Source organism: Rhinatrema bivittatum, chromosome 5 (assembly GCF_901001135.1).
Source record: "Rhinatrema bivittatum chromosome 5, aRhiBiv1.1, whole genome shotgun sequence".
NCBI classification, from domain to species: domain Eukaryota; kingdom Metazoa; phylum Chordata; class Amphibia; order Gymnophiona; family Rhinatrematidae; genus Rhinatrema; species Rhinatrema bivittatum.
In genome coordinates, this window is record NC_042619.1 from 215,954,715 (window position 1) to 216,098,893 (window position 144,179).

At 46.2% G+C, this 144,179-nt stretch overlaps 1 protein-coding gene and 1 long non-coding RNA gene across 2 annotated transcripts; one reads left to right on the forward strand and one right to left on the reverse strand.

Moving 5' to 3' along the window:
• Positions 1 to 300: 300 nt before the first annotated feature.
• ATP6AP2 (ATPase H+ transporting accessory protein 2) lies at positions 301 to 76,642 on the reverse strand. The gene is made up of 9 exons (XM_029603154.1): positions 76,490 to 76,642; positions 63,355 to 63,485; positions 50,304 to 50,432; positions 32,430 to 32,525; positions 31,532 to 31,669; positions 30,699 to 30,752; positions 30,061 to 30,210; positions 18,200 to 18,319; positions 301 to 2,133 (listed from the first exon to the last, which is right to left on the reverse strand). Exons 1-9 carry the CDS (start codon positions 76,533 to 76,535, stop codon positions 1,939 to 1,941), a joined length of 1,059 nt encoding a protein of 352 aa, XP_029459014.1. The 5' UTR covers positions 76,536 to 76,642; the 3' UTR covers positions 301 to 1,938.
• A 161-nt stretch (positions 76,643 to 76,803) lies between these two features.
• On the forward strand, positions 76,804 to 86,222 carry LOC115091550. Its single transcript, XR_003856765.1, has 2 exons — positions 76,804 to 76,888; positions 85,640 to 86,222. It is a non-coding gene; the product is annotated as an uncharacterized LOC115091550 (long non-coding RNA).
• Positions 86,223 to 144,179: the final 57,957 nt, after the last annotated feature.

The window sequence follows — 144,179 nt, forward strand, 5'->3', positions numbered from 1 at the left end:
TTAGTTTGTGAGCATAAAACTTCTTGCTGCATCAGCAGTGAAGTTTATGATCACAAAAAGAGAGTTGAATTGCAGGCAATGCTGAGCATTAGCCAGAACACACCTTTCTGCATCAGCCTGAATATTAGTCAAAATAACACAATATAACTGTCATTGGATAAATTTTCCATATTGCATTTTAAATTGCTACTTAAAGATACAGAATTTCTCATTTTTGCACAGAATTCCTCCAGGATTAGTATATGCACTAAAGTGGTTAATTGTAAACAAATGTATTTTGATACTGCACACACACAAAAATATTTAGAATTCCAATCTCTTTATTGTTTTGTTTTTAAATTGGATTAATTATACGATCACTGGTCCACTTTCACCAACAAAAAAAAAAACCAAGGGAGATTTCCTTCAGATCTGTACAATGAATCATTACTATAGCTAACAAGCCAGTCGGAAGGGAGAGAATGGACACCACCAGGAGGGAGATCACTCCACGTGCTCTGCTGATTCCACAGCTCAGTGCTTACCTTGGACGCCAACTCCAAGAGCACCTTGTGCTATGTCCAGACACCTCGGAAAATGGGAAAGCAGCCAAGCTCTCATGTCTTAACCGAGCTCACTTGCTCTTCAAATTTGCAAACAAACAAAAATCTTTGCCAGCAGTGAACACAGTGAAGCTGATTTTTCTAAATAACTTTTTGTGAATGAAATGTTCAACGTTCATCTGCCCATTGAGTAACCATTAAACAGTAGATATTTACACATTTTGAAAGACATTTTTACACATCTGATTTAAAAAAAAATGTACAACACAACAGCCCAACATTTTTTAACCACTCTATAATAGAAGATATTTGTAAAGAAATGTAAATAATCACAGCACAAAGCCGATTCCTCGTAGCTATGTACCTTTCCCATTCTTTTCAGTGCATTATTACCATGTATTGTATGTTGTGCAGACAGAGGAGGAGGTCTACCATACTAGTGCACCAACTGGTAAATCCTTAGTGAATATGCATGAGATATTTACATGCAGTGTTTAATAACCAGATTAATTATGCAAATGTTTTTTCATGCATATTCATTAAGGATGTCCTGGAAACCAGATTAGCTGGGGCAGGACCCTCCCTTGAGAATGGCTCTGAGTACCACTGGTCTAGGATAGCTCCAAAATTAAACTTAGGAAAAAATGGAAGATTCATATCCTATAGCTGAAGTTACACATCAGGGCCAGAGAAGTTCAAACTGCTGTAACAAAGTCTATTTCAGGATAGGCAGTTCCAGTCCTGGGCTGCTAGGGACAGGTTTTCAGGATAGCCCCAGTGAATATGCATGAGATATTTTTTATACAATGGAGGCAGTTATGCAAATTTACTTGGGATATCCTGAACAGACCTATTTGTGGCACTCCAGGAGTGTAGTTGTCTATCCTGGCCTATTCTTATTATATAATTAATAGTAATTACTTCACTGTAAAAACCAGGAATGGTAGATAGGGCCCAGTTGATATATGGTACCAAAGCTGTGGAATTATGACTGTTGAATGAGTCAAACCCCAGGGAGGGAGGAAGAAGTAGAGGGTGGGAGGCAGGGTTAAAAAGCATGAAGCTTGGGACCTCCAACCGTCACCAAAGTGTCGCTTGAGGGACAATGTGCCAGCTGGAAGGCATGGGCGTGGCATCACCATGGTTGAGGGAGGTGGTGGAAGGGGCATCAGAAAAAATTCATGCATCTTCATTCTCAAACCACAATGGGCCAGGCACAGACCTTATTTCTGTAAGTGCATCACCCAAAGCAAGGGACATTATACACAGGAAAAGCCCCAACTACCTCATTTAACCATTTGGACTTCAGCAGAACCTGAAACTTCTGTACATGGGTGACATAGGGGTAAAGCACAAATCTCAACTAGGCCCCAGGTGGCTAAGTTTGGGATTCTGTTTAATCCATTCTGATCTTCTGGTTGGTCATCCTATAGATGATGCTGTCATAGCCAGGATCCATGTTCCAGAGGGTGTAGGAGATGACAATCACTGCGATGGCCAGGCCAATCATGAGCCAGAGAATGATATTGAAGACCACAGCATAGTTGAAGTTGTACTGGTATGCCAGGTTATACAGGTTGCCTGAGGTACTCTACCCATTGGGCATGGAAAGAAAGACAAGAAAAAACATTCAATGTGTAAATCCCATGCTCAAGATGTGTACACATCACTCTCTCAGAATGGATCCCTTTAATGCATCAAGAGCACAGAGCAGGATATCAATACAAGTGTGTTTAGGCCTCAAATATTTATCCATTCATGGTACCTGACTGTGTGATAGATAATTTTAAGAGACTGATGTGGAATATGTGTTGCTCAATCAACGGTCCAGTTTCAAATATTTTAGAGCGGAGAGATCAGCAATTGAGGAAATGAAAAATGGATTATAAGAAACACGGAGATAAAGAGGGTGTGGGGAAGGAGAGGCAGTTCAGCAAAATTACAGAGAAAGGATGGAACAAACAATTATATTAGGGGTGCTAAAAAGACCCCAATAATGAAAACTAGCAGGGAGATAATGCAGGCCTGGACAATGCAGAGAGGTGCTTCCTCTGTGGAACACATTCGCTACTTCCAGCCTTTCATTGTGGTTAATGTTCAGAACGATTTTAAACACACCCAGATATCCAAGAGCTGATAAAGGAAAATTGGTTCTTACCTGCTAATTTTCGTTCCTGTAGTACCACGGATCAGTCCAGACTAAGTTTTGACTGACTCTGCCCTATACCCTCAGGTGCCACCTACAGTCTGTCAGTATTACACTGTATCCAAGCAGAACATTTATAAAACCATCATAATTGATAACAACCTTAATTCGCACCCACTACCTGGTCACTAACCCCAAGAAGGAGCAGAATCCAGGAAAACTGAAAACTTTGAACAATGAGAACTTTTTTAAATAGTCTGCAGAATATAAAGAAGAACTGAATGAGTGGACTCTCCGTTATCTCATACTGAAAAGGGCGGGGCTCTGGACTGATCCGTGGTATTACAGGAATGAAAATTAGCAGGTAAGAACCAATTTTCCTTTCCCTGTACATACCCGGATCAGTCCAGACTCCTGGGATGTACAGAGCTTTCCTACACTGGGTGGGACCCTGAGAGTCCCGCTCGGATCACACCTTTACCTATAGCACCAGAGCCTGGGGCCTGGACATCCAACTGATGATACCTAGCAAAGGTGTGCAAAGATTTCCAAGTAGCCACCCTACAAATTTCTTGCGGCGAAACTTGCTGACACTCTGCCCACGAAGTTGCCTGCGAACGGGTAGAATGTGCGCGAAGTCCGACTGGAAGCGGCTGGCCATGAATCAGGTACGCCGATCCAACAGCCTCTTTCAACCAGTGAGCAATCGTCGCCCTAGAAGCCTTATGCCCTTTTTTGGGGCCACTCCACAGCACAAAGAGATGGTCCGACATACAGAAGCTATTCTATTCCTCCAGATAACTCAATAGCACTTTATGCACATCAGGTTTCCTCAGATTTCTAGACTGGGGATCAGAGCGGTCCAAATCCGGAAAGGATGGGAGTTCTACCAACTGATTCAAATGAAAGGAGGACAACCTTTGGGAGAAAGGAAGGCACAGTCCACAAGGAGACTCCTGTATCCATAATCCTCAAAAAGGGCTCTCTACAGGAGGTTCCGACACCCGGCGAGCTGAGGAAATAGCCACAAGAAAAACCATCTTTAATAGATCTTTGAGCGTCACCCTCTTTAGAGGCTCAAATGGCGCCACACACACAGAGCTTTGAGAACCAAATTTAGGCTCCACGATGGACAAGGATTTCGTACCAGATACGCAGATAAGGCTGCACCTCGTATTTTACCACGGAAACAGAGGGCCGCCACCTGCACCTTTAGAGAACTGCACGCTAAGCCTTTAGCCAAGCCAGCCTGTAGGAAGGACAAGATATCAGACACCAATGCACGAGCAGGAACCACCTCGCGCTCCATACACCAAAACTCAAACTCTCCACACCCTGACATAAGCCAGGGAGGTAGAGGTTTCCTTGACCGCAAAAAGGTAGCTACCACTGCGTCTGAATATACCTTATCCTTTAGCCAGCACCTCTCAAAAGCCAGGATGCTAGACAAAAGCGATCTGCCTCTTCCAAACAAACGGGCCCCTGACACAGAAGGTTTGGGAGGTCCCGAAACCTCAGGGGTCCGTCCACTGTTAGGTTGACTAGCTCCACGAACCATGGATGTCTCGGCCATTCCGGGGCTACCAGGATCACCTCTGAATGAGCCTCTATGCACCATAGAACCTTGCCTATCAGAGGCCAGGGCGGAAACACATACAGCAGGACGTTCGTTTGCCAAAAGAACCAGGGCATCCACTCCTTCCGCCCCCAGTTCCTGACGTCGACTGAAGAAGCATGGGGCTTTGGTGTTTCGAAACGTTGCCATCAAGTCCACACTCTGTGTGGACCACCTGTCACATATGAGATGGAATGCCTCCTCGGAGAGTTCCCACTCCCTTGGATCGAGATGGTTGCGACTGAGGAAATCCGCTTGAACATTGTCGACCCCCGCGACGTGAAGCCGCAATGCCCCCGAGATGTTGTTCCGCACAGGCTATCAACAGCTGAGCCTCAGGAATTTCTGATGGTCAGCTCGGATCCCGATGTGCAAATACGCTTCGGTTAAATCCAGGGATGCTAGAAACTCTCCCCCTTGTGCACCAATACCATGACCGCCCTCAGGGTCTCCATGCGAAACTTCGGAACCCGAAGACAGCGATTGACCTTTTTCAATTCCAGAATGGGTCGGAACGTGCCTTCTTTCTTGGGTACCACAAAGTAGATTGAATAACTGCCCCTCCGCTGTTCCGCCGGAGTAACTGGTACAATGGCTCAGAGATCGAGTAGGCGTTGTAGTGTCTCACACCACCTGATGCTTTTGTGCATAGGAACATGGGGACACAAGAAAGCAGAGTTGCTTACCTGTAACAGGTGTTCTCCCAGGACAGCAGGATGTAGTCCTCGCATGTGGGTGACGTCACTGGACAGCGCCCTATCACAGAAAACTTTTCTGTCAAAGTTCCTAGAACTTTTAACTGGCACACTGAGCATGCTATAATCCCTGTAGCCATAGGGGTCTCCCTTCAGTCTCGTTTGTGGCAATAGGTGCGAGTGAAAAAAATAAAATTAAACGTTTAGGACTCAACTCCGCGGGGTGGTGGTGGGTTTCGTGAGGACTACATCCTGCTGTCCTGGGAGAACACCTGTTACAGGTAAGCAACTCTGCTTTCTCCCAGGACAAGCAGGATGGTAGTCCTCACATGTGGGTGATTAGCAAGCTACAGACTGACTCATATTTGTGAGGACCAACAGTGTACAACTTGTGCAACATGAACAAGTGGTGTACTGTTGGGAAAAATGAGGCAGCCTGAAAATCACAGCAGATTGGATGTGGAAGGAGTTGGGATTATACTGGAAATAAGTTCTTCAAGACGGATTGGCCAAAGGCAGAGTCTTGACGTCCTTCCTTGTCCAGGCAGTAATGTGCTGCAAATGTGTGAAGAGAGCTCCATGTTGCAGCTTTACAGATCTTGGCAATCGGTACTGAACGATAGTGTGCTGAGGTTGCCATGGCTCTCACTGAGTGCACCTTCACTCGTCCCTGGAGAGGAAGGCCTGCTTTGTCATAGCAGAATTCAATACAGTCTGCTAGCCAATTGGAGAGAGCTTGTTTGCCCACTGCAAATCCCGGTTTGTTTTTATCGAATGAAACAAAGAGTTGGGTGGATTTCCTATGGACTGCAGTGCAGTCTAGGTAAAATGCAAGGGCACGTTTACAGTCCAAGGTGTGTAAAACCCTCTCACCTTGGTGAGAGTGAGGCCTTGGGAAAAATGTGGGCAAGACTATAGACTAATTTAAGTGAAAGTCAGTAACCACCTTGGGAAGGAATTTAGGGTGAGTACGGAGGATCACTTGGTCATGCAGGAACCTTGTATAGGGTGAGTAAGTGACAAGTACTTGTAACTTACTAACCCTTTGAGTAGATGTAATGGCTACTAGGAAGAGAACTTTCCATGTAAGAAATTTAACATTGCAGGAGTGCAAAGGCTGAAAAGGGGAGTGCATGATCTTGTAAGACCTACATTTAGGTCCCATTCCGTGACTGGTGGCCATAGAGGGGACTTAAGTTGTAATAGGCCCCTCAAACCTACTCACAAGGGGTTGCGCTGTTACCGGGGCATCCCCAACTACCTTGTGGTACGCTGAGATGGCACTCAGGTGTACCCTCACCGAAGTAGTTTGGAGACCAGAGTCCGAAAGGTGCCAGAGATAGTCTAATAGAGATGGAGTGGGGAAGGAAAAGGGGTCGATACCTTTTTGCGTGCACCATATAGTAAATCTATTCCACTTACAATGATAGGATCTTCGTGTGGAAGGCTTTCGTGAGGCTACAAGCACTTGAGAGACATCAGTTGAAAGGTTGAGCGGTTGCAGGATCAAGCTTTCAATAGCCAGGCTGTGAGGGATAGGGTCTGAAGGTTCGGATGGCGTAACATGCCTTGGTGGTTATGAGAGTGGGCACTGTGCCCAGGAGAATGAGTTCTCTGATCAAGAGGTCGAGAAGCTTGGGAAACCATACTTGTCGAGGCCAATACGAGGCTATGAGTATCATTGACCCTTTGTCCTGTTGTAGCTTCACAAGAGTTTTGGCTATCAGCGGTATTGGGGGATACGCGTATAGGAGGCCTGTGTTCCAGAGGCGAGCGAAGGCATCCATGGCTAACTTATGATGCTTGTGCAGGGAGGAGAATCTGTCCACTTTGTGATTCGGTTCGGATGCAAAGAGGTCTATTGTTGGTTGACCCCAGCGTTGGAAGATTCTGGTCGTTACCACAGGATCCAGTGACCACTCGTGGGGATGGAACTGTCGACTGAGGCAATCTGCTACTATGTTCTGTATGCCTGCCAGATAAGTGGCCCGGAGATGCATGGAGTGTGCAAGGGCCCAGGCCCAGATCTGCGCAGCTTCTTGGCAGAGGAGATAAGAGTGTGTTCCACCCTGCTTGTTTAAGTACCACATTGCAACTATGTTGTCTGTTTGAATGAGAACAGTCTTGTTGGAAAGGCAGTCCTTGAACGCATATAGAGCATAAAACGTACAGCTCGAAGCTCTAGGAAGTTGATCTGAAATGTTGCTTCGAGCTGTATCCAAGTACCTTGAGTTTGAAGATTGTTCACATGAGCTCCCCAACCCAAGTTGGATGCGTCTGTGGTTAAAGTTACTTGCGGAACTGGTTGCTGGAAGGGTAGACTTGTTAGCAAGTTGGCTTTGTGTGTCCACCAGAGAAGCGATAAACTTAGCTGGTGGGTTACTTGAATCTGGGATGAAAGCGGTTGAGTGGCTTGGAGCCACTGAGATTTCAAAGTCCATTGAGTTATTCTCATGGCCAACCTGGCCATAGGAGTGACATGGACCGTGGAAGCCATGTGGCCCAGCAACGTTAGGAATTGACGGGCTGAGGCTATTATTTTTGTGCGCAGAGACGAAGCTAGCTTGGAGAGTGTGACTGTGTGGTAGTTGGGCAGGAAGGGCTTTGCAACTGTGATGTCCAAATCTGCTCTGATGAAAGTAAGGAGGTGAGATGGAGTTAGGTGGGATTTTTGGTAGTTGATGAGAAATCCCAAAGAGTGTAGCAGATTGATAGTGAGCATGAGAGAGTCGAGAGCCCCTTGCTTGGAATGGCTATTGATCAGCCAGTTGTCCAGGTAAGGAAACACGTGTATGCTGTTCTTTCATAGTTGGGCTGCAGCCACTGCTAGGCACTTTGTAAATACACGGGGTGCCGAGGCAAATCCGAAAGGCAGAACCCGGTACTGATAATGTTGATGTCCCACTATGAAACGCAGGTATTTGTGGTGATGTGGGAATATTGGAATGTGAGCGTAAGCGTCCTGAAGATCCAGAGAACAGAGCCAATCTCCTGTTCGCAGAAGGGGAAGCATGGTGCCCAAGACTCCATCCTGAAGTTTTCTCTGTAGAAATTTGTTGAGATTGCGGAGGTCTAGGATGGGGCAGAGACCGCCTGAATTCTTTGGAATGAGAAAATAGTGGGAGTAGAACCCTCTGCCCTGCTGTGCCCAAGGAATAGCTTCCACAGCCCTGGCGCTCAGAAGGGTTGACAGTTCTGATTCTAGAAGGGTTGTATGATCTTTTTGCATCCACAGTGGATTGGGTGGTGAATCCGGTGGTACCATGAGTAAGTTTAGATGGTATCCCTGTGTTATGATGGATATAATCCATTGGTCTGTGGTAATGCTGAGCCAGTTGGTTATGAAGTGGTGAATTCAACCTCCTACTGGCAAGTCTGGTTTTGGATTTGTGGAGTGGCTGCTGTTCTCTGGATAGATTTCAAAATCCAGAGGCTTGGCCTGTTTGCGGTGCTGGTTGAGGCCTGGATGGTTCGGGCTGTTGTGGATGTCCTCTCTGAGGTGGTTTGGTTGGTCTCACGCGGAATGTAGGTGGATAATACTTGCATGAGCGTTAAAACTGTCTTCTGGGGGTCCATTCTCGTGGTCCTTCTTGCAGTGGAGGGAGCCTCCGTAGTAACCGTGGACAGCTGACACAGGGTCTCGTGATGGTCTTTCAGTTGAGCCACTGTGTCCTGTATCTTGTCACCGAATAGATTTTCTCCGGTCCAAGGCAGATCAGCAAGCTTGTCTTGGACTTCAGTTCTCAAATCAGATGCCTTAAGCCAAGCCCACCTTCTGGTACGGATTCCCACTGCTGATAAGCGAGATGCAGTTTCAAAGGAATCGTAAGCATGCTTTCCAGCCTCAAGGCCTTTCTGTAGTATGGCGTTGAGGTTATTTGTTGTTGTTGTTGGGGAAAGAGTATCAGCTATTCCCTGTACTTGCTTCCAGAGATTCCGCTGATATTGTGTCATATATTAGTTGATATGCAGCTATGCGTGACACTAGCATAGATCCTTGAAAGATTTTTTGACCTAAAATATCCAGGAATTTTTTGTCTTTTCCAGGGGGAGATGAAGAGTGAGGGCGCAATCTCCTGGCCTTTTTCTGTGCAGATTCAACTACCACTGATTGGTGGGGTAGTTGTGGCTTTTGGAATCCTGGAGTATGCTGGACAAGATACGTTGCATCTGTTTTCCTATTTACTGGTGAGACAGTGCAAGGGTGCTCCCATAGATGATGCTGGAGATCCAAGAGTACCTCGTGGATGGGAATAGCCATAATTTCTTTGGGAGCATCAACAAATTGGAGGACTTCCAATGTTTTATGACATGTATCTTCTTCTGTGATGAGGTCAAAAGGGATTGACTGACATTTTCCTTTTTAAGATTAGCAAAGGAGAGGTCTTCTGGGGGAGACCGTCTCCTTTCTTCTGGAGGAGATGGTTCTGATAGTATGTCCTCCGTAGACGTGTCGGTGTCAACATCCTCCCATGGGTCATACAGGATCTCTGGTTGAGATCCCGAGGGAGGGAAAAATCCTGGTACTCCTGGACGTGTTGGCATCAAGGGATCCCTCAATGGAGGATGCGGCGGCACCGAAGACTTCAGCAGCATTGAAGGGAATCGTGGGCGTCTCAATCCCGAGAGCCCCGGCGGACCAGGAACCGGTTCCAGCATTGGTGGAAGCGGCGCTGGAAGAGGACTGGAGTCCGTGCCCTAGTCTTCAGAGGATCCCGGAATGGGTATCAGGGGGTTTCGGAGACTCAGGTCATTTCGGTACCAGTGGCCCAGGCTGGGTCGGAAGGGCAACGATGAATGTGTCCAGGTGGTCGAGAAGCCGATGCGGTGTCTGTGCCAGCACTGAGAGTAGACTCGCGTCGGTGCCGGTGACTGTTTCCCCTCGGTGCTCGGCCCGGTCTTTCTCCAGTACCGAGAAAGATGCCGATGTCCTAGATGTCGTCGGTGACGGATGGTCCCCGCTGCCTTGCTGCTCCTGGTGAGGTTTGTCGATGGACTTTGTCAATGTTCCTGCTGGTGATGACTGGGTGGATGTCAATGGATTTAACTTTATTTTGAAAATGGACTCCATCTTGTCCAGTCGGGCACACCTGTCCTTTGGGGTCATTTGAGCACAGCTTGGGCATCGACGAACATCGTGTGTTGAGCCGAGGCACAACACATGAACATCATGTGGGTCTGTAATTGACATCGTACGCGGACACTATAGGCATTTTCTAAAGCCCATAGCCATGTTGGAAAAAAGAGCCACGAAAACAGTCGGTGGCCTATGGGAACCAATGGTAAGGTAGCCAGAACCGACCGAAAACGATGGAAATTACTCACAGAGTGTCGAGGAAAATGATGTTGCAATGGGAGACCCCTATGAAGGAACTTTTTGTGAAGAAAACTTCAAGTTTTTCCATGAGGAAAAGTTGTGAGAAAATTCTCAGGTTCCTAACTGCAAGGCAAACTGCAGCGTGGAAAAAAAAAGAGGGATTATGGCATGCTGGGCATGCTCAGTGTGCCAGTCAAAAGTTCTAGAAACTTTGACAGAAAAGTTTACCATAATAGGGCTCCGTCCAGTGACATCACCCACATGTGAGGACTACCATCCTGCTTGTCCTGGGAGAAAACAGTTGTGAAGGTGCCGTGCAAAATCTAAAGCGTAACCTTGTCTTATCACATTGAGGACCCTCTGGTCCAACGTGAGTTTGGCCCACTCCTCGTAAACTGAGACAACCTGCTTCCTACAATAGGAACAGAGGAGTGGACCAGCCTCATTTCATTGAGAAGATTTTGTTCCCCCCCACAGACTGGAGAGCTCCAGTCTTACCGAAATGATGCCCCCGAAAGGACTGGGACCAGGATTGTTGCCTAACCGAGCTCTGTCTGGATGACGAGCCCAATGACGTGGAAAAGCGCAACCTCCGAGACCCTCAGAATAGAGATCGAGGAGGAAAGGAACCTCTGTCTTGGGTCTGTCCTCAGGCAGGCGATGAACCTTGTTCTCCCCCCAGTGATTGAATCATGTCTTCCAAATCTTTACCGAACAGCAGTTTGCCTTTGAAAGGCAAAGAGCCCAGCTGAGCTTTGGAGGAGACATCTGCAGACCAGTTTCTCATCCAGAGCAGTCTACGGGCTGAAACCGCCGAAATCATGGACCTGGCTGAGGTGCGGAGCAAATCATAAAGGGCATCTGCACTGTAAGCTACCGCAGCTTCCAAGTGCCCTGCTTGCACAGCCTCCTCCCCTGTGTTATTCTGTAGGAGCTGAACCCAGTGAAGTCCTGCCCGCAAGGCGAAACTACTGTACATGGCAGCCCGCACTCCCAGCGCAGAGACCTCAAAAATCTTCTTGAGTTGGATTTCGAGCTTACTATCCTGAAGATCCCTAAGGGCTGCTGCTCCTGTCACTGGAATGGTGGCTTTCTTAGTGACCGCAGACACCGCCGCATCCACTTTGGGGGTCACGAAGAAGGTCCAGGGCTTCTTCCGGTAAAGGATACAGCTTATTCATCGCTTTACTGACTTTTCAGCCCCAAATCCGGGGTGTCCCATTCACGAAACAAGTCCGTAACTGAAATATGGAATGGGAAGGACCGGGATGGACCACAAAGACCCAACATGACCAGGATAGGGTCCATACATCCTATCCTGGAGTCCTCCAGAGGGGCATCAATTACCAATTCCTCCAAAACCGTGGGGATAAGTGGGCCCAACTCATCCTCCGGAACAGACGAACCACCTTGGGTCATCCCCTTCAAGAATTGGGGGGCCATGCCCTGGTAGCATGGGTCTGGTCATCATCCTGGTCCGCCCTTGGTAGAGGCTTGTCCCCCAGATCCCTATACTCTAGATCGGAAGCCTCCGAGGAGGAAATTTCCAGTGGTCAGGATGCCGTGGATCGCAGTGGGCACTTATTTCTTGTTGCCCCCTCCTCCTCTGGGGCCCTATACAGCTTAGGACTCTTGTCCCAGGAATCAAACCATGCCTCTTGGCTGCTTTTCTTGCCTTGAATGCTTTATGCAGCAACATAATAAATTCAGAGGAGAAGGAGAATGAAGAGGAGTCTGAAGCCCCCTCAGGGCTCTCCTCTGCCGTGCCTATAGCCACCCTGCTTGTTCTGCCCCTCTCTGAGGCCGCCTGCTGAGGAGATAAAGGCGGAGGGGGATTTCCCCTCTCCACCGTGGTCTGTGCCGCCGTGCGAATTGAGTCCAAAATGGCATCCGTTCTCTCGCTAAGCGGGAACAGATCTGTGGAAGATAGTTGCGGCCGCCTGAGCCTGCCTTGATCACGGCGCGCCTTCAAAACGCCTTCCCCAGCAGCTTCGGATGTGCCTTTCCCCCTGGGAAGGCAGGCGGAACATAGACCATCACGGGAGACTTGCACGTCTCCGCAGGCTCGACAGGCCGTACCACACGGCATCGACGGGTAATGTCGGAAGAAACACCCCCGGAGAAAATGCGGCCACCGATTCCAGCCCCCACCCCTGCAGGAGAGAACAGAGGCTCACTTGCACAGCACCAAACAACGGCCTTAGTGCCACTCCAAATTTTTTTTTCTTTTTCTTGTCAAACCTGACAAACTCTGCACGGGTCCTGCAGCTCCTGGGGTGAGTGATCCGGGCTCCCCGGTATCACCCCAAGCTCTGGAAGTAGGAGCAGATAGAAGGGGTCCTCGACACCGAACTTCAGTTGCCTCAACTACCAGGGGGGATGGTCCCCTCAGGACCTGCCAATCCCCCGGGAGGCTCAAAGGCTCTTTATTGCTTCCCTTACTACTACTTCTCTCTTTTTTTTTTTTTAATTGTAAATCCCTAATTTTTTTCACAGAATGTAGGCTTTGCACCTCCATCTGCTGGAGACAGAGAAATACTGAGACTGTAGATGGCACCTGAGGGTATAGCACAGGGTCAGTCAAAACTTCTCTGTCTCCATCTGCTGGTGGGGAGGCAAAACCCAGGAGTCTTGACTGATCCAAGTACATACAGGGAATATTGGTTTGGGCCTTAGTTTGATTTGGTTTTTTTTTTTTACCTCATATGTAAATGTACAAACCCTATTTTGGGAATAAGACTCAGTAGGATAGAAAACCACTGGCTTGAAATACATCACTGTATTCTGAAGCCTTAAAGATAGTCTTGTGTAGCAGTTCGTGATGGAATGCCCTTCCGGAGAAGGTGGTGAAAACCAAAACATTAAAAGAATTCAAAAGGGCATAGGATAAACACTGTGGATCCCTAAAGGCTAGAGGATGGAAATGAAGAAAAGAATGCATGGAGTAACTTGATGGTGTGGTGGATACTACCCTTAGCCAATAAGCCTTGATACTGTTGATGCAACTCCATCATTGCTCTCTGCTTCAACAGCAGGCGGGAAAGGGGAATTTGATTTGTTTAGCAACAGAGAGCCCCGACTTTTACGGTCTGGGGAAACAAGTATGGGAGTTACTTGCTGATGCAGCGGTTACTACCCTTAACCAACAAGACTGATACTTTGATGCAACTCAAAACATTCCTCTCTGCTTTAATGGCAAGGCATAACGGGGAATTGGATTCAATAGCAATCGACAAGGGCTAGTGTGGGAAACTGATAAGCACGGGGGAAATGGATTCAAACAGCAACCAATGAGGGTCCTGACTTTTATAATCTGGGAAACAGGTATGCATGGGGTAACCTAGGATGGCACAGCTTATTGGGAAGAATGGATGGACCATTTGGTCCTTTTCTGCTGTCATTTCTATGTTTCTAAGAACCTGTCAGATTAAAATCACATGTATATCTTTCTTGTATAGTGAGACATGCTTTTACAAACTTCACACAAACACAAAATCCTTGAGAGAAAATTGCTACAAGACATCCCTTAGTTCACTGGGCTCATGAGTAAAAAGTCTGATCTATAAGAACTGGGGTATTTTACACTAACCCTGCCTCTGAAGTTGGGGAGGGGGGTGGGGGGTGAGAGGGGCTTATCAAGAAATTTAACTCAAAATTTGGCAAATGCTGTACATGGACCATGTGCAGTAAAAATGGTTCTGAATACAGCCACAGAAAATCTGTCCCCCTATGGCTCCCGCACACCGTGGATGGAAGCAGAGATTGCTCTTCAGCTTTTATCATGGATGTACTCATTTGTCTGTGCAGGGAATACTCCAAGTGCTCTTCGGGTCAGGAGCTTTGAATGTAGGCAGGTGCTCTGCTGGTGAGCGTAAGCAGAAGGATGGGGGAATAGATCCCAGTGCTGGGGAAAGCAGACAAGAGTAGTGCTGCATTAACAGGCTTTGCTTTATTTCACCAACAGGGCTGAATGAGCAGCTAGAACTAGTATGGTTTTTGTCCTTATCTAATGTTTCTTTCAGTTCCTCTGTTAATACTCAGCTCTTGTGTGTTCACATTAATGGTCTGTAATTAATGCACAGTAATGTGTAACTGAATGCTTAAATGTGTTCATTAAGGTAATGAGTCACTTTGATTAGTTTCAGTTTGTGAGAAATTGCCTGGGTAAGCGAACACACAATTTAGTCATTTTTAGAACAGCACAGAGCAGAGCTGACCCAAGGTTACACTTGAACCTGGAGCTGTGAGCTCACATTCTGGGCTCTAACTGTTAGTGAGCAGTGCAGAGAATCAGTGCTGGAGCCAAAAGTCAACATTATGGGCTCTAGCTCAGATCAACTAGGGCTGGGTAGGTCATCAGCCAGTGCTGGTAGTCAGATTTAGAGCCTAGGATACATAGTTCTGGAAGGAGACCTGGTGCATGGCTCCTGGCCTCAGAACCACTGAGGGGGATTTAATTAGAATGGAGGATCAAAGGGCAGGATTCCTAGCCCTGGTTCTGACCAAGCTGGAAGAAGAAAGGAAGAACTACCAGGCCAAAAAAATGCTGAACAAAAACTTAAGTGTAAAACATTTCTAATGTGTGCCTGTGTGTCCAGAGAATATTCATTGTAGCACAGAGTTCACTCTAACACTTTCAGGCACAATGAAGTGTTCCTCTAGCAGGGGCATCATTAGCCATGGGCACATGGAGCCTGTGCCAGAGTCTCAGCCACAGCTATATTTTTTTTTTAGAATCTCAGACTAATCCTGCCCGCATTGTCCATTATTGCTGCGCTGCTTTCGAGTCAAGGTCACTTGTGCTCCACTGGGTCCCTTTCTCCCTACTGACAAAGGTACCATGCAGTTGAAAGGGGCTTTTGCTATTGGCTGGGCCCACGGGTGGAATGAGGTTGCTGTGGGCCGTGCTGAGTCAAGGATCGAGGCTGCTGCTGAGGGTTGTGCTGCATGGACGGGACATTTGCATTAGTTGGACCATGTAAGGAATGAGGCTGCTGCTATCAGCCAGGCTTGCATGCCCAAAGACAGGAAGCTACTGCTGCTGGCTGCATCATGCACATTCTGAGAGGTGTGTGTGTGTGTGAGAGAGATTCTGCATGGGTCTGAGGAGGTGGCTGTTTCTGTCTGCACATTCTGGTGTGGTGTGTGTGTGTGTGTCTGTGTGTTGGAGAGTGCATGTGAGAGAAAGAAGAAAGTTTGTGCATCCTCCACTCTCTCCTCCAACTAATCCATGACAATCTCAGGATGACTGGAAATCAAATTCCCTGGTATGGAGAACAGGGTATTTTTTAAAAATCCTTATTGTGTATTATTTGATGCATCTGTGGTTTTGTAATATTTTATTGATGTTTTGGGAAACATTTTTAAAATTTTTAAATTATTTTTAAATTATTGGATATTCTTTTCATCAGCTGTTTTGAAATATTTATTCTGTTTAGGAGTATAGTTTTACTATTATGATGTTTTATATGGATGTTTATTGTTGCACTGCACACAAAGTCAGGCTTCTTGCAGTTTACAGTACAGTTTGTCTACATATTTCTATTTATACCTTATGATGTCTTTATTCTGTATTTGGTGAGGGTTTGACTACATTCTGCATGTGAGGTGAGGAATTTTGCTAGCCTGTAGTTTTTCTGTAGGTATCTATAGAAGCTTGGCTTGTTCCATTTTCCTAGTAGGAGGTGCATTGGTGTTTTAGGGCTTGGTGTAAAGCACAGTTGCTTACCTGTAACAGGTGTTCTCTTAGGACTGCAGGATGTTAGTCCTCACAGATGTGCGACATCATCAGATGGAGCCCGGCACGGAAAACTTTTGTCAAAGTTTCTAGATCTTTAACTGGCACATTGAGCATGCCCAGCATGCCACTATCTGCACGTTCATGCGGGGTCCCCCCCTTTCAGTCTCGTAACAGAATTCAAGAGTGAAAAAAACAAAACAAGATGCAGGAGAACAACTCCACAGGGTGGCGGGCAGGTTTCCTAGCAACTGCACTTTCTCCTAGGACCAGCAGGATGGTAGTCCTCACAGATGGGTGAATACCAAGCTACAGGCTTCTCCTGGCAACCATAACCAACAGGCGCCAAAGCGGGTGCCAACGGGCACAACAATAATTGCGATGCCGTTGGTTAGATAGGGAGAAAAGCCTGATCTCAACCAATGGGCCTTAGGTGGTGAGAGTTGGGTTTAAGCCTTTAAGAGATTCTGAAGGACGGACTAGCCGAAGCTACTGTCTTGCCAACCATCCTTGTCTAAGCAGTAGTGGGCCACGAACGTATGCAGAGAACTCCACATCGCAGCCCGGCAGATTTCAGCAACGGGAACAGCTGTAAGTGGGCCACCGACACTGCCATAGCCCTCACCTCGACCTCCCAGCTGAAGTCCGACTGCACGTAGCAGAAAGAGAGAGACTGCTAGACAACTGGACAGAGTCTGTTTTCCCACCACAACTCCCAATCTATCTTATCAAAAGATATGAAGAGCTGAGTTGATTGCCTGTGGCCTGCTGTGCGCCCTCTTGCAATCTAACATGTGCAGAGCCCGTTCCCCTTGGTATGAATGGGGTCTCGGGAAAAAAGGTGGGCAAAACAATGGACTGATTGATATGAAAGTCAGTTACAACCTTAGGTAGGAACTTGGGATGCGTACACAGGAGCACACGATCACGAAAGAATTGCGTGAAGGGCGAGTACATAACCAAGGCCTGAAGCTCACTAATTCTATGAATTGAAATGATCGCCACCAGAAGCAGGACCTTCCAGGTGAGGAATTTCAGGTCGCAGGAAGGCATAGGCTCAAAAGGAGGGTGCATAAGCTGTGCTAAGTCAATGTTGAGGTCCCAGGACAGAACAGGAGGCCAAGGGGGGGGGGGGGAACGCTTCAATTGAAGCAGGCCCCGCATGAAGTGAATCACTATGGGCTGAACAGAGATGGGAGTGCCAGCGACCCGATGGTAAGCACTGACCACACTCAGATGGACCCTGACCGAGGTGGTTTTAAGCCCGGCCTTGGAGAGGTGACACAAGTAGTCCAAGAACCTCGGAATGTGGCACGAAAAAGGATCCAAGCCATGCTCCTCACCAGACGGAAAACCTCCTCCACTTCAATAGGTAAGACTTCCTGGCAATTGCTACCTCCAACCACTGGGGGGGAAGGGGGAAGAGAGAGCGAGAGAGAGAAAAGCTCTAAGGCCCTTATAGTAGTTAGGTATTTATACCTCTATAGGAGGCCCACCTACTTACTTGAGGTGAGGTTTAGGTAGTAGTGTAGGGGTTAGTGGCCACTTTGACATGCACGAACAGAACAGTGCTCTCTTGTGAAGATTTGATGACCCTTGGAGTGAGGAAACTCACACAAAGATGAGATTTGTACAATGTTCTCTCAACCTAGCTTGATGGACTCTCAACCTTGGTAACGCCTTAATGCATGCGAAAAGCCCATAGCGCGGCTTGGAAAATAACCCCCTAAGGTAGCAAAGTTTTGTTTTGTTTTTAAAGCTGGCTCCTGAATCCCTGGATGCTGCCACAATGACAGACTAAATAAAAAGGCACAACTTCGCATTTAAGGGGCTTTACAGATCAGTGATGTCAGACAAATCATTTTGAAAAGGCGATTTAAAAATACAGATGAGGTTTCCATTTCTGCATCAGTAGGATGGAAAGTAAAAGTGGGTATAAAATCTTGAATGTGCTCTTTATATTATTTCATACTTATAGACTGCCTTCTTTGTACAGAGGACCAACACAAAGCAGTTCACAATAATTAAAATTGTGCGGCAGTACTGCTGCATCTGCGTGCACACCACCTCCACTGCTTTCTGAACGCCACTTACTTGATTTGAGAATAATTCCCCCCCACACCCACACCCACTTCCCTCATACTCACAGTCTGTGCCGATTCAAGAATGGAACGTGACTTCCGCACAAGGGGAGTCTCAAAGCTCTTCACAGTCACTGCTTGCACCACTGCATTTCCCCCATAGATACTGAACATCTCATCTGCAAACTGAGAGGTGATCAACATTAGTATCTCACCTAAAACCCAGTTCGGTCACTGAGCATGGGGGAGAGGGGAAGTACATAGGACCACTCAAGATACACTAGAGAGTTACTTCTACATGAAGATCACAGGTACTCCTCAAAGTACGACAGATTTTAGCAATCCAAATTAACAACATTTCATCTGGCAAGGATTCTAGTACACTCTACAACAAAGTGACTGTTCTGAGTGCAAAGAAGACCGTGCACTAAAAAGGGTGAACTGCAGCTGGGGCAGGACTTAAAAATGACAGCTCTTCAAAGTGATTACAGCAGGGCAGGATGATTCCAGTAATCTAGTGCCCTACTCACCACAAGACACAATCACCAAGGAGAGAACCAGGGCCTTCCCATGCATAAAAATTGCTTTTTTTTTTTTTTTTTATTTCCCCCAGTGTTTGAGTTCATTACCCGATTCATCTAATGCACAAAGCCAACGTGTCATCCGAGCTCGGGTCTGTAGAAGAGGCTCAGCCAATCCTGGTTTCAGCCTCGTCCCAACAACATGAGGTTGTATAGTAACCCCAATCCTACTTGATGGTGGGACTAACCGTCCCTGCTCATTCCTGCTTTGAGGCTTCCTATAACATGGCAAACATGCAGCAGACATGGAACAGCAGCAAGCCGCAAAATGTGTGGCACAACACACTATCTACAGAAATTAGCTTACTCGTACAACTGGGAAATGAAGCCGCTTACCTGGTAATTCAGTCACACAAATTGGTCATGTGGCCATGCTCAGCACCAAGTGGACATCCGTTCTAGAGCTTTCTAGAAAGACCAAAAGGCTCTTATGGTGCATGCAAGGAAATCTCCATGCTGCCACAGCTTTAAATAAGGAAGACCAACTCCAAAGAGCAGGTAGGTGGGAGGGTTTGTGTGATTGGTGAACTGCTGTCTTCAGAGAACATCTGTTACAGGTAAGCACCTTGGCTTTCTCTGAAGACAAGTGCTTCAAAGTCACATAAGTGGTATTTTCTAGCTAAGGCTTACCTTAAACTAAATGAGGAAAAACCATCACACGAGCACCAATGTGTGGGCTAACATTTTTTACTTGGCAAAAACTGAAAACAGAAAAATGAACATCTTTCATAATCTATAAGATGATTCAAAATACTATAATGGGCTCTGGTGGTGGGGGGCTGCAGCTGGGTTGTACCATTCAGAGATCATGGAGAACAAAGTCCAAACCTAATATCCCGCTAAGAGGCCATGTTTATGCAGTAATGGGGTGAGAATGTGTGGACTGAACATGTCACAGTCCTGCAAATGCCTGTAATGAAGGTAGATCTTAGGTGGCAGCCAGTGTCTCTGTGGCCCTAACATGCCGCTCTAAGATCAGGTTTACCTGGGTATAACATAAGGAAATGCAATCTGTTAACTATTTGGAAATGGCTTGACTTGTCATTGCAATACCAGACCTGTTTGGATCAAAAGAAACAAAAGCTGAGTGGGCTTTAGTCTGCTCCAGACAGATGTTGCTAGCTCTCTCGCAGGCATGGATTTAAGGGCCTTTTCATCTTGAAAGAGATATGGCCTGAGAAATATGATGGAAGGATGACCGACTGATTAAAGTGGAAATCAAACACCAACTTAGGCGAGAACTTGGGAGGGATGAAAAGCAAAGTTACCACCCCATGGTGATGAAATCTTCACATCCGCCTTGTACTTTCATAGGAACAGTTGGATTATTAAGTGGAAATAAATAAAATCTGATACAAGGTAGATTTGTTGTTACTAGGGCCTTGAACTCATGAACTCTCCGGCAGAAGTGGCACCAAAAATGCAATCTTCTAGCTCAGGTATGTGAAAACAGGAAAGTTCAGATATTAAGTGGAGGGCTTTCAACAGTAAGAACCACAATGTCACATGACACTGCAGGTAGCTTGAGGACAGGTTTCAGTTGAAACAAGCCCCACATAACCCTGATAACTAAAGAATGGACAGAGGTGGGGTTTCCTTCTGTATGCTGGAGATAAGCTCCAACTGTACTTAGATGAACCCTAGCAAAGTTGGTTGTAAAGCCCAAGATGAAGGTGGTATTTAAGCAGATGTGTTAAACAAGAGAAAGGATCGACATGGTCCTGTCTTCATACCAGACTGAAAACCTCCATTTAAAACTATAAGACCTTCTTATGAATTCTTTCCTATAAGCTGGAACCTTGAACAACTTTTCCAACAGATCATGGGATTCTATTATGAACCCCTCAACATTCAGGCAGTGAGAGCCAGACTGGATGTTGGGGGTGGAGCAATGATCCCTCATTCTGAGTTATTAGGGTCAGACAAGTTCCTAACTTTCATCAGCTTCCTCAGATATAAGTTCCACAGGAGTGGAAATCAGATTTCCCTTGGCCCAAAAGGGGCTATGAGCATCAGTCTTCTGGTCTCTCACGTTTTATCAGTGTTTTAGCTACCAAAGATATGGGACAATACACATGCAGGCGACCTATTCCAATGTCACTAGCCTGCATTATCATCTCATAGTTACATGGTAAATGACAGCAGATAAGGAACAATTGACCAGTGCAATTTGCACAATTTAAATTATTTTTTGCTTTCTGTCTCTTTAGGTAGATTAGGCATATAAATTCCATATATAAAATAACTCCAGCTCTCCTCTTTGCCACCCCCACTCCCCTCCCAGAACCAGCCCTCCACATCTTATACCTGACTTCTCAAACCCTTTCCTACCACACCTCTCCATGTGTCCTAAAAGCATGTCTAAAATATGTTATAGTGTTGACCTCCCAGCCTCCACTGGAAGGCCATTTCAAGCCTCCTCTTCTTACAAAAGCAATATTTTAATCCAATACCCAGACCCCTTTCCACATATTATCAAGGTTTGCAATAAAACAGTCACAAAATTAGTGAGGCTGTGGTCCAAAGCATCCAGGCTCATATATTCCATGTAGATTACCCCAGCCTTCTTGGAAGTCTGATGCAGTTGTAATACTGCTGCTAGGGTTGTGACCTTCATGGAGTGGTGGTTAACATAAGAACACAAGAAATTGCCATGCTGGGTCAGACCAAGGGTCCATCAAGCCCAGCATCCTGTTTCCAACAAAGGCCAAACCAGGCCATTATCCAAACACCAAGAAGATCCCATGATACTGATGCAATTAATAGCAGAGGCCATTCCCTAAGTAAACTTGATTAATAGCAGTTAATGGACTTCTCCATGAACTTATCCAAACCTTTTTTGAACCCAGCTACACTAACTGCACTAACCACGTCCTCTGGCAACAAATTCCAGAGCTTAATCATGCATTGAGTGAAAAAGAATTTTCTCCGATTAGTCTTAAATGTGCTACTTGCTAATTTCATGGAATGCCTCCTAGTCCTTCTATTATTCGAAAGTGTAAATAACCGATTCACATCTACTCATTCAAGACCTCTCATGATCTTAAAGACCTCTATCATATCCCTCCTCAGCCATCTCTTCTCCAAGCTGAACAGCCCTAATCTCTTCAGTCTTTCCTCACAGGGGAGCTGTTCCATCCCCTTTATCATTTTGGTCACCCTTCTCTGTACCTTCTCCATCGCAACTATATCTTTTTTGAGATACGGCGACCAGAACTGTACACAGAATTCAAGGTGCGGTCTCACCATGGAGTGATATAGAGACATTATGACATTTTCCATTTTATTAACTATTCCCTTTCTAATAATTCCTAACATTCTGTTTGCTTTTTTGACTGCTGCAGCACACTGAGCCGACGATTTTAAAGTATTATCCACTATGATGCCTAGATCTTTTTCCTGGGTGGTGGCTCCTAATATGGAACCTAACATTGTGTAACTACAGCAAGGGTTATTTTTCCCTATATGCAACACCTTGCACTTGTCCACATTAAATTTCATCTGCCATTTGGATGCCCAATCTTCCAGTCTTGCAAGGTCCTCTCCTGTAATGTATCACAATCCGCTTGTGATTTAACTACTCTGAATAATTTTGTATCGTCCGCAAATTTTATAACCTCACTCATCGTATTCCTTTCCAGATCATTTATATATATATTGAAAAGCACCGGTCCAAGTACAGATCCCTGAGACACTCCACTGTTTACCCTTTTCCACTGAGAAAATTGACCATTTAATCCTACTCTGTTTCCTGTCTTTTAACCAGTTTGTAATCCATGAAAGGACATCGCCTCCTATCCCATGACTTTTTAGTTTTCTAAGAAGCCTCTCATGAGGAACTTTGTCAAATGCCTTCTGAAAATCCAAATACACCAATGATTTCTTGAAAGCCTGATGCAGTCATATCACTGCTGTTTAGGGTTACCCTGTAGTTTACCCCATTGCTTCTCTGCCATTCTAGACAGATGAGCATACAAGATCCAATACTTAATTCAACATTCACCATCCTCACCCTCTTACCTCTAAACCTTAAAGTACTATAAACAATTAAGAAAACTAGGGGAGCTGCTGCCCAAATATATGGCCTCCTAGATCCCCAAAGACGTAGGGGCCGATGCAATAAAAAGCACGGAAAGTGGGCGCTGAAAAGTCAGTGCCCACTTTCCTAACGCGTGCATGGCACTGAAAAGTCAGAGCCCACTTTCCTAAAGTTCCCTCGCCACCGGGCAGACAGCCCGAGCAGAGGCTGTCCCAGGAGAGTCATGCGCGCCAAGCTGCGCTCGTGGCAGGACAACCGTCTCAGCATGCCCCTTCAACAAATAAGGCAGGGAATTTAAAGTAAAAAAAACAGCGCAAACAAAAAACAACCCGCGGCAGCAAGGGAAGGGAGAGTGTAAGTATTAAAAATGCCAACCGGCTCAGCAATGTAACAAAACTTTTGGGTTTTGTTTTTTTTTAACCTGCCTCCTCCGGGTCCTGGTCCCCCTGGGGTGAGTGATCCGGGCTCCCCAGTATCACCCCAGGTGCTGATGTATGATGGCGATATGGTCCTCAACCCCCAGCCGCAGCAGATACCAGGGGAGATGGTCCCCTCAGGACTTGGCAACCCCCTGGGAGGCTGAAGGATCTTCACCACAGTAACCTATTTATTCTCCAAAATCCTATAACTTTTTTTTTTAAACAATCCTATTCCAATCTGTCTATAACTTTCCTATCTGAGAAAATAAACCAAGTAACCCCTACAGACTGAGTTTTGCACCTCCACATGCATTTGCATGTGATGAGTGCTATTGCATTCACTCCACGTCCAACACGGGTTAAATAGGCGCTAATCCCCCTATTGCATTAGGGGTGGATTAGCGCCTATTTAACCCGTGGAGTGCGGGTTATATAGTGCGCTCGGCTGAGCACACTGTATTGCATCGGCCCTTTACTGGGCACTACCTTGCCACCACCAAGCCCTTACCCCCACAGCATCAACCCAATTGATTTCTTGGAATTGTATCCTCCTGGTATCAACCTGGCACCCTATAGCCTACAGTATCTGATTGTGCTTCCATTTAGTTTTGCAAGTAAAATGTGGGTCATTTGTAATACTGCCTTTTCCAACCTGCTCGAAGCACCTGCCTTCCGAAGGAGCCAAAAACTGGCGCCTGTACATCGAGGCGATAATGACGAGCAAAAGTATGCAGAGACTTCCAAGTAGCTGCTCTGCAGATTTCCTGCGGAGAGACCGAATGACTCTCTGCCCAAGAAGTATTGTGAATGCAAAGAATGGGCCTTTAAGCCCTCTGGAACCATCCGGCCCCGACAGATATACGCCAATGCAATCGCCTCCTTTAGCCATCGAGCAATCGTAGCCTTAGAAGCCTTGTTTCCCTTACTTGGGCTACTCCATAAGACAAAGATGATCAGAGACTTGAAACTCGTTTGTAACCTGTAAATATTGCAGTAGTACTCTTTTTACATCAAGGCGCTGTAGGTCACCACCAGGCGTGTTCGCAATGTCCTCAAAAGAAAAAGCAGGGAGTTCCACTGACTGACTGACGTGAAAGGAAGACACAACCTTCAGCAAGAATGAAGGAAACGTCTTAAGGGAGACACCTGAATCAGAAAAACAGAGGAAGGGCTCACTACAAGACAACGCTTGAAGCTCTGACACCCTCCTGGCGGAGCAAATAGAAACTGTCTTAAGAGTCAGATCCTTAAGCGTAGCCCGCCAGAGGGGTTCAAAGGACGCCTCGCAAAGAACTCAAAGCACCAAGTTAAGGCTCCATGAGGGACAGGTAGCCCGGACAAATGCTTGGCCCCTTTGAGGAATCTAACGACATCCGGATGAGCCGCCACCGCGTAACCGTCGATACTTCCTAAGAGGAACCCGAGAGCGGCAACCTGGACCTGCAAAGAGTTGAAAAACAAACCTTTGGAAAGGCCATTCTAGAGAAAGGAGAGAACCTGGGATACCGGAGCCTTGTGTGCTGGCACTCCAGACTCTGCACACACACACACACACACACATTCTCAAACACTCTCCACACCCGAACATAAGCGAGAGAGGTAGAAGGCTTACAGGCCTGCAACAGATTGGATACGACTTCTTCCTTAGACCCCTTCTTTCACAGTCGTCGCTGCTCAAAAGCCAGGTCGCTAGACAAAAGCGATCCGCCTGATCGAAAAATATTGGACCCTGACAGAGCAGGTTTGGGAGGTGACCGAGGCGAAGAGGACAGTCTGTCGCGAGGTTCACCAGATCCACGTACTACGACTTTAGAGGCCACTCTGGTGCTACGAGTACTTTTCCCACCAGAGGACAAGGGGGGGGGGGGGGCGGGGAACACGTAGAGGAGCACGTCGTGAGGCCAGGGAAGAACCAGGGTATCCACCCCTTCCGAGCAGTGCTCCCTTCTGTGGCTGAAGAATCTGGGAGCTTTTGAATTGTTCAGAGTAGCCATCAGGTCTAAGTGGGGGATCCCCCACCTGCAAACGATCAGATCCATCGCCCCGGACAATTCCCACTCTCCGGGGTCTAGATGTTGACGACTGAGGAAGTCGGCTTGAACATTCTCCTTCCCCGCAATATGGAAAGCTGCCAATCGATCCAGGTGAAGCTCTGCCCAGGTGAGCAGCTTGCTGGCTTCCAGAGCCACCGGACGACTTCTGGTGTTTCCCTGTCGCTTGATATAGGCTACTGTGGTGGCATTGTCAGAGAGCACTCACACCGCCTTGCGACAGATCAGGGGCAGAAAGACCTTGAGAGCCAGACAGACCGCTCGAGCCTCCAGGCCATTGATGTGCCAGTGGGATTGAACTGGAGACCATCATCCCTGAGTAGACTGAGTCTGACACAGTCGGAGAGGCTGGCGTCCGTCGTTACAATAATCCACTGAGGAGTTTCCAGGAGCATCCCCTTTAACAGGTGGACGAGAGAGAGCCACCACTGTAGGTTGGTGATGGTAGCCTCGGAGAGCAGCAGAGGCGCTCGAAATTCCTCTGAGACCGGTTTCCAGCAGGACAGCACCGCTTTTTGTAAAGGACGCATATGCGCAAAGGCCCACGGAACAAAATCTATAGTTGATGTCATAGAACCCAGAACCTGGAGATAGTTCCAGGCCGTGGGGACCGAGAGAGATACCACCTGTTGCACCTGATCCATGATCTTGAGCGCATGAGTCTCGGGTAACAACACTTTGCCCACGCGGGTGTTGAAGCGCGCTCCCAAGAACTCGAGGACCTGAGAGGGCTTGAGGTTGCTCTTGGAAAAATTGGTTATCCACCCAAGGGAGGTGAGGACTGACGAGACCCTTTTGACGGCCTTCACGCACAGCTCCTCTGACTTCACTCGAATGAGCCAGTCGTCCAGGTACAGGTGGACTAGGACTCCCTCCCGTGTGGGTAGCGGTGGCAAGACCAAACGGGAGCGCCCAAAACTGGTAGTGTTGTCCCAGAATGTTGAAATGAAGGAACTTTTGGTGCTCCTGACGAATCGGGATGCGTAGGTAGGCTTCTGTCAGAACGAGAGAGGCGAGGAATTCGCCTGTGCGCACCAGCGCTATGATCGCCTTCAGGGTCTCCATGCGAAAGTGGGGAACCTTGAGCGCCCTGTTGACTCTCTTGAGATCCAGGATGGGACGGAAGGATCCGTCCTTTTTGGGCATGACGAAGTAGATGGAATACTGGCCGGATCCCTGCTCCTGAGGGGGGACCGGGACTATGGCTCCGAGGGCTAGAAGCCTGTCCATAGTCTGGCAGACTGTCGGCCACTTCTGCGCGCCGCAGGGAGAGATTAAGTAAAGGTCCGGGAGGTCTCGAGCAAATTCATCGAGGTGATCGAAAGAGGTTACGCAAATTCTAAAGCGTAACCTCTTTCGATCACCTCGATGACCCACTGATCCACAGTAATTTTGACCCATTCCTCGAGAAATGGGGACAACCAACCACCTAAGTCTGGAATGGAGGAATGGGCTGGCTGCATCTCATTGCGAGGGCTTTGCGGTGGGGCCTTAGTGGGTGCCGTCTCTGAAGGATCGTCGTTCCCGAAAGGACTGGGACCATGCATGATCTCTAGTGGAGGTGTTTCGTTGAAAGGCACCTCTCGGCTTATTGAACCGGCGCTGCCCCCTGAAGCGAGAGCGTGATGGAAAAAACAACCTGGACTGTTTGGGGCGGTCCTCAGGCAGCTTATGAACCTTGTTATTACCTAAGGATTTGATAAGCTGTTCCAGGTCCTCGCCAAAGAGCAACTTACCCTTGAAGGGGAGAGTACCCAACTATGATTTAGAAGAGGAGTCTGCAGCCCAATTCTTCAGCCAGAGGAGATGCCTGGCTGAAACTGCTGAGACCATGGCTCTGGCTTGAACCCTGAGGAGATCGTAGAGAGCGTCAGCTCCATAAGCCACCGCAGCTTCCAGCCATTCTGCCTGTTCCACCTTTGCAGATCGGAGGTCCTGGGTGCTGAGTAATTGCTGAACCAACCTGAGACTGCTACAGACTGTCGCCCTAACTCCCAGTGCCAGAACTTCAAAGATCCTCTTGAGATGAAGCTCCAGCTTCTGATCCTGAAGATCCTTCATAGCCGTGGCTCCTACCACTGGGATGGTGGTGTGTTTGGTGACTGCGGACACAGAAGCATCAACTTTAGGTCCCTTAAGCATCTCCAGACATTGGTCTGGCAGAGGATAAAGCTTGTCCATCTCCCTTCCCACCCTGAGGCTTGACTTGGGAGATTCCTACTCCTGAAGCATGAGCTGCATAAGCATGGGGTGGAATGGAAAAGTACGCGGCGGAGCCCTCAGTCCCGCCAGGACTGGGTCCACTGTGCATGAAGTTGAGGCAGTCGGTGGCTCCTCCGGGGGAACTTCAATGCCAAGTTCATCCAACACAAAGGGAATGAGTGGGTCCAGCTCCTCCAGTTGAAACAGTCTCAAAACTCGGGGATTGTCCCCGTTGGCAGGCGAATTCAGGAGAGCCAGATCTGAGTCCGGATTGGGATCCGGCAGAGGCAATGGTTGAGGAGGGTCTGGAGGATCCAGTATGCCCGGCACGGTCCTGAACCTATTTGTGCCCGGTAACTCTGGGGCCCTCGGGCCCTGATCGGTGCCTACCCAAGGAATCTTAGCCGGGGGGGGGGGGGGGGGGGAGAGATGATTCTGTTCCTCCAAACTAGCCAGAAAAGATTTATGCATTAACAGTACAAATTCTGTAGAAAAACGATGTTGAACCCTCCCAGGCAAGGGGGGAGGGGGTTCAGAAACTGATCTGGGGAACCCACAGGGCCAAGATTGTGCGGCGAAGGGTTAAAAATCGGCTCTGTGAGACCCTCAGGGCTTGTATTAGAAGGGAGCTCCGGAGACAAAATGGCTACCATTCCTGTGGTTTTTCGTGAGGGAGCCGGCTTAGGAATGCGCTTCATGACCTGACCCCGGACCGCCAACTTAAACGCTGCCCCGGAGGATCCCTCCCCTCCGGGAAGGTATAAGGAGCAAAGCCTATCGCGGGAGAGCCAAGAGGCAGGCTCCCCGCAGGAAAGGCAGGCCGAGGAACGCGGCATCCGCTCCGGGGGGAGGAAAGAACGCTTGAGCAGAAGAAACGGCAGTGCCTGGCTGACACGAGCTGAAGCAAGGAAACAAGCCCTGCTACGCTCCTTCCCCTGTAAGTGCCGCTGAAAATGCTGCCGATTGCCTTTTGCCTGTCAGTTCTTTCTTTTTTTGTTGTTGTAAAACTTTAGGCAAGCAGAGGAAAAACCACCTCTCTGCTGTAGAACCCGAGGCAGGAGCCTCTTCTGGGTCAGAGTAGGCAAGTAGGATGAGTGACTGGACCACCAGTATCACCCCCAAGCAGCCAGGCTGGAGGTCACTGGGAAAGAGGGTCCCAGACTGAATATTCAAGGGGAACAATCCTCCCTGGGACCCAGTAAGAGCTAGGAGACAACTGTCTCCCTTTGCACAGATTCTGTTTTGGGTTTTTTTTCTTTTAAAACTGGAATAAACAATACTTGCTTGATCCTGTATCAACCCAGTGGGAAGAAGAGAAAAGAAATCACCAACTAGAAGAAAGGAAGCTAACGCTAGGGAACCACAGCTTCAACTGCCTGCATCTGCTGGAGACAGAGAAATACTGAAGGGACGCAGGGCGAGCACTGTCCTCATATAGGATACCCTTTCAGTTTTTCTCTGTCTCCATCTGCTGGACAGGAGGCTCAACCCACTGTCTGGACTGATCCAGGTACGTACAGGGAAATGGGCTTTCAAAATGACTCATCAGTACCTGGTACTGATTCAAAACTGCATGGATAAGAACCATGAAGTTAAGATACAGGAGATAGTGGAACAAGTAACATCAGTAAAGGAAGTTCAGGTGAGCCTAATTAAATCAGATGAATTAATGAGGAGGAATTATGAGAAAATTGAAAATAAGATGCGTTACCTCAATTTGAGGATATTGAACTTTCCATACATGAAGTTAATTTCTCCTAAGGAGCAATTAAAGAAATATTTAACAGAAGTGCTTCTAATAACTCCTGAGAAAGTACCTATCTTCTCAAAAATTTATTATGCTCCTTCTAAAGAAGAAAAAAAAGGAGTTGGTATATCTGATATTAATATAGATGCTGAATTAACAGCTTTCCTGGAAACACCTTCTGAAGAACAAATTGATTTCAGAGGGACACTGTTAGTTTCCTTCATACATGAGATAGATAGAGATCATATATTAAGAACTTTCCTTCGTAACCGTAGGAAAACATACTTAGGAAAAAAAAGTATGGATTTACCCAGATGTCACAAGAGACACCCAGATTAGAAGGAGAAGATTTGTGGATATGATACAAGTTGCTAAACCCCTTGGGATACAACTTGCTATCAGATACCCATGTAAATGCATGTTCACTTTTAAGGAGAAAAAGTACATCTTTTATGATCCTAAGCAGTTAAAGTTTTTCTTAGATAACTGTAAAAGTGAGGTTAATACCATCTAACCATTGAGGAAATTATTAAAATAGATACTGTATTTTCTTATTATGTTTGATAGGAATGTTCATTTCCTTTTTGAATTGTTGATGCTCCTAAATGTTTCCTGAGAGCATATATTTCTTTATAAAAATGATTTACAGAAATGATGTTTATATTGATATTGATGTTCTTTGGAAGATGTGTTTTTTTTTAAAACTGATGATATAAATATTTTGTTCAATATAACTATTCTGTTTAATGTAAAGGGAAAATTTCCATAAATAAAGAATTAAAAAAAAAAACCCTGCATGGATGGCTCCAGCATGACAGAAAGCTGCAGAGCTGAATGTCATAAGGTCGACGCAGCTCCTGAAATGGGGTCTACATAATGCTACTTTACCTTCTGTAGAGATTCTGCCAGGACCTGACAGGCATCCCGAAACTGTTGAGAATCTTCTCCATAGTGCTTCCCAATCTCCTCCAGACCAGCCAACTCCAGAGAGTATAGATCAGGGGAGTGATCCTTTGCCAGGTGTTTGTGTCTAGTTAGCTGAAGGAGAGAACATAGGAAAAAAATTAATGAATGAAAACATGGCAGGGCTCTTACTAGCTCACATGTAGGTATCAACGAAACCCAAAAGGGACAGAACAGAAAACCTTTCATATCAGGGATTATTTGTATTAGTGAAGTGAAGAACTGACTAAGCACAACTAAACAATTCTGACCTGCTGCTCATGACCACTCCTAAATCACTGACAGCAAACCTCAATGCCTGACCACCTTACTCTTCAAAAGGCATGAAAGCTTCCCCAGCGATGTAACATGTTCTGCCTTAGTAGATATCACTTGTGCTCCAGTTGGATGTGCTGCTGTGGGTTCATCTTTGGGTCCCATGCATGGCACTTGCTGTGGCCTCAGTACTACCCAGAATGTACTGATGCAAATATGTCACACATTGTTGCCTTATAGTTTTTATCCATTTTGCCAGCAGATGAAAATCCCCAAAACTGACTTGAAGAGCTCATTCGTTTACTTACCAAAGCTGAAATATCATGTAGGACTTGGAGCTCCGACAAAAACAGCAGGTCAACCTAAAATCCACACAATTGTTAGTTTTAGTTAAACCATTTTTCATTTATACCTGACTTCTTTAAAACTACTATTTCTTGTTCTTTTTCACCAGATCAACAAAAGCTAACACATCACAGTCAGCCCAGGGCAACCATGTGTATGTCTGAAATACTCGAACTATAAAGCACACTGGGATCCTGCTGTTCACACGATTCCTATTCTGTTACCCTCCCCACCTTACACACAAAGTACACCAAGCGCTCCAACAAAGGAATGGTTCTAACTATTACTGCACGCCATAACATACAAAGCCTTTACTTCTCAGAGCACCAGAAGCATCCTCCTGAACCGATTTATTGCACCTTCTGCATTTTCTCTTTTAGCCATTTAGACAAGAGAAGGTCAAAAGGCAGTCCTTCCTTAAAGAGAAAGATCTGTAATGGAAACTCCCATTGTGCACCAAGTATCAAACAGGCCAACCCATGACTCGGTAGCGCTATTTGACAAGGCAGGTGGTGCCCAGCATTGAAAAAGGCAAGGTGCTTTGCCTCCCCTGACCAACAAGAGATACTATGAGCACATGCACTCCTGGCTGCTGCTTCTTAAAGCCCCACTCCATGTGATGGGCTCTTTTGGAAGTCAACTGAGGAAATAACGAAGCACCCAAAAACCCAGGAGACTCAAAATGAAACAGGGAAGATAGTGCATTGTTTTCATCCAGCAAACATGAAATCAGAGAAATTGTATACAGGCAGAGAGCAGAGGAAACTAGCATAAGGTCTTTATAGCACCACTCTACCTCGCTGGTTTTGCTCAAAGAGTTTAAGGGAAGTGAGTTGAAAATTGAGTTTTCCTGGAAGAGACGGTTACGCAGCTGCTGAAGTGTGATGGGAAGATTCTCAAAGACTGTATTTGCTTTCCCGACCATGTAGACTCTCTGCAAGGATAGGAAGTGCATGTCAGGCCAGTGCTATACAGATTTCCTTCAAAACCCTCTCAGCAGTTGCACTGTATGTCTTGCAAGCCCTGCTGTTTATTCTGTAGGGTGTGTTACTTATCAGTCAACTGATTTTGTCAGACAAAACCACGTAATACATACCACTTAAAAAATAAAATAAAAGTACCTACTAGAAGACAAACGCGTTATAAAGTAGCCAAATGACAGCAGGGAATGATACTTAGGTTGAGCCACTTGCTTCACTACCTGTACAATTTGTGGGCCTACTTTTCTTAGGAAGATCAAACCTATGGGTTCCTACATGCAGTGTGCTAAAAACTAGGACTGGCTCAGTCCATCCTTGAAGACATGGAACCAACTGGTAATTTTATGTTATAAAGCCCCTAAAGATTTTACATAAGGATATGTGGAAGAAACTCCACTATGTCACACTAAAAAAATGGCCTTCTGCACAGCATGAGAGACCCATCAGCCATACTTGCTGATCACCCCCTCTGGCTTTATAAAACTAGTTGACAGTTGCTACTCTGCCTCCACATTTTTTACATATTTACTTTCTGAAAAAGTACAGAAGGTACGATCTGAGGCCATGGGACCATGTGTGGTTCCTTTAAGGTCTTCAGCACATCCCACACAACGGAGAACTTAACAAAAGTGCAGACTAAAACAAAGGTGATATTTCAAAGAAGAAATCATTTGGATACATCTAAGTTTCAGTCCACGGATTGCTGATTCTCACCTCGTCACTGGGAGCCAGCTGCAGAACTACTGGCATTTCCTTTGAGAACAAAGAGTGGATAGCCTCTGCAACGCTGTCTAGACTGAATGGAACAGCCTAAGGCACATAAAAATAAACAAAAAAAAAGCCCACATATCACAAAACTATTATTTTCTATTTTTTTAAACATTTTATTGATAAAGAGTATTTAAAAAAAGTAGAAACTTAGTCTTATCTAATAATTTTCTTTCCTTGAATCCTGCTACACCAGTCCAGACATGTGGGTTCTCCCCCTACTAGCAGACAGACACAAACATGATGCCTTTTTTTTGGTGACATCACTGGTAGTTAACATGGTGCAGCTCCAGCAAAAAGACAGTATTCCTATGTCAAAACCATGGAAGAAAAAAAACTTAACAGATTCAAACTCTTAAATATTTATTTTATTTATTAAAATATTTATATGCTGCTATATCCAGTTTTCATAGCAGCTTACAATAAAAACATTCATAATGAAATGGGAATAACATGATAAAACAGGGAAACAATCAAATCATTATAAATAAAATAGATAATAAAAAACAGATCAATACATAAAACACTTATAAAAATCAGACCCTTAATAATCAAAACATTTACCTATGAAAGCCACTATTAACAAATAAGTGGCAACAAGCAAAAGAGAAATTCTGAATTAGCTAAAAGCCTGATTTAAAAAAAAAAAAAATGTACATAGTTTGAAACACTTAAAGGATCCTCCAAAGAAATGATCCTTTCAAGCTTTTTTTGGATAAATGAAGAGGAAGCAAAAAGTAAACCTACGGATGCCTCAATTTCTGTAAATTAATCTACACCATTTCAAAGACTGTGCAGGCTCAACTTCCCAGGGGGGTCCTGGACTTGTGTAGCAACATTCAAGGAAAGGAAATTTCCGATATTTCTCCTTTCTTATCCTGCTACACCAGTCCAGACATGTGGGATGTACCCAAGCCCATTTAATATGGGAGAGAGGAAGTTAGGGCCACCCTGAAAATCCCAACTCCAAAGGCTGCATCCTCTTTGCATGTACACCCAGACTGAATGTTTACTGAAAAAATATAAAGATGACCAAGTGACCACTTTGCAAATGTCCTCCAACGCAAAAGCGGAAGCTTAACCCAAAAAGACATTTGAGTTTTTGCCGAGTGTGCCTGAAGGGCATTCAGAGGCTGCCAACCTTTCAATAAATTCACTGAATCAATTGCTTTTTTTCTTTTTAAACTATCCAGCCAAAGAAGCTTTAGAAGCTGTTTTGTCTTTACGAAGACCTGCAATTAAAACAATGTCAGATTTCTGAAAAAAGGATTAGAGACTGCTAAATATCTAAAAACCAAACTTCTATTTACTATGACACTCCCCTCTCATGACACTCAATTAGAGTGTCATGAGAGGGGAGTGTCTACACCAGTAGAGATAGTGTCTGTTTTAAGTGGAACACAGAAACTAATTTAGGTAAAAAAGGACTGGTTTATGAGACACTAAAAATGAGAATATCAGAAAAAGATTTCTGCAAGACAAGGCTGAACAAACTGCCAGCAGAAAAATCATCTTCAGTTATAAATCATACTAAGCAGCACTGTTAAGGGGCTCATACAGTGAGCTTACTATATAGCTCTGTGAACCAAATTAAGATCCCACTGAGGAGCCAAGGACCTAAAAGCTCAAAGATATTACACCCCTCAAAGGAAAATGAGAAATTTGAGCGAAAAATGATGAAACCCCTTGAACTGTACTTCTAACACAGAAGATAATTAGCCACTTGAAAGAAATTTGGAATCAAACCTGAATGCAACCCTCTCTGAAAGAAGACCAAAGTGTTAGAAGTATCCGATTGCCACAGTGCAACAGACCATTCCCTGCAGCATGCTTCAGAAGCTAGACTCAAACATAAGAAAGGGATATAGAATTCTTACAGACCTTTAACAGGGTAAATGTTATTGAGAGGAAATATCCCTTACTATGCAATTGCATCCTTTCAAAATCCAAGCTGTAAGATAAATGGTGCTGGACCCTCCATGAGAATCGGACCTTGATCTCTTAGGAATTGTATTGGATAATCGACCTAGTCTCACAAGATCTGCATCCCAAGGACTTCCTGGCCAATTTGGAGCCAATAGAATGACTGCAAAAACTATTTCACTATCTTTCTCAAGGTCCTTCTTCTCAGGAGCCAGAAAGGAAACAATCTCTCTCCTTCCGAGCACAGCTGAAACAGAATGTCTATATCTTTGAAGCTATACTTCTAATGACAACTGAAGATTCAAATGGCTTTGGCATTCTCACAAATTTATGTTAGGACCATTTGTTGAGGTTCCCATCTTCTAAATTGTCCTCCGGCTGAGGTCCCATTTTCTAGGAACCAATATCTCTGAAGACAGAGATAAACTGGATGCTTCCTAGTCCTGCAATATGAGTCATGGAAACTTCAGAAGATTCGACTCTGCCTATTGAAAAATAGAAAGCTTGTCCTTGGAAGCCTCATTGACTCCAGGTATCTCCCTGACTGTTCACATAAGCCTCTGCCTTGGCATTTTCAAAGAGAACCCGGACTGCTATTTTCTTCACCAAGGATAGGAAATGCAGAGGAGAAAATGTAGCAAAACCAGTCTATTGATAGACCACAATCCTCCTGAGCAGAGTCCCCTCCCCTCCAGTGACTAGAGTATCCTGAGCAACCTAGTCCTGGTAGTGAGCTCAACAACCTTGCATGTTGTGAGGAGCACCGACTGAGAAAGTTCTAGACTCATTCTCCTCGGCAGTGGTGTCAACTCCTTGGAGCAGTTCAGTGGCATCGAACCCCACAAGAGAGTTTTACCTCCCCAATCCTTGGAGAGGTAGACAAACTTCGTAGTCCCAAGATTTAGGGGAAGAGCAAAACTGATGAAAAAACTGCAAATTACACATATGGGCCCTGACCCAATAAACCAAATCTAAAGAGGCAGCCATTAAAGCTAGAGATAATTCCCATAGCTTAGAATTATCTACATCTAACTCAAAACTGTGACCACTCATTTCTGAGTCAGATAGATTTGATCTGCTTTGGCTTCAGAGAGAGATCCCAGGCGTTCAGAGACTGGGAAGAAAACTTGAGCTTGGCAAAACTGATTACCTAACTCAAGCATTCTAAACTTGCACAACTCTGCTGGACACAGTAAAGGCCTGCCTGGTGGGACTCTCGTTAAGCAAATTGCCATGGTATGAATGAACCATAATCCTTTGCTTTCATAAGAAAGTTGCCACAACTATCATTTTGGAAAGGTTCTTTGAGCATAGTGGCATAGTATAAGTCTTATTTCTAATACAGATTAATGGAGAAATTGTTCCTGATATACTGAACATTTTAGTAAGGAAGAACTGTTCACTTTATTGCTGTTTTGTACCCAGTTCAGCTATTTTAGATTAAAATAGTTTGTATTATGACTCTAGTTACAAAAGTACCTGAAATAAGTTGATTGAATGTTACATATCTTAAAATTCTTTCAAATCAATAACTTATCTTTCTATATGGATAGTTTTTGGCTTTTGCTTCTTTTTTGTATCTAATTGAGTGGTAAAGAATCTTCAGAAATTTAGTCTTAAACTACTACAATAGCTCAACAATATTTCTGGCATGAGCAACACATCTCTAAATGCAAAACTAATACATTTGGGCAAAAATGAGTCTTCCTTTCTATCATGTGACTATTTACAAATGATTTAGGGCTAGCATTAGTAGCATGGGATCTACTTAGTGTTTGGGTACTTGCCAGGTACTCGTAACCTGGATTGGCCACTGTTGGAAACAGGATGCAGGGCTTAATGGACCCTTGGTCTGACCCAATATGGCAAGTCTTATTTTCTTATTTTCTAAAATGGGAGTGCCCTGAATTGAAAGTGTGTGTGTTTTTCTTTATGGATGCAAAAAAAAAATGGAGGCGCCTATGATGATCGTCCCAGATGGGAATATAGAAGTTAAGACTCCAGAAGATTCTGACAAGAAACATGCTTTGCTGCACAGTCGTTAATAAGGGCTAGAGGGCTTCCATACGAAATGGAAATGTGAAGACTGCTGTTTACTCCTTTCAAATCAAGGATGGGTCTGTAAGAACTATCCTTCTTTATTTATTTATTTATTTAAATAATTTATACACCGGAGGTTCCTGTATAATATACATATCACCCCGGTTTACAAGGAACAGTAACTATCGCTACATTTAGCGGTTTACATAGAACAGAATTAGAAACGAAGTTTTTCATTGAACAAATGAAGTAAGCAAGTTTTTACATTGAACAAACGAAGTGAACAAGTTTTACATTGAACAAACTAATCAAAGTAAGCAAATAGTGTATAATATTAAACCGTTAATAAACATGCAGTTAAATAAATCAATAAATAACATGGCAATATGTAAGTCCACATGAGTATATGTATGTAGTATGTATGAAGTCATCTGATGTGTAAATATCTGATTGAATGAAGGAAGAATATAATAGAACTGGAAATATCATTGTGGGAGTGAAAATACTTTTCTTCCTGTTCTTGGCTCTAGGGGAAAGCTTGTTTGAACAACCAAGTCTTAAGTTTCTTTTTAAATGTAGTGTGGCATGGTTCCAGACGCAGGTCTGGAGGGAGAGAGTTCCAAAGTGAAGGGCCCGCTGTAGATAGTGCACGTTTCCTCAGAACGGATTTCGCCGGTTGTGTGATTAGTCTGTTCTGATAAGCACTTCTGGTTGGTTTCACAGATGTGTGTAGTTGAATTTGAAATGTTAAGTTGAGAGGTGCGATGTTGTGTAAGGCCTTATGTATCATCATTAGAGACTTGAATTGGATCCTGTATTTAATTGGAAGCCAGTGGAGGTGGTGGAGGATTGGGGTGATATGATCTCTTTTTTTGGCATTTGAGAGAATTCTTGCGGAGGCGTTCAGGACCATCTGAAGTGGTTTGGTGGTGCATGCTGGTAGGCCTAGGAGGAGCGAGTTACAGTAGTCCAGTTTTGGGAGTATGATGGCTTGTAAAACCATGCGGAAGTCTCTGTATAGGAGGAGTGGTTTAAGTTTCTTTAATGTTTGAAGTTTAAAGAAACATTCTTTTGTTGTGTTGTTGACGAATTTGTTGAGACTGAGTCTGCTGTCTATGATGACTCCCAGGTCTTTAACTTGTTGCGTGGTGGAGTGCCCGGCGGTGTCCGGATGTTGGTTAGTATTAGAATGTGAAGGGGGGGTATAGTTTTCCGGTGCTATAATGAGGATTTCTGTTTTGTTTTTGTTTAGAACCAAGTTGAGGCTGGTGAGTAGATTGTTGATAGCTGACAGACATTTATTCCAGTATGATATGGCTTTGTGTAGGGAATCTTCTATAGGGATGAGGATTTGAATATCATCCGCGTATAGATAATGTCTTAGCTTAAGGTTAGTGAGTAGTTGACAGAGCGGGAGCAGATAAATATTGAAAAGAGTCGGAGAGAGGGATGATCCTTGCGGTACCCCCATCTTGGATTCGATGGTCTTTAAAGACTACAAAATAAATCTTTAAATATGATCTTTAAAGACTACAAAATAAATGGAGTACCAACCATGCCTCTAAGCATCCCATGGAATTGGAACCATTGCTTGCAAGCATGGAGGCTATGGCATGTGAAAGGTATGGAAAGACCATATAGACATCAGGAACTAAAGTGGCAAGAATTAGGTTAAAACTATGAAGATATGTGGCACCACTCCTGGTAAAATTGTTGAAGGTGATCACCTAAAGGAGGAGAACCATCATTGGTAGAACAGCTGGACATAGTAGAACCAGAAAATTCATCTCTTAGCTATATGGCCCATTGGAAGAACAGATTTCTTCTTCTGAAACTAAAAAATTAGAATGTCAACTGCTTTGCAAAGATTGTGTTTCCTTTAGGTCCTTTACAAGTTTAAGTCCTCGCCAAAGAAAGTTTCCCATTTGAAAATAATCTTGCTTAGACGGGCTTTGGAGGAAGCATCCACTACCCGATAAGGCTACAAAATAAGATCATATAAGGTGTCCTCAAAGAAAGCAACCTCAGACTCCAGCCCAGCCACCACCTGCCCTTCAGAGAGCTGTTGTACCCAGCACAAGCGCCCCAACTACACAACCATCACAGATAGCGTTCTGTAACTGATGTGGATGAAATGGTAGATTTCAATAGAACCTAAATTTTTCTATCCTGGTGATCTAATAGATTTCAATATAACCTAAATTTTTCTATTCTGGTGATCTATTACCAGAATAATTGTTTTTCAGGCACCCACCAAACCCAGGGCATTCCCCCCTGCAGCATCTGAAAAGGCATTGTGTGGCATCAGATGGCAAAAAAGCATAGCTTGGTGGAGCCTCAACACCTCTGAACTATTCTCAAGGGATTCCCACTCTCTTTAGGAGCATACCCTGCTCATCTGAATGAAGAGGAAAGGCTTTAGATGATTCACAGATTCCTTGCAGAATAGGGTCCCATACTAGAACCTCCACAGTTTGAAAACTGTCATCCTAAGGGACAGGACTATCCAAGATATGGGTTTTTGTTTTTAGCAAATAGGCAGAAGACAGGCATTCACGCTCTGATGCCACCCGTCCTTCCTCTAAGGCAGAGCTTTCCAAAGTGTGTGTCGCGACACTTTGGTGTGTCGCCTGAGGTATGCCGGTGTGTCGCACAAGCCCGGTGCACGTGACACACCGGCAAGTGGGAGCCAATGCAGCCGCCGGTGGAGCTCATCCCACTGGTGGCTGAGCAGTAAAATATCGCTGTGCTGTGTGCCGCAGACACAGGCACACAGCAGGAAGATTGGCAAGGCCGTGGTGGAGCTCACCTCACCACGGCCCGAAGAAGAAAAAGGTCACATCGAGACGTGCAGGTGCTCCTCCTCCTTCCTGCCCATGCGGCCCCGGAAGAAAAATGTTGCCGGAGCCGCACGGGCAGAAAGGGGGAGGAGCGTCAGCCGCGTCCAGAAGAGGAGCCGCGTTGTTGCAGCGGGGAGAGAAGAGGAGGAGGCCCGGTAGCAGGGTCGTCGCCGCGATCGCCCGAGAAGATCAGGGCCGCTGCAGAGCCCATCCTGCAGCGACCCATGAAGAGGAGGCCCAGAGGTAAGAGAGCAGCTGAGGGCCCGTAGAGTGCGTGTGTGAGGTGAGTTGAGCGATTGTGTGCGTGTGTGAGGTGAGTTGAGCGATTGTGTGCGTCTGTGAGCTGAGTTGAGCGATTGTGTGCATCTGTGAGCTGAGTTGAGCGATTGTGTGCGTCTGTGAGCTGAGTTGAGCGATTGTGTGTGGGAGTGAGGACCTGAATGTTTGCAGAGACAGCATGTGAGAGAGTGTGTGTGTGTGTGTGTGTGTGAGAGAGAGACAGCATGTGACAGTGAGCCTGTGTGTATGAATGATTGTATGAGAGAGAGCATGTGACAGTGAGAGTCTGTGCTTGAGCAAGACAGCATGTGGGAGTGAGAGAGAACCTGGGTGTGTGAGAGTCAGACAGCATGTGCAAGAGAGAGACTGTGTATGAATGATTGTATGAGAGAGAGCATGTGACAGTGAGAGCCTGTGCTTGAGCAAGACAACATGTGGGTGTGTGAGAGTCAGACAGCATGTGCAAGAGAGAGACTGTATGAATGATTGTATGAGAGAGAGCCTGTGAGTGTGTAAGAGAGAGAAAGTATGTGAGAATGAGAACCTGACTGATTGTTTGAGGGAAGAAGATAGATGGAGAGAAAATAAATAGAAAAAAAGACAATATGAAAGGAATTGGCAAAAAAATAAGAAAGGGGAGGTGGAACAAAAAAGCCTGTGACCAACCGATTAGAAAACTAAATCAGACAGCAAAGGTAAAAAAAAAGAAATAAATTACTTTTTACTGATTGGCACATATAATCTTTGGTAATGTGCAAGAGTAGCACTTTCTCTATGCTGATTTCACAATGTACGAGATCAACATGGAGGAAGTGGAAACCCACAGGTCCTGCACAGAGGAGGCAGCAGAATGGGCTTCAGTGCCAATAGCAGCAATCAGCGCCTCCCCAATAGCCATGCGGCATCAGTGACAGTGGCATGAGAGGAATGAGAGAGGCTCCGAGGTTGCTGGCAAAAGAAAGAGAGGGGGTTTGCCTTTAGTGTGTGCCTGCCTGAGGGTGTGTCTGTGTATGAGAATGTATGGGTGTCTTCCTGGGGTTTGTATGTGTGAGAATAGGTGCCGGCCTGTGTGTGGTGTATGTGTGTGTGAGAATGAATTGGTGCCTGCCTGGGGGTCTGTGTGTGTGAGAATGAATGTGTGCATGCCTGAGGGAGTGGTGTGAGAATGAATGGGAGCCTGCCTGGGGGTCAGTTTCAGTGTGTGAGAATGACTGGGAGCTTGCCTAGGTGTGTGTGTTTGTGTGTATGTGAGGGAGCCAGACAGAGTATGTATGAGAAAATCCAGGGGAGTAAGAGTTTGTGTGGGGGTGTGTGTGTGGAGGGAGAGAGTGTCTTAGAGCTTGAGAGTGTGTCAGTGTCTGTGAGAGCGAGAGGTTATGGTGGGTATAAGAGCATGAATGTGTATGTATGTGACAGTATATGTGTGAGAGAGAATGGAAATGTGAGTATGTGTGAGAGAGAGAGGATAACCTCCTAATCCTTGACAATATCAGGGTGACTGGAAATCAAGAGCTCCCACGTATGGACAGCAGGGGCTTTTTAAAATCCTTATTAGTTTTAATTATTGGGTGTTATTTGATATATGTGCTGTTTTGAAATATTTTATTGGTGTTTAGGAAATTGTAAAAAATGTATATGATTTTAATGAATAGAAATTCTATTTATCAGTAGTTTTAAAATATTCTTTTATTAGTATGGTTTTACTATTATAACTGATGCTTTATGTTTCTTGATTTTATTTGTTTTATGAGGAATGATGGTTCTGTTTTTCCATTATTAATACACAGAGTCTGGCTTCTTGGGGTTTCCATTTCAGTTTTTGTCTAATTTGTGCTCCTTTATTTTGTATTCTGTATTTGGTGAGGGTCTGTCTCTGCTCTGTGTGTGTGACCATGATGAGAAATTCGCTAGCATAGGGATCTATAGCAATCGGGTTTGTTTTGTTTCCTCAGTAGGTGGTGTATTGGTATTCTAGGACCCAGTATAATATTTACCCTTGCTTTTTCACAGGTAGGGTTATTGTTGTTAGAGTCCTTGGTGTTATTACTGTTATGTTATGATGGGATTGCAGTATAGATTTTGAGTGTCTTTTTTTTTTTGCGAGGTTTTATTTTTGTTCACAATGTGCCTGGCAGTGGAAGGTGTTTGTGCTGCTGTTACTGTGAGGTGACACCAGAATTTGAAAACATCTTTTAGTATGATGAGCTGTAAGGGAAACATTCAAGCTCCATTGTTTGGGGGAATTTCAGTGGATGCACAGAGTTACAGAACTGGAGGTGCAGGATTTATATTGACATTCTGTCCCTTCCTATAAATTCCAGTCTTCACTCTCATAGCCATGTAGAATTAATTGAATGAGGCTATCAAATAATTTTATAGTGTGAAACTGGCCAGCTTTTTAAAATTACGCAGAAGACCCTTTGGACTTTCTTATTAACACCAAATATTCAAATCTGTGTTCATCCCATCAAGCTCATATATCTCATTAAAGAGGTAAATTGAATAACACAATAACTTTGTTTTATTATTGTTACTCATAAATTATAACAATAACATTAATCTTGGAATATTATATATTTTTAATATAAATGAAAGATTTTCACAAGATAGGGTGTGTCGTGAAACATTTTATTATGTATATATTTAAGGAAACATACATAAATTGTCGAAATACATTTTGTTCGTTTAACCTTTAACCTCTGGTTTGCTAGTAGACTGAATTACTGTGTCCCGAAATTATGTTTGTCTAAAAAGTGTGTCACCAACATGAAAAGTTTGGAAAGCTTTGCTCTAAGGGCTGATAAGTGTCTACATCCATTATTTCCCTTCAGGACAGAAAAAACAGGGGTACTCTCCCACAGAGTCCCGTGCGCTAGCCACCACTGTAAATAAGTAGGCTCTTATTGCCACCCCACCCATGGCTGAAATGACCATGGCAGAGCCCTGATTTGTGATAGCTGTGAGGGCCCTCCCCCCCTTAACCAGATCTCTGTATACAGAATGCTTTTTGTAAAATGTCAAACAAACAAAAATTCTGGGAAGAAATTCCCTAAAGAGAAAGGGCAGGGGGGCCTGGCACAGCTTCTGCACAGATTTCCCTCGCATGGGAGAGCACCATAGGCCATGTCCCCTGAAGATGCAAGGCCTCAGCTTGAGAGGAGAAACGGGCAGGAATGTCCCACAGAATACACATAAAGTGGTGGCTGTTCCTGCAGATATGAAAATGGATTCCAGCGCTAGATTCAAATGTTGCTGCACCTGGATCTGAAGGCCTGTCAGCACTGCGGAGCTTGTACTGCCAGACTCAGCAGCTTTCACAGGCTCCTCCGAAGAATCACTTCTGCCGATGCAAATGGGATACTAGGAGCTGATTCCAGAGAAGCGCCAGCTCACTCAAACTCCAGTGCCTACCGGGCTCCATTATAATGCAGTCAGAAGGTGCATAGGAATACTGCAGGCCTAAAGACAAGAAGGCTGATGGCTGGCGAGCCGGCTCCTACACTGGATCAAATATAAACACCCCCATCCACTAGATACTTACCTTCTTCAATTGCAGGAGATTCTCCTCACCTCTATTTTCTCTCTCTCTTTTTTCTTTTTTTTTGTTTAAAGCTTTAATAAACCAAAGGGAGTCAAGGAGGAGGAAAGGGAAGATAACATCAAACGGAAGCTCCTCCTGAGCCAAAAATAAGCTTCCACTCTAAGCTATACCAAACCTCCTCTTGGGCTGGGAGCTTTCACAGGGCTCCCTTAACCGGGAAGTGCCGGAAGCCTGACCCACAGTTTGCTGTCATTAAAGGAGAAGGGGCTGACTGCCCAAAAATTCTCCACCGGGGTGCACAAAGATTGAAGCTTTGGAGTAAAGTTCCTGCTGTACCAGACAAGTTCGTCCTGCCACCTGCTGGATACATAGAATACTGTTTTGTTTTTGCTGAAGTTGCACCAAGGTAACTACAAGTGATATCACATAAAAAAAGTGTCCTGTCTTCATCTGCTAGTAGGGGGAAAAAACCCATACATCTGGACTGGTGTAGCAGGATAAGGAAGTACAAATAAAAAAAATCCCTTATAACTACATAAAACATTCATCAGAAATACAAGTAGAGCTTGGTGTGCTAATCAGTGCTGGCTTTAGGGATAACAGTGCACGCTGTGAGTGTCAAACGTGTCATGCCCTACACCCTGGAGAATCTCAGAAGAGAGTTGGGAGTGGCTATCTATACCAATTTCCCATTAAGAAATAACAAATTAGACCCTCATGTTGCATGCTAACCATTTTAAAGAGAGTGGCTTAGTGGATAAAGCAAAGGGTTGAGAACCAGGGAAATCATGGTTTCCTTGGGGGGAAAAAGGCAGTCAAAACATGAAATGAAATCCACATCCTCTGCTGACACTCCTTATAACATCGGACAGGTCCCTATCTCCTGTTGCCTCACATATTCATTTAGATTGTAAACTCTTTGGGGCAGGGACTTATTGCATTTGAATACTAAAAAAATTATGTAAGCTGCCTTGAGCATGATTTAGAAAGGTGGACTAAAAATCTAAAAGTTAAATATGGTTAAAAAAAATCAGGATAACATCACTTATGTATGATGCGATGGGAGGCCCTGCCTGCTCCTGATTTTCCAATCTGGATGAAAAGATGAAGTGCTGCCCACATAACAGCTCTGTTCTTCTGTCAGTCACTTTCTCCCTCTTTTTAAGTGCTCATCTTCCCACTCCCCTACCCTAGCCCTCTTGGTTACTTTTGCACCACTCCAGCCCTCCCTTGATCACATTCTGACCCCCAGCCCCCTCTTTTTGGTCACTTGCTCACCCTCTACCTCTATTGCTTAAATCTAACATCTCACCAGCCTTCCCTTGTTCATTCTCCCCCAGTTCTCTCATTCATTTTTGCCTCACCATCCTCGATCCCTCCCTTTATTCATTTTGGCCTCTATTCACTCCCTCCCGCCCCACATCCCTAACAAGAAGACGGCAGCAGTACTTCTTACCTGCTAAGGCCTGCTTCTTCCTACCCAAGCAGGCCCAGCGATTACAAGGGAACAGCGAGCTAGAAGAGGAGGAAGCAGGCTATCACAGATAAGAAGCACTATCGCAGCTTTTCTCCCATCAGTGGGAGGGTGGATTGGGCCAAGGAGTGAGAGGAGAATCAGTGAAGATTCATGCTAGGAGACAGAAGAGGCAGCTGGCAGTGGCGCATTACTACCATTAGACCCACAAACACAAGAGATTAAGGGCACCGGCAGGACACATGACCCCTCATGAATGGCACCTTATGTGGCCACACAGGTCACACACCCCAAAAGCCAGCCCTAATGCTCTCACACCTCTCCCCACCCCCAAAGAATGCCTAGCTTGAGGCACTGACTGACTTTGGACATGGGTGGACGTGTTTTTTTCATGCACGTTATATATTTTCTGGTTCTTAACCACTTTTGATCTTGTGTGTAGCAATCAAGCAACAACAGTGACCAAAGAAACTAAATCTTGCACTAAACGTAAATGTGGAGAGAAACCAGCATACTTATAAAGAGGTGGGCATTCTGATAGAGTGCCCAATGTATAGCAGAGTTGCTTATCTTTAACAGGTGTTCCCTGAGAACAGCAAGATGTTAGTCCTCACACATGGGTTACATCAAATGGATCCCTGATGCAGAAAACTTATGTCAAAGTTTCTAGAACTTTGACTAGGCCCACTGAGCATGCCCAGCATGTCCTATGCCATGCGTCTTCGAAGTGTCCCTCTTCAGATTTACGATTAAAAACAGATTTACAATTAAAATTAAAACATAGGAGAAACCCAACTCCGCGGGGTGGCGGGTGGGTTTCGTGAGGACTACCATCCTGCTGTACTCGGAGAAAACAGGTAAGCAACTCTACTTTCTCCAAGGACAAGCAGGATGGTAGTCTTCACACATGGGTGAATACCTAGCTACAGGCTGCTCCCCAATACAAAAGAGGGACCAACAGACACCTAACCAGGTGTCAACGGGCACAACACCACCTGTGCTGTTGGTAACAGAGGGGGAGACAGCCTGAAACTAAACAATGGGCCCAAGGTTGGGAGAGTTTGGTTCTACACCTCAAACAGGTTCCAAAGGACAGACTGGCTGAACCTACTTTTGTGTTGGCCATCTGTATCCAGACAGTAAAGGGATTGAATGTGTGGAGAGGACTTCACGTTGCAGCCTTGCAGATTTCCTAAATGGGAACTGCTCGCAAGTGAGCCACCAAAGCTGCCATGGCACTGACAGAAAGAGCCTTGACATGACCCTCAAGATGCAGTCCTACTTGGGCATAACAGGAGATGACAACCTGCTAGCCAATTGGATATAGTCTGTTTGGCAATGGTATCGCCCAGCCTATTCTTACTAAAAGAAACAAAAAGTTGGGCAGTCTGTCTATGGGCTTCTCTCCGCTCCAGAAAGAAGGCTAAGGCTCACTTGCAGTCCAAAATGTGCAGTGTTCGTTCGCCTTGGTGCGAATGGGGCCTGGGAAAGAATATTGGCAGAATGACTGACTGGTTAGAATGGAAATCCGTCACCACCTTAGGCAGGAATTTAGGATGCGTACGCAAGACCTCCCTGTCGTGATAAAATTTAGTATAAGGTGGTTAAGACCCTAAGGCCTGGAGCTTGCTGACCCTGCACGCTGAAGTGGCCGCCACCAAAAATATGACCTTCTAGGTCAGGTACTTCAGGTCTCAGGTGCGCAGCGGCTCAAAAGGAGCTTTCATCAGCTAAGTTAACCCCACGCTGAGGTCCCAAGACGTAGTAGGAGGCCTTAGGGGAGGCTTCAACTGAAGCACCAGTATGATAAGACTTTGTCTTGAGCATCGGTATATTAAAAGAATTTAAATAAAATAAATAAATAAAATGTACAATTATAGGCTGTACGGAGATGGGAGTACAATCTACACCATGGTGGTATGCGCGAATTGCACTCAGATGAACTCTGAGTTGGTTTTCAAGCCAGCCTCCAACAGGTGTAATAGGTAATCAAGCAGTTTTTGTATGGGGCAGGGGAACAGATCTAGGGTCTTCTGCTCACACCGGACTGAAAATCTCCTCCACTTCAGTCCATAGGACTTTCTAGTGGATGGCTTTCTAGAAGCCACCAGGACCAGAGACATCTGAAAGATCAAGTGGCTGCAGAATCAACCTCTCAACCTCCAGGCTGTGAATGACAGGGCCTGGAGGTTGGGATGCCGCAGCCTGCTCTGATCTTGCACAGTGAGATCTGGGGAAGTCCCCAGACTGATTGGTTTCTGGATGGACAACTCCTTCAGGAGCAGAAACCAGACTTGTCTTGGCCAATGAGGGGCTATGAGGATCATAGTCCCTCTGTCCTTGCGAAACTTCAAGAGAGTCTTCACCACTAAGGGAATTGGAGGATACGCATACAGAAGACCCTTGCCCCAATGACAGGTAAGGGCATCATAGGCTAGTTTTCCATTTGATCTGTACAGGGAGCAGAACAGAGACACCTTCCGGTTGCAGGGGGGCGCAAAAAGATCGTCTGGGCTCTCCCAGAGGCAGAATATCCAAGGACAATTCATTGGGTCTGAAGGCTCAACTCAGCCTGTCCGCTTCCACATTCTCCATCCTATCCAGGTACATGGCCCTGAGCACCATCCCGTGAGACAAGGCCCACGAACAGATCTGGATCGGTTCCTGACACAGGAGGTACGATCCCGTGCCTCCCTGTTTGATGGCATACCACTTGGTTGTCGGTCTGGATCAGGACAACTTTTGGACAACCGATCTCTAAAAAGCCCATAGCATATACCTGATTGCCCGAAGCTCAAGGAAGTTGATTTGACAAGAATGTGTCTGAAAGGACCAAACACCCTGGGTACCCAAGCTCATCTACATGAGCTCCTCACCCCAGGGTAGATGCACCTGTTAGGACAATCTGAGTGAGGAGACTCAGAAATGAGATCCCCTGTTCCAGATTGGAAAATACCCACCATCAGGACAATAAGTCCCAAAGAGACGGGGTGACTTGGATGCAATCCTGGAGGCTCTGAGTGGCCTAGCGCCACTGTGACCTCAGGGTCCACTGGGCTCTGCGCATGTATAAACATGCCAAGGGAGTAACATGGACGGTTGCGGCCATTTAGTCCAACAGCCTCAACATGTTCCAGGCTGATACCTGCTGGCTCTGTTGAATCTGTCACAATGGTCGCCATGGCGGGGCAGAAAGGCCTTGGCTTGAGCTGTGTCTAGCAGAGCTCCTATGAAGTCCAATTGAGGTGATGGGCTGTGATGGGACTTTGGGAGTTGAGTTTGAACCCTAGTCACTCCAACACTCAAATGGTCAAACGAATGGACCTGATGGCGCCTGCTTGAGACGTGCTCTTGACCAACCAATCATCCAGATACAGGAAGACATGCACTTCCAGTCTGCAGAGGTATGCTACCACCATGCCAGGTGGATGCGAGCCTGAATGGCAACACTCAGTACTTGATCATAGGGATCCTCATCATCCTCATTGTATGCCACATGGGATGGGGCTCTAGGTGCTCAGCCTACATCCAGAGGTGCAGGCACCTATAGAACTGGATTGGGGGGCTACAGGCCTCGGGATCTCTGCTGGCCTCGGTGGAGCTTCCTCTGAGGAAGAACTGGCAACAACCACCGTATCTATAGAGGAGGCCTCAGTGCCCTGCGGGCACCAATGCTGTCCCAGGAATGGATGCTACTTGGTTCGGTAATGCACCAATGAGCACATTGAGCTTCTCTAGAAGTGGTAAAAGGACAGGTGGCACCAGTTCCGGTGCCATCTGTGCCACAGGACCGAAGCCCTACAGCACCCGCTCCACTGCCAGCTGGAATCGGTGCTCCAGCTCCTCCTCAAACGTTGTCAATGCCAAACACTGACAAGGAGGAAGGCGGAGTGGCCAGATCTTTGGACCCGCGAGGTGGATCAGCAACTGGCACCAGGACTGGTGGAGACCATCACGGACTCTTGGTATTGATAGATGGGTTCTCCCTGCAATGGGGCCACTTCAGGGGCATCGCTGCAAAAGCCAGTGAAGCTGGTGCATTCCCGAACCCGGCACCAACAGGGACTGGTGCCAATGCTTCTTAGGCTTCCCCTCTATGCTCAGTATGGTCTTTCCCCAGTGCCAAGATAAAAGACAACAAACCCGGCGTCCTCGGCCTGGAGGAGATTGACAATGGTCAATCTCTGGTGCTCCTATCCATCGGTGGCATCAACGGAACAGACAATCCCCGCTGATGCCGATGGCATCCATCGGTGCAACTCCAAGGTCCTTCATTACCGATGACCCATACTTCCTCTACCCAAAAAGCTTATCCATCTTGTCAAGTCGAATCTGATGTCCCTTCAGGGTCATCTGGATGCATAAGCAGTAACCCCGGACGTCATGCAATGCCCCCAGGCAGAGGATCAGACCTCATGAGGCTCAGTGATATACGTGGTCCCTGGGCACTGGGGGCATCGGTGAAAATTGGATGGGGATGAAACAAAAGTGATGGGGTTGGGAGTCAATGGCCGGCAGCCACCGCCACCACGAAGGGAATAGACCGCGAAAGAAAATTTACCCGAAACACCAAAAACCCTGTCTAGGAACACTATGGGAAGTACGAGAAGGTATAGAGGGGGACCCGACGATGGATCGAAGGAGAAGAGACTGAAGAGGGACCCCTCGTGGATGCATGGTATAGGGCATGCTCAGTGTGCCTAGTCAGAATTCCAGAGACTCCGATATAAGTTTTCCTGCATCAGGGCGCCATCTGACGATATCACCCATGTCATCCTGCTTTGGCCTCTGAGAAAATCACATGCCTAATGAAAGAAAAAGAAATTACCTTTAATTCAAAATAGTTTTTGAATGTCATTTATTATTAAAAATACATTTTAGGAATAGAAATAGATTTTTAAAAATCTGTTTAAATGATTTCCATGTTTACATTTTGTGTAAGATTTGGTATCTCTGGTCACTAACGCTTTGGAGACCGATGGACAATTTTCCTTGCTGATTATCTTATGGTTTAATTCACCATACTGCTGCACACCAATTTTAATCACCATCACCAGTGCGCTTTACTAGAATCAAAGTCCACAGTGAGGCACATAAACTGTGATAGATACAAAGGAAGAGGGATGGTCTGAGTGCAGCGGATCTACTCTGTAGACATACGTTCATCCATCTTGAGTCCATTTCCCGCTGGGCTAAGTTCACCAACAAGAGGGTGGGATAGATCTTTTGGGGGTCACAGCTGGACATAGGTTTAATGGTAATTTTGTGTATATTTCCTGCATAGAGGGGGATTTATGCAGGAGAAGCAAATTGGCCAGACTGGGTTGGGTATGACTCGAAGCTAGGCCCTTTGTGACTATGTCAGCATTGGGCTGGTGGAGAATTTTCAGGGAGCAAGGGAATTTTTCTAAAATAATGAAGCAAGTACTGGCCTTTTCCTTCTCACCTTTACTTACTGCTAATGTGTTGTGTGTTCTCAGCATAGCCACCACAAAGCCATCAACATCTCAGGCAAAGATATTCAAGTCACAAACTGGCAAATCCTTCAAAACATCGGGCTGTCCTTCCTCTAGGCAGGATTTTTAGGGGGTTTTTTTGGTTTGTTTTTTTTAAATGTGCTTCATGAATCTGGCAGAGCTGGGCTTTCCTGTGTGGGCTGCAGTACTCAAACATGTATTACCTCACTCCCACCCCACCGTCTGACCGAGACACTTTATACTCACGTTCTCTATAGGATATGAAATTCCAGCCTTGGGCAGAGGCAGCTTGTCCACTCCTCTCACTGTCACAAGAATGATAGCCCTTGGACGGTAAAACAAGTTTCCCACAGCAAGCCCTGGCCACGAAAGGTCCTGCAGAATATTCAAGCAGAAAGTTACCTATACCCACAGCCCTCAGTTTCCTGCAGCAGCCTAAGGGTAGATTCTGAAATTCTTCAAAAACTGGCACAGATTTGTATTATTTCACATATTAAATAATGAATTTTTTTTTACATTAGAAAATAGTTTTCCAGCCTTGCTTGTGTGTCTATATAATCTCTTTTGTACTTTTTATGGGTGGAAGAAAGTATTTCAGGTATCTGTGCAGTGAGGGAACCTCTGGAATGCAGATGGGAAAGAGAAAGAATGAGGAATCAGCCCTGCTCCCCCTTACATCCCTACCACATCTCTCTGTCTCCCTGGTCCTCACTCTTTTCCTTTCCCCTACTCAAGGTCCCTGGTGCCTCACACACACACTGCCCCCCTCACTTCCCCAGGACCAATCCCCTCTCTCATACACACACAACTCCCCCCTCCCAGCTTTACCGATCCCTTATATCCCCAGTCAATTCCTACTTGGCCCCTCTCTCATTGCCGATATCCTCTCCCACCCACTCCAGTCAATCATCTCCAGCTCCCTCTCACCACCTCAGCCCATCCCTTCCCATGCTAATCTAGGCGACATCCGGAGGTGGCAGTGCTTCAAGTAACATCCTCCGCCCTACTTCCAACAGCTGAAGTTGTGCTTTGAATCATGCGACATTGCTGTGCATTGCACAATTCACAGCAAGGGTCTGGTCCCCTGCAGCAGTGAAGAATGCAGCCCGAGATGCCACCATTCTCCTCTTCCTTCTGTTAGCCGGATCAGAGGCAAGAGAGGGAATTGATGGGGGAGAGGAGAAAGGGGATTAACATGAAGCAGGTGGGGGACGAGGAGGATCAGGGGAAATGTGTGCACTTGCCCTGCCCCCAGTTTCCCGTGATTCCGCAGGACTGAATTCTGCAGCCCTTGCTCAGACATTACAAGAAACCAGGGACTCTGCTTATGACACAAGCTTCTCTCCCGTAGTCTGTCACTAGTGTGATAGAGACCGTCCCTTCTCTAAAGGAGACCATCAGGTGCCCAACTTGGGGGGAGACTGGAAAATAATTATCTGAGCTATGCTTGTTAATGTACAAACCTTTTTACCACATCACATATTAATGTGTAAGGAATGTTAAAGTCCGTTCAGCTTCCAACCCTGCCCACACAGAACATAAAAAAGGTACCCAGCATTTTAGAATTCCACTGGCAATAGGCTGCAAGATTGCAATCTTGGATGCAAGCTAAAGCCCCACCTATAAATCAGATCAAACTAAAGTCATACAGTGAAACACAGATATAGAGTGAAATTTGGTGTAAATTGGAAGTTGTAACTATCAAGATAATGGGTGGGTGGGGGTTGGGAAGGGATTTAATGCTCCTCCCTAGAGGAAGCATAAAGAAAAATGTGTATCCAGGAGAGTTTTTCTGGTATTAACCCGACTCCACTGCTGGATTGGATATTTTACCAACATTAATAAAGCATTTATTACTTGGTATTGCTTCAGTGCGTTTGTAGGTGTTGCATGGGTATATTTAATGAGCACTCACTGTATTCACTGCATTGATCTTTGAAGCATAGCCTTTTGCTTCCTCTTGATCAGTAGTTCCCAAATCTATCCTGGGGCAACCCTACCCCAGCCAATTTGGTTTTCAGGACATCCGCAATTAGTGTACATGAAACAAATCTGCATGCAATGGAGAAAGTGAATGCAGTTCAGATCTGGGAGACCCCCCAGCCAGGTGAGTTTTCAGGGTACCTGCAATGAACATGCAAATCTATGTAGCTCTCTCTCTCATGCATATTCATTGTAGAGATCCTGAAAACTTGCCTGGCTGTGGGTCCCTGAGACCCAAGTGGCATACACTTTCTCCACTGCTTGTGAATGCCCTGAAAACCCAACCGGTTGGGGGCCCCCCTGAAACAGATTTGGGAACCACTGCTCTAGATCCTACAAAGGAAATATAGGTCAACTGTCAAAAACCCATCGAGCAAGTAAGATAAGTGGGTAAAGCAAGTTTGCTTACAGTTAACGGTGCTCTGTAGACAGCAGGATGAATTAGCCATGATACGTGGATGACGTCATCTGACAGCGCCAAACAGACCCTTCTCTCTCAGCTCGGAGCTTTTGCTCTACTGATCACATGCAGTTCCCAGGTGGATGTTGCCTTGTGAGCTCCTCAATTGATTTTAAAGCTATGTCTAGCTAAGCAGTTGACTTCCCAGGGAGGCGGGTGGGTATCTAGCATGTCTAAACCATCTTGCTGTTACAGTAAGCAAACTTACTTTCTCAGTCGAGAAGCTGGGCTGAATTAGCCATGATACATGGGGAATCCCAAACCGAGGGATGCAGCAGAGCACTTACTGAATATGCAGCCCAGACCCCAACCATGGAGAGTAGATTACTGGATGAACAGACTACACAAAACTACTTATCCAAATTTACTGTCACTTTTTGAAAAATTGCCCAAATAAGGGGATGTGACGGTGTGCAAATGTAGTGTGTGGAAAATTTTCAAGTAATTAGTGGATGTGAAGACACAAATGAACGTGAAAGATGGGAAGTAGTTGGAACAAGCAGAACTCTGAACTTACAGACCAGCTACAAGGTCATTTCCTGCATTCCTAAAATTAGGTTAGAAGCAGAACTATCCTACATAACAAAGATTAGGTTAGGAACAGAACTGCTGCAGCTTCACACAGAATAGTTGGGCAGGAAGCCCAAAATATAGCATAAAAGCTGAAAGTCAGGCTGGAGATCAGATTCGGTAAGGAGAGTGCCATTAGCCATCCTGAAGACCTGAGACAATCTCCAGTACTGAATTCCCCATGTTCGTGATACTGTCTTGCACCTGGTAACATGCAAGGGAAGTGTCACTGTAAATATCTTTTGCTACTGTATATATATATATATATAAAACCTTTGGTATCTAACTGAATTTAAGAGTTTATAATATAACCTGTGCTTTGCCAGAATTCATAAGTAACTGTTTTATGCATATATTATAGAGAATATAACTTTTCATACTTTCACAAACTGTAGTCAGTTGTTTGTGTGATCCAGACTACAAGGCAAAACCCATCATTCTTACAACCCACTACAGCACTAACAACCAAGTTGCAGCTTTGCAGATGTCTTCAATAGGAGCTGCTCTGAGATGAGCCATTGATGTAGCCATGGCTTTCACTTGATAAGCCTAGAGTCTGTAATGAGGAGGCCTATAGGGCATAACAATGTGCAATACAGTCTGCCAGCCAATTGGATAATATTTGTTTGGCAACTACCATGCCCAGTCGGTTAGGATCGTAAGATACTAATAGTCATGAGGATTGGTGATGGAGCAGAGTTCTTTTTCTGTAATAAACCAACACTCCTTTACATTCTAAGAAATGAAGGGCCTTTTCACCTTGTGAAAAGAACGTGGGTAACACGATGGCTTGATTAATATGGAAAGCTGAGATCACCTTTGATAGAAAGGTTGGGTGGGTGCAAAGCACGATTCTATTGGAAAGAATTGCATATAAGGAGAGTAATGAACCAAAGCCTGACATTCACTGACTCTTCTGGCTGACATGATTGCAACAAAGAAGAAAACATTCCATATGAGAAATGTGAGAGAAGCCAAGATCCCATGGAATAGGTGATTTGAGAAAGGAAAATTGGTTCTTACCTGCTAATTTTTGTTCCTGGAATACCACAGATCAGTCCAGACACGTGGGTTTTGCATACCTACCAGCAGATGGAGGCAGAGAATAAAAATCTTTTCAGGCACTGCTACATAACCAAGAGTGCCACCTGCAGTCCCTCAGTATTGACCTGTTCCCAAGCCAAGATTCTTACTTTAAACATACATTATTCCCCCAACTAGGGTGAACAGAGAAAATGTTGGAGCCCCCACCTCAAGAGGGTAAGAAAACTTTCCAATTATAAAAGTCTTTTATAGCTACTACCATGGAAATTCTGCCTTATCAGCAAAGTTCTGCCTTAATAGCAACCAGAAGGAACAGAGGTCTTTTGCAAACATGGGGCGGGCTTCTGGACTGATCTATGGTATTCCAGGAACGAACATTAGCAGGTAAGAACCAATTTTCCTTTCCTGTTCATACCCCAGATCAGTCCAGACAAGTGGGATATATCCAATCTTCCCTAAACTGGGCTGGTCCCAAAAGACTCGTGCACAGACTTACTCCAAACATAGCCTACTCTGGACCCCGCACATCCAAACTGCAATTTTTGATAAAAGCATGCAAGGAAGACCAAGTCGCCGCCGCCGACAAATCTCTTGCGGCGAAAAACTGACCACCCAGGTGGTCGCTTGTGCCCTAGTAGAATGTGCCCATAGCCACTCTAGAATGGTTCAACCCTTACAAAAAAAATAGGCCAAAAAGATCACATCCTACAACCATTGGGCAATCGCGACTGTATAAGGGGAGCGACTCAGAGTTTGACGAACATCCACTAAATGCAGCTGACTCAAATGCGGAAAATCCGATGCCAACTTTGGGGAAAGCTGAGAACTCCACCGTATGATTGAGATGAAACACGGATGCAACCTTTGGCAAAAAGGAAGGAATCATACGTAACAAAATCCTGTCATCCGAAATTCACAAAAAGAAATCTCTACCCGACAAGGCTTGGAGTTCCAAAATCCACCTGTCAGAACAAATCGTTACCAAGGTGAGATCTCTGAAAGAAGCCTTCTTCAAAGGCTCAAAAAGAACCTGAAGCACTAAAATTAAGGTTCCACGAAGGACACATCCTACAGTCCTGTAGGCGCAAATGCTTTATTCCCTTCAGGAAAACTAGATGACATCATGATGTGAGGCCAATGGCCTGCCGTGCAGCTTACCGCAAAGACATCCCAAAGCTGTCATTTGCACCCGGAGGGAATTGAAATTTAATCCCTTTGTCAATCCCCTTTGCAAAAAGGCCAAGACTTGAGAAACATTCACTCGCAGAGCCGCTACACCTTCCTCCATACACCACGACAAACTCTCCACACTTGGATCTAAGCCAGAGAAGTGGCTGGCCTTATACCTGAAGCCAAGTTGCAACACCTGCTTTAAGCACCCTTTCAAACACAAATGCCACCTCAAATGCCCGGCTGAGACACAAAAATGCTCCACCTGAGCCAAAAAGAGCCCCTAATGCAGCAACACCCACAGATAAGCCAATTGATGGGACTGTCCATCGCGAACTGTGCCAGATCCACAAACCACGGATGGCGTGGCCACTCCAGCGCCACTAGAATAACTCTTTCTGGATGATGTTCTATGAAATGCAACACACAACCCACGAAAGGTCACAGGAGAAACACATATAGCAGGAACCCTATCGACTGGACCAGAGTGTCAATCCCTTCGGACCTGCCCTCTATTTTGCAACTGAAGAACCGCTCTCCCTTATCCTTGCTTCGTGACACCATGAGATGCAGCTGGGGCCTGCCCCACCTAGCTTGATTGATGGCAAAAGCTTCGCTGACAGCTCCCACGTTCCTGGATCTAGCTGCTGACGGCAGCTAGATCCAGGAACGTGGGAGCTGAGATAATGCACCTGCACTTTGTCCACTCCGGCCACGCGAGATGTTTTTCCACCCTGAAAAAAACGTTCTTGGGCCTCCTGAACCATCATACGACTCTTGGTTCTGCTCTAATGATTGAAATGCGCCACTTATGTGGCACTGTCCGAGAAACTACTCGCACTATCCAACCTTGACTCTAAGGAAGAAAGATGAACAATGCCTTGTGAACCGCCCTTGTCTCCAAAACAACTGGCCGATTAGGACACTTCCCTTATTGACCACTGACCTTGGGCTGCTCGCCCTGACACATCACATAGGCCACTGCTGCCAGCACGTTTTGCACTCCAGCTACATGAAATGCTGTCAGAACTGTCAGGTGCTTCTCCGCCGAGTGAATCAACTATTGAGTCTCCTAAGAAACCATTCGCCTTTTGGTCTCTCCCTGTTTGATCTAAGCCACTGTAGTTCAGATCTAATTCTCTTGAGACTGGCATTCGTGGACATTACCACCCAGTCCGGGATCTCCAGCTCCACTCCTATCTCCGAACTGGGATGTAACTGCCACCACACGAGCCTGGACCTGAACTCTCCCTGAAGTGGCAAAGGAAGCTGATACTCCTCAGACAGCAGATCCCACTGGGACATAGGTGCCTCTGTAGAGGCTGCAAGTGAGCAAACGCCCATGGAACTAACTCTAATGTAGATGCCACAGAGCCCAAGACCTGCAAATAATCCCAGACCCTGGGCACAGACAGCTGCAGTAGTTGAAGCCCTGAGACTGCAGCTTTGATCTGTTCGTGGTAAGAAACAGCTTGCCCAATATTCCAATGGCTGGGAAGGCTCTAGGTGGCTCTCTGCCAGGTTCACCACCCAGTCCAAATAGCAGCAAGAGGTTTGGACCATCATCTGATGTGGTATAACTCCCCTTCTGGAAGTGTCTTTTGCGTCGATGCAAAAGCATCTTGCATCATTTTTGGCATGGTCATGGATCTTCGATGCATCAAGTAAGTCATCTTTTCTATGCTTCAAGGTCTTCAATGCAGATTGCGTCAATGACTGATGCATTGTGCATAGAGTTCTTTGACACAGCATGTGTCAAGAGGTACTGCTTTGATGCACCGTGTACCAATGGCCTTGATGCACCTTACATCACTTGCTCCAGTGAACCATGAGTCAGGCAATCCAATGCAGCATTTGGATGATCTGATGCCTTATGTCTATATGCCTTTGGTGCGCTGTGCATTGAGAGATCCGACGTGCCATGCATTGACTGCTTTGGCAATCTTGATACATCTTTGTGGGATGTTAGTTTCTCCCGATACTGCACAGATTGTTTCTTCTTTTTTTGACAGCACTGAGGCGGATTGCACAGACTGCATCGAGGAATCTTAGTTCATTGCTTTGGTAGGCACTCTGATCAATTATGTCGACTGTAGGCGTTTCGGGCTCAATGCACCTTGGGCTTTCCAATCTAGGTCATTACAGTATGAAAAGGAAGCTCCAAAGGATCTGCTCCAGCTGCTCTTAGAGGATGGGGGAAGACTGGCGGCTCTTGTTCCTGGTCCTTAAGCTGGCTATTTTGGCTGCTCTGAATCTTTGGGACATCTGACTATATGCACAACAGTTCAGTTAGTCATGGTCTGGTCCCAGGCAGAAATGTCCATCTGTTATGGACATTATCTGACCACAATTACAGGATTTGAAACTACTGATTGTTTTCGAGGTCATCTAGTACTTTCAAGGAGCTCTCCACAGCTTTTTCTTTTTCTCTTTTTTTTTTTTTTTGAGCCAGAAGGCTGAGATAGCATTGAAAAGTGCTGTTGTGGCTTGCTGGGAACCAGCGAGGCACGAAAAGATTAAACTAAGGAGAAGAATCAAGAGAGACAGATAAGCCATCCTTGCGAAGCATGGACAAAAATAGACTGAGGAGATTCTGCGGCAACGCCCGCATGGGAACACACGCTCATGCTCAATAGGGCTCAAAGCTTTACTGGCTTGGAGAGATAGTTCTGTTCAGTGCTGCCTGATGACATCACCCACAGATCATGGCTAATTCAGCCCTGCTTACTGAGGGAAAACAATAAGTATCAAATGGCCATAGTCTGAGCACTTTTTATACCATCTTGGATATCAGCTGAATCAGTGGAAAAAACATACACGAGGGCTACATTACACTTGAGCAGAAGAGAGACTTGAGTGAATCAGAGTTTGCTGGGACAAATGGAACAAAATCTAGCCACTTTTCGTTTTCCTCCGACATGATGAGATTGATTGATGGGAGATCCCAACGACTAACAGTCTGTTGACTGTTGCAGGGTCCATTTGTGTGGATGTAATACCCCGTTGAGGCGGTCCACTAATGTGTTGGCAACCCCAGGAGGTAAGCTGCTTGAAGGACCGGTTGATGATTGAACACTCTTTCCCATACCCTTATTGCCTCTTGGCAGAGTGTACATGACCCTGTGCCTCCTTGTTAGTTAACCAGAACAAGGCTACTTGATTGTCGGCTTGAATGTGAATAGCTCCTTCCCTCAAGGAGATGCAAGACATTAAAAGCATGTCTAATCACTTGCAGTTCTAGAAGATTAATTGAAAACTTCCTTTCTGCTAATGACAAAATTCCTTGGATTTAGAAGGAACACTTATGCACTCCCCATCTCTTAGTAGAAGGATCCGTTGCTAATGTCATCTGATAAGGAAGCAGATGGAATGGTGCCCCCTCTTGAAGGATGTAGGGATCCAACTACCAGTGAAGTTCTTGTTTCATTTCCTGTGAAACATTTACCGAGGTTGTCAAGGGTTTTCCCAGTGGGAGAGGAGGCACCATTGCAGGAATCAAATATGGATGTGGGTTAGTGAACTGCTGCCACCATGTGGCCAGGAACTAGTACTTCCCTAACTGTCATCTGACCTATGTTCAGCAATCAATGAGCAAGAGATCTGAGAATGTTTGCTTGATCTGGCAGAAGTGTTCTCTCTTGTACAGAGTCTATCCATGCCCCGATGAATTTAATTTTCTGAGATGGGATCAGGGTAAAACTTATCAAAATTTGTTAGGAATCCTAGTGATTGTAGGAGTTGAACTGACTTCTGTAGGGAAGGCAGCACTCCTTCCTAGAATGTTGCTATCATTAGCTAGTCATATAGGTAAAGAAAGACACAGGTGCCTTAACGATTGAAATGTGCTTCTACTACAAATAAGCATTAGATAAAGACCCTCTGTGACACTGTCAGACTGAAAGGGAGCAACCAGTACTGGTAGTGAGAGGTTTCCACCACAAAAGGTAGATAGTGCCAATGGGAGGGATGGGATGGATACATGAGCATAAGCAACCTACAGGTTCAGGGCACATATCCACTCCTCAACCTGGATGAAGTGTAGAATCGTGTAAAGGGAGTTCATCTTTAACTTCTCCCAAAGTTGATTCTTGTTTAGATTTCTTATATCCAGGATGGGTTTCAATCCTCCAGATTTCTTGGGGATAAGAAAATAGAGAACTACCCCTGGCCATGTTGATCAAATAGGACAGGTTCTATTGCCCACTGTGCGCAGAGTGACTCCACCTCCAGACAGAGCTGAACTGAACAAGATGGATCAGTAGTGAAGACTGATCAATGAGGAAGCGTGGGAAGCTGAGAGAAACACAAACAATGACCAGACTCCACAATCAAGAGCACCCAGCAATCTTTGGTGATCTTGCTCAATTCCTCCAGGTAGAGGTGAATTCTCCCCTCCTACTGGACAGGATTTGTGCTGTGTTTAGAGATTGGTCAAAAACTTGATCCAGGTTTATGCTGGACCTGCTGTGCCACTTTTGGTTAGTGTCTTTTTTGCTGTTAGCTTCAAACTGGAAGCTGCTATTATGGAAGCAGAAGTGGAACTTGGTTTTATTGGAAATGCTGGAAGCGGCATCTCGAAGTACAACCTCTTAAAAGTAAAATGGGGCCGCCTTGAAATAGCTGGTCAAGAGTAGCTAGACTGACATAGGTTGCTCCTTGATTTGAACTGTTTCTTTGCTTTTGTCTCCAAAGAGATGATCTATCAAACAGGGGATGTCTGCAGACTTATCTTAAAAACTGCTGGCTCTCAACCAAGCCAGAGTACTCTGATTGAAAGCTGAAGAGGAGCTGTCCATCATACTCAAACCTCAAAAACGATGGTGTGTACACTCTTCCACATTTAGGAGCAGCTGTAGGTATGCAGAGCCACAATCCATTGGAAGAAATGGTTTCAATTTTTGAATGCAATAATGTAAATATTATACTATGTAAAACTGGTGAGCAGAAATGCATGCATTAAAGCATGAAGCTCTGGAACACCTTTTAACCAAAATTGTCCAGAAGCCTGGGGTCTTTCCCTGGTGGAGTGTTTGAGAATATTCTAGTTTTCTTTGCACTTTTTAGCACTGATTCCTCCACAACTGGTCTCTATATTTTAGGTCCAATTTCCTAGCTACTGGGGTGCAGGAAATCAGATTCCCACATTCCCATTTGTAATTTTTGCAGGATAGCATGGATTGGAATGGCTGCTGGCTCTGCCAGGGTGTCTAAAATCTGAAGAATGTCAAAGACTTCTGTACGAGAAGCCGTGTCCTTACAGATGTCAACTCTGAGTGCCTTACAAAACTTATCTAGGGGTCCTCAAGTGGAACAAGTGTTCTGGAGGCTCAGGAAGGGAGATGGAGGGGATTCCTAGAGAACCCTCCTCAGATCCTAGATGAGAAGGGACACTAATCCAGGATTCCAATGATGAAGTAGGCAACTGAGGGGTCCTTGGTTGCCTTGGAGGGGTACATTCCTGGCGAACATCCTCTGAATGGCTAGACTTTACTGCAGGAGAGTTCCAAGGACTAAAACCACCTTGCAGAGGCTCTTATGGATTACCCATCAGGTCTGGGGTAACTGGAACTCCTTCTTGTGGGAGTAAATCTGATATTCTGGAAAGGAGAGGTTGAGAATTGCCCTTCTTGTCCTTAGCCACCAGAAAGGACAAGAAAGTCTTGACCAACTACCACTTGGTTTAAGGGTTGATGTGTTCTCTGGCAGGGCATGGGAGATAGAAAATCCTCTTCAGAGACCAGAATGGAGTTTGCCTATATATCCTCTAGACTTTGTAAAATTTGTCCTGGAGGCTGGTTAGAAATTAACACCACCATGGAGCAAATGAGATCTAGCATGTCCAGATTCGGACCTTATTCCAGTAGGATGCTACCCTAGAAATTGAAAGCGGTATTGCTTTCTGCCCGATAATCTTCCTGAATGTACTTGTGATTTTGTGAAGAGCTGTGTCAGGAGCACTGTGGCCCAGTGTATCAATAATGCAGAAGCTTGTCCAGATGAACACAGCATCAAGGGAGGGAACATCAATGGCACTGAGGCTTAATGCGTCGAGTGTTCCTTAGCTGGATGCATTAACAGTGCCAAGGCCAGATGCACGGATGAATGGTGCATAGGCTACATCAACAGTACCAAGACTCAATGCTTTTTTGGCACCAACTGCACTGCTAGCTTCGAAGAGCAATGCTTTTTAATAGGCCCCCAAGCTTCATGATGCCTGCAAAGGGCTCAATGACCCCCGAAAATAGTGTTTCTTTTGTTTACTCAATCTCAAGGAAGTGGAGGGGCCCCTGGCCTGCTCCAGTGAGGGGAAGGGGAGGTTTTCTCTAGTTGCTCCTGCTCAACTTGACACCCAGGGAGCAAGACTCGGCTCACGTCTGGGAAGCGCAGCAGCTGTGGCTCTTCAGAGACTTTTGCAGCAACTCCATCTTCCAGGCCCTGGACTTTTGGGAATGCGGAGACATCCAATCACAGTGGTAATAATTGGCCAGCTTTTGCTTTGGTCCCAGGCACTGGTAACAGAATTTATGTCCATCTGTAATGGACATTTTCCTACTGGGGGGGGGGGGGGGGCAGGTTAAGATAGCACTGGAAACTGCTGTTTTTTGGGGGCACAGGGGCAATGTAGTAAATGAAAAATTTTAAAATAATGAAGATATCACTTAAGAAAAAACAGGATACACATCTGTGCTAATGCTCGGACAAAAAAAGCTGAGGGGTGCACGAGGCAACTCTTGCTTAGTAGAGCAAAAGCTCTATGAGCTGTCAGATGATGTCACTCACGTGTCATAGTCTCATTAGCAGCCCTGTTTGTCAAATGAGAATTTTGTGTGGTTATCTTAAGATGAATTATTAGCCAAACTTAAACAGCTTGGTTTGCAGTTGAAAATTCTCCTAAATCTACTCTAACAAAATTAGTCCAGCTAGATTTAGGCCTGCTGGAGCTGTTTGGCTAAATTTAGTCAGGCAGTGCTAAAATATGTGCTAACTAGCTATATCAAAACACCACCTTGCAAACACCTCTGGCTCTGCCTCTATTTTTCCTGGTTAAATCTGTGTGCCTTTTTTTTTTTGTTGTTTAGCAAGACAAATTTAGTTGGTCAGAGAAGAAATTTTAGCCAGTTAGATTTAACTGTTTAACTACCAAAGTTAACCAGTTAAATCTCTTTTGAAAATCCTCCACCCCATTGTCAGGTCGATCCAGTAAAGTGTGCTCCGTCGGAGCGCACTGTCACCCTGCTCTGGACGCGTGTTTTCCCTTACCCCTTATTCAGTAAGGGGAGGAAAACACGCGGCCCACCCGCGGCACCTAATAGCGCCCTCAACATGCAAATGCATGTTGATGGCCCTATTAGGTATTCCCGAGCGATCCAGTAAGTAAAATGTGCAGCCAAGCCGCACATTTTACTCTAAGAAATTAGCGCCGCCCAAAGGTCGGCGCTAATTTCTTCCGGCGCCAGGGAAGTGCACAGAAAAGCAGTAAAAACTGCTTTTCTGTGCACCCTCCGACTTAATATCATAGCGATATTAAGTCGGATGTCCCCAAAAGTAAAAAAAAAAAAAAAAAAAAAATTTTGAATTCGGCCCGCGGCTGTCGGGCCGAAAACCGGACGCTCAATTTTGCCGGCGTCCGGTTTCCGAGCCCGTGGCTGTCAGCGGGCTCGAGAACCGACGCCGGCAAAATTGAGCGTCGGCTGTCAAACCCGCTGACAGCCGCCGCTCCAGGCCAAAAGGAGGCGCTAGGGACGCGCTAGTGTCCCTAGCGCCTCCTTTTCCTCGTTTGCACCGCGTCGCCTAATTTAAATACTGGATCGCTCGCACCGGCGAGGGGCCGGTGCGCGCGCCGGGAGAGCGGGCGTTAGTCCGCTCTCCCACGGACTTTACTGGATCGGGCTGTGTGTTTGGCATGCTTAATGAGGGGCTGGTGGCCTCCCTTCTAAAACTTGTAAAATCAGGCATTCCAACTGAAGACAACTTTTAGGAAAATACTTTTTAAGCTATCTCTGAAAGCTTTACACTTGTTTATATATACACCTACTCAGACAAATAATGTTAAATTGTTCAGATTCACACCTCTTCCACAGAGAAGCCCATGGAGAGTACAAGCAGGTCTGGGATGCGCTCCCCAGGGAGGGGCCAATTTCCATCTTGGAAGGTAATGGTCTGAGGCCATCGCAGCACCGTGAACTCAGCCGCCAGTGTACCTGAAATTCAAAAGGAGAAAAACATTTACAACACATCACTACCGAGCTGCCAATCCATGCAGTGTCCCAGTACGCCTTATCTTTGTACTACAGACTGACAAGAAGCTGCCCTATCCCTTCATGAAAGCAGCACCAGGACAGGTCGAGTCATTCCGAGTTTTACTCCAGTACATCTATGGATCTATAGTTCTAATTTCTAAGAAAAGAAAAACTACAAGTTTAGAGGTCAATGGGGTAAAACCAAGACTGCAGACATCTATTAAACCCTATCTAATCTAAACTCAAGGGAGAAATGAAGACCTTGCAGTACTCTCTAATGCTTTTCTATGTAGCACCAGAACATCTGCAACAGTAAGAATTTACAAAAAATTAACTTTTTTTTTTTATTGATGCCATAAAACATTTTTGGCAAGTCTGTAACATGTTATTCTACTTCCTCCAATCCCCCAGACTACACATTTAGAGTCAGTAATTGCTCTTATCCTGACGTCACAAATATTTTGACACGTCAGGATAAGACATGAACTCTAGAAGGCAAGCATTTACCCTTTAAAGGGCCTAGTTTATTCTTCTCTCTCATTCTGCAATTTTGGGAGAACACTTACTAAATAGGGATCCCAAGAACTTCCACACCTAGCCTGCTCTTAATATGTAACTGGACTTGACTATATTGTAACCTCTTAGGACAGACCTTTTAAACCCTCATTCAAGAGCCCTTTAGTAGGAAAAATCAATTATTTCTTATCATCTAGTAGCTGTGCAATAAAATTGTGCCATTCACTGACAAACATACCACACTTGCTGGTCACCCTTCCATTATGCAGGAATTATGTTGATTTGTATTGCTCTGTCAGTTTATACAACTGGCGGCTTCCATCCATTTAACTAGAATGAATTTCAATGCTTGTGTGACCACCAACCTCGCCACCTCCTTTGTTCCAGGAAAAGTTCCAAACCAACTATCAGGCCGATACAGTAAATCCCGCGGGAGAGCCGGCGCTCCGAGGCGAGCGCCTGCTCTCCCAACGCGCGCCCAGGCCACTCTTCTGGGCGCGCGATCAAGTATTTAAATGAGGGCCCGCGGTAAAAGGAGGTGCTAGGCACACTAGCGCATCCCCAGTGCCTCCTTTTTGACAGAAGCGGCGGCTATCAGCGGGTTTGACAGCCGACGCTCAATTTTTACCGGCGTCAGTTCTCAAACCCGCTGACAGCCACGGGTTCGGAAAATGGACGCCGGCTAAATTGAGCATCCGTCTTCTGACCCGCGGGCTGATTTTTAATTTTTTTATTTTTGGGGCCTCCGACTTAATATCGCCATGAAATTAAGTTGGAGGTTGTACAGAAAAGCAGTTTTTTCTGCTTTTCTGTACACTTTCCTGGTGCCGGCAGAAATTTCTGTATGGCGCGGGAATAACTAATAGGCCCATCAACATGCATTTGCATATTGCAGGCGCTATGGGGCTTGGCCGCACGTTTTCGACCCGCTATTACCCCTTACTGTATAAGGGGTAAAAATAGTGTGTTGAAAACGCGCGGCCAATCGCGGGCTAACAGTGCGCTCCACTGTACTGTACTGGCCTGAGAGTTGGTTCTGACAGAGGAAAAGCTTGGCAAGTTTGTGTTTTTTGGAATTGGTTCTGTCAGGCAAACGTGAAACCATCACAGTACAAATTAACCAAAAGTGATGAACTACATACTGTAACAATCACTGGGTAAGAAAAACCATCCTAGGTACCAAGGTAAAATATGGTACTGGTAATAATACAGCAATCCATAATCCAAAGTGATTTACAGACTAACACTGTCAGTGGTTCCGAAATACAGTCCTGGAGACCCCTCAAAAGGTCTGGCATTTAAGGTAGTCACATTTTCAAATGTATCTATTTCTTGGACTAAAGGCATACAAATGAAACTCATTGAAACATAAAATATGATGGCAGATGAAGACCTTACAGCCCATCCACATCTCCCGTTCATCTTTATACTCTCTTGCTCTCCCCTCAGAGATCCTCTATGCTTGTCCTATGCTTTCTTGAATTCTGATGCAGCCCTCGTCTCCACCACCTCCACTGGGAGGGCTGGTCCATGCATCCACCACCCTTTTCTGTAAAGAAATATTTCCTTAGATTACTCCTGAGTTTACCCCCTTTCGCCCTCGTTCCAGAGCCTTCTTTCCATTGAAAGAGGCTCACCTCCGGTGCATTTATTCCTTGGAGGTATTTAAATGTCTCCATCATATCTCCCCTGTCCCGCTTTTCTTCTAGGCATGTTTAGATCTTTAAGTTCATCTCCATATGATTTATGATAAAGAGCATTGATTATTTTTATCAGCTGCCCTCTGAACAGATTATTTGGTTTATATCCTTTTGAGGTGAGGTCTCTAGAATTGTACACCGTAGTTCAAATGAGGTCTCGAGGGCTACTCCCCTCCCTATGCACCCAAGCAGCTTTCTTAGTCACCTTAAGATCATCAGACATGACCATCCCCATATCCCCTTCTTGTTTTGTGGGCAGCAGGTCACTCACTATACCGTACTTTTCCCATGGGTTTTTGCAACCCAAATAAATAGCCATGAAATGTTTTACTATTAAATTTTAGCTGCAGTCTCTAGACCATTCCCCCTCAAGCTTCACTAGATCTCTGGATATCTACCTTATTGCTAATTATCATCTGCAAAAAAAGGCAAATCTTTCCCAATAGCCCTTCTGCAGTACCACAGATGAAAATGTTGAATAGAACCAGACTGAGGGCTGACCCCCTGCAGCAGATTACTGGTAACGCCCTTTTCCTCAGAGCAAACTCCTGTATCACCAACCCACTCAGTCACTTGAACATGTATTATATGTAAAAGGTTAAGAGCTTGGTTCTAAACATCTGCATAGTGTATATTATATACTCCAGCAAGACCACTCTGCTCTTCATAGCAATGCTCGCTTCAGGTTCCTTCTACTATTAAGCTGTAGGTGACTCTCCGTTCCCCATTTTCATGTTTAGGATCAAAGCTCTGGAATTTAAATCCAGCAGATCTATGTGCAGAAAAACATAACCATGTTTTCATATCCTTCTTAAGTCAGGTAATTTTTATAAACCAATTAGTATTTACAAACTGTGTTCATTATTTACATTTCTGGTTATCTGATCCTGTATTGTTATAAATTATACTTGTATTTTTTTTACTACTTGATTATATATGGTTTACACTGTATTATGATTGTGTTTATACTTCACCTCGAGCAGAAGTGAACCATCAAATTTAAAAATAAATTAAACATCAAATTAATTTGGGGGAGCCATTGTTCTACACCCCTCAGAAACATGCTGGCCCCATAATTCACTGATGGGTATACGTATTTATCAAATTGTGTTGATGTGCCATTGGCTATCACAGACACCACACTCCTGCTAGCTGGTGGAAGCAGGGGCAGTGCCAAGGAGCTTAAAATAAAAAAAAAGTGTAGACACACTTAGCAGACCTTTAAACACCATCTCTCTGCTGGAGGAAGTGGTGAAGACAAAAATGGTGCAAGATTTCAAAAGGGCATGGGATAAACACTATGGATCCCTAAAGGCAAGGGGGAGGGGAATGAAGTAAGAGGCATGGGGGTAACTTGCTAGTGTGGCAGATCCTACCCTTAAAAAATAAGCCTTCATACTGTGATGCAACTCCATTGCTCGCTGCTTCAACAGCACGGGGAAAAGTGGAAGAGAGGAATTGGATTCAGACAACCGACACACAGGCCGATACAGTAAAAATGGCGGGAGAGCAGATGATCAATTTTGCCGGCGTCTGTTCTCAAACCCGCTGACAGCCACGGGTTCGGAAACTAGACGCCGGCAAAATGGAGCATCCGGTTTTCAACCCGTGGGCCAATTTTACATTTTTATTTTTTTTTAATTCTTAATTATTTTTAACTTTTGGGACCTCCGACAATTTCGCCATGATATTAAGTCGGAGGGTGTAAAGAAAAGCAGTTTTTACTTCTGATGCAACTCCAATATAGTTCTCTGCTTCAACTGCCGGGGGGGGGGGGGGGGGGTAAGGAAACTGAACCCAAGAGTCCTTACCTTGGCAGTCTGAGTAACTGTAAGTATGGGAAACTGATAACTATGGGAGCTTGCTGGGCAGACTGGATGGGCCATAAGGTCCTTTTCTGCTGTCACTTCTATGTTTCTACGTTTCCTGCTAAGGGGAGATGCGTTACTAATCATTTCTGTGACATAAAGTCCCTCTGATACTTGGGTAAGAACCCCAGGTCTGCTAATCAAGCAGATGACGAATGCGTCTTGAAAATATATTTTTTTTTTACTTCTGTTTTTAAACTATTTTCTCCTTCAATCCCAAGGTCAGCATCTTTGCTACCTTCTTATAAAAAAGGAAAAAAAAGTATTTCTCTTTGCTCTCCACCCCCTAAACAATCCCGTTCTCCTTGCATTCATTCCCTTTGTTTACCCACCGAAATTTAAATTTCCCAAGGATATTCTTTGGGGCCAATTCAATACTGTATGCTAGCCGCTGCGCATGGCCTAACACGCGATTGGATGCGCGACCATAACCCCCGATACAATACGGGGATTAGCGCATTCAAAACACGCATCCAAACCTCCGCGTGGCTAACAGCACTCATCAGGTGAAAATCCATGTAGACGAGGCTATTAGCTAATCCCCACGATCCAATAAATTTTCCGCGTGGCCAACGTGCCCTTGCAATGCAGCAAATTTTATGCCAGCTCAGGGCTGGTGAAAAAGGTATGCCATGCTCAAGGGTGCATTGAAATAAAATAAGAAAAATCCTGCTTTCTGAGATTCCTCCTGATAGTACTTGTAGTGATACTACGTAAGAGGAACCGAATAAACCAGTATTTTAAAAAAAAAATTTTCTTTGAAAAAAAAAAAAAAAAAAACAATGTTGGACGCCAATACACACACAAGATACATGGTCCAGGCTGTGTATCTTGTGCATGTATATGCCGGTAGCAGGAGAAAATGGATGCTTGTAGATTGAGCATCTGTTTTCCTAACCGGCTTGGCAGCCACGTCTCCTGTACGCCTGATTCCAAGGAGGCACTAAGGACGCACATTTGTTCCTAGTACCTCCTTTTTAGCGTGACCCCTCATTTTAATATTGGTTCGCGAGCCCAGAAGAGGTGGCTGGGCGTGCATTAAGAAAATGGGCCCTCAGTTTTCTGCGCACATTTATTGCATAAGGCCTTTTAAGTGTTTCTGCCAGACTGTCCAGTACTTTCTAATCCAAGTATGATGAGAGCAAATCTAAGATGTACATCCATTTTAGATACAAAAAAAAAAAATTAAGATAAATGAATTATGCACAGAAAAATGAATTTTATGAGTGAATGGACAGTAGCTAAACTTGTGTTATTCAATGCCTTTCTCTTTATGAAATTATTATTTTATTTTTTTTTTTTAAATAAAATATTACAAGTTTATATGCTTAGCCGGAGTCCCTCTCCTCCTGTGTAAGCTGTCTCTTGGAAAATCTGGAACGCTTCTGCTCCACACCACTGTCTTAAATTTTCAAAATTCCTCACTACATGCTACTCCGAGAACACTGCCCCACACCTAATGTAGAAACTGAGGTGTAATAGCAGTACAGCCACAGTAAAGTGTTCTGCAACTGACAGGTACAAGCAAGATCTGCCCTTCAAAGTCAGCCTGAAAATTGTTAATTTCTCAGAAAGATTAGAGTTTAAGACTTTCAATGCCTTCTTGCTCAGCCACAGAGAATTATGGATTTAAGCAAATTGGGGTGCTGATCCTCAGGAGCACCCCTCTATGCAGGCATCATAGTGATACATGGAAAGCATGCACAGATGAACTCAGAAGAGACTGTCTGCTCCCTTTTCTCCTTTGCTCTCCCCTTCCATTTCATAGCATGTCTCAGTGGCACTGGTACCACTTGCAGGTCTGAGGGGCACACCCAGTGTCACTTGTCTGACGGGGGTCAATAGAAATCGCAGAGGCAAGCAAAACTACTGCAGTGTACCCAGGTCTGACTGGTTCTGATAGGGGGGGGGGAAGGGTTTCAAACTACAGGGATGGGCCCAAGCAAAGACTTTTTAAACACCAGGGTCTGGCTATGATAAATGGTGTGCACCTTTTTATTGTCAAAAAATAATGATAAATCAAACAGATTCTGAGAAAGAAAGAAATGAAGTATAACCAGGTCCAAAGGAGGAACCAAGGAACAGGAAACTGGATTTTGAAAGAAAAAAAAACAAAACAAAAAAAAAACTAGTTTATGCTTCTGCTTTCAAACTTTATGCAACAGAAGTGTTTCTAAAATTCCCCTTCCTATTGCTCATGTCTGTGTGTGTGTGGGGGGGGGGGGGGGGGGGTGTCTCATGACCAGTGCTTCTCTTCCATGCAACACCAGCCCTCTTTTTAAGATGCCTGAAGGATCTTTTCTGGATTGTGGGTGGTATCTGTCGCTATTTGGACCTGGGGTATTAACAACATGGTACTGGCCTCTGCTCATTACTCTGTTAGCAGCAAATCGACCAAGAAACCTGGAACAACTATTTAGGAATTAGAAATGCGTACAAATCCAATTCTTGAGAGGCTGCCTCAGCTGTCAGTTTACAGGAGAAACACTTCTGGTTTTCCATCATTCATGGGGGTTATTTTGACCTTCTGGAGGTCAGAATCTTCTCATGTGAATACACAACAGTCGTAACTATTGACAGTAAACAAGGACTCTTACATCATATGAAGGTCTGCGAGCGTATTATCTGTCTTTCTACTAGGACCTTGTTATAAAGAACAATTTTTATTCAAGCTACTTTTTAAATGCCTTAAATAAAACTTCAGGGGTTTCTACTCAGTATGGAAAAACAACAGAAAACAGCACACTACAGAGTGATGCTTGCAAGGAAGCCCAAATTCTGGGTTGTAGCTGAAACCGAATGATTTATTCTTGCCGTCTCAAGGTCTCTCTCCTCATATGCAGTTTCCATCTCACGTCCTCACACAGCAGTCTGGCCTGGTAATGAAAAGCCTTTCAAGGCCAGTGGGGAAAAGCAGGCAGGCAGGAGGAGGAACAGGGACCAGACAGATCGCCTTTGGCGTGATCACGACAGCTTGTGCTGTTTTCTAGCCTCCCCCCTTCCCACAGCCACTGTAAGGAAAGGGAAGATGCAGCTACTGCTAAAGCTGCTTTTAAAAAGCTTTGCTAACACAAGCCTTAGTCTAACCCTGTTCTGAAAAGGCAGGGCTCAGACCCGAGATGAGAAAAGAAGCAGTGTCTGCCACAGGTTGCACCACTCAATGACTTAGGCAGAGAAGGAACAAAAACACACAGGTAAGAGTCTCCCATTCAGCTGGGTTCTGTGATGTCACAAACCACATCACATACCATGCGAAAGCATCTCTGTTCCATTGCTCTGGGCATAGTTGCTCCCCAGGGGATGAGGGAAGTTACATAGCTTTTCCATTTTTTGAAGCGCTGCGCTAAGAACTTAAGGAGTAGAGGGGAAATTTTCAAAATGCCCAGGGAGTTGTAAAGTTTGAGGGTATTTTCTTTTATGCATGTTAAAAATGCTCACAAACCTTGCACTTATTTATCTAGGTAGGGGGTAAAATAGTGCTCCTAGTTTTGGAAATCTCATGTATGCATGCTGATTTACTCCCCAACTTATTAAACACCATCTCCCACACCTTGGGAACATCTCTTTTTAAACTAGCTAAAAGCATCAGTATTGTACATACCCATAACTTTTTTATCTTATTCTACTATATTCGCTGCTCCTGAAAAGTGAACTTGGGATCTGCATTATTATTACTATTTTTATTACAAAGTACATTTGCTATGGATGCCTGTGTGTGCTTTTAGTCAAATTGTAGATGGCAGCTTTCAGACAGGTCAATTTACCCAAGTAAAGTCATATTTACACAAGGAAATGGCTTTGAAATAGCCCTCATGTTTAATGGATAGAAGGCGATCACTATTTTCCAAGTATACTTTTGAAATAGTGCCCATGCACAGAGAGTCCAGCTTTCTTTTAAGAATACTGACTGAGGCTTGCGTCTCTGAATATAAAATCCTACCTATGCCATTTAAACTTGCAGCACTTACAGTAATGGTGGCCACAAAGCACCAACTGAAGGAAGAGAATAAAGCTACAACTCAACCGACTGCAGAGCTGCTGCTGCTGGTTCTAGTACCAGCTGAGACATGTCTGCTTCATAGGATCACACAAGCCCAACAACACATGACAAAAGCCTCCTAGAGCGCAGAATTCAAATAACGGTGACTCGTTATCTTGGAAAGCAAGGCAAAATATTTTTATTTTAAGCCTGCCTTTCCAAACAATCTCAAGTAGACTTAAAGCGTTATCTGAATTCAGATACAAGTCCTTGCCCCAAAGAGCTTACAGCATAAGCAAGCGCCTTAGAAAATAGGAGATAAAATGACCACCAAAGATCACAAGGACTGTCAGTTGAGAGAAGAAAAATTTGAATCCTAGTTTCCCTGATTCTCTCAGCCCATTGCCACTGCTACTGAATTGGAATGTGTCCATATTAAATCCACAAAAGCTAGGAGCAAATTTAGGAATTTGATCTCTCTTTATCAAAGCTGGCAGTGGAAACTGGTGTGTATATTGAATTATATTTAAAGCATTTTATTTTCACCAAACCAGTTTAAGGTAGAAGCCTAATGTGACTTATGTTGCCTTGGACTAGTACAGGCAGTGCACAAGCTTGTCTAGGCCATGTGCTTGGCTGGTGTCAGCTAGATAGATCTGCGCTCAGTTACCCAAAACTCAAGGAAACTGAGTGAGTAAAACCTGTTTGGACAAGAGAGTGTAAATACAGAACCATCCTTTAGAGACCTTGTGTAATTCTCCAAAGCCTGCATACCATCACTCTATCCCATTACAAACTGCAGAGCCAAGGAAATATAGATTTTAAAAATAGTGGAAATGAGGTAATATACATAAACTCCCAAAAATGTTATAGGCTAAGCTCATTAACCAGCTAACTATGCACCATAATATGTAAAAAAGCCTCTATTGGATCTCTGTTCCAAGTCCTCTATAAACTCCTTTCAAATGTTAGGTGCACCCCCTTTATACAGGCCAATGTAAGCAGAACGTATTCCAAGTAAAAATCACTTGTGATAGCAATTTTAAAAAATGATACTGCTGTATTTATCTTCATATACCAAAATAAGGGAGACATTCATGAACGTTAAACATTCATTACCACTATCTGATATCAATTGGTATAATATAAAAGCAAGTCACATTTAAAGTGCTACTTGATAATATCTGTCAATTATATGAACGGAGCCTGAGCTATTACACTGTATCAATTTCATGGCAATTAAAATCTGTAATATTTAAAATAAAAAAAAAACACAGGTATAAGCATTCTATGAGCAGGTTTAAACTAAGGAAAAACAGAGCAGGCTAATAGTGATTGGACTAAGGGAAATTAAGAGGCAGGCCAAACTCCCTGAAACGCTGTGCGAGTGTTAGAAATGAGGATACTTGATAAATTAAATTCCTTATTAATCTCAAAATTAGTGGAGAAACAAGTGTTCCAGATTATACCACTGCATCAAACAGCTTAGGACCTGGATTCTGAAAGGGAATAGCAAAACTACCCAAAGAAGTTAAAAACTTAAAAGTAAGATGATCAGACACTTTGTTTCCTCACTCATTACAGACTTAGTCCTCCTATAGCTGTAAGTTCTGCTGTTTAACTCCCTCAGTGAACACGACCACCTCCACCTGTCCCCTCCATCATTTTACAAATCTTTACAACCTTGAAAACAAGCACCATCATTATAATACAACCTACAATTTACTTGTGTATCTGCAGGTTATCATCCTTGATTCATTCTGCACTGACTGGAGGAAGTGAACAAAGCTCTGAAAAACTTGTTACAGAGGTATTAAATTAATCCAATACACACACCTCTTTGTTAACCTTTAGCTCTAAGTATTAGCCAAGACAAGTTAGCTTTACTAGCAATGCTAAACTTGCTGTCCAGGTTGGATTTGGATAGATGCTGGCCATTCTCAGGAGAGGTGTTAATCTGGGGTGCAGTGGATTCTGATGTAAAGGTTAAGTTTAGTGTGTTAAATCAGACTGAGATTAGTCAGTCTCAAGTGAGCAACAGAAATGAAAGGAAAGCAGAAGTGAGGGTTAGAAAAAGGCTGGTGATTAATCAGTATAGCGTTTGGAAACCATTAGATAGGCCTTAGCGTTTGGTGAATTTTGTCTTTGGGTTAGCCAGTCTTGTCAGAAAAAGAGTCAAAAAGAAAGCTGCAGAGCAGTCTGATGGGAGGCATAGAGCAAAGTTTAGGTCAGCCAGCCTCTGTTCACTAAGAGATAACCAGATAGCATAAATTAGGCTAGGCCTGGCTGATAACATACAGGCCGATTCAGTAAAGTTCGCGGGAGAGCAGACGAACGCCCGCTCTCCCGGCGCGCGCACCGGCCCCTCGCCTGTGCGCGCGATGCAGTATTCAAATTAGGTGGTGCGGTAGAAACGGGGAAAAGGAGGCACTAGGGACACTAGCGCGTCCCTAGCGCCTCCTTTTTGACAGGCGCGGCAGCTGTCAGCGGGTTTGACAGCCGACGCTCAATTTTGCTGGCGTCGGTTTTCGAGCCCGCTGACAGCCACGGGCTCGGAAACCGGATGCCGGCAAAATTGAGCGTCTGGTTTTCGGCCCGACAGCTGCGGACCGAATTCAATTTTTTTTTTTTGTACTTTTTTTTTTATTCTTCAGGACCTCCGACTTAATATCGCCATGATATTAAGTTGGAGGGTGCACAGAAAAGCAGTTTTTACTGCTTTTCTGTGCACTTTCCCGGTGCCGGAAGTAATTAGCGCTGACCTTTGGGTCGGCGCTAATTTCTGAAAGTAAAATGTGCGGCTTGGCTACACATTTTACTTTCTGTATCCCGCGCGCATACCTAATAGGGCCCTCAACATGCATTTGCATATTGAGGGCGCTATTAGGTGCCACGGGTTGGACGCGCGTTTTCCTCCCCTTACTGAATTAGGGGAAGGGAAAATGCTCATCCAATAGCAGGCTAATAGTGCGCTCCATCAGAGCGCACTGTACTGTATCGGCCTGATAGTAAAAGTAGATGATGGCAGAAAAAAAGCAATAGACGCATCAGGTTTGCTCGGTTATTCCTGTCCACACTGCCAAGGATACCTCCCAGTTGCTAGCCATAGAGCATGACCATTTGTATATTATTATTGCTTATCCAAGGGATGTTTTTGTCATCTTCCTCCTTTGTAAACACTGTGGAACCCTAAAGATTAGAAGATGGAAATGAAGAAGAGGAGTGCTTGGGGGTAACTTGCTGGTCTGCCAGTTACTACCCTAACTTATAAGCCTGATACTTCTGATGTAACTCCAACACTGCTCTCTGCTTCAACGGCAAGAGAGAACGGGAAATTGGACTCCAACAGCAACCAGCAAAGGCCCCGACATTGAAGGTTTTGGGAAATTAAATATGGGGGTGACCTGTATGGCATGGCAGATGCTACTTGTTAGATGCTAACATAAGCTTGCTGGGCAGAATGGCTGGACCGGTTGGTCCTTTTCTGCCATCACTTTGTTTCTATTGTACCCCACCTTCCTGGGTAGCTGAGCATGCAGAATTCCCTTTTCAGCTCACATCCAGCATCTCTTTCCTTCCATGTCTAGCCACAAGATCGCACAACAATTCAAAGAAGCACCAGCCAAGCCGTTACTCCATCATCTGACCTCCTAGGCCTCTGCAGCCTTTTTAGACAGCACCCCCCACCTTCTACCAACTCTCTGCAGCAACCCAATCAACCGAAGGATGAGATTAGGTGAGGTCAGGGCTGGGGTCAGGAGAAGGCTGGTCAGTAATGGAGGTGAAGAATGATGCTAAAGTCCTGCCTCAGTCAGTCAGCAATGGAAGTGACTAGCTAGACCTAGCATGTGAGGTGAAGGTTAGGGGTAAGATCCCATTTAAGTTGGTGAATAATGGAGGTGAGGGGGCTGGACAGGGCAGGTTAAGGTCAGTCAGTAATGGGGGTGCTGGGCAGTAGAGATTAAGGTCAGGGTAAAATAAGTGAGTAAAGGAGGTAGGGGCTGGTCTAGGAGGGCAGGTTAAGGTCACTGAGTAATGGAGATGGGGCTGGGCTAAGCAAGAGAGGTTAAGGTCAGAGAGTAACAGAGGTGGGGGGCTGGGCTAAGCAAGGGAGGTTAAGGTCAGAGAGTTACAGAGGTGGGGGGCTGGGCTAAGCAAGGGAGGTTAAGGTCAGAGAGTTACAGAGGTGGGGGGGCTGGGCTAAGCAAGGGAGGTTAAGGTCAGAGAGTAACAGAGGTGGGGGGCTGGGCTAAGCAAGGGAGGTTAAGGTCAGAGAGTTACAGAGGTGGGGGGCTGGGCTAAGCAAGGGAGGTTAAGGTCAGAGAGTTACAGAGGTGGGGGGGCTGGGCTAAGCAAGGGAGGTTAAGGTCAGAGAGTAACAGAGGTGGGGGGCTGGGCTAAGCAAGGGAGGTTAAGGTCAGAGAGTAACAGAGGTGGGGGGCTGAGCTAAGCAAGGGAGGTTAAGGTCAGAGAGTTACAGAGGTGGGGGGGCTGGGCTAAGCAAGGGAGGTTAAGGTCAGAGTAACAGAGGTGGGGGGCTGGGCTAAGCAAGGGAGGTTAAGGTCAGAGTAACAGAGGTGGGGGGCTAGGCTAAGCAAGGGAGGTTAAGGTCAGAGAGTTACAGAGGCGGGGGTGCTGGGCTAGGCAGGGGAGATTAAGGTCAGAGCGGCTCAGGTCGGAAGCCGCTGATGCTGCTTTACCCGAATCCGGGCAGTGAGCGGGATTAACCGGCGGGTTCCGAACTCCTCTCGGCTGCGCCCGTCACACGACGCGCTGTCCGGGGCGGCTGACAGGAAAGGCCGCGGTTTCCGCCTCACGCACACTCGCTGCAGCCGGACTCCGGAGCCCACCCCAGCCTGCTACCCGGAAACAGCAGCCAAGCCTCAGACCTCCCCCCCTTACCTGTCACGCAGGCCGCGGCGACCACTAGCAGGAGAAACCGCTCCATCAGCACCAGCAGCACCCGGCCCGGGGAGCGAAGAGTGAGGCGGGGAGGGAGGGGGAAGAGGCGGGCTCGAGGACATGTGAGGGGAGGAGCCGGCTCAGGGGGGAAGGAGCTGGTAGAGCATGACGTGAGCAGGGAGCGCGCGCGCGCCGCCAGGACAAACGCGAACGGGGGGGGGAGGGGCGGGAGCTGGTGGCTGACGGGGTGACTGCATCATTGGTGACGTCATAACACCCTAATTCCGCCCAGCGCTGAACGAGTCTGGAGCGTAGCTTCTTCAGGAAAGGAAGCGGGCACACAGCGCAAGGCAGTCTGTGCTCGAGGCTCGGATGAGAGAGAGCCCCCTCTGCTCCCATGTAAGGGATTTCCCACTGAAATGGTAGGGAAGGTGGAAGGTAGGCAGGGTTCCCCTGAGTGTTGCTAACCGTCCTGATTTTTTTTGCGATATGTGCAGCTATTTGGGAAGGAAGGCTAAAATGTCCTGATTTCAGTCCTCCTGCTGCAGGTTAGCATGCAATCATCCCTTTCAGTTATACAAGACAGTGTGTGCTTCGGTAGCCATTCTGTTTTCAGCATGGGGGGTATTCAAGAGGATTTGCGGTGTAAAAGTAGCATATATTGTAGCAATCTTCGAAAGCCTATTTATGTGCGTAAAATCCAGTTTTAAGCGCATAAATTCTTTTAACATTACTCCCTATATAGTGGATACATTTATTTCGTTCCATTTGCATAGACCTCAGAGCATAGTTTAATCAGAGACTATAAACTGGGCTGAGAAAAGCTAACATTTTTTCAGAGTAAAGAAGCTTGAGAACTAGTGGTCATGATATGAGGCTTCAAAGGGGTAACCTCAGAAAATAATTCTTCACAGAAAGGGTGGTGGATGCATGGAACAACCTCTCTGAGAAGGAAATAGAGGCACAAACAATAATCAATTTAGGAAAGCAGGGGACAAGTGAGGGGAAAGTCAGATCAGCTGTTCTGGGGTCTATGGCACTGTAGCAGGAAGTAAAGTGGCAAAACTAGATGGGTCATCATTGTCTGTTAGAAATACACAAAAACAGAATATTATAACAATGAAGAGTGGCAATAAAAGTCACAAATCCATAAACTCAGCACGGAATTAACAGCATCTTCAAATGTTCGGAAATTTGAATGTTGAACGTTGGCAAGCTTTCTTCACAGAGGAGTGATAGAATGTTGGTGAATATTTTTCCTGCCACATTCCTGGGAGTCCTTCCACCTGCCTTCCATCTTTCCCCATCCTCTGCCCCTGGGGGGTGTGTGTATGTGTTTGAATGGTAGAGGAGTGTGTGTGATGCACTCATGCTACCTCCCCCCCCCTTCCCCTTCACAAGACAACCTTGTTTCCGTTCTACTTCCCTCCCTTTCCCCTTATTTTTCTCTTGCTCCCCTCACCCACCTCATTTGCATTCCCATTTTTCACATGATTCCCTACAGTGTACAAGGAGCTGAGTTCTGAGCTGTTAAATATAAGGGCCCCAACTTTGAATCCCAGTTCTATTGCTAGTTCCTCTGTGATCTTGAGCCTCTCACTTACTGTGCAGCAGTGTGGATATTCATGTCAACAGGGGGTGGGAACCCTACTGACTCATCATTAATTAAACCATGCAACCGGGTGGGCCTTCTTCCTCCTGCCAGCTGGGGGGAAGTAACCCCGCCAGCATGTCGCTACACCATGCCACCCAAAAGAATTTGCTGCCTGAGGCAACCTCCGCACCCTGCCAAATCTTCAACTGACCCTGAGGAGGGCATCTGGTCTTCGGTGGTAGGCCTCTAGGAGAATCAAATACTTTAGGGCTTCTTTCCATTGATGGCAGAGAGTTTCGTTTGCCTGCAGTCAGTGAAGGCAGAGAGTTGCCCAAGTCCACACTTGGTGATGACTCGCAGTGGTTCTTTCCCACACTCAGCAATAGTATGAGTGCTTCTGGTCTGCACGGTGATAGCACAGCATGATTCAAGACTTCAAATGAAAGCCAGCAAGGGAGGCAAATGCAGATAAGAAGCGATGCTCTCCTGCCAGTGGGAAAGGGAATGCATCATGCCCCAGGAAAGAAGAGAAGGCAGGATTGCACCCAGGGGGCAAAAGAGCATCAAAGCATGGGGGTCTCTTAAAGTGTAGGGCCCAGGATGATCTTCCCAGTTTGTACTAAACTAGGGCACCCTCATCTGATCCAGATCTGGCTTTATCCCTGAGCACATACAGACTTACAACTCTGCTTGTCCTGCAAGAAGTGGAAGTAACAAAATAACCTAGTAATGAAGGCAGAAAAAAACTAAATTTTCCATCCAGTCTGCCCAGCAAGTTTCTTAAATAGAAACTGCTTCTCCATTTGGGTTACCCCCAAGCCTTATGCTAAGGATAGTTACTGCCACCCGTGCAGTTACCCCCTTGTTTCTGTTAAGGATAGTAACTGCCACTCTGTGCAGTTACCCCCTTGTTTCTGTTAAAGATAGTAAGTGCCACTCCGTGTAGTTACCTCCTTCTTTCTGTTAAAGATAGTAACTGCCACTCCATGCAGTTACCCCCTTGTTTCTGTTAAGGATAGTAACTGCCACTTTGTGCAGTTACCCCCTTGTTTCTATTAAGGATAGTAACTGCCACTCTGTGCAGTTACCCCCTTGTTTCTATTAAGGATAGTAACTGCCACTCTGTGCAGTTACCCCCTTGTTTTTGTTAAAGATAGTAACTGCCACTCCGTGCGGTTAGCCCCCATCTTTCTGTTAAGGATAGTAACCGCCACTCCGTGCAGTTAGCCCCCATCTTTCTGTTAAGGATAGTAACCGCCAGTCCGTGCAGTTACCCCCCATCTTTCTGTTAAGGATAGTAACCGCCAGTCCGTGCAGTTACCCCCTTGTTTCTGTTAAGGGTAGTAACTATCTCTCAATGCAGGTTACCTCCAAGCCCAATATTAAGGGTAGTAAGTGCCACTACATGTAGGTTATCCCCAAGCCTTATATTAAGAGTAGTAACTGCCGCTCGTGCAGGAAACGCCCAAGCCTTATCTTAAGGGTAGTAACTGCCACTACATGTAGGTTATCCTCAAGCATTATGTTAAGGGTAGTAATTGCCGCTCCATGCATGCTATCCCCACTATGATGCCTAGATCTTTTTCCTGGGTGGTAGCTTCTAATATAGAACCGAACATCGTGTAACTACAGCATGGGTTATTTTTTCCTATATGCAACACCTTGCACTTGTCCACATTAAATTTCATCTGCCATTTGGATGCCCAATCTTCCAGTCTTGCAAGATCCTGTAATGTATCACAGTCTGCTTGTGATTTAACTACTCTGCAGGTTATCCCCAAGCATTATGTTAAGGGTAGTAACTGCTGCTTCATACAGGCTACACCCATGTTTCTGTTAAGAGTAGCAACTGCCGCTCCATGCAGTTTACTCCCAAGTCTTATATTAAAGGTAGTAACTGCCACTACATGTAGGTTATCCCCAAGCATTATGCTAAGGGTAATAATATTTGCAATCAAAAACCAAACAACTGTCAAACCCATAACAAAATTACTGCTAGCAACATTTTTACAGGGTGAGGCGCCTTCTTGATGATTCAGACATTGCTGCTTGAATGTGTTTAGCTTTTGGACTTGGCCGAAGAAGCAGTCCTGCGCTTTTTCTCTAATGTCTGTGTAACCATACTCCGAACCATAAAAGTCGGGGCCCAGCATTGGTTGTCGACTGAATCCAATTCCTCGTTCCCCCCCCCCCTGTCGAAGCAGACAGCGATGCTGCAGTTGCATCAAAATCAAGTAAGCTAATTGATGACGTGTAGTAATCCCCATGCCTTCTGTTAGAAATAGCAGCTGCTGCTCCATGCTGGTTACCCTTTTCTTAATTTCCAACTCCAGCCTTTAGAAATCCATAGTGTTTATCCCATGTGTTCTTAATTCATTTACTGCTTTTGTCTTCACCACCTCTTCCGGAAGGGCATTCCAAGTATCCAACATGCTGTCTATAGAAATATTTCCTGATATTTGTTCTGAGTTGTCCATTCTGGAGTTTCATATCGTGACCCCTAGTTCTATTGTTTGTTTTCCCGACGGAAAAGTTTTGAGCATTGTGCATCATTAAAATCTTTCAGGTATCTGAAGGTCTGTATCATGTCTCCCCTGCACCTAGTCTCCTCCAGGGAATACATATTCAGGTTCATCAACCTCTCCCCATAAGTCTTCTGATACAGACCCCACACCATTTTGGTTGCCTTTCTCTGAACTGCCTCCGACCTGTCTCTATCATTTTTGATAGAGACAGGTCTCTATCAACACAGAACTCAACACAGTACTCCAGGTGAGGCCTCACCAAGGACCTGTACAAGGACATTATCACCTCTTTTTTTCTTACGGGTTATTCCTCTCTCTATGCAGCCCAGCATTCTTCTGGCTTTAGCTATCGCGTTGTCACATTGCTTTGCTTGGAAGATGTAGTAGGCCAGATTGAGAAACTGAAGAGTAGAAAATCACCTGAACTGGATGGTATACACCCCAGGGTTCTGAAAGAACTCAAAAATTAATTTCAGACCTATTAGTAAAAATTTGTAATCTATCATTAAAATCGTCCATTGTACCTGCAGACTGGAAGGTGGCCAATGTAACCTCAATGTTTAATAAGGGTTCCAGGGGAGGTCAGGGAAACTATAGACCAGTAAGCCTGAATTCAGTGCCAGGAAAAATCGTGGAAACTGTTGTAAAGAATAAAATCACAGAACATTTAGGTAGACATAGTTTAATGGGACACATCCAGCATGGACTTACCCAAGGGAAGTCTTGTCTCACAAATCTCCTACATTTTTATGAAGGGATGAATAAACATGTGGACAAAGGTGAACCGGTAGATGTGGTGTATTTGGATTTTCAGAAGGCGTTCAACAAAGTCCCTCATGAGAGGCTTTTAAGAAAACTAAAAAGTCATGGGATAGGAGGCGAGGTTCTTTCGTGGATTGCAAACTGGTTAAAAGACAAGAAACAGAGAGTAGGATTAAATAGTCAATTTTCTCAGTGGAAAAGGGTAACAGTGGAGTGCCTCAGGGATATGTACTTGGGCTTGTGCTTTTCAATATATTTATAAATGATCTGGAAAGGAATATGATAAGTGAGGTAATAAAATTTGCAGATACAAAATTATTAAGAGTGGTTAAATTACAAGTGGATTTTGATAAATTGCGGGAGGACCTTGCGAGACTGGAAGATTGGGCATCCAAATGGCAGATGAAATTTAATGTGGATAAGCACAAGGTGATGCATATAGGGAAAAATAACCCATGCTGTAGTTAAAAGTTGTTAGGTTCCATATTAGGAGCTACCACCCAGGAAAGAGATCTAAGCGTCAGAGTAGATACATTGAAATTGTCGACTCAGTGTTCTGTGACAGTCAAAAAGGCAAAAAGAATGTTAGGAATTATTAGAAAGGGAATGGCAAATAAAACGGAGAATTTCATAATGCCTCTGTACACTCCATGGTGAGACAGCACCTTGAATACTATGTGCAGTTTTGGTCGCCACACCTCAAAAAAGATATAGTTACACTGGAGAAAGTACAGAGAAGGGGCTGCAATCAAAATGATAAAGGGGATAGAACGACTCCCCTATGAGGAAAAGCTAACAAGGTTAGAGCTGTTCAGCTTGGAGAAGAAACGACTCGGGGGAGGAGGGGGGGAATGATAGAGGTCTACAAAATCATGAAAGGACTTGAATGGGTAAATGTGAATTGGTTGTTTACTCTTTTGGAAAATACAAGGACTAGGGGGCACTCCATGAAGTTAGCAAGTAGGTCATTTAAAACAAATCAGAGAAAATTATTTTTCACTCAACACATAATTAAGCTCTGGAATTCATTGCCAGAGGATGTGGTTACAGCAGTTGGTGTAGCTGGGTTAAAAAAAGGTTTGGATAAGTCCATAAACTGCTATTAATCAATATGGATTAGTAGCTTGAGATCTATTCGTTTAATGTTTGGGTACTTGCCAGGTACTTGTGATCTGGATTGGCCACTGTTTGACACAGGAGATTGGGCTTGATGGACCCTTGGTCTGACCCAGTAAGGCATATCTTATGTCTTATGTTCACCAGACACAATCACCCCAAGATCCCTCTCTTGGTACATGTACATCAGGCTTTCACTCCCCATCACATACAGCTCTTTTGGATTACTGCATTCCAGATGTATGACTGCACTTCTTGGTATTGAATCCCAGCTACCAAGTCTTCAGTCACTCTTCAAGCTTTCTTAAATCACTTTTCATTCTTTTTATTCCTTCAAGTGTGTCCACTCTGTTACAGATCTTAGTATCATCCCCAAAGGACAAAATTTACCTTCTGTCCCTTCCGCAAAATCGCTCACAAAGATATTGAACAGAGCTGGTCCCAAAACTGATCCTTGTTCAGAGTAGTTAAATCACAAGCAGATTGTGATAAATTGCAGGAAGACCTTGTGAGACTGGAAAATTGGGCATCCAAATGGCAGATGAAATTTAATGTGGATAAGTGCAAGGTGATGCATATAGGAAAAAATAACCCATGCTATAATTACACAATGTTGGGTTCCATATTAGGTGCTACAACCCAAGAAAGAGATCTAGGTGTCATAGTGGATAACACATTGAAATCGTCGGTTCAGTGTGCTGTGGCAGTCAAAAAAGCAAACAGAATGTTGGGAATTATTAGAAAGGGAATGGTGAATAAAACGGAAAATGTCATAATGCCTCTGTATCGCTCCATGGTGAGACCGCACCTTGAATACTGTGTACAATTCTGGTCCTGCATCTCAAAAAAGATATAATTGCGATGGAGAAGGTACAGAGAAGAGCTACCAAAATAAGGGGAATGCAACAACTCCCCTATGAGGAAAGACTAAAGAGGTTAGGACTTTTCAGCTTGGAGAAGAGACGACTGAGGGGGGATATGATAGAGGTGTTTAAAATCATGAGAGGTCTAGAACGGGTAGATGTGAATCGGTTATTTACTCTTTCGGATAGTAGAAAGACTAGGGGGCACTCCATGAAGCTAGCATGGGGCACATTTAAAACTAATCGGAGAAAGTTCTTTTTTACTCAATGCACAATTAAACTCTGGAATTTGTTGCCAGAGGATGTGGTTAGTGCAGTTAGTATAGCTGTGTTTAAAAAAGGATTGGATAAGTTCTTGGAGGAGAAGTCCATTACCTGCTATTAAGTTCACCTAGAGAATAGCCACTGCCATTAGCAATGGTAACATGGAATAGACTTAGTTTTTGGGTACTTGCCAGGTTCTTGTGGCCTGGATTGGCCACTGTTGGAAGCAGGATGCTGGGCTTGATGGACCCTTGGTCTGACCCAGTATGGCATTTTCTTATGTTCTTATGGCACTCCACTTAACACCGTTCTCTCTTCAGAGTAAGTTTCATTTACCTTTACATGCTGTCTCCTGTCAGACAAGTCCATACATGCAGTGGGGCAACACCAGAACTGGATCAGGCTGTCAGGGATTACCCACGGCAGGTGGCAATGCTGTCCCCTATTTGTGAATGGTCTCTGTGGCAAAGATACAAATCAGACCCTGCATTTCTAAAGCAGACCGGTGGGTGCCTGAGGAGCACCCTTCCCCCAATGTGTTTCTGATTAGGCAAATCACCCCAAACCTAACACTCTGAGGTCCATATTCAGTAAGCTGATGAGCAGCAAAGTTATCCAGCCGTCCCACTCTAATATACTCATACATGTATCTGGATCACTTTATACCTTACCAGCTGTTTGCTGAATACAACCAGTTATATATGATAAAAAACAACTTAGCATGCAGAGCGGGTGCCAACCTCCCCCCACCGCACTGATCCTGTCTTGAAAAAAAAAGATGTTGATCAAATCTCCAGCCCCACTGCCAATCCAACCCCCACTCCCTGAACCCTCAAAAGTGACCGCCTCTGGGCTGAATTGAAAGTACCGTAGAGCTGACTGCTCCTAGGACATTAAAATGAATTTATTCCCTTCAATCTGGGTGAAAAGATCAATGACCGATCACTGACAACTGTTGGTGAAGGGATCAATCAGAGCGGACCATACCCGCATTCCCTAACCAATGCCATTGGGCTATCAAACAACAGAGCAACACTGCGGGATTATGTAGAGGGACCTGTGGTTTCCTCAGGAATTTATCAATCTTTATTGCAATGGGAACATAAATTGGAGAAATCAGTGGAAACAAATGACTCTGTATTTTTGTGGGTAAATATTTTTGTTCTTGTTGCAATAAACACTGATACATTCGCAGGGAAAATAAAAGCTGACAATGAAGGTCCCTAATTATGTAATAAGCAGAATTTTCCTGGCTGCCTCCTAGGATCACACTCAAAAGGTGAAATCAGCATGTGTGGGGAAAGAGGCCGTGATCTGGCCTAAAGCTAGTGAGATTGAGTGAGTGGTTTAGCTGAGGAGGGGAATGGGGGTGGGGTGTGCTGACTGAAGATGGGTCAGGCAGTGGGGAGACACTCAATGCTGGTTAGCCAGCTGGTCTGGGGGCATGATGGGAGGGAATCCTCGGGAGGCACCAGTTAGTGGGCTTGCTGCCAGGTGGTGGCCAGAAGGCTGTGCCTGAGGCTGTAATTCCCAGGAAGATGCCTGCTGGATCCGTGCAGGCAAGAAGGGCAGTGGCCACACTGGTGGTGTGTGTGGCCTAGCTGGTGGATATCAAAGTCACAGTTTTGGGTGAGGCCTGCTCCAGTATAGGCAGAACATTATTTGATGGCTCACTGTTGTGAAGGGTATTAAAACTGTGACTCTATTCGTGTCCACTACCTGCAATTCTCATAAATGTCATTTTGCCTGTTTTAATTTAGCTAGTTGCTTTTATTGGGGAGAGGAAAGTGGGACACCATGGGTGCCAGGGTTACATAAAATGTAGACAATGCTGAGCACCATCGTGGAAGAAAAGCACGTTGCACTTTTTTGTTTAGTGCTCTTTGAAAATGTTACCTGTTTGTGCAAGAGGTTTGTGAGTCTGCTTCAGTTCTGCTTCATTGAGCTGCTGGAGCCTGCAGGGGCTGCTGTCTGTCTTACCCCTTCCTGGCTGTGTTGCTGTTAACATAGAAACCTTGTCCACCAGAGCAGGAAAAGAAGCCAAGGCCCCTGCGGTTCTGCCAGTTTTCCCTTCCTGCTGCGTTGGTGGCAGGCTCCACGTGAACTCCTGCTCCCTGCAAGGGATGCTGCTGCCTGCTGGCCTCCAGCACTTCCGCTGCTTCTCATCTCTGGCATGGAGCGCTCCTCAGGTTGCCACCTCGTGGGGATTTCTGAAATGAGCAGCAGGATTCCCTTCTTGCCGGCTCTTGGTTTTCTGGACTCCTGAAGGCAGTAATCCCAGCCACTGTTTGCGGGTCAAGGTTGAAGGAAGAAAAAGATCACAAGAGAGGACACTCAACATTTGTCACAAAACGTGATAGTGCCCTGTTTGAGGTTTTTTTTTTTTTTTGGAGAGCTGAATAGTATTAACACATTCACCATTAACACGCACTAAAAGGGAAAGTAAACCCCATCATGTTTAAAAAGAAGATTTACAGGACTAATAATTTTTCAGTATTTTTTAGTTTATGTAACATAAGTGGACTTTGCATGTTTATGAAACCTGTGACACGTGCACATATGTACTCGCACACACCTGCTGATTTCTCCATAATAAAGGCTGAAACGTGTGGGTCAGAGCTGCTGGGCGTGTGATTTCTGAGGGGTCCGAGTAGGATCAGTCAAGGGAAGCTGCACTTAAAGGAGGACTGGATTTAGGTGGAGAGGTCAGCAAACGAGAAGGGGCAGGATGGTGAGGGAGACCTACATGTAAGGGGAGGGGGGGGGGGGGAAGCACATGAGGGAGGACAGGATGGAGTAGGAGAGCAGCATGTGGGAGAGGACAGGATGGGAGGGAGGACACCACGGGTGGAAGACAGGTTGGGGGGGAAGGCAGGACATGAGGAAGTAGGACAGGGTGGGTTCAGGGACAGCTCCTCCCTTGCACTGGGAGCTAGGGGCCTCTTGATCTAAGGCACTAGGGCATTGGCTTTTCTCTCTGGCAAGTACACTAGACTGGATCAAAAGAGAGGAAAGGGTGGGACAGTTACAGTGTGCTCTGGAGCAGCTTGGATCAGAGGCTGCTCACCTGCACAGCAAACCGCCTTCCTTTCAAGCAGAACCGCAAATGGCAGCTGGCCGGTTTCTTGCTTCTAATGTTTCATTCATGTGGTCTTCTTCCTAATTCTCCTTTGTTTTTAATTTTCACTCCTTTTGGAATAAGTGTGCGCCCTTCAGTCTGTGGTGCTCGCCCCTGCTTTGTGCATCGGTGCAGGGCCTGATGGGCTCTGATGAAGATCTCAGCACCGCAGCTCATTTCATAAGAATGGCACTGACTTCTCAGAAATGAGGCAGAATGCAGAACAAGAAACCTAATGCAACGATGTGGTACGTTTTAACTTCCAGTGCATTGATCAGGCTTGGCTTTGCTGCTGCTTTAGTGCTCGCTCAGTGACTTTCAAGCTTCCTGGGACTTGGAGGGTGAGGGAGAGAGGAGAGCGAGGACCAGGGATGAGAGGGAGTGGAGGACCCTGGATTGGGGGCGGGGAGGGAAACAATGTACAGGAAGGAGGTGAAGGAACGGGGGGAAACAGTGCGTGTCCGCTATCTGTGCGTATCCTGGGATGCAAGCCAAGGTGCCCCCGAGTCCTCATGTGGCCCCCTACATGGATAGGGATGGGGACCCGCATACTCAGAGAGACTGGACATTGAGCTATAACAGGAGAAGGATAGGAAGGAAGAGAAAGGGTTAAACGAAAGAGACGCAGGAGGAAGAGCAAGAGCTGAAACAGAAAAGGAAGGGGGAGATAAGATGAAGACACCCTGGGCCAGTCCCGACCCGCACCCATCCTCGTCCAATCGCAAGGAAATAATTGCATAGCAATGTTTAGAAGGTCAAAGGCCGCAGCTTTTATTCCAACTCAGTACCCGAGCCTAATAACATAACATAGCGTAACCGTATTTAAGTGAGCCAGCCCTGGCAGCTTAGCCGCCACAGCGAGTAAGCTAAGACTACCCCAGCTCTCACGACCTGCAGGCCTATTTGACCTCAAGTGCCTGCCAGCGCCAGCAAGGAGCCAAATATCCGCAAGGTTGAACCCACCGTCACATCCGCCAGAGACTCCAAATACTGCAAAGCTTTCTTCTACCGCTCGGGTGCTCCACCAGCCGTCATGAGAAATGGAAGCACACACACGCACAAGAGAAGCAACAACCACGAGAAATCAGCACAAAAGCACTATAAAAGACGGGCGTGAGGAAGGGAGAGGGCAGACGGGAGGGGGGAATCAGGAAAAACTGAGGGGGGAGGGGAGACCCCTGCCTATTAATATAGGCTAGCTAGGGGAGGGGGCTTCATGTGCTGCTGGACCAGTGACAGCCTGTAATTGATGGCTGTCTAGGCAGCGCATGTGGACCTACAGGGGGGGAGGAAAGATTTCAAAATTTATGGTGCCCCCACTCAGCAGCTCAGTCCTCTACCTGACTAGCAGGCAGATTCAGTAAAAAAGTGCCGGAGAGCCAGCGCTCCGTGTTGAGCGCCCGCGCGCAGGCACCTCGCCTGGGCGTGGGATTTCTGTATTCAAATTAGGTGTCGCGCAAATAAGGAGGCGCTAGGGACAATAGCGCAGTCCCTAGCATTTCCTTATTAGCGGTAGAGGCGGCTGGCAGCAGGACTGAAAACTGATGCTCAATTTTACCGGCGTCGGTTTTCAAACCCGCTGACAGCAGCGTGTTAGGAAAACAGACACCCGCAAATTTGAGCTGTGGGTTATATATTTTTTTAATTTTTATTTGAAATTTTAGGTTCCTCCGACTTAATATCGCTATGATATTAAGTCGGAGGATGTACAGAAAAACAGTATTTTCTGCTTTTCTCTATACTTTTCAGGGTTGCTTAGAATTTAACGCCTGCCCTTGGGCAGGCGTTAATTTCTGAGAGTAAAATGTGTGGCTTGGCTGCACATTTTACTTTCAGTATTCCGGGTGACTAACTAATAGGCTCATCAACATGCATTTGCATGTGATGAGCGCTATTAGTTTCAGGGGGGGGGGGTTTGCCCACGTGTTTTTCACGTGCTATTACCCCTTACAGTATAAGGGGTAATTGACACCGGTGGGAAACGCGCGGCCAGTCGCTTGTTAAACGGTACGCTCGGCTGAGCGCACCGTTCTGTATCAGCCTGTAGGGAGGGGTGAGAGGTGTGGGCGAGCGTACCAGCTAGCCAGAGGTCCACATTATCATAGACAGCCCAGGACAAGCCTGAGCTGCCGCTCCACCAGAGGGAGGGAGAGAAAAACCAAAAGACAGGAATAGAAACAAGAGGGAGAGAATGAGAAATGAAGAGAGGCCGCGTCAAAAAATCAGCTCAAAAGTTGCAGAAGGAATATTAATCGCCACCCAGTTCAAGGTCTCAGCCAGATTTCGTTGCCAGATTTGGATTTTTCTGGTCCAAATTGAATTTCTGCTATGCAGGCCAGACCCGCCTGTGGTTTCTGTTTTGGGTCCTAAACATTTGGTCATAGGATAAGTGCTTTGAGGTAGGTTTCCAGAGGAGACTACTAGAGTTTCCCAGGGACGGTGCTCGCTTATGGGCAATAATTGGCCACCAAAAACCTGGCAACTATATAATAACGATTAGCACCATCACTGTGCACAGCAGTGCAAGAGATATAAAGGGTCCCTTGTCCGAAGAGCTTACACAAGCACGGGGTCCTGAGCCTGCAAGGTTTTACAGGAAGGATCCAGCCCTTTAAATTTCTCCAGAGGTGGGGTGCATGGTTGGAAGGGTGAGGGGCGGCATCTCCAGATGAGGAGGAGCCGGGAGGTAAGGACTGGATCCATGCTCTTTCCAGAGCCTCTTCCATTCACTCAGTGCTGCTTCTATTGGATGCGGTAACTGAAGGCATTTTATTCAGCCTGCATGGTAAAGGGACTGCAGCCTAGAGAAAACGTAAATCTCTGCATTCTGCAACACCTTTTATTGGGTCAACAAAAAAAAATAAAAAAATGTTGAGAGGCTTTCCTTCTCCATAAAAATCCAGGATCTGATAAGGCCCCTCTGCTCTCTGCTCAATCTGCTTCCCAACTCTGAAAGAATCTTTCTGGGTCACCTTGGGCCTGTAATACTGGGCTGCTCATAGCCTCTTATCTTCCTTCTCTGTCATGAGCTTATTGATTTTTATTGGTGCTGCCGCCCGGTCTCCAAAGGTTCCAGACATCGATTCTACTGCCATCCAGCCATGGTGTTAATGGGCTCCAGGGGAAGTACACGGAAAACAGATCTCGAGGTATTCCTGTATTAAACACGCACTGCTTGCACAACCTGCACTTAATACAGGCTCCTTCTCTATTCCTGAGGCTCCCCCCTCCTCGCTCAGCCGTGGGATGAGGACCAGGCTTCCACGATCAGGCAGCAGGTCATTAGCGGGCTCTTGACCAAGTTTTATAACAGGACTAGGTCCAGGCCTGGAATGCACTGTCCTTGGCTGGCAGGAGGGGGCTGAGTACCTGCTATCCCAGCACCACTGGTGGTGCTGTGACCGGATGTCCGAAAATGAGGCTTTTACAGCAGAGGAATTGTAGCCTGCAGTTGGCTTTCAGCCACTTCCCTCGCCCCCGCTGTGGTTGCACGTGCAGAAGTGGACGAGGAGCCTGTGCCGGCCACTGCTGGGACTCCTCCTGGGAGCCACCTGCAGCATCCTTGACCAGGTACAGTCTGGCAGCACTTCCCCAGGGTCCCTCGGTCAGAAGATGGATCCAGGCGGTGCGGCCTCTGCCAGCAGAAGAGTCTGGAAGTTAAAATGAGTGAGCTGGGGAGAGGCAGACAGATAGGGATGGATGCTTGCTTCCTTGCCAGTCCTTGATCCGATCTAACACTTCTCCGTGCAGGCAGGGTTTCTTCCGATAAGAACTTGTCAGCAGTCATTCTGCGCTGCCATCAGCAGGATGCAGAGGGATCAGTTAAAGCAGCAGGACGAGCGGGATCAGCCTGAAGCTTTAACTTGCCCATTCAGAGTCTTATTGTTAAGTCTCCTTCCTTTGTTTACCCCAACATATTTAATTTCATAGATATATTACGTTTTTTAACATATTTTTAAACGTGCACTTGTTATGTCACTTTTTTTTTTTTTAAATGATCGGTTTTGACGATTCCACTCTTCAGCAGTTTGTGTTTACATCCCTACTGTCATCCTGGTCCCTACGTCGGGGGGGGGGTCACCATTGAGCGATGCTGGGGCTCCCAGGGGCTGTGAACGCTGCCTCCTCAGTAAGGCTGTCCATATGGGAGGGGTCAGGTTGCCCCAGCTTCTGCGGCAGGAGCCGCGCGCGCCATGCTTTCGCCGCTGTATCCAGGTTTTCTGGCCGGCCTGATGCCGCTGCCTCTCTCTTCCTCCCGCTGGGCTGTTCTTCACAGCTGTGACCCTGCCTGCTCTTTAACTTGAGAGGTGGGAATGGATGACCCTCTTTTCCCTCCTCCCACTGTTTTGCCTCTAGGGGGGGAGGGGAGTGGGAACTTCCTCAAGTGTATTTGCCCTGGGCACTGCTCTCCTCTAGAGTCGGCCTGCTCCACAGCATCCCCAGTTGGCCCAGTGACTGAACCCCACAGCACTTGCCCCTCTCTGTCTCATGGCTCCGTGTGCTGCCTGTCTGATTTCCTTCCCCTCACAGACAGGCCGATTCAGTAAAAGTCGCAGGAGACAGGCCACTCTCCTGTGCGCACGATTCAGTATTTAAATGAGGGCCCGCGGTAAAAAGAAGCGCTAGGGACACTAGCGCGTCCCTAGCGCCTCTTTTTTTGACAGGAGCGGCGGCTGTCAGCGAGTTTGACAGCCGATGCTCAATTTTGCCAGCATTGGTTCTCAAACCTGCTGACAGCCACGACGCCGGCAAAATTAAGCATCCGGTTTTCAATCCGCAAGCCGCGGGCTGATTTTAATTTTTTTTTTTTTTAATTATTTTTAACTTTTGGGACCTCCGACTTAATATCGCCATGATATTAAGTCGGAGGGTGTACAGAAAAGCAGTTTTTTTCTGCTTTTCTGTACACTTTCCCAGTGCCGGCAGAAATTAGCGCCTACCTTTGGGTAGGCGCTAATTTCTGAAAGTAAAATGTGCGGCTTGGCTGCACATTTTACTTTCTGAATCGCGCGGGAATAACTAATAGGGCCATCAACCTGCATTTGCATGCTGCAGGCGCTATTAGTTTCGGGGGGGTTGGACGCGCGTTTTCGACCCCTTACTGAATAAGGGGTAAAGCTAGCGCATCGAAAACGTGCGTCCAAACGCAGGCTAACAGTGCGTTCTGCCGGAGCGCACTGTACTGTATCGGCCCGAGTGAGAGGAGGAGGAGGGGCTCGTTTTCAACAACTGGTAGAGGCCAAAGTCTGATGTTAGCCAGAATTTATGAACATAAATCCACTTTGACAATCCGTGGGTGTGCGCAGACCTGCTCCTCACCCCCCCCTGCCCCCGCCACAGCACACACGTACAACGTTACATAGGCCTGCATGAGCAGGTGTTCATGTTGTGCATGTGGATTTATACGCAGACTTTTGAAAACTGAAAGTATGCGCATAAATCCTGATTCCGCCCCACCCCAAAATGCTTATTTTGTATGCGCATAAGAGTACACAGGAGACTCTTTCACCTTGTACACCCACCGGAGGTGTTCTCAAAGGGCCACTTTTATTCATAACAATGCTTTGAAAATCCTCCCCCCCCCTCAAAAAATACAAAGATGCTGTCTGAAATTAAAGAGCGCCCGAGGGGTCTTCCGTGCTGAGCGTATGGCAGCTTCAGGCAGGGCAGAAACAAAGCCCACATTCAGGAGCAGAGGGAGGCCCTGCCCCATTCAGAGCCAGTTTCTGCAATACTCCTAGTCTTCGCTTTCTAAATCCTTATTTTCATAGGGGTGTTGGAAGACAGTAACAAAATGAAGAGCTTCATATTTCAAACTGCAAAACAATAAACCTTGAAGTAAACATTCATCCTTACGATTGCCTATTAGCAGGATACCCATTACCAGCGGAGTCTGCATGCCTGACGCAACCAGCAACACAGACATCTGCACACGCAGCCCCCCTGCCCAACATCCCTTTCCTCCCAGAAACAACTACAAACACATACGCACACTCCGGTCACTCGGTCAGATGGCCAGTTTCCTCCTTTCCCTGTGTCTATGTGCTTAGATCCAGTTCATAAATATATAAGACTTGCCATGCCGGGTCAGACCGCGGGTCCATCAAGCCCAGCATCCTGTTTCCACAAGTGCCTGGCAGGATCCCAAAAGTTCTCTCTGCGTCCTCTGTATTATCAGCCAGCATTGAGCCAGCCTCGTTGAGGTGAGAGAGCTGGGGTGGTCCGTGGGGGATCTTTCTTCCTCAAACTTCCAAAACTGTAGTACAGACAAGGGGGGGGGGGGGGTGTCAATTCTTATTAAGCCACGCCACTGCAAGACAGTCAGCTAGGTAATAGTGGAAACTGGGCCTGTTATTCCTGCACACGGCGATAGCTGCCAGAACCGGCTGGCTAGTGCTGAAAATTTGTGCTGACCAGCTGGGGGTCTCCATCCTAAATCTCTCCCCATCAGATGCAACCACACCTCAGAATGCCCACCTTTTCAGCGGCTGAATGTAGCGGAGGAAAATTGTCAGAAGTTTAGGTTTGACTGGATAACTTCCAAAACGAAACTCTCCCCTCCACCCCCCCAAACCCCTCCCCCGAATCTACATCTTTTCTAATGGTTTTGTGGCCTCTCTGTCATCTACAGTACATGGCAAAAACCATGAACTGCATGAAGTGTTGTGCAATCTGCCAACATGAATCTGCGCAGAGTCAGAGATCCGCACAGCCTTTAGGAAGCGTGCTGCAGGTTGCAGGAGTCTTGATCGCTGTGGTATGGCAGTGGTCATCGCTGGACTGTTCGCTTTAGCAGTGATAATTGTCTAAGCTTCTCTGTCAGACCAGAAAAAGTCTGTGGAGCATTTTGTCTACGTTACCATTTGAAGAGTGATTTACAGCCCAAAATATAACATCCCCAATTATATTGTAAGATCTGTGGCTTGAAAATGTCAAGATTCCAGGCAAGAGATTAATCCTATCAATACTGTAGCCTTCTTTACTACAAGCTCAACTCCTTCGTTCAGCCGCACGTCCTTGCAGTGGGGGTTAAAGGGTTTTTTTGTGTGATTTTCAGCTCTTCTGAGACCAACCTGTGATAAGTACTGCAGGCAAGCAGCATAGTATGGTCCAGAGCAGTGCTTCTCAATCCAGTCCTTGTGGGCACATCTAGCCAGTCAGGTTTACAGGATATCCACAATGAATATGCATGAGGTCAATTTGCATGCACTGTCTCCATTAAGAGCCTGTTCTAGGTTCAGACCATGCATACTAGAGATGTGATTGGCTGAACCTTTTGGTTTGGCCTTCGTTATTGGCCTGCCGCGGGAAATTTCGTTTTCCCACGGTTTGGGCCGATTTTTTTTCGGCCGCCCCAAAACGAATTTTCCCGAAATTTCAGGAAAATCCGTTTCGCGCATCCCTATAATCCCCCCCACCCTCTTGACCCCCCCAAGACTTACCGAAAGTCCCTGGTGGTCCAGCGGGGGTCCCTGGAGCGATCTCCCCCTCGTGGGCCGTCGGCTATCAGTAATCAAAATGGCGCCGGTGGCTGGTGGCCCTTTCCCCTTACCATCAGGCCAATACAGTACAGTGCGCTCTGGTGAAGCACACTGTTAACCCGCGATTGGACGCGCGTCCAACCCCCCCCCGAACCTAATAGCGCCCGCAACATGCAAATGCATGTTGATGGCGCTATTAGGTATTTCCGCGCGATACAGAAAGTAAAATGTGCAGCCAAGCCGCACATTTTACTTTCAGAAATTAGCGCCTACCCAAAAGGTAGGCGCTAATTTCTCCGGGCACCGGCGAAATTAAGTCAGAGGTCCCTAAAGTTAAAAAAAGTAAAAAAAAAAAAATAGAAAAAAAAATTCGAAATAGGCGCGCAGCTCGCGGATCAAAAACCGGATGCTCAATTTTGCCGGCGTCCGGTTTCCGAACCCATGGCTGTCAGCGGGTTTGAGAACCAACATCGGCAAAATTGAGCATCGGCTGTCAAACCCGCTGACAGCCGCCGCTCCTATCAAAAAAGAGGCGCTAGGGACGCGCTAGTATCCCTAGCGCCTCTTTTTACCGCCGGCCCTAATTTTAATAAATTAAAATACTGTATCTCTCCTGTGCGCACGCGATTTTACTGTATCGGCCCGCATGTGACAGGGGCTACTGGTGCTATTGGTCGGCCCCTGTCACATGGGAGGAGCAATGGATGGCGTGGGGGGTCGGGAGGGTGGGGGTTTATAATTAACTTAATTTGAAGGGTCGGGGTGGGTTTGGGATTGTTGTTTTTTTTGTGTGCCCTTTCTCCCCCCCCCCCCCCCAAAAAAAAAACCCACAAAATTTCATGGGTTTTCCTTTCGTTTCGTTAGACCCCTCCCTGAAATTCAACGAAATAGGAAATATCTTCTTTATTTCCTATTACATTGCAAACGAATGCACATCCCTAATGCATACTGGCATTCTGTCTGGGGGCTAATCTCACTGGGGTCTATACTGGGAGTTGCCTGAGGGGCTTGTCATCTGCATGCACACAGGACTGCATCAAGGGTCTACCCAATGTAAACACACACACACACACAATTACTGGGATTATACCTGGGGGTTTGAACCCAGGAGCTTTTCCCCCCCACACAAATAGTCACAAACAGACTCTGACTCAGTTTATCATGGTTCCAGGTATTTCTGTTAGGTTTATTTAACCAATAAGAGGATAGAACAGAGAATAAATAAAATCAGATAATACAGAAGAAGTTAGCTGCAGATAATGACAATTACTATATCTATCCATCTATATATATAAAACATATTTTCCAGGGGATCAGTCTGCACTATCACATCTAGGAATGCTCTCTCTCTCCTCCAGTTTGTTTGGGATAGAAGCAATTTTCCCTCCGTGTTTCTTATCAATTCCAAACACAGTTATATGGTAGGGATGTGTAGCCCCAAAACAAATTGAGTGCCCCTGAAATGAAATGAACCTTATTCATTGCATTTGTTTAACATGAATACATCGGGCCATCGCCCCTAGAACATAAGCCGAGGTCCAAAGCAGGGGCCACGGCGTAGCGCGATGCTGGCACCTCAGCCTAGGCTGAAACCTGAGCCCCCAAATCTGTCAATTACTTGATTCATCAGGTGTCCGAGGGCCAGGCAGGATCCTGATGCCTGGGCCTTGACCCAGGTCCAGGCCCAACGCCAGAGCCCTGCCTGGAGGCTGGGTCCTGACACCTGAACCTTGGCCTAGGCTGGAGTTCGGACATCAGGCCCGATGCTGCGGCCTAGGCTGGAAACTGGACTCAGGCCTGATGCTGCAGCCTGGTCCAGAGGCCGGGTCCATATGCCAGGGCCTTGGCCCAGACTGGATGCTGGCACTTGGCCCAGAGGTGGGGCCTAACACCATGGCCCAGCATGGAGGCCAGATACTGATACCAGGACCTCAGGCTAGATCCAGGCCTGATTCCAGCCTGGAGGCCAGGCCCTGGGCCTAAGCACGATGCTGCGGCCCGGTCTGGAAGCCAGGTCCTGATGCCAGGGCTTTGGCCCAGACCCAGGCCGGACACCCGGGCACTGCCAAGAGGCCGGGTCCCAATGCCTAGGCCTCGGCCTGACACTGCGGCCTGGGCTGGAAACTGGACACCTAAGCCTCGGCCTAACCCAGAGCCGGGCCCAGGCTCAACACTACAGCCCAGCCTGGCCTGGCCTGAAGGCTGGGTTCCAACACCAGGGGCCTTGGCTCAGACTCAGACCCGATGTCGGGACCCAGCCCAGAGGCTGGGTACCAATGCCTGAGCCTCAGCCTAGGGTCAGGCCTAGGCCTCACAGTTCCATCAACCCTTCCCTTTCTTTTTTTCTTTAAACTGACGCCATGCGCTGGGGTTGCGCCACAATTAACTCCAGCACATTCACCCTAACAGTTGGCACCATTTTGATGTATGACATTGCTGGGGTGAATATGCCAGAGTTGGCCGCACATGCTGGGGTGAATATGGCAGGCTTGGCCGCACATTTTGCTTTCTGTATTGTGGGTGAATACCTAATAGGCTCATCAACATGCATTTGCATGTGATAAGCACTATTAGTTTTGGGGGGGTTGACTACGCGTTTTCCACGCGCTATTACTCCTTACTGTATAAGGGGTAATAATAGCGCGTCAAGCCGAGCGCACCGTTCTGTATTGGCCTGATAGTCAGCTAAAGTAGTCAGAAGTAATTCTATTACAGAAGACCTGGTCCAGTCCAGCCAGTTGTAACTTGTTTGGAGGGGGAATGAGGGGGGAGCTTGTGTTACTCCATCCCCTTTGGTTTCTGATATATTTGCATTTTGCTGCCAGTTCCAAAATTTGTGGCTGGGCCAATGTTTAAAGATTTCTTTTTTTTTTAAATATCGCACCAGAGAACAACTTGGAAACATTTGATCATGCACGTTGCATTGTCACTTAAGCAAGCAGAAACTTTGTCAAAGTCTACAGTGGATTCTGAAACAGCTTTAATGAATGCCTGAGAGAGCTGCGGCATAGTCAACAGCGTCCAAGTAAACACAGCCTGCTATCACAGCAGGGAGCATTCCTGTCTGCAAATCTTCTGGATTGTCAGAAAAAAAAATATATATATATATAAAATGGAGCACATCGATGAACTCAACAAAACTATGGCAAACAACTCCCAAGTATTATCTTACATCCCGCTGAAGTGGAGCTTATGTGCACAAGGTGAGGAGGTGGCTGGTTGCAAGCCACAGGATACTGGGCACAGGGGTTTTACTGGTTCGCTGCAGGGTTCATTCACAACATAAGGGTAAGAGGTTCCCTTCACCTTCATTAACTTAAACGTACTCCAGAGCAAGTGGTTCACAGTTCCAGTTATCTCAAGCAGGTTCAGATCCATAACACTCACAGTCTGGTCCGAGTCAAATTATTCCAGAAATCCCTATGGACCCATCGAAATCCACAGGGACAGGGCCACAAGACCTCACTGAAGGCTGCAGGGAAATCTCACTGGGCTGAGTCACAGAGTGGATCAGAAGCAGATACTGGTTTTTTGGGGGGCCCTGACAGAAGGTAAGCAAATGTAGGAACTGGGGGTGGGATCTTGGGGGTGATCACATTAGCACTTGCAAAAGCATCTACAAGTTCCCTGGTAACTAAACGTCAGTGGGTATCAGAGTCTAATTGGCACTGGACTGTCACTCCCTGGGGCTGATCCGACAACTTATTGCAGCTCCCATCAGCAGGCTCCAAAGCCTGGCACCCGATCTGCTGCAGTAACGCTCCTCGCCTTTCTGGGTTTATTTCCGGTGGGCGCGTGGCTAGTAGTGGCCATTCTTGCCAGATGTAACCTCCTTGGAATTTAACATCTACTAGTTGGTGCTGTTTAGTGCCAGTGAACATGACCTGCTTTCCTGGTACAGGCCTCATCATTTCACAGAGATCTGGTCTTCCTGATTTTCAGGGCTTTAGATAAGGTGGAGAATGGGTTTTCCTCTGCTTTCCTGCTTACGGATTAGGAGCATACAGAGACAATGCCACGGGTGTAGCCTTGAGAAGATTCAGTTAGGTCTTACCTGCTAATTGGCTTTCCTCAAGACTTGATAGACAAGTAACTTGTGGGATTCTCCCTCCCACCAGCAGATGGCGGCAGAGTGTGAAAGATTCCTCTCTGACATCACCACCATAAAGACTGGCCCAGCAGAGGGGAAGTCAATGGTCATTTGCCAAAGCGTGGCTTGTTGCTTGTATTCTTATATCTCTTTCTTTCTTTCTTTCTTTATTTATTGATGGATAGATGGATGGATGGATGGATGGAGACTTATCAGCTCATTATCCAGCCTGCTCTTTTGTCTGTCTTGTCCTCCCCAGGGTGACATTTTCCTTTGGTATTGTAGGATGCTGGTTCCCTACTTTCTGCAGTAAGGGATCCAGCAAAAAAAAAAAAGGTAAGTGGAGAACCGCCTGCCTTTACATTCAGCTGTGCTCCCTTGTTCCTTATGTTTTAACTTACTTATCAAAAACTATGTTCCTTTATTCACATGCCGGTTTATTCTTTTGTTACCAGCAGGATCTGGACTGGACTGTCAGGACTCAAGGAAAGCCAATTAGCAGATGAGACCTTACTGAACCTTCCTCTTCGCCCTGCCAGACCAGTAACCTGTGGGATGTCACTAAGTTGTACTTGCCCCGGGTTGGATCCCTAGTGTTGCTTTCAAGACCTAAATACCAAAACTTGTGTCCTCCCTTTCTTGAAGGTGTAAGCTATAGTATTTTGTAAAAGTGTGGGCAGACGACCACATGGCCGCCCTACAAATGTCCCTAGGCGTAACTGCTCTATATTCTGCCCAAGATGCTGCTTGTGCTCTCGTGGAATGCCCCTTAGCCCTTCCAGCACTTGTTTGTTCTTCATTATATAGGCTGTTGCTATTATCTCCTTTATCCATCTCACGATTGAAGCTTTGGATGCTGCCTGCCCTTTTCTGTGACCTGTGAACAAGATAAATAGTCTGTCTGACTTCCTAAAGTCCTTGATCACTTCCAGGTACTTTAAGAAGCACCTGCGGACATCTAGGAACCTCAAATCTCTGCGTTTCCCTACGCATTCCGCCTTCCTAAATCCAGGAAGAGAGATGGACTGATTGAAATGACATTCTGATACCACCTTGGGTAGAAAGATGGCTTCCGGTCTGATTGTCACTTTTTCCTTTGAAAAGGATAAGTATGGATCCCTGCAGACAGCACTGGCAACTCCAAGATCCTTCTGGCCAAACACAAGGCCCCTAACATCACTTTCTTTAGTGTTAGGTCTTTCAAGGAAACCTCCCTGATGGGTTCAAAAGGTGCTCTGACTAATATCGTCAGTATCAAGTTCAGGTCCCATGGCGGCACTATGACCTTCCGAGGAGGTCTCACCTGCTTTGCTCCCCTGAGAAAGCGTACCACATCTGTGTTAGCAGCCACCGATATTCCTCTGCATGGCCCTCTGAAACATGCAATCATTGCCATTTGCACCCTCAGTGTGTTAACTGCTAGCCCTTTATCTAGCCCTTCCTATAGAAACTGCAGGATTGAAGCAATCTCTGCTTTCATCAGGCCCAATCCTCTACTTTTACACCAGGCTTTGAAAACCATCCAAATGTGACTATATGTGAAGGAGGTGAACTTCTGGCCTTTAATAGGATTGCGATTACTTGGGCTGAGTACCCTCTTCTGTTAAACCTTCTTCTTTCAATAGTCAGGCCATAAGAGAGAATTTTCTCGAATTTCTTATTACGATTGGGCTCTGCTTGAGGAGTGCTGCTATCCCTTTGAGTGAGATTGGCTTTGCCTTCTTCAGTCTTACCAGATCTGGTACCAGGCATGTCTTGGCCAGTCTGGCTCTACCAGGACCACCCAGCCTGGGTGTTGAGAAATCTTCCTGACCACTTTGCCTATCATTGGACAGGGGGGGGAAATGTATGTCATCTGATTTGCTGCCAGAGTTGGGCTGTTGCGTCCGTCGGTGCTAGACGGCTTCGCCCCGTTTGCCTCACCTTATTCCTGGCTACCGCCGCGTCTACAAGCCGACCTCTCTGGCGTCCCTGGAACGGCTATGGTGCAGCCTCCCGCCATTGCTCCTCCCAGGTACCTACTAGGGTGCGCGCAACCCACGTCTTTGTACCATCCTTGGCGCGAACCTCGAGGGCGTTCCCTCATGCTGACATCACGCTATCCGGGTATATTACCTTCACTCATTTGCTAGCTCTTTGAGTTAGCAAGGACTTGAATCCGTTCGTGTCTACCGCTTCTGTGCTGCCACAGGAAGCTCTCTCTCTGCCCTTCGGGGTAATGCTAACCTGGGTACCTGCTCCTCGCGGGCCCTCTGCTTTATTTCAGGTGCCTTACAGGGAACAGGTATTCGCTCCTCGAAGGCCTATTCTCCCTGCCTCGGTGCCTGTACCTTCTACAACAGACCTGGTGGAATTGCATATCTACAGCAAACATCTAGTGAGTACTCTAACTCTTAGTCTATCTCATCTACAGTATCTCCTCGCTGGGAGACCTGCTGCAGAACCTCCTGACGTCATCAAGGAGAGAAGGGCTCCCTCTGCCGAGGTCCCTGAGACTGCCTCACTACTGCCATCTCTGATGGTTCTCTTCAAGCTGTCTAATATAGAACTATCTTGTGTTTTGTGTAGTACAAGTCTAGCCCAGTGCTGTGGCTCCTCACGGGGCTCCTCCCCGTGGGCATGGTCATCTCCCCAGCACCCAAGGATCCACCAAAACACACGTAACCACAACAGGGACTGTGCATCCACTCCCCTGCATCCCTGTTCTTTCCTTCAGCTGAAGAACTGACTGACCTTGGAATTCTTTTTTGTTGCCATTAAATCCCAGTGTTGGTTGCCTCATGCACCCGTTATGAGTGCAAACACCTCCTCTGACAGCTCCCATTCTCTCAGATCTAGCTTCAGTCGACTGAGAAAATTTGCCTGCAAATTGTCCACTCCAACTATGTGCACTACAGAGAGATCCAAGAAATGCCTCTCTGCTCTCTCCATGATCAGGCGTGCCTCTCTCTCTCTAGGGCTGCGCTCTTTGTGACCCCCTGCTTGTTCACATAGGCCACTGCTGTGGCGACCGCTTTGTTCCCTAACTGGGATTGAAAATGGCCTAGGAGCCAACCTGATAGCTCTTAACTTTAATACGTTTGTGGAACTTAGAACTGTTTGGTGAGGTCAGGACCTCTGAGGAGTTTGGCCCCGAGTGGGTGCTCTCCATCTCCGATGACTTGCGTCTCTGGTTACTGTTGTCCTCTGTGGGGATTCCAGCGGGGCTCCTCCGGGAAGGTTGTTCGTGTTTAGCTTCCACCACAGACTCTGCCTGCTTTGGTATGTCAGTGGCAGACCTTTATTGTACTGCTGACTTTGTGGCGACCAGAGGGCGCACGTGTGCTCTTGCCCATGGCACTACCCCGATTACTGCTACCATGAAGCTCAGGAACTGACAGGGCCTGCACTTGCTCCTGCAACTTCCCTATTCTTCTGTCTGTTAGATATACTTTCCCGAACTTGGTGCTGAAAAGTACCCCTAAGTACACCAGCGTCTGAGACGGCTGAAACTGGCTCTTTGCCCTGTTCACCATCCAGCCCAATTTCTCCAGGACATGAACTGTTCTCCCTGTGACCTGTTGGGCTTTCTGTAGGGAGTCTGCTCTTATTAGCCAGTCGTCCAGGTTAGAGTGCACTTTGACCCCTTCCTTCCTTAAGAAGGCCGCCACTACTACCATCACCTTTGTAAAGGTCCTTGCTGCTGTGGCCAGATCAAAGGGGAGTGCCCTGAACTAATAATGCTTACTGGCTATCTCGAAGCATAAGTAACGCTGGAAATCTCTCCTGATAGGAATGTGAAAATATGCTTCTGACAGATCTAAGGCTGCCTTACGGCCGTCTTTACTGTAGCCAGTGACTTCATGCAGAAATGGGGAACGACCAAGGCCCTGTTTACTTGCTTTAGGTCCAGCACTGGCCGAAAGCTTTTTTCTTTCTTTGGTACTAGGAAATAAATGGAGTATATCCCCGTGCCTTCCTGACCAGGCGGTACCAGGATAATGGCTTGCAGATGAACTAACCTGTCTAATGTCTGCATGACCATGTCTCCCCTGCTTGCCTTGTATGGGGAGGAAACAAAGAAATCTTCTGAGGGGAATCTTAATTCTGGGTGACAACCTTTGCTTTTTATGTCCAGGACCCACTGGTCCTTTGTTATTTTGGCCCACTTCTGATAAAAGACATGAAATCTGCCCCCTACCTGGAAATCATGGAGTGAGGCTGCTCCCCGTCATTGTGTGGTTTTGTCGCTAAGGGGGGTTCAGGGATTCCCTTCCTTTGGAAATCTTCTGTTCCCCCAAAAGGGTTGAGATCTGCCCGGGATCCTGACTAGACGAGAGATCTGGCCTCTACCGCCCCTCTGCCTGTACTCCCTGGGCCACTGTCTCCAGTTGCCTCTCCTCACAAAGTCTCTGGGCTTTTCTTCCAGTAATCTTTGAGGCCTCGATCCTCCCCAGTCTTTGACCACCTTCTCTAGGTCTTCTCCAAACAGGAGCCTCCCCTTAAAAGGTAGCTTTCCCAATCTAGTCTTGGACGCTGAATCTGCCGCCCAATTCTTTAGCCATAAAAGCCGACTAGCCATGACCTCTGTTGCTGTTAACTTCGCTGAAACTCTAATAAAGTCATACATAGTATCTTCTACAAAGGCTGCCGCTGACTCCACTAGGGCTGGCCCCGCCCTATCCTCAGAGGGTCCTGCATCTTCGGGACCCTGGATCTCTTGTTGATACCAGATTAGTAGGGCCCTGGCTACATAACCTCCAAAATAGCTGCCTGGAAAGGCCAGGGATGAAAGCTCTAAACCTCTCTTTAGTAACGTTTCCACTTTCCTGTCCTGAGGGTCTTTCAGGGCTGCTCCACTTTCTGCTGAGCCCCTAGCCTCCGGTTGTTCCTCACCTAAAGTCTCTTCCTGGGATAAGCCCTTTCCTTCTCAAACCCCCCCCCCCCCCTCCGGGGATCCACCTCGAGACTCCAATCTTCCCAGCCTAAAAGTGGCTTGGGCTTTTCCCCTGAAAAAGGAGCCTTCTTCTCCTTATCTTTCATCTGGAGTTAGGTTTGGCACATAGCCAAGATGGAGTCCGAGGAAAACTTAGTCTCCTCCGTAAAGTTTGTTTATTTATTTACTTGATTTATATTCCAGTTTTTGGCACTTCAAAGTGGATTACATTCAGGTACTGTAGGTATTTCCTTATCCTCAGAGGGCTTACAATCTAAGTTTGTACCTGAGGCAATGGAGGGTAAAGTGACTTCTCCAAAGTCACAAGGAGCGGCAGAGAAATTTGAACCCAGGTTTCCCTGGTTCATAGTCCATTGCTCTAACCACTAGGCTATTGCTTTTCGCCGTCACAATTGCGGCAGAAACAGCCAGCAATGCTAGGGACCCGCCGGGCCTCGCACCTGACGCACTTCCTCCCCTTGTCCATAACTGGGGCAGGCAGCAATGGTTCGGGCTGAGCTGCTTCTCCGCCTTTTTTTTTTTACTCACAGTTAGGCGACTTCGTTGGGAAACCAGGAGGCCAAAACAACTGGTTGCCTTGGGGAGGGAAGATCAGACCTACGGAGGCTGTCATCCTGCAGGGACCCCACCCTGGCCCAGGCTCCTAGGGAAAGTGACCTTACCGAAGGCCATTGCCTTAGGGTCCCTCTTTTACTGCTGGACCAGCGACATCTGTGCTCTATCCCATCTGCTGGAGGCAGAGACTACTGACTTCCCCTCTGCTGGGCCAGCTTTTGTGGTAGTAACATCAGCTAGGAAACTTTCGCACTCTGCCCCCATCTGCTGGTGGGAGGGAGAATCCCACAGATTACTGCTCTAGCAGGTCGAAGAGGAACAGAAGGCTCCCATGGGAAGCTCCACCATCCTAGAACAAGGGTGTGAGAGAGTTTCAGCACTATCTCCAACTCCCTTCCTCTCGTGCAGTTTAGTGCAAATCTCTATGATATTTTCATGGCAAAAGTCTTTTTTTTTTTTTTTTTAAACTTCTTGTTAATAAATAAGCTTTTCAATATAAATACAATTTAAAATAAAATACACCCGTGACCATGATAGCAAGATACCATCCACAAACCATAACACAGTCAGCTGCAAGGTGTAACCATATCGCGAATGTTATTTAGAAGTATTTCACATGTTTGCGGTTTGTCTGTGTAACCCCCCCTCTGGTGGGTGAGGGGCATCACTATAAAAAATAAAATATAGCACTTCCAACTGAAAGAGTTTATACAGAAACAGGCTCTTCCCGTTAGGGGAGAAAAGCCAGGATTCCCAGCTGACCAGGGGTACTGATTCTTGAATGCAAAAAAGCATATACCCTGGTCATCCTAGCCCTGTCCTGCAGCTTTATCCAATAACATGTCCACACTCTGTACTTTTATTGCAAATTTTGCTCACCAGTATTGAGCAGATTTATAACTACAGCAATGGATGGGAATAAAAGAAACAAGGCAAACCTAGGGGGCCATGCAGGGGGGGGGGGGGGGCGGAACAAGATGGCCGCTGCATAGCAGACGCGTTTCAGCACAGCTCCTGGGAATTCCCGATATACTTTAATTATTTCCACTGAATTTCTTTTCCTAATGGGGAAACGGAAAGGAGCTGTACGACAGGGTAAGACAGCAAGTCCGCCGGTTCCCCTGCACCAAAAATCGTTAACTGAAGCGCGATTTACCTGGAGTTCGGTGATCGAAGCCGGCTTGACCGGACCTGGGGACGCCAGCCCGTCGGCAGCAGATACTTTTCTTAGCCCTGATCACCGTTCCACTCCGTGCCATCCTGCTGGACATTTTGCCTGAGGCTTTGTCAGGAGCATTCGGGGAGCTGAAAGGCTCCGCTTTTTCACCAGGCCCGGCTTCCACCATTTTGCCAGTGCAAACCCAACGTTTGGATGTCGAAGAAGGGCCTCGAAGGGCATGACTTACTGAGGATAGTGAGGTCTCATTGTCTTCCTTGACGACGGAATTGAAGAAAGCAGGTTTGGCAGATGTTGTTATACCTTCTGGGACTCCTTCTACAATTTTTCCTAACTTCTCTGACTGTGTTAAGCCTGATGCTATTACTCTGGATAACCTTTGGAATGTCTTAATGTCAGTTAATAAATCTCTTACTGACTTGGTTTCTCTAACTACAGATTTATATAACAAATCTCAATCCTTTGAAACGTGATTAGTCTTTATGGAACAGAAAGTGACCGAGGTGAAAACTACTATAGTGGAAATTCAAAATGTACAAGTTAATATTATCAAAGACTTGTCTTCTACTTCTCGTAGAATTGAGACTATTGAAAATTCTCTTAGATCTGAAAATTTGAGGATACTTAATTTTCCTTGAATTTCTCTGAATACACCTTCTGATCTTTTTTCCACATATTTAAAAGAAGTTTTGAAACTTCCAGAGAGCACACTTCATCCAATAGAAAAGATGTACTTTCTCCCAACGAATAGAAGATCATTGGATAATAACGCTGTGGAGGTTCCTTCTAATTTGACTGATTTTCATGAAAATTCTGGAGAAGAAACTGTGTTTGATCGAGCTATATTATTGGTATCATTTGTCTTTAGACTTATTTTTTGGGTACTTGCCAGGTTCTTATGGCCTGGATTGGCCACTGTTGGAAACAGGATGCTGGGCTTGATAGACCTTTGGTCTGACCCAGTATGGCATTTTCTTATGTTCTTAAGATCACAATAATATTCTGCGTTTATATTTTTGAAATACGGACTGTTTGTTTAGAGGCCAAAAGATTTGGATATTCCCAGATATAACTAAGGCAATGCAAGAACGGAGAAAAAGGTTAGGGAATAGCCACTGCTATTAATTTCATCAGTAGTATGGGTTCTTCTTAGTGTTTGGGTAATTGCCAGGTTCTTGAGGCCTGGTTTTGGCCTCTGTTGGAAACAGGATGCTGGGCTTGATGGACCCTTGGTCTGACCCAGCATGGCAATTTCTTATGTTCTTAAGGTTTCTAGCAATGATAGATTCAGTTCTTTCTCTGGGAGCAACCTGTATTATCCGTTATCCCTGTAAATGTGTGATAACTCTTGATTCTGCTAAATTTGTCTTCTTTGATCCTATCCAGTTACAATCTTTTTTGGAAGCTCGGGGAATTCAGACCCTACCTAATACAGACAGAGTGAATATGGTGTAAATTGGGTTGATTTACCTGCTATGCAGCTACCTTCCTGTTATTGAGTAAATTGTATTTTGTTTTTTAAGCCATTCCCCATGGCTTTTTCCTGAAGTGTTCCTCCCCCCCACTTTTATTTATTTATTTATTTTATATACCGTCAAATCTGTAGACAATCTAGACATTATGGTCTAAAGTGGTAATTTGAATTTTTTTTCTTTGTTTTATTATTGCAGAAATATTTCAGTTTTTCAATATGCCAATATTTCTATATTGAATAAATTATGTATATTTTATTTGAAAATTATAAATAACGATATATATATAAAAAAAAAGAAACAATGAATGAAGTAGGGAAATAAATAAAATTATATCTGTAATGCAAATTATAAGGAAAATCACTCCTGTAAGCTCTGGAATGAAGCAAAAATTCCTTTCAGAGCAAAGTCAGTCCCAGGCCAGTTATGTAAAAAGCAGGTACTTGAAAAGATCTGCAGATGAGTCTGAAATGTCCTTTTCTAAGAAAGAACAGAAGATTTGTTGAATGTTATTTTCCTGACAGCCTGACATAATAAGATGCAAGTAAAAAATGTGCTGAACTTCAGCGCAGAGCTATGAAAAGTTACACTGCTTTGTAAAAGTCCTCACTCCCTTGCAGGTTTTTCACATTCTTCTGTCTAAAGAGTGCAGATCAAGATGCAGTAAAGTAAACTTTTTGTTTTTATTCTTAATTCTTTTGGAATATTTCTGTAATTGTTCTTTCAAGAAGAAAGGGTAGAGGAAGTTGTGTCTCTCAGCGGAACAAACTCCTACTTTAAATATATCTTGATTTGAATTTTTTAGACAGCAGAATGTGAAAAATCTACCAGAATGTGAAGACTTTTTTATAAGGCTCTGTAACCATGATGCAGAGCACCAGCTCTCCCAACGCACTCCAATCCACCTCTCCCAGGCGCGCAATTTAATATTAAAATGGGTTGCCATGCTTAAAAGGAGGCACTAAGGGAAATTGTGTGTCCCTAGTGCCTCCTCAGCATCGGCCACCCAATTAGGAAAATGGATGCTAATTAACGCGTGTCCGTTTCCCTAACCCACACAGCCACAGCCACAGGTTAGGAAAACAGATGCTCAATTAATGGGCGTCCCTTTTCCTAACCTAAGTACTGGCAAGCTTTTTTTTTTTCATGCTGCTTCCTGTGAGGAACCACAGAAAAGCAGTATTTTGATCTTTTTGTAGCTTTGTGGGGGGTTTCAGATGGCCTTGAGTGCGTAAAGACTTAATGCTAGCCCTGGGGCTGGCGTTAAGTTTTCTATGTTAAAACATGCGCATCAGGTGCATGGTGATTTTTTGCATCGGGGGTAATATCTAATAACCTCATCTACATGCACTTACATGTGATGAGCTCCATTAGCTATGAGCTGGTTTGGATGCACATTTTGGACGTTCTAATCCCCCTTATTGCATTGGGTGTTAGCCTAGCACGTCCCAAATGTGTGTCCAAGAGTTTGTTAGCCCGTGCACTAGGCTCAGTGCACGATATAGCATAGGCCTGCAGGAGTTTAAAAAAGCCCACTGACCCGAAAACGTATGCACAAAGACATGCTTAGCTGCATATGTACATAGAGTATGTCTTCTGCATATATCCTGAGCACAGGACCCTGCAGAAACTCTACACCACCTCTGAGCAGGAGTTAAATTTCAGCCTTAATGTAAACCTCTCCCCTATTGTGGGAGGGGCCACAACAATAACTCCACCTCTCAGCTGTGGGTTTAGGGACAGACACATGTAATGTGCCCACACAACTAAAGAGTCTCCCAGGGATGGGGAGGAGAGGCTAAAGCAGAAATTAGAACAATAAGTGATAACATAAAATCCACCTTATGTAGCTACAGCAAGTATTGCATATAAAATCAGTGCATGCACGGTTACACAGCGCATAATAATTCTTATACTCTATAACAAACACAGACAAATGGCATTGTAAAAAAAGAAAGAAGATTTTATCACATTGAAAAGTGAGGAAAACCAGGTTGCAAGATATAAAAGAAAAATCACTAGCCCTACTCTGTATCTCAGATCAGTTCACTTGCAAAATACTTCTAACTCCCACCTAAATTCTGGCCAGAATAATAACATAAGTTCTCAGTTTAGTCTCACATGAGTTCTGTTTTCCTTTTCTTTAGACAAGCTGCTCCATTGTGTGCTTGATAAAGCCAATGCAGATGTTTGAGATCCTGTGCTCAGTTCAGCTGTAAGGGTGCACTTGTTTCAGGAGATTGGAAATCCCAGTTCTCACCCAAAAAAAAATTCCCTCTCTACTTTATATAAAATCATGGTAAATCTTCCGAATTTCCCTGCAACTAAGTCAGCCTGATACTGAATGTACGCAGATATTATTCTAAATACTTTCCTTCTAGCTATCAATGGAACAAAAGGTCAGTAAATTCTTGAAACTCACACTCTTTTCCCTCATTACAAAATAACAAACCACTGCTTTCTCGGTACTGCTATATAATTACTATTGTATACACTATGGGGTAGATTTTCAAAGCCCTGCTCGCCTAAATCCGCCCAAAACCGGGCGGATTTAGGCGAGCAGGGCCCTGCGCGCCGGGAAGCCTATTTTACATAGGCCTCCCGGCGCGCGCAGAGCCCCGGGACTCGCGTAAGTCCCGGGGTTCTCGGAGGGGGGCGTGTCGGGGGCGTGTCGGGGGGCGGGCCCGGTCGTCGCGGCGTTCCGGGGGCGTGTCGGCAGCGTTTTGGGGGCGGGTACGGGGCGTGGCTACGGCCCGGGGGCGTGGCCGCGCCCTCCGTACCCACCCCCAGGTCGCGGCCCGGCGCGCAGCAGGCCCGCTGGCGCGCGGGGATTTACGTCTCCCTCCGGGAGGCGTAAATCCCCCGACAAAGGTAAGGGGGGGGTGTAGACAGGGCCGGGCGGGGTGGGTTAGGTAGGGGAAGGGAGGGTAAGGTGAGGGGAGGGCAAAGGAAAGTTCCCTCCAAGGCCGCTCCGATTTCGGAGCGGCCTTGGAGGGAACGGGGGGAGGTAGCGCGGCTCGGCGCGCGCAGGCTATACAAAATCGATAGCCTTGCGCGCGCCGATCCAGGATTTTAGTGGATACGCGCGGCTCCGCGCGTATCTACTAAAATCCAGCGTACTTTTGTTTGCGCCTGGAGCGCAAACAAAAGTAGGCTGTTCGCGCTCGTCTGAAAATCTACCCCTATGGCTATGAGGAACACTCCCATCTATCTGCAACTGCTCTTTCCTTTGTGGTAGCAGCTATGTGGCTGGGATAGGAACCTCACCTCATTGCTATGTCCTTCCGTCTTCTCCTCACTCTGCCTGTTTGACTGTACACAAAAAACAACCTTTCTTTTATACCAATTAAAAAATGTTCATTAGCAATCAATCTCCTGCTTCTCATTGGCTCTGGTCTGGGATTACACCCCAAGTTATGATTCCAAGAACTGCCATAGGTCCATTCAACTCAAAATTTTCCTTCTGCGGAAATATCCATTTAATCCTAGCAATTGTAGTCAGGTCCACTTGGTGTCACTGCAGTTCAGGGGATAATACAACTGGCTTCCAGCAATGGCACCCCCCCCCCCTATTGGAGCCAGAGGGTAATTTAGCATTTGCATAGGTGAGAAGGACTTCTGTAGGCTTGAAAAGAAAGAATTTGCATTGATCCCTCTCTGTCTGGACCAACAAAGGTACTGCCAAGTAATTCACATATCACCATTTGCCTTCCCTGGCATTTTTTTTTCTTTACTTCAAACAGAGAGTGAACAGGGGTTCTCCCCTTTGCAATTTAATTCACCTTTGCTAGTCAGAGCAAGAACAATATCTTAAGCTTCTGACTTACATTCCTCTCCACTAAGATTTAATGTTGCCCTCAACATTAACCCAGATCTCAACTTGATAATATCATAAACAAATCCACAACTCTTTGGTATACAAAGACCAAACATAATCACGCTGATTGCAATTTCATCAGAATAACTTCACAGAAAAGCAGCTTTATATCGCTCATCAATATATAATGTACACCTTCAGAGAGCATCACTGCTAAACCAATATTGTTCCTTCAGAAAATTGGACATTTTCCTTTTGTTAGACCCCTATGACTTTCTGACGTTTGACTCTGAAATTGGCTCAGAGCTGCCAGAAGCACAGTCTTCTCTTGGGGTTTCCCTTTCAAGTTCCATCTCTCCCTCTGGGCCTTCAGGTTCTAAGCTTCAGGTTCTATCAGCACTATCAAGTACAGTTCCTGGCTTGTTACATGGAGCTCCTGATCTCTTAGTACTAAGCAGATTTGATCAAAATCTGAGTCATCTTCCCCTAACATCTCAGAATTTTGCATTTGCCAAATTGCATCCTCATGTGGGTTTCCAGAATTCCTAACTATTATATAGTCTTCATACACCAGAGTGTACAGCTTAATTTGGTTTCAGTGCACAACTTTCGTCTCCCCAGACTTTGAATGTATTTTGAATGTGTGCTCATAGGGTTCAAACAATTTTATCACTTCATAGGGAACAGATTCCCAGACATCTTGCATCTTATGTCTACTCTGTGTTGCGTGTCCCAGCCACGTAGCTGCCGCGGTAAGGCCTGCTCACCTCGCGTTGCCATCCACCAGTTCTGGCCTTGCCGCAGCCGCCAGCTCCTGACGTCCCCAACGCTCTCCCCAGGTGTCCTCGGCCTCTTCCATGCCACAGGCCTCTCAGCGGAGCTCCCGTAAGGGTTCTGCATCTTCCATCTCCTCAGCCCCGCCCCTAGGTGCGTGCGCGGCTGACTTATCTACTTTTAAAGGGCCAAGCGTGGGAAAGCTGGCTCAGACGCATTCCAATGACATCACACACCCTAGTATATAAGGCGAGGCTCTGTCCTCAGATTCTCGCCTTGGCAATCGGGTCAACACCTCGGTGTTTCAAGTTTGCCTGTTCCTTGCTCCTGTACCTGATCCTGCGTTCCAGTGTCTCCTTGTTCCAGTGTTCCCGTGGTCCTCCATGTCTTCCAGCATCTGTCTTGTTCCTGCTCCATGTTCCCTGGTAGAACCCTTCGGACTCATTTTTGGTACTGACCTCTGCTTGCCTGACTACGACTGACCTTTGCCTGCATTTTGACCACATTGACCATTGCCTTGAATTGACCTCTGCCTGCCTGACCACATTGACCGCTGCCTGGAACTGACCCTTGCTTGCTTTGACTACACTCGGACTGACCCTGGATTTGACCCTTGCTTTGGCTGACCACTTCTGGATGGATAACCTGGCTTTGACCTTTGCGCTTCACTCGGACACTCTCTTCTTGCCTTCTGTGACCACCAGACCGACCTGCTTGGACTCTGCCCGCGGCCTTCATCCGACCAGACCTAGTGAATCCAGGGACTCCTCAATTCTTGGTAGTGGATAAGCATCTTTAACTGTTACACTGTTTAGTTTTTGGTAATCACAACAAATCTCACTCTCCCATCTTTCTTGCTGATAGCTACAGATGGTGAGGCCTAGGGGCCATTTATTTTCCTCAGCATGGTTCACCAGGCCTTGCACATGCCGCTTGCATTCATTGAAGACATGGGATGAGACTCTCCAATAGGGTTGTTTAATTGGACTAGCATTTGCTGTAGGAATGGTGTGCTGGATATCAGAGTATCTAATGTCAAAATCAGTCCTGCTGTCGCTCCTTGTGACCTTGGGCAAGTCACTTTACCCTCCATTGCCTCAGGTACAAACTTAGATTGTAAGTCCTCTGGGAATAGGGAAATACCTACAGCACCTGAATGTAATCCACTTTGAAGCACTGAAAAAGTGCAAAAAGCGGTCAAAGCAGAGATATCCTTGAATATACCTTCCAAGTCTTGGAGAATATTCATCCCGAATATCCCAGGTATGTTATCTGGGGTGTCATTATCTCGTATGATGAACACACACCTAGGGGATAATGTCTATCTCATACATGCAATCTCTGCTTCCAGACAGCCAACTACTGGCAACTCTATGCCTTTAGCTGTCTTCAAGGTCACCCAACTGGCATCTTCAAATTTACCGGATGCTTGGAAGTTCTGTCAAAAATGATTCTCAGTGATCGTAGTCACATCTGATTCTGTGTCTGTGTAACAGCAGGTGTTAATACTTCTGATGACCACATCTAGTATGGGTGATTTTCCAAAGGCTTTCTTCTTCTTATCTTCCCAGTATCCCTCCATCATACCAACTGATGGGAGTCGTACTGCAGGAGTGGTATTCCTGGATCCAGCTTCCTCTGATGTAGATGCTGTCTCCCTCTGACTTTTCATGTCTTCTCTAGCACTAGGTGGCGACTCTTTTCTATAGTCTGCCATTTTCCTTTCACTCAAGCAGTTTCAGGCTATATGCCTAGGATCCTGGCAACGGTAGCATACCAGCACACCAAGCTGTGTCCTTCTGAGTAGACCTCACATCTGGTGTATTCTTCTCAGTCTTACTGATGTATTCTGGTGATGTTCAAGTTGATTCTCCCTCTTGGGAGAAAAACGTCTCTTGCTGCAGGATGAGCTTCTCTATATTCTGGTTCAAGGAAGCTATAGTGATTGCTGTGGGATCAGTTGCAGCTGAGATTGCCCTCACTACCACTACAGTTCTGAGCCTTGTCAGGATCTGAGCAGTGCTCCTGTTTTCAACTTGCTGGAATCCTTCATCCTCTTCAGCCCATCCCACGATGGCCTGTAATAGCTCATGGAATGTCATATTAGGATTCTCTAGGCACCTCTGTTTCATCCCCCTTTGCAGGTTGTCTTCCCTTAACCCAGAGACAAATTTCTCTTTGACCATGGCCTCTTGGTCTCCCATGCAGGTAGCATCTCTGGTGATCACCTTTGTAGGCTTTTCCTGTAGGCTGTAGGTATAATCTCTGATACATTCCCCAGGGAGTTGTTTACCGGCATAGAATTCCTTCAGCCTCTTGCAAATTGGCGCCTTGTCTCCTTATTCTCGGAGCAATAGTGAGAAAATATCTTCTACAGATTTCGGTTCTGAGACAGATGCATACTTCATAGTATTATTAGATTGGCCTTTCAAGTGGTCCTTGACCATCACCAACTGATCTCCTTCTGGAATGCACAGAATCTTCAGGGTCTCTTTGGTCTGAGTGATCCATTATTCTACAGTCAGGTCCTCAGGCCCCACAGGTGCTCCACTGAAGTCTGGTATCTTCTTGTCTCAGGGAACTATAATGATGGTATTTTTTGGTACTCTTGTCAGTTTTTCCATCACATTCTTAGCTACGGACAGTGCTTCTTGCTGTTTCTCCCTTACCAGTCGTAGAGCTTCAGCTTGTTCCCCAAACCTGGCCTCCTGGTCATCAAATTTCTTTTCCAGTGATTCCAATTGGGTCTTCAGTTCTTCCATGTGTGGCACTGAGAGGTAAGACTGAACTATGGTGGGGTAAACAAGCTACTCTCAGATGACACTCCCCAAAGTAAAGATGCACACTAAAAAATATTTTGCAACAGGAAATGAAATTTTCACTGACTAATCTGTGACAAGTTTTGAGTACAGGAATGGATCTGGCTGGATAAGAATCGATCCAGTTCTTGTGATGCCAATTGTAAACCTCTCCCCTATTGTGGGAGGGGCCACAACAATAACTCCACCTCTCAGCTGTATGTTTATGGACAGATACATGTAATGCGTCCACACAACTAAAGAGTCTCCCAGGAATGAGAGGAGAGGCTGGAGTAGAGATTAGAACAGTGGTTCTCAACCTTTTTTATGTCGGGACACACCTGATAGAGGGTCCTCACATGCGAGACACACTGAACACATGACAGTCATAGTGCTAACCCCACCCCAACTCTCAGTAATGGGTATAAAACAGAACTAGAACATTCCCCATATAACTTACCATACAAAAAAGATATTCTGGTGTTAACTCAACAGCAACACAAACTCCCTCTACTACTAGGCGCAATAGCCCTACTTATAAAAAGACAGCAGTTCACCACCAATGCATGTCCAATTGAGAAAACACAACAAATAAAATGAGGTATTTTATGTGCCTACATGCTAGTTAAATATCTCACCTCAGTCATACACACAAGATCGGCCTTCACCAAGTACAGAAAGACCACAAATTACAAATATGGAGACAAACTGGAATGAAAAGCCAAAAAAAGCCACTCTGCATGCAAAGCAAACCTGGAGAATTGGAAACAGAAATATAGCACCTAACAAAGTCCCAGTATCTGCAATAATGCGCACAAACTGATCCACACAAAGTTACACCTGCGTTATAGCACTCAAATGGAACAACCCTACCTATAAAAAAGGCAATACTACAAATATTAAACCAGGCCCTAAATACCAATACACCTCCAATTAGGAAAACAGAAAAAGCCAAGCTGTTACAGATTCCCACACAGAAATAATTGTAAAATTATATGAAAAAATGTTTCACAACAGCTGAACAGAACATCGTGTAACAATTAAAAACTCTTAAAATTATTAAATATTCTTAAACCACCAATAAAATATTTCAAAACAGCAGACACATCACATAATACCCAATAATTAAAATGGTAGTCAATCAAGAAAAATGAACTTAAAAACCCACCTTTACGTACCCTCTCCTGCAGTTCTCCTACTCCTTTCCCTTGCAGGCTACACCAGAAGTAGCAGTAGCTGCTGAAGCAGTCCTCACGGTCCTCTTCCTTAGGGACTACGACCAGTCTCTTCTCTCTCTCACACACACACACATACACCATCACACCCTCAGGACCAGTTTCTGTCTCTCACATACCAATCATCTCCCCAACCAGTCACTCTCTCTCTCACACACACAAGCACACACATACCAGTCATCTCCCTGATCAGTCTCTCTCACACATACACGTCACCTCTCTGGAGAGTCTCTCTCAATCACACAATGCTCTCGCTCTCTCTCTTACTTACACACAGGCTTTCAATCACACACATGCTCTCTCTATCTCACTTACAAACAGGCTCAATAACACACATGCGGCCCCCCTCTCTCTCTCACAGCCACAGCCAGCCCAAAACATGCTCCATCTCTCTCACACACACACACTTTGACACACACAAGCATCCTCCCTGTCTCACATATACACCACACACACACACACGAGCACTCTCCCTGTCTCACATGCACACCACAAAGACACAGAAACACCCTCCCTGTCTCACATACACACTCACAGAAGCACCTTCCCTGTCACACATACACACCACACACAGAAGCACCATTCTTTTCTCACATACTCATCACACACACATACTCTGAATTACCCTCCCTTTCTCACACACACACACAGAAGTACCCTTCCTTTCTTACACACACAGAAGCACCTTCCATGTCTCACAAACACATCACACACACAAAGAAGCACTCTCTCTGCCTCACATACATACCACACACATACTGAAGCACCCTCCCTGCCTCATATACACACTACACACACACAGAAGCACCCTCGCTGCCTCATATACACACCACACATACACAGAAGCACCCTCTCTGCCTCACATACACACCACACACATACAGAAGCACCCTTCCGATCTCAAATACATACACACATACACAAAGGCACCCAGCTGAACAACTTATCTTCAGGCCTGCCGGCCTGGTCTCCGGTGGCAGCAGCCAGCGGCTCCAATCTTTGGCCTCACTGGCCTGGGCTCCGGCAGGGCTAGCAGCGCCAGTCTTCATTTCTTCAGCCCCGCTGGCCTGGTCTCCGGTGGCAGTAGCCATCAGCTCCGATCTTCGGCCCTAATGGCCTGGTCTCTGGCAGCGGCTAGCAGCACTAGTCTTCGTTTCTTTGGCCCCGCTGGCCTGGTCTCCGGCGGCGGCCAGCAGCGTCTGTCTTCAAGTCTTTGGCCCCGCCGGCAGCACTGATCTTCGTTTCCTCAGCTCCGCTGGCCTGGTCTCTGGCAGCAGCAACCAGTGGCTCCGATCCTTGGCCCCGCCGGCTGCAGTAGCATGCGACATACCTGCTGCTGTGTAGTGACACACTGGTGTGTCGCGACACACCATTGAGAATCGCTGAATTCAAACAATAAGTGATAACATAAAACCCACCTTATGTAGCTACAGCAAGTATTGCTTATAAAATCTGTGTATGCACAGTTACACAGTGCATTAGGATTCTTATACTCTATAGCAAACACAGACAAATGACATTATAGAAAAAAAAGAAAGAAGATTTTATTAACATTGAAAAGTGAGGAAAATCAGGTTGCAAGATATAAAAGAAAAATCACTAGCCCTACTCTGTATCTCAGACCAGTTCACCTGCAAAATATTTCAGACTCTCATCTAAATTCTGGCAGAATAATAACATAAGTTCTCAGTTAAGTTTCACATGAGTTCTGTTTTCCTTTTCTTTAGACAAGCTGTTCCACTGTGTGCTTGATGAAGTCGATGCAGATGCTTGAGATCCTGTGCTCAGTTCAGCTGTAAGGGTGCACTTGCTTCAGGAGATTGGAAATCCCAGTTCTCATAAAAAAAAATTCCCTCTCTACTCTATATAAAATCATGGCGAATCTTCCGAATTTCCCTGCAATAAGTCAGCCTGATACTGAATGTACGCAGATACTGTCCTCCTATCTATAAATGAAATAAAAGGTCAGGAAATTCTTGAAACCCACTCTCTTTTCCCTTACTACAAAATAACAAACCATTGCTTTCTCGGCACAGCTATATAATTACTATTCTACAGACTATGGCTATGAGGAATGCTCCCATCTACTGCAACTGCTTTTTCCTTTGTGGTAGCAGCTATGTGGCTGGGGCAGGAACCTCACCTCATTGCTATGTCCTTTTGTCTTTTTCTCGCTCTGCCTGTCTGACTGTATACAAAAGACAACCTTTCTTTTATACCTAATTTAAAAAAGTTAATTAGAAATCGATTCCCTGCTCCTCATTGGCTCTGGTCCGGGATTACACCCCAAGGTATGATTCCAATTTGCTTTCGTAGGTCCATTCAAAATTTTCCTTCTGTGAAAATATCCATTTAATCCTAGCAATTGTAGCCAGGTCCACTTGGTGTCATTGCAGTTCAGGGAATAATACCAATGGCTTCCAGCAATGGCACACCCCCCCCATATTGGAGCCAGAGGGTAATTTAACATTTGCATAGGTGAGAAGGACCTCTGTAGGTCTGAAAAGAAAGAATTTGCATTGATCCCTCTCTGTCTGGACCAACAAAGGTACTGCCAAGTAATTCACATATCACCATTTGCCTTTACTGTCCTTCCCTGGCAATTTTTTTTTTTTTTACTTCAAACAGAGAGTGAAAAGGGGTTCTCCCCTTTGCAATTTAATTCACCTTTACTAGTCAGAGCAAGAACAATAGCTTAAGCTTCTGGCTTACATTACGAAAACCTGAGTTAAGTCTGCACCCCTCTATGCCTCGGGGAGTAATAGCTAATGCCTTGATTAGCCTGGGGTTTGCATAGAGGAACGCTAATCTGTGCACATAACGGCATGTTAACGCAGCACAGCTGAATGTTCCTTCTTTGGGCCTGACTGACAAAGTATCAACCTTTCTTTTCTTGAACCAGTTCCTTCCTTCACCCCAGGGTGGCTTTCTGGAACTTTTGTCTGTCTGAAAATTGTTTCTTTAGTGGCAGTCTCCTGTTTTTAAAGCACTAACTGGAGGCAGTAAGCTGATCTGGTTTGCTCTGAGATCTGACTTCACGGGGAATATGTGACTAGCACCGTTGTTCTCAAGCTTTTTCATGCCATTGGCACACCTGGTGCTGTGTTCACGTCATTATGGCACACCATAGCTAAAACACTTTAATAATTTTAAAAAAATGCAATAAAAATAAAAGCAAACACTAGAAAAACTTACCTAAATGTTTATAAATTAGATAGAAAAAAAAATAATTGATTTTTAACAAACCATAAAAATGTTGGATTTATTTTAAAAAATAAATATACAGCTGCTTTATTCTTACCAAGTCAGTGGGAGATCTGGGAGGTTGAATGGGTGGATAAGCAGGCAGGTAGTTCACTTTCAAAATCAATTGGTCTTGACCCCTTTCCTCATGTCCCCTTCTCCCACCACTGCACCACACCTATGTGCTGCCTGTTTGACAGGGGGACTGTGGAGACGAGAAGAGTGAAGCTGGAGGGACACCACAGAGCAGAAAACAATGGCTCTACTGCTTTCCCCAGTCCCTCTCCCCAGGACAGGAGGGGAGAGGGTGAGGCTGGAGAGGATACAGCAAACAATGATTCTACTGCCTTCTCCAGCCTCTCCCCTCCTGTTCCCTTTACACTCCCTGGAAGGGAGACGCTAAAGCAGGAAGCAGAACAGCTGCTTTCTGTAGCATGAGATTCAGGGCACAAGCCAGAAGAGTCCAGTACACCGGTGTGCCGCAGCATACTGATTGGGGAAGCCTTGGCGACAGACCCACGTTACAAGCAGTTTCACTCGCTCCTGCATTATAGTTTTGTATGTGAATCTTTGTTGTTCAGGTTTCTCAACACTCAAAACATTAGGAGGAAAAGCTCCTGTCTTTGGCAGCCCAGGAATGGCAATGAGATTTTTCTCAATTTTTACAGCTTCTGCCTCTTGCATGATAGGGCCAATGTAATACAACTGTGTTACATTTTAGCATGGATTTTTGGTTAAGGTGAAACCAGGGGTACTGCGGATGCAATAAGCTCATGGGATGCAAATAGAGGAGAAGTAAAAAAAAAGCATGCTAAATTAAATAAGCACGCAAAAAATGTGAGCTAACCTGAAAATCCACACTAATGCAGAAAAGTATTTTACAAACAGGAGGAGGGAGGAAGGGGCTTCAAGTTGGAAGGAGTGTGCCCAAAATGGTCTTGCATGCGAGATTGGCACTGGGCATCCCAACTTGGGCACAATCTTGCATGCAAGGCCATTTGGGCAAGGCATGCCAAGTGAAATCAAAGGGTAAGCTCTCTGGGGTGGGCACCTACAGTCGAACAGTACACATTCTGGCACTGTGCATCCTGACTAAGGCAGAAAAGAGTGTGAACTGTATCCTCCAGAAAGCTTACTCTTTCATTTCTCTTGGTATACCGTGCTCAATTGGCCTTGCATGCAAGAAAGTGCCCAAACTGAGAAGCAAGCTTGCACGAAAGGCCACAGTGTCAGTGCACACACTGCTCAGCTGTAAGTGCCTTCCCAAGAGAGCTTACTCTTCAATTTATGTACCATGCCTTGCCACCATGGGGCGGGCACCTACAGCTGAGCAATACGCACTGGCACTGTGGCACAATGGCCTTTCATGTAAGATCGGCACGGTGCATCGAGGAGCGGTGGGGGATGGATGGATGTGTGTGTGCACTTTCCCTCTCCCTTGTACTGCTACTTTGTAGCCTTCTCCCTCCCATATGTGTGTGTGTGTGTGTGTGTGTGTGTATGTGTGTGTGTGTTGGAGGGGGGAGGGATTAATGGTGTGTGTATGGTGTGTCAGGAGTGTGTGTATGTCTGGGGCAACTGAAATTGCTTCAGCTGACATAATGCTGAAAATGTAACCCTTGAATTTGAGACTGCGTAAAAGTTAACTCACTTTTCTGGTGGCCATTGCTGGTCCCATGTGGTAGTGTCTGAGTTCTACCACACTTTGACCAACAATCGAAAAACATTGGCCACGAGAAATGTGAGTTTACCTTATCTCAGACCAAGGAAGAAGATACATTTTCAGTGTAAGCTCTCTGGGGCATGCACCTACAGCTGAACAAAACATAAGCTTTCTTGGGTGAGCACCTTCAATTGAACAGCATGCATTTTGGTGCTGTACATCCTGATTTTGGTGTACTCTTCAACTGTAGGTGCCCACCCCAAAGAGCTTACACTTTGTTGAGCTAGCTGTAGGTGCTTGCTGCAGATTTTACTTGCCATTGCTTGCCAAAATGGCCTTGAATGTGAGAATGGCATTGTGCATCCCATCTTTTGGGAACATTCTCACATTCAAGGCCATTTTGGCAAGGAATGACAAGTAAAATCAAAGCATAAGATAACTGGGACAGGCACCTACAGCTATCTGAACAAAGAGTAAGCTCTCTGGGGTGGGAATCTACAGCTAAATAGTATATGAAAGTCAGGATGCACAGCGCTAGTATACTGTTCAGCTGTAGGTGCCTACCCCGAGTGCTTATGCTGGAAATTACACCATCTCAGACCCAGGAATTTAAACTCACATTTCTGGTGGCCAAAGTTATTCTATTGCTGTGCCCAGTGTGCTAGATACCATCATACTGGGCACAGCAATAGTATAATATGGCCACCAGAAATGTGAATTAAGTTTTACTCCTGCTCTGACCCAGGAGTGAAGACATTTTCTTAATGCTGGAAATGTAAGCTGTCTGCCCTTTAATGCACTTCCCTGTATTAATGCCTTCTTTAACATGGAATTTGCACACCTATGCTAATTTTGGCGTTGGTTTTCTGTTTTAGCGCACATTTTTTTCCATATTAACCCTGGTATTTAACTTACTGCGGAAAAATGTGCACTAAACAGGAGTAAAAACCTTATTACATCAGCCCCTATGCGTGCGCACTGCTGTGCAGCACACTATCTCCCTTCTTAATTGGTCCTTTGCAACATGCAGCATCCTGATTGGCTAGTAGAAGTGCCATTCACAACTCACATTCTAGCGAGATTCTGCAAGTTAGGGTGATCAGCAGATTTAACCCCCTGCATGCAGATATTTATAATCTTGCTTGTCTTAGGGAATACAATAGGGAAATCAGAACAATACAATGGAGTAAAACCAGGACTGGAACAACCTGTCCTGAAAATCTGGAGCCAGTTGGCAACCCTAAATACGGTACCAAACGTATATTAGAAATCAGAAGGTACAGCACTCCGGGAGAGCATTACACGTGTGAAGTTTAGTGTTCTCAGAGAATGAAAAACTGCATGGATAAGCAGTGTTTATATGTCAAAACCTTATGCCTGTTGTGCTAGCCCTGTCACTTTGTTACAATTTCCTATCGCTATAAATGCTCTTGGTAACCTCCCTCTCGTGTACTCTCTTCAGTATCTGATAAAGTTTGATTAGAAAACAGAATGCAGTAGCACAGAGTCAATAAAGTCTCCTGTATCTTTCTTAACTCTCCCTTAAATTTTCTCCAAAGACAATATTTTTTTCTTTATTTTGTGTGGAAGAAAATGTGTGCCACTTTTATTTTGGTTACAGCCATGGCTTTAAAAAAAAAAAAAAAAAAAAAAGTCCTCTTTTTCTGCTGTATTCACAGTTTGCCTACATCAGTTAGGGCTAGCAAGACTTCTGATGGCAAACAGTGCAGCAACACCACAGATTCTATAGTGCTAAAGTATTAGGAATGGACATGAAGGAGGCATTTGTAATAAAGCTAGATTGCCATTTTAATCTTACAATAAAATCTTAATGCTTCCCCCCCCCCCTCCAAAGTAACAAAATTGCCTGAATTGTGTAACTTTGGGCAATATAATCCTCTCTTATGCATTATTTTTTCCATTTGTAAGGAGGGTCACCAAAGTGTCCCTTACTGTATGCATCCCAAACACTGGACATGTGATGTCTGAGAGCAGGAGTGGCGTGGTAGTCAGACACTCCCCAGCAGGAGGTGACTTCCAAGGAATATGCTTTTATAAAATTCATCAACCCACTTTGTCCCGGGGTATTTCTTCTCTCCATGCTGAGGCTGAAGGGAGAAGCACTCAGGCACCCAGAGGCGAGAAGGGCCAATAGGGTTCTTGAGACTGAGAAGACCCAATGGTAGAAACTGGTGAATGAAGAATTAGTCCCATACTCCCGACCTCCCTAAACTTTCTCTGTGGTGAGTAGGAGGGGGTTTGCTCTCTGCAAAGGATTCAATAGAGACTCATCTGCATCTGCCTCCCTTCAAATGAAGCGTTAATGCTTGATCTGTTCAGGTACCAGGGGGAAACCTAGGGAGGGAACCTCAGGAGACTGCCTTGTGCTAGGGAGTGGTTGGGGAAAAAGCACCTGGGGTGGAGATTTGTACTGACAGTGACGTGGTTGGAACTGTAAGCATTTTATTTTCCACGTGCTGGATAGATGGCAGATGTTCCATTTGCCAAATAATTAATTTGCATCAGGTGATAAGAACATAAGAACATGCCATACTGGGTCAGACCAAGGGTCCATCAAGCCCAGCATCCTGTCTCCAACAGTGGCCAATCCAGGCCATAAGAACCTGGCAAGTACCCAAAAACTAAGTCTATTCCATGTAACCATTGCTAATGGCAGTGGCTATTCTCTAAGTGAACTTAATAGCAGGTAATGGACTTCTCCTCCAAGAACTTATCCAATCCTTTTTTAAACACAGCTATACTAACTGCACTAACCACATCCTCTGGCAACAAATTCCAGAGTTTAATTGTGCGTTGAGTGAAAAAGAACTTTCTCTGATTAGTTTTAAATGTGCCCCATGCTAACTTCATGGAGTGCCCCCTAGTCTTTCTATTATCCGAAAGAGTAAATAACAGATTCACATCTACCCATTCTAGACCTCTCATGATTTTAAACACCTCTATCATATCCAGTGAAAGGATTTATCTCTGGATCAATTCCAGACTGTGGGTGTTGTGGATTTTTTTCTTTTTTTTAACGGGGAGGTTCAAGGGGACATGCCACCAGCCTAAGAACCTCTCCCATCAGGAAAGGACCATGGAAGCATGGGTCGCAGACTGGCCCCTGCAATCCCTCCTGCGCCCCTGCGACTGGCCAGAGGGTGAGGGTCCAGGGTTACCCATCTTAAGCCTTGTTTACCTTCCCAGTCACCGTACGTACTTCACTTTTGTAATTTCTGTAACATTTAAGGCTCTGCGAGTGAATGATCCTCCCAGCACCCTCGCGTGGCCTGGATGAGATGGTCCCAGACAAAGCCTCTCCTGGAGCTCTGCCCTGGGGGCAGCCTCTGGGAATCAGCGAGAAAGGAGACGGGAGGTGCAGGACGGGTTTGGGCCTTTCCTGCACTATTTCACACCAGTCCTGTTTCCGGAGCAAAGTCGTCGTGTGCTGGGGTTCAGAGCATTGCCCGAGCTGCGGTGCTTTCACAGCCTGCTACCAGCAGGGGTCTAGCAAAGGGCAACCACCCGTAGAGAAAGTGCTCCTAGCACTTGATCCCTCACCTTCCCTACCCCCCCCCCCCAAAACTGCTGCAGAACCTGAAGACGAAGGACTGGGTTGCTTAAGTAACGAGAGGGAAGCTCATCTCACCTCTGCTCGGAAGATTCGTTTTGTTAAACATCACCACAGCCTTGAGTTCTTTCCTTGACTCTGCAAATTACTCCTGCAGTCCTGCTACTGGGCTAGGATGCTCCCAGCCTTTGTTTCCCAACCACCTTAGGGCTTTCCCCATTCTCCGCCCCTTCCAGCCTCAGAGCTGCCAAGTGACCCAGTTCCTGGAGAGCTTCTAGGCCAGCCCTGGGTTTCTGACAACCCCATCCCGCTGCATTCTGGCACCCGCAGTCCTGATTTCAATGGGTAAAAGCAGGGATTTATAATACCACAATGCACTGGGATTTCTATTCAAAGCCCAGGACTGGCCAGAAGTCTCCCTCCTTGAACTGGGTCCCTTGGCAGCTCTTCTATCTAAGCCAGCTGTCATAGCAATAATCTTAGAGCCTAACGTGTGTGCATCCTAAGTCCAGCTCTGGCCTTTAAGTGAGGGCACAGACTCCCTCCTTCTGAAGGCCATATACACACTGCTTCCATGGCATCCCCAGCCTCAGATGGCCCCCAAGAGCAAAAGCTGGCTCACGAACAAAATCTAGGCCTCTCACATTGCAGCATGCAGCCGTGCTACTCAGCCATCAGGTCAATCCTCCACAATCTTAAACCATCACCCACTCATATCAGTATCATAAAGTCTGTCCTTCAGTCTCAACTACTTTGCCAAAATGCTCTTTTTCCAGTCAACGTTAATGTGTTTTGATTCCTGAGAGACCGGCCCCCTTTTCATCTTCCAACCCAGCTCTCCTTCATGCCCATCTTGGCTCCTACTTTGCTCAAAGAATGGTCAGTTTGTGGCTCTGACCTCCAAAAATATTCATTCAGTCATCCTTCATCCCCACCTCAGGTCCCACAGAACAACATTTCAACAGTAATGCGTGCCGAAACCTGGCAAGCTTCTGAGTCCTGCAAAACCAAACGAAAGAGCAGTTTACCAGGGACCAGAGCCTCTGCCTGGGCAGAGCGGATGGCTGTGGAGCTGGAGAGGCCAGGGGCAGTGTCCAAAGGGTCCTCAGCCTTGATCATCGGAGCTTCCTCCACATAAATAGAGCTCAGGGTACAGCACTGCAGAGACATCCTGCCCACAGAAGAGAAGAGCCTTCAGCTCCCGTACAGAGCTGCTTCCAGTGCTACGGGGAGACCGTCCAGCAGGTGTCGCCACACGTAAGGTGCTGACGGGGCAGTGTAACACTGAGCTCCCACCAGTGAAAGGATCCGGATCCTAATCTGAGAGTGAACGGCAAGACCCTGGTCTCACAGTGCAAACCTGGCTAGCAATTGCTCTCTGAGAGGGAGTTTCGCCATACAGAGGGCAGGCTTTACTGTGGTACGGAAGGAAGACTGGCAGGATCCTCTTTTCTAAACTAAAAAGAATTTTACAAAACTTGGCATTGTGCCCCCAAGTCTCTCTTTCCTCTGCGTTCCCTTTGACTAGGAGAGCAGTGGCACTTTAATGCCCTTCTTTAAGCCCTGCCCTAAGCTGCTCGGGTGAGCCTGCTTTCAGAGGACGTGGGGGCTATTAACTTGTTTAAATGTGTTTTCCAGCAAAGCTGCAGTCCTCTGGTACCTGTGACGTATCCCAACTTCTCTAACGTTCTGCATGGAACTTCTTGTTAACCACACCCAGGTTTAACACATGGCTTCCTGTGCAATACAGAGGCACCTAGGGACGTGCCAACTGTGCCTCGTGGGAAATCCAGTCCTGGATGTGGTGGCTTACCCGGACTGTCCATCCACACCAACTACTCAGCTCTGAAATCCCTACCACTCCCTCCGAGATCCCCTGTGCTTCTTCTCCCATGCTTTCCTGAATTCAGATACTGTTTCTGTCTCCACCACCTCCACTGGGAGGCTGTTCCATGCATCCACCACCACCCTCTCTGTAAAGAAATATTTTCTCAAATTACTCGAGCCTACCCCTTTCGCCTTCATCCCATGATCCTTTATTCTAGAGCATGCTTTCCACTGAAAGAGGCTCACCTCCTGTGCATGGAAGCCTTTGAGATATTTGAATGTCTCTGTCGTATCTCCCTTATCTCGCCTTTCCTCCAGGATGTACATGTTTAGATCTTTGTCTTTCCCCATATACCTGAGAATGAAGACCATTGACCATTTTAGTAGCCGCCCTCTGGACCGACTCCATCCTGTTTATATCCTTTTGAAGGTGCAGTCTCCAGAATTGTACACAGTATTCCAAGTGAGGTCTCACCAGGGGCACTACCGCCTCCCTTTTTCTGCTGACCATTCCTCTCCCTATGCAGCCAAGCATCTTTCTGGCTGTAGTCGTTGCCACTTGTTTGGCCACCTTGATATGGTCACCTCCAGATCTCACTCTTCATACTGGCATACAAGAGTTTCACTCCTTATATTGTACCTCTCCCTTGGGTGTTTGCAATCCAAATGCATGACTCTGCATTTTTTACATTGAATCTTCCTGGACCAGGAAGACTCTAGACCAGGGTTGGGGGAGTTCCGGTTCTCAAAGTCTCCCAATTGGTTGGGTTTTCAGGATATCCCTAAAAAATAAATATAAATATTTGATATCTAGCTCATGTCTTTTCAGTGATAGCTTGAGGCCAAGGACATTGAGATACACTAAGTCCCCAGAGGGCTAACAGTCCAAGGGCCTTTCCTCCATATGTCAGGCCCTAAGTTTGTACCTGGGGCAATAGAGAGTGAAGTGACTTGCCCAGGGTCACAAGGAGCGGCAGTGGGATTTGAACGCTGGCTTCCCTGGTTTGCAGCCTGCTGCTCTAATCACTAAGGGGGGGGGGGTCATTTTCCAAGCGGATCGCACGCAAAAAGTCCCTTATCGCGTGCGATACCAAGATCGGGGCGGAGTCGGGGCGGCGTCAGCCCCAGAAGAGGGGGAGTCGGGGCGGCACCCCGGGGCTGACGCCGCGAAGACTTCGCCAACAGCGCAAAGTACGCTGCCGTTTTGCTGCCAGTTTCGCGCCGAACTACTACACCTTTTATGGTGCGGTTGTTTGGTGCGACGCCGGCAGCGATCGCACCGCGGAGGTGCGATCGCTGCCGGCTATCGCAGGACCGCCCCCCCGCCCCCCGTTACCGCCGAATTCACTATGCCTTGCGGCATTAGTAAATCCAGCCCTAAGTTACTTCCTCTAATGAATGTGCATGAAACATATTTGCATACAACTGAGGCAGTGTGCATGCAAACCTATCTCATTAGGGATATCCTGAATACTTCGCTGGTTGGGGACCCTCGAGGACCAGAATTGCCCAACCCCTGCTCTAGACCATTCTGCAAGCTTCACTAGGACCCTCCTCACGTTTTCCACGCCTTTCTGGCTGGCTAGCCTGTTGCAGATTTTGGTATCATCTGCAAAAAGGCAAAACCTTTCCCGATCCCTGTGCCGCACTCTGGCAACACCACCCTCCTTGGAGTGAACCCTTTGACCCCTTCCACTCAACCAGTTTCTAGCCCAGTCAGTCACTCTGGGGCCCATAGCAAGAACGCTCAGTTTGTTTCGTCGTCTGTGAGGAACCGCGCCAAAGGCGTCACTGAAATCCAAGTATACTACATCCAGCCCCTCTCCCTGATCTGACTGACAAGTCCTGAGCTGCCTCAGGTCTTACCATCCACTGGACTCCAGAAACCTGCACTATCCTCTGTTTTAGCAGCGATTCCATTAATTTACCTCTCCACAGAGGTCAGACTGTCCAGCCTGTGGTTCCGAACCTCTTCTCACGTCCACTTTTGTGAAGAAGAACCACATCCATCCGTCTGCAGTCCTGCAGAACCACTCCTGATGCGAAAGAAGCATTGACAAGTTCAGCCAAGTGGAGCTGCCAGAGCTTCTCCCTATTTACATGTCAAACTGCCACTTTCTGACACCCATGGAAGTTCCCACCGGCCTCTATGAATTGCCCTCTCCCCTAGCCCCAGCCTACTCAGCCCCATCATCACAGCCTGCCTCCCCCCACCCCCCCAGCCCCAGACCACCCCTTCCTGCCCCAAGCCCAGCTGCAGCACAGCCACTCCATGGTAATTCCCCGGAGGCTCCTATTTATTGCCCTTTCTCCTCTCATCCCAGCACAGTCTGCCCCCCGCCCCTGCAGCCCCAGCATAGCCTGCCCTTACCACCACCCCCCCCCCCCCCCCCGCCAGCAGCCTCAACACAGTTTGTGCTCCCCCAGCCCCCCCTAAGCCCAGACTCAGCCCCTCTCCCCAGCCACCGCACAGCCTGCCCCCTCACCTGCCCGGGCCCCAGCCACTCTAGCCTCCAGATATCGGACTCGTTCTCTGAGGGCTGGGAGCTCTTTGCACCGAGTGCTCACTTACAACCTCTCACCAATGGGTAGAGAACCATACATGTGACACGCAGGGCAAAAGACTGGACAGCCCCCCTCTCACTGCTGCACTACTGTCAGCATCTTCATTTTGTTCCGCTGTTAGCAATTTCAGATTTCTAAGGGAGTAGGGACGTACAAACTATCTAAAGTACTTTTAATCTACTGGTTTGTTTTATATGTGTCTGTCAGCAATCCTCCAGAGACTACAATTAATCTACTTATAAACTACCCAGTTACACACCTCCTTAAGAACATAAGAAATGCCATGCTGAGTCAAACCAAGGTCCATCAACCCTTGCTTTAAACTAATTCCCTGTTATTGTATTAAATAAATAAATCTGTGGTTGAAAATGTACAGGACGTGGTATTTTGCCACATGCCTTATGTCATGCTGCTGCTGGAAAGGAAGAGGGATGTGGAAACTGAAGCCTAGATAGTTTGCAGTGACCTCTCTAGAGTCATCTGCTTGGGCTGCTGGAGAAGCACGAGGATGAGGTTTTCAGTCCTGTTGCTAGAAAGAGCATGGTGGCTATGAAAGTTCAAACCAGGGGCATTGCTAGATACTTAACAAATCCGGGGCATGGGCCCATAGGACCTTTCTTTTCCCACTAGGGTTGCCAGCTTTTCCATAGATCAGGACTGGACTCTTGAGGATGGGGTGGGGGTGGGGTGACCCTCCCTTGTTTTGTATAAATTAGCATAAATCTTCCACCATTGCCCCCTGAACTCGACTCCCCTCTCCATCCCTCTGTTCCTTCTAGCATCCCCAGGACAGTGGCAATGAATAATCTACCAGGGCCATTAATGATGAGTGGTGCACTCATGAATCTATTTAAAACATCATAAGAATGACGGAGCATAATCTACAAATATGCATGCATTCCATTAATTGTGTATGCACATATGTATTATGGGTGCATTGCTCATCAGCCATCAATACCCTTCACTGATCTCTTCTTAAGGTGCTCCCAACACCTAGCTGAGGGACCCAGACACAGCATAGCACAGTATATAGCCACTTACGTACATCCTTTGGGGCCGATACAATATTATACGTGGAAAGTGGGCGCTGACTTTTCAGTGCCTGCTTTTTTAACGCACACATGGCGCCCGCAAGGGGGGCGTCATGCAATAAACAAATTAGGGGGTCGTGCTAGCTTGCGCGACCTTAGCACCTCCTTGCTAACGTGACCCTGCGGTTACTGGCGGTCTGCCGATTATGAATACCGACGCTGATAAACTCAGCATCGATTTTCATAACTGCAGTCAGCCGGTTATGAAAACCGACGCCGAGCATATCGGCATCAGTCTTCAATGCGGCCGGCTGAGGTTATTTTTTCTTCTTTTTTTTTTTACTTTTAAAGTAGTACAGAAAAGCAGTTTTTTCTGCTTTTCTATACTTTTTTTCATCTGAGATGCACATTTATTTTTTTGCATTTGGAGTGAATGAGTAATAGCCTCATTCACATGCATTTGCATGTGATGAGCGCTATCTCATTCACTTTGTGTCAGACGTGCGTTACATAGGCGCTAATCCCCCTATTGCATTAGGGGGTGGATTAGCGCCTATTTAACCTGCGTCTGACTGCAGGTTATACAATGTGCTCAGCTGAGCGCACTGTATTGCATCGGCCCCTTTGGGTTTCAATATTGTAGACATTTAAAACTGCACTAACTGTCAGCACTGTGACAGAAACAGCCCTACCTAGGAAAAAGAAACACTGCAAACATTATACCAGGCCCTAAAACACCAATACACCTGATATTGGGAAAACAGAACAAGGCAAGCTGTTATAGATCCCTACACAGAAACTACATGCTAGTAGAATACCCCACCTCAGTCACACATGCAGAACATAGACGGACCCTCACCAAATACAGAATAAAGAGACCATACACTATACATAAAACATGCAAACAAAACGTAAACTGGATGACACAACAAACCATACACTGTTTTCAGTGCAACAGTTGAAAAAAAAGAATCACAACAATTCCTCAGATAACATAAAACAATAACATCAAGAAATATAAATCATAATAGCAAAACTATACTAATAAAAGGAATATTTCAAAACAGCAAAATAGAATAACAACCAATAATTAAAAATTCATATAGAAATTTTTTTAAATTTCCCAAACACCAATAAAATATTTTAAATCAGCAGACAGATCAAATACCACTAAATAATTAAAACAATATAAGAATTTAAAAAAACCCTGCTCTCCATACCTGGATTTCCAGTCACCCTGAGATTGCTGTGGATTAATGGAGGAGGTGTGCATAAGCATACTCTTCTCTCTCTCTTTCATGCAAATTCTCCAACACACATAATTGCTTACTCACACACACACACGTTGTCTCACAAGCTGTCTCTCTGCCATACACATATATTCTCTCACATACACACATGCTCTCTCTCACAATCTCCCCAGAAAGTGCAGGCAGAAGCAGCCTCCTTCTTGGGTCCGTGCAGTGTCTCTCCAATATGCTCACACACGTTCTCGTTCTCTCACATTCATACACATACGCTCACTCTCACACATACATGCTCGCCCTCTCCCATGCTCTTACACACACACATACATGCTCGTTCTTGTACATACACACATGCTTGCTCTCTCACATGCTCATACACACACACATACACACACATGCTTGCTGTCACAAACACACACATGCTTGCTGTCACAAACACACACATGCTTGCTTGCTCTCTCTCTCTCTCACACACACACACACAGACACAGGCTTGCTCGCTCACATACTCATACACACTCACTCACTTAATATCTCCCCAAAACGTGCAGGATGTAAGCAGCAACAGCCTCCTCTTATGGCAATGCAGGCAAAGGCAAACATCTTTCTTCTGCCGTGTGGCCCAGCAGCCTCCTGGTACAAGCCTGGTGAACAACAGGAGCCTCCTTCCTGGCCTGAGCCCAGCTGAAAGCAGAAGTCTCCCTCCGGGCCAAGGCTCAGCTGACAGCAAGAGCCTCTTTTCCAGCTTGGGCCCACCCAACAGCAGCAGCCTCCCTCCTGATATGGGCCCAGTCAACAGTACATACAGGCTAAATCAGGGACTAAAAAAAAATTCAGTGGGGGGGCCACATTTGAGACTTGGGGCACTGATCTTTGGATTCAGGGCATGGGCCCCGTGTGCCTGGTTCCTAGATGGGTTTGCAGTGTCCTCTGCTAGGAGAAGTATGCAAATAAGCCTTCGGGTCCTCTGCTGCAGAGAAACAGACACCACTTCCTCCTGCGTACATTATACATAAAGATGTTTCTGCTAGGAAAGCACTTGCACCTGATTGGTTATTCCAAACAACTGTGAAACTAGAGTAGGGCAAAAAGAACGGAGACCAGGGAATAAGACCCAAAGGGAACACAATAAAGCCTATAAGCCAAGGCTGGAGCTATCTGACCCCGATTCACCATGACAGGCATCCCTCTTAAAAAAAAAAAAAAAAAAGAGGTTCCTCTACAAACCACCCCAATAACTGCAAATCAGCTGCTAATAAAACCCCAAAAGAAGAGTCGGCCAGGGGCCTCCTGTGGTGAGAGAAAATTCCAGCCTGGGACTGTCTAGGCCTTGCTTGCTAATCAGTGTCAGCCAATCAGAGCGTTCTACTCTTTAAATTATAGAAGGATGAGAAAGGAAGCCCCTGATTGGCTGAGAGGACAGTGCAGCCTTCCCCTTTCAAAGCTGCAGAGGCCTCGTGGAGACGTCGTCAAGGCCTGGTTGGATTGCTCCAGTCTTGCCCCGGGACGGCTTGCCATTTGCTCTTTGCCAAGCTCGCTGCGCATCCCCGGGCCTCTCTCGGCGGCGGCATTTCCTGCAGGAGCTCACCTTCCGCAGTGCAGCAGCAGGGAAGATGTGCCTGCTGCCTCCACCTTCCCATATCCGAGGAGCGCCAGCGAGGGTTCTTCAAAGTCTCCTGCCTGCTAACTCTCAGAGACGTGAAGGAGCTGGCGGGGTTACTCAGCGGGAAGTGGCAATGCTCCCCCGGGATTTCACCGGAGGGGGAGGCATTGCCACTTTAACCTTAAAATGTACATTTTAGCATCCCTTGCACTCTCTCACGTGGGAAGGTATCAGCAGGCCGAGTACTGAACAAGTGACACCCTGCTTTAAATAACGCTGCCTTTCTCGGCGTGCGAAGGGCTTTCTGAGAAAACAGTGACAGAGGAAAGACTGGAGAAAGCTCTCAGATGGGTTTACAAGAAGTAGCCTGGAAAATGTGAGCGGTAGAAAGCAGCTCAAAGAGCAACTGGCAAGGCAGGCCTACTCTGCGGGGATTTTTGTAGGTGGTTTTGGGTGGCCATAGCCAGGTATGAGTCAAAATATGTTTAAGCAAGTAAAACCAAAAATCCTGTTTCTAGTTTCCACTGAGCGAAGCGAAGTCAGCCCGCTGGCTGCCAATCAGAAAACCTGGCATTCAAATGCAGCATGAGCAGGCTCTGGAAATGGAGAGAAATCCCATGAGAGCAGCTTGTCCAGGAGAACGATAAAAGCTTTATTCTGGCTGCTGAGGATGGTTACTTAGAGAAACCCCTCCCCTGGAAGCTATAGAAGGCCTGAAATAAGAAGGAGCTCGGTAAAAAAAAAGTAATTCCTGATGCAGTAAGCAAACGGTATGCTAATGCATGGGGAGTTCAAAAGCCTGCAAACGCAAGTTCAGTTGTGCACCCAGCCTTTTGCATAGGCTGAAGGCAGATTTCAACAAGCAGGATCTGGCCGCCAGTGCCACAGGAAAAGAAAGTACGGAGGGGGAAGGGGGACAGAGGAAAAGCTGCCTTCCCCTCTGTTTCCTGTACATAAATCCTAAATACAGGTCTTGGCACCGGAAGTGCAGCCTCTGTCCATAGACTAACATTAGCCCTGGAAACTGTACTCCACCTCAGACCAGGAGTTAAGTTCCCAGCGCTAAGAAAACAGGCACACGGCCTACACACTTCTCTGCATGGGGTAGGGGTTACTAGCTAATGCCTTCATTAGTTTAGGATTTACATGCGAGGGCACTAAGCAGGATGCACAGTTTTACGTGCACGTTTTTGGGTTTTTTTTGTGCGCAGCAATTGCTGCATTCATAGTAAAGTTCACACACAAAAAATGTGCGCAATTGTTCATAAAACCGTGTGCCTTACTGAGCTCACCTTATTACCTTGGCCTCAGAGTGAATAAACCCCTCCTGCAATAAACAAGATCTGCTTTGTTTATGGCACGTGTGAGCGGCGTTTTATTTTTACAGGCAGGGAATGGCCAGCAGAGCTCGGGCAGGTCGTTTTGGTTCAGCAGTGTCAGGGCCCTGCGTTTTGATGTACAGGATGAAACAACAAACCTGATTTCATTTCCCTTGGCCGTTCCTAGTCCCTGGAAGTACTGTAAACTGAGCTCTCCCTGCATTAAGCGGGATTAGTCCTTTGAGTTATTGTAGCTCTTTTACAAGTTGGTATTTATGGACTGAAGTTTCATGTCTTTGTGAAACCCATTTGTTGAAAGGGAAGAAGGTTTATTGTGTGTGTGTGTGGGTGCCCCTAATAACTTTTGGATCTCGGGGGTGGGGGATGAGGACCCTGCCGGGGATAGTGGTGGTGGTGGGGAGGTGTTTCAGGTTCACAAATATGTGTGGACCGGGATGCACACCCTGGAAAGTAAACTCCTTAACTTCCGGGTGGGACTTCTTGTTAGAACTGTTTCAGCTTTCTTGCTTTGCACTGCATGACTGAATCGACATTAGTGATTCTGTAATGGTTTTATTGCTTGGTCCCTGGTAGAGTCTTTCTCAGCAGCTCTCCCCTTAGTAACCTGTGGCCTGCCCTCCCTGGCTGGCTGCACACATGCGTGCAGAAGGGCATCAGCCAGGACAGGATATCTGACACAGGCAGGCTCCTGGTACCCTACCATGGGCTCCTTATTTAGTTATAATTTCTTTCCCTCACATAGACTCTCGGGTCTGTGCGGGACCCCTGACCTCCTGGCATCAGGACCAATTCAGTACCTTACAACAACCTGGTCACTTAACTTTCTCCATCTTCAAACTTCCATTTCATAAATCTTAGCATAAGATTTTTGTGACAGTTTTGTTCCTTTCTTCCAACTGTTCAACTTTTAGAATTACCTTTGTAGCAGGTCAATCCAGTAAAGTGCGGCCGCGTTTACCCCGCTCCTAACCCGCTTTGTCTGAATTTACCTGGTATGGAGTACCTTCTTGCCTAGAATGGTTTACTGTACCATAAGAACATAAGATATGCCATACTGGATCAGACCAAGGGTCCATCAAGCCCAGTGGCCAATCCAAGTCACAAGTACCTGGCAAGTACCCAAATATTAAATAAATCTCAAGCTACTATTTCATACAGGCCGATACGCGCACTGTTAACCCGCGATTGGACGCGCGTTTTCAACATGCTAGCTTTACCCCTTATTCAGAAAGGGGTAATAGCGCGTCGAAAATGCGCATCCAATCCCCCGAACCTAATAGCGCCCGCAACATGCAAATGCATGTTGATGGCCCTATTAGGTATTCCCTCGCGATTCAGAAAGCAAAATGTGCAGCCAAGCCGCACATTTTACTTTCAGAAATTAGCGCCTACCCAAAGGTAGGCGTTAATTTCTCCAGGTACCGGGAAAGTGCACAGAAAAGCAGTAAAAACTGCTTTTCTGTGCACCCTCCAACTTAATATCATGGCGATATTAAGTTGGAGATCCCAAAAGTTAAAAAAAAGTTTATAAAAAAAAATAAAATTGAAATCGGCCCGTGGCTCGCGGGTTGAATACTGGATGCTCAATTTTACTGGCGTCCGGTTTCCGAACCCATGGCTCTCAGCGGGTTTGAGAACCGATGCCAGCAAAATTGAGTGTCAACTGTCAAACCCGCTGACAGCTGCTGCTCCTGCCCAAAAAGAGGCGCTAGGGACGCACTAGTGTCCCTAGCGCCTCTTTTTGCCACGGGCCCTCATTTAAAAACAGAATCACGTGCACAGGAGAGTGGCCTGTGCGCGCGCCGGGAGAGCGGGCGTTTGCCCACTCTCCCGTGACTTTTACTGTATCGGCCCGTAAGTGATTAATAGCATTTTATGGATTTTTCCTCTAGGAACTTATCCAAACCTTTTTTAAACCCAGCTACACTAACTGCCATAACCACATCCGCTGGCAATGAATTCCAGAGCTTAACTATGTGCTGAGTGAAAAAGAATTTTCTTCAATTTGTTTTAAATGAGCTACTTGCTAACTTCATGGAGTGCCCCCTGGTCCTTCTATTATCTGAGAGAGTGAATAACCGATTTACATTAACCTGTTCAAGTCCTTTCATGATTTTGTAGACCATTAAGGTAATACCTTATGTACATTTCCAAATCTGTGCTAACATTTTACAGTTTTCTATAGTTTCTCTCTGACTGCTTCTTTTTTTCTGTCATTCTGTGACATTTTTCTGCAAAGGGCTCTTGGCAGTCCATTCACCCCAAAGATCATTCCTTTGTTAAGGCTAAATCCACCCCCCAAAAAATCCTTTGCATGATACTCTTTACTTTGTAATGTTTCTTTGTTCCCGTGCCCTTATATATATTTTTAATCTACATGATGCAAATGAAAGATGTTTGTCACTGTGCACGTCAGATTTGTTGTCATATGTGTAAAAGATACAGTGGCCAAAGGTGACTAAAAATTATTTGGTCAGCAGTTTTTATCAGTTTGTAGCTACATGACCTTGGAAGCAGAGGGAATGTGGCTAGTCAAGAAACTAAGGGCTAAGCACCATGGAATCCCCCAGGTAGGACTTTTGGTTTCCTTTCCTTCCCTGGCAGAGGTGGAAAGGTACAACGAGCCTGCTTTATTTCCAGCTCTGTGGTGCAGACTTATTCTCCTTTGCAGCCAAACCTGTCTTGGGGACCCCACAGTCAGTCAGGTTTTCAGGATCTCCACCATGACTATGCCATGAAATAAATTTGCATAGCATGGAGACTCAGTGTAGGCAAAACAACTCCCGAAGCCAGGCTCTCTCAGCGCTGGCACGGTGACTGCTGAAGGGGTTAAACACAGAAGCCGGTCTCCCCTCCTGCCATCCTCCAGGCCTCCAGCAGATGGCGCCAGCGGTCCAGGCCGGGCCACGTGTGACAGGAGGCACTTAGCTGCGGAAGATGGGCTTGGAAAGCGCTCATCAATCTTCCTCGTTAGCTGATACAAAGTGTCCCGGTGATCTGGGATGAGCCGCTCGCTGGCCCCCGACCTCCGGGAGGTGCTGCGATTGCCGAAAAGAGCGCCTGCATCTGCGCCGTTTGCAGTCCAGGCTCATGTGTATTCCGGGATTAGAATTAATCATTCGCCAGCGAGTAGTCCTCGGCTCTGAGATATGTTTTGGTTTTCTTTTCTATCTCCGTTGCCCAGGAATTCAAGCGCTGCCGTCTAATTTGGAACAACCTCAGGGGACTCTGGCCCGGTTCTAGGCAGAATTTGCGCCTGCAGTGGGACCAGGAAGGAGGGAAAGGACTGGAGCCACGGGTCCAGACCGCAGACGGGCACCGAGAAAATCTCTCCTTTTGTTTAGGGTTTGGACTCACAGGACTGGCCAGTTCCCATCTCTGGACAAATACAATTATTATTGTAGCATTTACAGAGCTCCCTAAACAAGAGTGATTTACAGCAAATTACTTACAGCTAGAATCCCAGCCCAGAAGCAGTGAAGGCCTTAGGCGCAGCTTCAGCAGAAGTGGCCAACGCCGTCAGCAGCAAATTTGTTGCTGGAGAGGGATTCAGCAGGGGTTGCATTCAAGGCCCCAGGGGCTTCAGCATCCAGGAAGCATGCCAGAGCCCTAATGCACAGCCTGCAGTGTCTCCCCGCTTTCAGGAACTGTGCTGGGAATGGGATCAGTGCCCCAGCCCAGTCTTACTCCCTTTGGCAGCGCATGACCTAAATCCTTACTCACTCTGGAGGGGTCCACTTAGGATTGCCAACTGGCTCCAGGCTGATTCAGCCCTGGTTTTGCTTTGTATGCAGTGGCGTTAAACAGGGCCTGCATCAACCTGACCTGGAAATCTGGAGCCGTTTTAGCAAGGCCCCAGCTCCTTGAAATCTGCTGCAATTTTAGGGCAGCGAAAGCATATTATGAAGTCACTGAGCAGAAGTACCACGCCAGTGGTTTGTACCCTCCTGATGTCACTGCATGGTCTCAGAGGCTGCCTCACACTTCACAGGATGGAGGGAGGCATTCCTGACTCCCACGTGCACTTCCGCACCAGCAGGGATAAGAACTTTGTTTACACAGCAAATTTAAAAAAAATTCAAGTAATGCTTCTGAAACCTGTAACAGGAATTGTGTAAGTCAGCATGCATATCCTAGAGGAGAGATGTGTATACGTTGGCAGGGTTCCAGGGCTTCCCAAACCTGTCCTGGAGGACCCCCCCAACCAGTCAGGTTTTCAGGCTATCTGCAGTAAATATGCATGAGATAAATCTGCATGCAGTGGAAGCAGTGAATGCAAATCAGCCTCATGCATATTCATTGCGGATAGTCTGAAAACCCGATAAATGCCTCACAGGTATAAATCAGGCACCAGAAGCCAGACTTTTTCAGATCAAAGAATGCTCTACAACAGGGAGGGGTTTTCAGGATATCCCTAAAGAATATGCAAGCACTCTGCCTCATTTGTATGTAAATCTATCTCATGCATATTCATTTGGGATATCCTGAAAACCCCGGAGTTGCCCAGCCCCCTGCTCTGTTTGAGACTGAAAGGGATGGGGATGTGGTAGAATCAGAAACAACATCAGGAAATATTTCTTGATGGTGTTAACGGTAGTAACTGCCACTTCCTGCAGGCAATCCCCAGCCTTTTGTTAAGAGTAGTAATTTCCTAGCGTGTAGCCAGATGGACTCGGGGTTATGCTCCCCTGCCAGCAGATGAAGACTGAGTCAGATTTCAAAGCTGACTTCACCCTAGATACACCCCTGCAGTGACCTCAGCTCTTCAGTATTTCTCCGTCTCCAGCAGATGGTGGATTACCTCTCCCTATGGGAATTGCTGTACGTTTTGGAAGGAGAAATTCTACATTTAAATTGGAGAAAGAAAAATTGAGCCCCGCTCTCCTGTGGTGAAACCTAAAGGTCCCTCCTCCAGTTGAGAATTCCTGAGGCGATCTCCGAGATCCCTCAGTGTTGTGCCGGATCCCAGCATGGACTTTGCTGCTTAAGCAGCTGAAAGGCAGCGGGTGCAGGAAGCCAAGCGCGGCGGTGACGGCCAAAGGCCTCTCCCCCTGCAGCCGGAGACTGTTTTTGTACTCAGCTGGTAAGCACTGAACCCAGATAAATTAAAAAAAAACAAACAGCTTTACTTCCCGATTCAGAGACATTGGAGGGATTTTGGTAAGACTTCCTTCATTCTCCTTGCTCGGCGCGCCATACCGATGTCATTCCCTATCCTGTTGGGGTAAAGGGAAGTAGGCTTCCGAGCAGGCTGAGCAGCCCCCCAGGGGGCTAGGCTCCGCTTTAGGCTTGCTCGCACACTGTATGGTAGGCCGCAGTGTCTTTGTGCATGCCATGTTGCCCTCCATAGAACGTCTGTGCACGCAGTGCATCGGCTCCTTGCACACGCTGTGCGCATAACGTTGCGGGCGTACAGACGCGCACAACCTACTAAGCACTGAAAACAGGTAGAGCTGGGAAAATGGGCTGTGTGCGCGCCTCACAGTGTCCCGCCTAGGCGCCTGAAATGTGTGCGCATAAAATTTTAAGTGTGAGCCGACAGAACACACAATTACCGCCGCCAGTGGCTCCGGCAGCCAAGAAACATAAGCGCCTTTCTCTCTGTGCTGCTTTCATATTAAGGACTTCATCACCGTCTGACCTGGATTCCAACTTATGTCAGCACTGAGAGGAAGCCCAGGGAGAGCTGGCCTCCCTGGACTTTGCTAAGCCCGGCTCCTCCCATTCAGCGGGTGGGTCAGCCACAGCCTTAACTGGAAGTACCCCAGATCTGAGTACCCTGGGGACTTGGTCATCCATGGGAGAGGGAAATTCAGTGGCACCTACCCCAGTACCTCCTGGGCTAGGCCTGGACCCGGCTGCCTTCTCTTGGGTGGAATTTTTCCAGGGCCTTTAAGCCTTCGTACAGGCACAGTCCCTCTCCCAGTCCTACCGGCAGACCTCAAGGCATGCCTCACCTCACAAAGGGTGTCCCTGGCAGGGACCCGGGCGGCACGGATGATGATGAGGATACAGATTCCTTGGAAGATGGGGAAATCCCCCCTGGTGTAGAACCGTATCAGACCATGTTACGGTTTTTCCATACAGACGAATTGCCGGCCCTGGTTTCCCAGACCCTCAAGATGCTGGGAGTTCCTGGGGCGGACTCTGACGGAACTAAAGAAGAACCCCATTCTGATTTTCATACGAAAAGCCTCTCGCTACTTTCCAGTACTGGAAGCCATCCTGGAATTGATTGACCTGGAATGGGGTTGCCCCAGAAGCAAGTTTTAAAGGGGGACGAGCGGTGGAAGCTTTATACCCACTGGATCCAGCAGTGAGAGAACATTTGTATTTTTCTTAAGTGGATGCGCTGGTCTGTGCCATCTCTTAAGCGAACAACTATCCCAGTGGAGGGAGGAGCGGCCTTAAAGGATGCGCACGATAGATGGATGGAGTCCATCCTTAAACAGGCCTTTGACGCAGCAGCAATGACCTTACAGACTGCTTCTTGTTGTGCCCTGGTAGCTCATTCATGCCTACTCCTCTCTCAGAAGATGGATGACTCGGGGGTGAATTCCAGAGCGGTTATGGAATCCACTGCTGCCTTTTTAGCTGACACTGGTTTGGATCTAGTCCTTACTTCGGCCAGAGGAGTGGCCTCAGTGGTGGCGGCCAGAAGACAGGTATGGCTGCGGAATTGGTCAACAGACGCAACCTCCAAGGCAAATGTTACAAAGATGCCCTTTAAAGGATCACTCCTTTTCAGAGGTGAATTGGAAAAGCTGGTCAGTACATGGGGTGACCAAAATGATAAAGGGGATGGAACAGCTCCTCTATAAGGAAAGGCTGAAGAGGTTAGGGCTGTTCAGCTTGGAGAAGAGGCGGCTGAGGGGGGATATGATAGAGGTCTTTAAAATCATGAGAGGTCTTGAACGAGTAGATGTGAATCGGTTATTTACACTTTCGGATAATAGATGGACTAGGGGGCATTCCATGAAGTTAGCAAATAGCACATTTAAGAATAATCAGAGAACATTCTTTTTTACTCAATGCACAATAAAGCTCTGGAATTTGTAGCCAGAGGATGTGGTTAGTTCAGTTAGTGTAGCTGGGTTCAAAAAAGGTTTGGATAAGTTCTTGGAGGAGACGTCCATTTGCTATTAATCAAGTTTACTTAGGGAATAGCCACTGCTATTAGTTGCATCAATAGCATGGGATCTTCTTGGTGTTTGGGTACTTGCCAGGTTCTTATGGCCTGGTTTGGCCTCTGTTGGAAGCAGGATGCTGGGCTTGATGGACCCTTGGTCTGACCCAGCATGGCAATTTCTTATGTTCTTATGTTCCCTGGCTACCAGAAGAAAAGAGAAAGCAGCTACAGCACCCCTTGCCTATGTGGGGTCAATCCAGGGGCTCCCAACGCTTTTGCCCCTACAGAAACTCAACATTTCAGAGGTCTTGGCCCTTTGGGAGATCTCAGTTCTTTTGTAGTCGAGCAGAGGGAGAGTCTGGATCCAGGAGAGTGGGTGTTGTCAGCCAAAGCCTTTCAGCTGGTAGTAGATCACTGGGGTCTCCCATCCATTGACCTGCTGGTCGCATCTCACAAAGCGAAGGTTACCTGACTCTTCAGACACAGAAGAGATCAGTGGTCCCTGGGGATCGATGCTCTTGTTCAGATCTGGCCGGAAGAAGAGTTGCTATAAGCCTTCCCTCAGAAGCCCCTGCTGGGTAGGGTTATTCGCAGAATCAAGCACCTCAGGAGATTAGTCCTACTAGTAGCTCCAGATTGGCCCAGGTTTCCATGGTATGCAGACATGCAGAGACTGCTGGTGGAGGCCTCCCTGTGCCTCCCACCGCACAGGGACCTGCTACAGCAGGGACTGGTCCTTCACAAGGATCCGACTTGATTCTGTCTTACGGTCTAGGCCTTGAGAGGGCTCGCCTGATGAAGCAAGGATATTCTGTGGCAGTAGTTGCCACCTTACTCCACGCGTGGAAGTTCTCTGCATCCCTAGCGTATGTGCGAGTCTGGAGATTATTTGAGGCCTGGTGCGAAGAACGTGGTGTCCCCCCTTGGGTGGTCAAAATCCCACTAATTCTGGAATTTTTGCAGGACGGCTTAAATAAAGGTTTAACCCTTAACTCCTTGAAGGACCAGGTAGCAGCTCTCTCCTGTTTCAGGGGCGAAGTGAATGGAATCTGCCTGTTGGCTTATCTGGACGTGGCCCATTTTCTGAAAGGGGTGAAGCATCTCCTGCCACTCCTACGGTGGCCGGTTCCCTTGTGGAATCTTAATCTAGTATTAGAAGTTTTGGCAGGGCCCACCTTTCGGCTGCTGCGCAGTCTTTCCTTACATTTATTAGCCTTGAAAACAATATTCCTGGTGGCCATATGCTTGGCACGTTGCATCTCTGAACTACAGGCATTGTTGTGTCAGGAACCATTCTTCCGGATGACTCCAGGAGCGTTACAGCTTTGTATCGTTCCATCCTGCTTGCCCAAGATAGTCTCGGAGTTTCATTTGAATCAGTCCTTTCTGTTGCCATCCCTAGATAAGCACAAGGATGTTGAAGAATACCGCCTCCTCTGTCATTTGGATGTCAGTAGACTTTTGGTGCGGTATCTGGAAGTTTCAGAACTGGTCCAAAAGACGGACCGTCTGTTTGTCGTTCACGGTGGAAGGAAGCAGGATGAACCAGCTTCGCAGGCTACCATAGCTCGCTGGATTAAGGTGATGGTCACGGGAGCCTATGTGGAGGCAGGAAAGCCATTATCCCTTCAGGTTAAAGCTCATTCCACTAGAGCTCAGGTGATCTCATGGGTGTAGGCTAGACTGCTGTCTCCCGTCAATATCTGCCGAGTGGTGACGTGGTCTCCCTTGCACACCTTCTCCAGGCTCTATCGCCTGGACATACAGGCCTGAGTGGATTCGGCCTTTGCAAAGGTGGTGTTAACCAGACCGCAGGCAGCCTCCCGCCCTGATCAGGAGTAGCTTTTGTACTTATCATTGGTCATGAGTCCACCTGGCTACACGCTAGGAAATGGAGAAATTACTTACCTGATAATTTTGTTTTCCTTAGTGTAGACAGGTGGACTCAGCATCCTGACCACAGCTGCCCAAAAACGGTGCCAAGGATTCCCCCGTGGAGTGAATATCGATTCTAAGAGATTACGGGTAAGCCGTCATCCAGTCATAGATCAGGGCATCTATAATCTTACTGGGGTTCAGTGTTTATGATTGGTTGAGTACAGTTATGGTTATCCGTTTTTAATCATATTTTAAATAAAGTTTTTTCAATAGTATGTCCCCAGTGGCTTTTAAAGAGAATACGGTAGGGCTGAGGTCACTGCAGGGGTGTATCTAGGGTGACATCAGCTTTGAAATCTGACTCCGTTTCCATCTGCTGGCAGGGGAGCATAACCCATTGGTCCTGGGTCCATCTGTCTACACTAAGGAAAATGAAATTATCAGGTAAGTAATTTCTCCATTGCTGCTCCATGCAGGTTATCCCCAAGCCTTCTGTTAAGGGTAGCAACTGCCGCTCCATGCAGGTTACCCCAAGCCTTCTGTTAAGGGTACTAACTGCCACTTCATGCAGGCTACCCCACATGCCTTATGTTAAGGATAGTAACTGCCGCTCCATGCAGGTTACCCCCAAGCCTTCTGTTAAGGGTACTAACTGCCACTTCATGCAGGCTACCCCACATGCCTTATGTTAAGGATAGTAACTGCCGCTCCATGCAGGTTACCCCGAAGCCTTCTGTTAAGGGTACTAACTGCCACTCCATGCAGGCTACCCCACATGCCTTATGTTAAGCCTACTAACTGCCGCTCCATGCAGGCTACCCCACATGCTGTATGTTAAGCCTACTAACTGCCACTCCATGCAGGCTACCCCACATGCTTTATGTTAAGGATAGTAACTGCCGCTCCATGCAGGTTACCCCCAAGCCTTCAGTTAAGGATAGTAACTGCCACTTCATGCAGGCTACCCCACATGCCTTATGTTAAGGGTACTAACTGCTGCTCCATGCAGGTTACCCCCAAGCCTTCTGTTAAGGATAGTAACTGCCACTTCATGCAGGCTACCCCACATGCCTTATGGTAAGGGTAGTAACTGCCGCTCCATGCAGGTTACCCCCAAGCCTTCTGTTAAGAGTAGTAACTGCCACTCCATACACATAACCCTGAAGCAGATATGTATACTTGAGGTGTAATAGAAAAGTTACTCCATTTCTTCATTTCTATTCTCTAGCCAGCAGGAATTTTTTATGCCTGTCTCACGCCTTTTTGAATTCCATTAACGTTCTTGTCTTCACCACCTCTTCTGGGAGAGCATTCAATGCATCCACCACCCTCTCTGTGAAGAAATATTTCCTGACGTTGGTTCTGAGTCTTCCCATTTGGAGTTTCATATTGTGACAGATCCCCAATAATTGATTTATTTCTTATATCTCACTCCCAGGGATAAGCGCTGGCTTTCCCAAGTCTCCTTGGCTAATAACTGTTTATGGACTTTTCCTTAATCCTTGATCATGTCCTCTGACAACAAATTCCATGGCTTGATTATGCACGGAGTGAAAAAAAAAAACTTCCTATGATTATTTGCTGGTTGCTACTTTCATGGAGAATCCCCTGTCCTAGTGTTGTTTCAAAGGGGTAATAACCATTCCCTATTTACTTGTTCTTTCCCTCTCATGATTTTATAAATTTCAATCATGTCTCCTCTCAGTTGTTTGTTTTCCAAGCTGAAAAGTCCTAATCTGTTTAGCCTTTCTCCATATGGGAGCTTTTTCATCCCCTTTATCAATTTTGTTACCTTCTCTTTACCTTTTCCATGTCCGCTATGGATTTTTTGAGATGGGGCGACCAGAACTGCACACAATACTCAACGTGCGGTCGCACCATGGATCTGTGCAAAGGCATTAGCAATATTCTCAGTCTTGTTCTCTATTTCTTTCCAAATAATTTCTATTTGCCTTTTTGACTGCCACTGCTCACTGAGCTGAAGATTTCAAGGTATTGACCACAAGGACTCCGAGG

Coding starts and splice junctions, on each gene's coding strand:
- ATP6AP2 (XM_029603154.1), bottom strand. CDS start 76,535: ATGGAGCGGTTTCTCCTGCTAGTGGTCGCCGCGGCCTGCGTGACAG. Junction 31,670..32,429: donor AGCTGGCTCCCAGTGACGAG/GTGAGAATCAGC, acceptor CTATCCTTGCAG/AGAGTCTACATGGTCGGGAA. Junction 2,134..18,199: donor TTCTTGAATCGGCACAGACT/GTGAGTATGAGG, acceptor CCCAATGGGTAG/AGTACCTCAGGCAACCTGTA.